General features: G+C 35.9%; 1 protein-coding gene across 4 annotated transcripts; it reads left to right on the top strand.

Annotated features, from left to right (window-relative positions):
• The first annotated feature begins 564 nt into the window (after positions 1-564).
• On the top strand, positions 565-92,892 carry ZC3H13 (zinc finger CCCH-type containing 13). 4 transcript variants are annotated; one of them, XM_044913550.1, is made up of 20 exons: positions 565-648; positions 6,312-6,437; positions 6,749-6,858; positions 9,470-9,581; positions 26,390-26,498; positions 35,785-35,924; positions 36,529-36,689; positions 42,326-42,523; positions 59,270-59,580; positions 62,402-62,866; positions 69,707-69,898; positions 73,921-74,004; positions 74,351-74,912; positions 78,147-78,250; positions 78,591-79,784; positions 80,758-81,279; positions 82,352-82,501; positions 83,579-83,779; positions 86,159-86,322; positions 91,298-92,892. In XM_044913550.1, the coding sequence occupies exons 2-20, from the start codon at positions 6,321-6,323 to the stop codon at positions 91,466-91,468; spliced, it is 5,067 nt and encodes a 1,688-aa protein (XP_044769485.1). In that variant the 5' UTR covers positions 565-648; positions 6,312-6,320; the 3' UTR covers positions 91,469-92,892. The 4 variants fall into 4 exon arrangements, with proteins under 4 accessions (XP_044769485.1, XP_044769484.1, XP_044769487.1 ...); XM_044913549.1 differs by having other exon boundaries at positions 82,349-82,501; XM_044913552.1 differs by lacking the exon at positions 73,921-74,004.
• The last annotated feature ends 29,049 nt before the right edge of the window (positions 92,893-121,941 follow it).

Genomic DNA, 121,941 nt, shown 5'->3' with positions numbered 1-121,941 from the left:
TGCGGGGCTCGATCCCAGGACGCTGGGATCATGACCTCAGCCGAAGGCAGACACTTAAGGGCTGAGCCACCCAGGCGCCCCGTAAACTCTTTCTCGTAAATTCACTTTTTATTGGAAATTTTGGCTCTCCCTGGCTCAGAGATTCCACTCCAAAGGTCCCTTCAACAAAGCACCGATTTGAGGATTCCCACTTCACTCCTACGAGCCGACGTTACGCTCAGGGGCGTGTCTCCGGAGGGGCGGTGCCTGCGCGCTGACGACTAATCTGGCGGCCGGAAGCTGCTTCGGTCCACTCGGGATCAGGGCAAACACTTGACTTCCGGCGGCATTTTGAGTCGGTCCTCCTATCGGCCTGTTAGTGTTTTCGTTGCCTTTCTTGCTCTCCAGTCTCTCTTCCTTCATTTTCGTCCTACATCTCAGTCTCACTTGACCCTGGCGAAGCGGCGGGCGGGTTCTGCTTCTCAGCTGCCCCCGGCTCCTCTCGCTAGCGAAGGGCCGGTTCCCGGGAGCCGCGCGTGCACCTCCTTCTCCTCGTCGTCGTCTTCCCGGGGCCAGGCGCGGGGACAGAGAGTCGCCTCCCCCGCTCCTCGGAGCGGTGGCGGCGGTAGCGCCTCCTGACTGAGCTTGCGACAGGAGCTCGGGGAGGAGGTAAGCTTGAATTCTGTGCATTGGTGTGGGTATCGGGGGAAAGGCTTTGGACGGACCCGGGATGGGAAGGCCCCGGGTTGTCCTCCATCCCTTTTTGGGTCACGCCAGGATTTTGAGCTCTCCTTGAGCATCCCACCCTTAACTCTGCAATAGCTCCCTGGGCTCAGGCTTCGTTTCTAGCTCTTGTTCTGATTCCGGCGAGTTTGTTTAAAAGGACGGGTGGATTCAGACAAAAGACTGTGCTGGGTCCCTACCAAAAAGGCTTGGGAACCCTGGCGCAGTATTCGCATTTGTATGCGCTGGACGGGGGCAGGAATATGGTCTTATATTTAGAGGCTCCCTTTACGCATTCCAGACCTGTAGGAAAAATTATCTTGCTGTTGGTTGTATTTGGTTTTGCTTATTTCCCGGCAGTGATAATTTAACCACTTGGGTCCTGGAAGTTCCCTGGGTAGTTACTTGTGGCAACTATCTCTCAGAAACTGGGGAAGGTGGAGTGAAAGGAGAGGGTCTGCTGTTTGGCATTATCTCTTTCTGAACAGGTTAAAATAATTTATGTGGCTGCAAATTATTCAGAGTTGATACTACTTGAACGATATTGGTAGGATCTTGTTTGTGGAGCGTAGTGTCTTAAGCTATTCGGTTATATTGTGAAGTTTTCAGATAATTTGAACTACTCTGAAAATTATAGGCGTATACTATCCCTTCAGATTTTGGGGGTTTTTTGGAGAAATAATTTTAAAAGTTTGGAAAATATCTCCACAGCTCAACTTTTCAAAGTCCATGATACTGTTGCAGTTAATCTAAATGTTTATGGAGTACAATCCATGCATGTGTATATGGTGCCAGTTAGCGGAGTCTAGTTTTGTGATATTTGAAATTACTGGCTTTAGTACCTAAGTGACAATATTTTTAAGAGTTTTGTGGACATAATCTGTAGATTTTCAAATACTTTCCAATTTCTTAATGAAATAGATTATAAAATGACAATTTAAACAAGAGACTACTAAGAATGTTGATGCAGGTATGTAGCAATTTGTGTCTGTAAAACAGTTGCACCATGAAACTTATTAGACTTTTACTGTGTGGATCTGGTAGGATCCAGTTTTATCAAATGCATGCCTCTTACTGACTTCCTAATTTTTGCTGATTCAAAATGAATATTGATTGCATATTTAAGATATGCAAATCAATTTTCATATCGGTAAATTAATACTAAAATTCATCAAGTGGATGCTATTTTCACTTCTGTACAAGTTATTAGAATTTTAATAACTTGTCAGTGTTAATTGGTATTACAGTATGCATTGGCAGTTAAATATAGAAAGCAAAATTGTTTAATTGACATTTATTTGGGGAATTGGTTTTTAGTGGATGTTAGTCTTCCCCACCTCCCCCAACCCCATTCTCCATTTCATGTAGAGTTGGCGCTATTTTAGTAGATACTTAGTAACAGTTGAAAGTTAACTGGTGTTGCTATTTAAAGTGTCTTTATTCTTTTTTGGTAGTGTGCATGTTGCAGTTCTGTTTATTTCACTTTATAGTAGTTACTAGCATTGGCTATTTTCTGTGCATAGTCTTTTTAACAAATTATTTTTTCTACACGGTGCTCCAGTATTGCCTTGCTCATAGTGGTATAGTCAATTTAGTTCTGTTAATTGTTTGGAATTAACTCTGGAATTGTTTTAGTCTATCTGTAAGCAACCTGCAAGATTGTTTTAGAAAGTTATTTTTTAAAAAATTCTCCCAGACTATGCATCAAATAAACTTTTTTCTTTCAAATATATGAAATATAAATAGGAAGAGACCTTATTTTTAATATAAACCTTTTAATTTTAGAACTTAAGTGGATAAGAATTTATTCTACCAGTTAGTACATTTATGTATTTTTAATTGTTTACTTGACAGTTTCCTAATATTATGCTGCAACTTATCCAGATTAAAATGATAAATGCTTTCATTTGTCCTAGGGGAAGATGAGGCCTCAAAAAGATGTAATTATGGTTTTAAATGAGGATACTAGAATTGATATATGTTTTATTGACAAGATTTTAGTAATTAGGCTTCAGGAATCATTGATCATTTGTATGTTTCCCCTGTCTTAGCCATATTTATAGGGTGGAGCTTTGAGTACATTATATTTGTGAGTTTTGGGGGGAGAAAGGGGACTGTTCCCATTTATTAAGACCCTCTTTTGTTGTATTTTAATAGATTCAAACTCTGTATCCCCTGTTTTTCAATTGAAAATATATCATAAAAACCTTGATATTTATTTACTCTGCAAATGGAGGCGAGAAATAGGAAAATAATTCCAAAGACTTTCACCGGTGTCCCTTGGGCTTTGATAATGTTGGTGTTTGGGAAAGACATGAAGATGTGGGTAAAAGTGTAATGACAACTTGAAATCAAAGATTAATTTGAAAACAAAACTGGAGGGAAAAGATTTAAAGTCTCTGAAATAGGGAAGACTTTAATATTTACATTTTTATTTTATGGTTTCTAACTCTTCTCACATACTTTGAAGCATTTGCTTATTGAAGCCTGTTCAGATATTAATTGAAAAAGGTTTTTATCCCCTCTCAGTCAAATCTATATTTTATTAGATTGTAGTATTTATTTGCCTTTGAGGACCCAAATTTTTAGATAGAAAATTCTAATTAAGTCATTTTAATTGGTAACATACTTTTAAATTAATAAATTAATGTATATGAGTAAATGCCTTTTTGGTGTATTGTAGATTATATGTATATATTTAGGCAAATAGCATTTAAAATATTATATTTTGTGTTCTTTATAAGCATATTTTATCTATGTCAATCGTGAATATTTCAGTAATATTTTGAAAACTTATTGCTAACTACTGATAGAAGTTCCTAGATAGATGATCAGAAGAATTCCTCTTCCTTTCAATTAGAAAACTTCAAATACTACTTTTTCCCTTTTGCCTCAGATTTTTTTTCCTGTCTATGACCTCCCTATAACATAGACCTGGTACTCAAAGTCAGTGCAGTTTTAGGAGGAAGCCTGACACTGTTGGATGCTGAGAATATGACTTTTACTTTGCTGTTTTTCCCCTAAGTTGGAAGACTCGACAGTAGCTAAAAGTAAAGTTCCAGTGATAATAACTGTGTAGGTGAATCTTGAGTAGTTCTTCATGTCCCATGTACAAGCAACTTTGTCTCTCTGGGAAGGTGCTTTAGTGGCAGGGATACATACAAGGAGGGGTATAAGATTCCATCATAAGTCCTCACTAGTTTGTCTTTGACATAGTAGTCCAAACCTTTTGAAATCTTAAAAGTTTATGTTAGTGATCTAGGATTGGAGAGAAGTCATGGTTTTCAGTGGTAGGTCAGGGGAGTAGTAGAGTTCTGATCCAAGCAACAGATTATAAAGCAGAAAGAGAAACGGTTAATACCTGGAGCCCTCAGAAAAACAAGAAAGGAGATGCTAGATGACCAGTGTTTCAGGTATAATAATAAATAGCTGTTCCCCTAATTATGGAAAGCACTACCATTAATTTTTTTGGAGGAGGGGTGTTAGGAGTGGCAGCATGCTGCGGCTATATAGGAGTTTGAGGAGCAGAAATATTTCCGTTGATAGCGGAGGGAAATATGTAAGGTTAGGGTTAGTCTTCTTGAGGCAGCATGGGGGGATGGTGTACCTGTTTTCCAAGTTCTAAATACTAATAAGAGCTACTAAGGAACTTTTAGAACTCATTCAATTTTAAGTTTATTAATATTTTAAATACTGAATTAGTGAATGAAGATTACAGTGTACATCTCTATATTAATATAGTAACATGAGACTTTGAACATTTGTTTTTGTTCTAAACTTTCCCTATTTTTTGTGACATATTCACTTTTTATTGACTCCTGCTCAGACATAAATTGTAAAAAAGTGGTTTTCTCAGTTAAACAAAGCTCTACATTTTCTAGATCTTTTCTCAGTTCCATTTATCTTGGCCTTCCATTCTATAAAGAACTTTTCAGTAAATCAAATGGACATATGAAATTTTACCAAATTTTACTTTGTAAATTCATTATTTGGGCTGAGAATGAGATAAAAATTATCTTATAATACTAACTGTTGTATGTGGGGTTGGCTGTATAGTTCCTTATTTGGAGAACAGTTGATACATATGTGGTTTTATGTTGCAACAAACTCTTACTCATTAATGTGCCGCTCTACACTACTCTTTAAAAATTTGTAAAGTTACTTTCCAACTTCTTTGAATCACTAAAAATTAATTACTAAAATGGTTGTATTTTATATTAAAGAATAAGAACACATTTTTTTTTTCCAATTTAAAACTACCATATGGTATCATTTCCTATTTTCCTTTTGGTTCATTATCTTTGTTCATTTGTCAAATGTTGTCCTTACTCTTAGGATTCTTTTAAAAATACGACCTGAATAGAAGTATCTAACTAAACCAAATATTGTTTACAATATTTTTAAGCTTTTGATTTGGTACTATCAAGACTTAATTTCCTTTCAAGTGATATGTCTTTATTTTGAAACCACATTAAAGAGCTTCTTGAATTTGTGAATTTTATGGAGACCAGTTCCTTACCAAATGGAACTTTCAGTTCTTTAGCTATCATTCATTCTAGTAACTTTTGACTATTGATAAGATTTCAACTAATTGGATTATATGAAATGTGATATGGTTTAGTTCCCCCCCCCCTTAGGCAGTTCCTACCCAGTTCCCACAGTGATGTGCTAATTTTTTCTAGATCTAGAATTTAATGTTTTTTCTAACATATATCATAATACTGTTATCTGATGTTTTCATTTCCAATTGAATCACCTGATTATTTACTTAGATTTGTTTTGTTATGGTTTAAGTGTTAAATGTTTTATTTACTTTTGTAAAATATTTTTACAATTTGTCTTTCTTGTTTCTAATAATGGTAAGGTAGCCTGTTCATCACTTTTAGCATCTTTGACTTTTATGTCAGTGTAGTATAAATTATAGAAACATCTTGACTTCTAGTTCTGTTGCCTGTCCTATTTTGAAAGAAAGTCATTTTATCAACATTGAATTTTCTTTATATTATTGAAAATAAATGTCCTTGATTAGACTGTTCTTTTTCAAGCTCTGTTAAATTGGAGAAAATATTTAAATAGTTTGCGTTTTTCTCCCAAGCTGATTTTTAGAATATACCTAATGTCACAAACTGTATAAAGCATAATTTCCACTATCAATAAAATTCTCACCTGATTTTATTTTCCCATTCTCTTTGACATGGCTTTCTTTTCCAGTTAACTACCTTATGGAGAATGATAGCACAGCTTTTCCTTAAAAGATAGGTAAATTTTTAAATTTTTATAAGGAACTTAGAAACTAAACATTTTATAGTTGTTTTCTGCAGTTGAACGTACTATGAAAATTGTGCGAGTAGAATTTTATTCCTTCACTCTGCAGAAGAGTAAAAATTCTAGCCAACAGATTTCAGCATTGTTGTAAGTTCATTAATGTGCTGTGCCTTAGAAGATACCTTCTATTTACCTGTGACCTCTCCTATGCCTTTTTTCTTCTGAGAAAAATTCCCCATAATTTTACAGTGTTATCTACAGCTTTATCTACGTGTAAGTTATGGGCTCAGTTAATTTACAACTGAAGAATTTTACAGTTTTGCCTCTCTCTTTTTTGGTTAAAGTAGTACAAAATGTCAAAAATTAGAAGGAAGGTCACAGTGGAAAATACCAAGACCATATCTGATAGCACATCCCGAAGACCCAGTGTATTTGAGAGGCTTGGACCCAGCACTGGCAGTACAGCAGAGGTGAGTTGTCACTAGCTCAGTCACAGGGGTTATCTTATAATCCTGTTCTTGAATACTGATTTGTATCATAAAGGTGAACAGGTTGTTGTGTTATAGGAATGTTCAGTAAATTTTTAAAACTGAGTTTCATGAAAGAGTGAAAAGAGTAATAATTTTTATGGGTTTTTTTCCTGATGTTTTTATTGTTTGGGGAATGAATAATTTATCTCAGGGTAGCTGGAATTTTGGTAGCATTTATTTTAATTTTGTCCCACTAGCATCTTTTCTCCAGAAATAAATATGAAATTTACATAGTAATATCTGTCTCTTAGACACAGTGCCGTAACTGGCTGAAGACTGGCAACTGCCTCTATGGAAACACATGTAGATTCGTACATGGCCCTTCACCCCGTGGTAAAGGTTATAGCAGCAATTATAGAAGGTAAATTAAGAACTTTGAATTGTTCATATACTATTAGGAGATGGCTTTTGTAATTTATCTAGTATAAAAATCTGAAATGCAAGCATATATTTGATTAGATTTTTCTCTTTTGGTGGTGGTCTTATCAATAGTCAAAGATCAACAAGATCTTTTTAGTTGTTAATTTCAAGATTAATAAAATGTACGCTTTAAAGTTATTTGCGCAGTATGTACTGTTTTTGCCAGTAGATTTTTTTAATAATATATGTATGACTTCCCCTAACCCCAGTTATGTACTAAAATGGTTTATGATAGCAGAATTTCATGGATTTACTTCCACTAAGGAAAGACTTTTTAACTCTTAAAAAATTAAAATTTAACAAGGATATAATTTTAGCTTTTTAAGATGTTCTAAATTCAAATATTAATGACATAAGACAGTCTACTGCAAGCTCTGTACATTAAATGCATTTGCCAAACCCCTTATCACAATGTATTAATGTAAATGAAAGCATGTACTTATACGTAGATAATGGTACTACTACCTATTTAGGACATCTTTTTGCCTTTAATAAAGGCAAAGCTAAATGAAACTTTCCTAATAAAGACCTTTAATTTTTCTTTCAGTTCAGTTCATGATGATTATGTTATGATATTTAAATATGTAACATATGTAAAGGTTGTCACAAAAACAGTTTAAACTTGATTTGTAAACAAATAGTTAACCAAGTCCTAAAATTGGGTGTGCTGATTGCTTTGGTTACAGCAATAGTATAGAAACTGAACGTTATTAGCATTTGTAGATTTTTTTTTAAATGGGTGATTTTGTGTGTGTGTGTGTGTATAGATTTTGAAGCTTAATAGACTTTAAAATTCAGACCCTTAACTGACTTCCTGTTCACTTAGACGTACATTTTAGTTTACTTGTGATGCTGAATACTCCGTTTTATTTGTATTTAGATTGTCACCTGTGCCTTCTGTTAATGTAGGAAAACCAGTTCTTAAACATAAGTTTAATTATCTGTATAAATTTATACCTAGGTAAAGTGTTTCAATAATTTTAATGTTTTGTTCATATTATTACCACACTTTTAATAACGTTTTAATTCATCTGTGAAATTTATTGTTAACTGACACAAAATTTTTATATAAGAGGTAATTTTGAGGAAAGTGGGCAGAGAAATTTGTCTAAAATGGGAAGAAATAGTGTCATTACTAGACTTAGAATAAAGGCTTTTTGTTGTTGTTATTTTGTGCATGTTTTTCCATTTGATAACCCCCTTTGGATTTGTCTTTTTTTCCTTTTTTGATAGGGAAGAAAATACAGTTCATAATGTGATTGAAAGATGGAAAGAAAAGCAGTGTATTTCAGAAATGCTTAGTCACAAAATATTTAAGTCATTTATTGAGCATTCATTGTATGTAGAGCACTCTGTTAGGTGCTGCTTAGGGTAGAAATAAATTCTTAATAAATTGTTTTATTATATAAAGGAGACCAGGGCACATAAGATGTACATTTACATCATAATTATAATTTAAAGCATTTAAGTACTGGTTTTTAATAAGTTCCACTTTCAAGGTTAGATTTAACTATTAAAACATTTAATATAGTCCTATAAAATGTACATACAGATATTATTGAGATCCTTTAAAGTGAATTAACTGAAATTATTTCTTCATTAATCATGTGACTTGTATTGATAGATAAAAGAATTGATTTGATTGGTAACTATTACTTGAAATAGATGTAAATGTTTATGTGATTTGTTTATATCCTTAAAAAAAAATATTGTGTACAGTATTTTTGGTGGCCATTGAGGAACTACCACTCCTTAACTTCTTTGCCCTTTTTAAAAGGTCCTCTAAGAATATTCTTTAAAGGCAGTGTGTTTTCCATGTCTGCTTTGTTTTCTCACTTAATAATGGTGTAAAAATAATTGGATAGCCATTTGTCACATTTTCAGTATGAATTATGAATGCTTATGAGTGTTGAATATAAATATGTATGATTTTCCTTAATTAAAAAGAAATCCACTGCCTAAATCTTGCTTTAAATCCTTTAACTATTTTCTATTCTGAAATCATTTCAAATTTTAAGAAAAGATACAAGAATAATACAAAACTCCTCTGTGTCCCATGATTCTTAAGATGGGTAATTCTGTTGTTGATGTTGCATCCAGCCACATACATGTATGCATGATAATACTGTTGCCTCTTGATTAATTTTACAACACTGTGGTTTAAATCTTTATCTTCCTGCTTTTTACTTTCAAATATAACTAATACCTTTATGTGGTTTTTAGAAAAACAAATTAAGCTGTTAATTATAAATTCCTTTTTCTTGGCTCACATACAGTTTCTTATTCATGTCACCAGTACCTGCCACCCCATGGAATTTTATTGTATACATTTCTGATTGTCATGGGGAGAAAACTTGTAAGTGATGCTCATAATTTTTATATATTAATATTTAAGCTGAAGCAGATTGTTTTTCTGAACATTAGGAGCCATGGACAGAAAAATTTTATTGAGATTTGTGAGGTATTTCTGTAAATACATTCTTATATATGTTATATAAATATAGATTTTTGTTGTTTTGTTTTTTGTTTTGTTTTTGTTTTTTGGTTCAAAGGTCACCAGAAAGACCTACAGGGGATCTTAGAGAAAGAATGAAGAACAAGCGCCAAGATGTGGACACTGAGTCCCAGAAACGAAATACAGAGGAGTCATCCTCACCTGTTAGGGTAGGAATGAATTTCCCGAAACAAAGTTAAATTTCAGTAGTGATTTATTATCTTGTGTGCTGAATCTATGGTAGATGTGTAATACCACATCATAATGTTTTATATGGATAATGTAATTTAAAGAAAAAAGTCCTCTGGGAAAACTCATTAATTGTCTGAATCAGTTCTTGATGGTAGTTAAGATGAAGGGAATTGGTTAGCAGAGCTCAAGCTGAACATAGGATTTCTGTATCTTGGTGGGCATCATTAGTATCTAAGAGTATTCCTTTTTTTTTTTTTTTCCTAAAAGTATTCTTAAATTTTCAGAATTCAGCCAGCCATCATATCCTGCTTATTTCCAAGAAAGATTGAAGTGGGTTACAGTAGTACACTTAGAAATTAAAACAATGAAAGCAAGGCATGTGGTGACAGAAACTGAACTAGAGAACTTAGGTGAAGGAAAGCTCATGTGACTACAAAATTTAATGGTGAATTTCCTGGCAATGAAGCCAAAAGAGAAATATGTTTTATATGATGTAGCTTATTGAATAAAAGAAAACATCAGTGTTTCAGATATGGAAATCTTGTCCTGAGCTAATTTTTTTAAAGAAATTTATGTATACGTGTTTGTAACAGATTTATTGGGATATAATCCACGTACCATACAATTCGTCCATTTAAAGCGTACACTTTGGTGGTTTTTTGTATATTCCCAGAGTCATGCAGCCATCACCACAATCAATTTTAGAGCATTCTCATTATCATAAAAAAAAGAAAGAAAAAAACCCCGCATACCTTTTAATGGTAATACCTGTATCATCCAACTGACCAACAGCCCTAGGCAACCACTGTGCCACTTACTGAAACTGTAGATTTGACTGTTCTGGATGTTTCATTTAAGTGGAGTCATGTAAAAGGTGGCTTTGATTTTTTTTTTTTTTTTTATAAATAAATTTGTTCTTTTTTTTTTTTTTTTTTAAAGATTTTATTTATTTATTTGAGAGAGAGAGAACGAGAGACAGAGAGCAGGAGAGGGAGGAGGGTCAGAGGGAGGAGAAGCAGACTCCCCGCCAAGCAGGGAGCCCGATGCGGGACTCGATCCCGGGACTCCAGGATCATGACCTGAGCCGAAGGCAGACGCTTAACCATCTGAGCCACCCAGGCGCCCGGTGGCTTTGATTTTGACTTGTGTCTTTCACCTACTATAGTGTTTTCAAGGTTCATGAAAGATTATAGGATGTATCGATATTTTATTCCTTGTTTTTGCCAAATAATAGTCCATTGTATTAATATATCATGTTTTGTTTACCCATTCATTAATTGATGAACATCTGGGTTGTTTTCACCTTTTGGCTTTTATGTATAAACATCCATAAACAGTTTTTTGAGTGACATATATTTTCATTTCTCTTGGGTTTATATCTAAAAGTAGAATTGCTGAGTCATATACTAACCCAAGTTTATTTTTTGAGAAACTGCTATGTTGTTTTCCAAAGCAACTATACCATTTTACATTCTTGCCAGCAGTGTGTGAGATTTCAGTTCTCTACATCTTTGTCAGCATTTGCTATTATTGAACTCTTTGATTAGAGCCATCTTAATGGGTGTGAAGTGGTAATCTCATTATAGTTTTTGCATTTCCCTGATGGCTAATGATATTGAACATCAGTGATATTGAACAATAAGATGTGCTTATTGGCCATCTGCTTATCTTCTCTTGAGACATGTCTTTTCAGATCTTTACTAATTTTTAATTTGGGTTGTCTTTTTATTGTTGATTTGTAACAACTCTCTATATATTTCAGATACAAATCCTTACTTATGATTTGCAAAAATTTTCCCATTCTGTAGGTTATCATTTTATGTTCTTGATGATGCCCTTTAAAGCACAAATGTTTTTATTTTGATGAAATCCGATTTATCTGTTTTTGTTGTTGTTTGTGTTTTAGGTGTCTTATCTAAGAAACCATTGCCTAATTCAGGGTCACAAAGATACATGCCTTGTTTTCTTCAAAGAATCTTTGAGCTTTAGCTTTAGCTTTGATCCATTTTGAGTTAATTTTTATTTATGGTCCAGCCTTATTCTTTTTCATTTCATGTGGATATCTTAGTTGTCTCATATTATAATCTTTTTATTAAAATTATCGAATTGTTTAAAGAGAAACCTTTCTGATAATTTAAGCTACATAGAAGCTAGTTTATGACTGTTTCTGATCCTTGATAAAAAAGCTGCATTACAGTTTTACATTATAGTTTGTAGAGACTTAAATTCAGGAACCTAAAGTAATGCACTTTTAAGTATGAATTTTTCTAATGTCTGATGATACATAATACTGCTTTAGAAGTCTCAGTAATTCTCAGCTAGAGGCATGTACATATCAGAATTCTTTTGGAGGAGAGAGTCTTTTGCGAAGTACATGCTGATACTCTACCCCTGATCTACTGAATTAGAATTTCTGGGTAGGGGCTGAGCATGTGTATTGTATTTTGAAATAACCGATTACTCAGAATAAGGAATGAACTCCATGATTTGCTGGTAATGTTTAACAACCACTCAGGGAAAAAAAAGCCATGCTTTGTAGGATTTGCCAATTTCTTTGGCATAAATCCTCCCATCCTAGTCAGTTTCAAGCTAGCAAAGTGGTATTGCTGAATACGGAGTTGGAAGAGATACTCATTTTCACACCATTATATAGTATTTTTCACACGTACACACATATATGTACACACACTCACATAAAATAAATGCAATTAACCTCAAGAGTAAAATGTACTGAAATATTTAGGAAGTGAGTTTTGAGTAACAGTTACCTTTGTTTTTATTTGTAATTGTTAGCTTATAGCATTTAATTTTTAATCATAGCTGTGTTTAACAATGGCATGCACGGTTCCTAAAAATTTAACAGTCGGCTCTTGTGAGTCAGTGTGAACTGGCTCTATCTAGCATACCATTAAATGGACTGTAGTTTAAAAGGCAAACATCTAGAATTCATATTCTGAAGACATTATTTTAGGAATTGTTTTTTAACTCTGCAGTCAGTTTCCTTATCTAAATGGAGGCCATAGCTCTATCAGTGTGTTGCTGTGAAGAAAATATATGTAAAATAAGTAACGTGAGTGGCTAATCCATGATGACTGTTTAATAAATGGTATGTATGGTATTAGAATAGCTCTTGGCCTTTCCTCTCAATATAAATTGGTGTTAGGCTCTTAGTAGGAGATGAATATCAGCATTAGAGATTTAGGTTGTTAACAGATACCTAAATCTAAGTGTGTTGCTGATCATAAAGGTTTATATGTTCAGTATATGAATTTAGTAGACAGCAGAGCTGGCATTTCATCAAGAAATTTGAAGCCTGTTTCTCACTTTGCCTAGATGAGAAAGCCCTCAAAGGTGCTGAGTGTCATGCATACCTAAGGGTAGTAGTGAGAAGAGTGATCAGGTTTTAGGAAATTCCCTATCCAAACTTAGAGAAAACTGTTAATAAGCTAGGATACCAGGGTATTAATTATTTTGAGTGATCTGTCTGGTCTAGGATAACAAATGCTGATCATTTCTGTGATACATTCCTACTGCAACGCAGACATCTGTTGATCTTTATGTAATGAATTTCTGTGGGAAAGTCAGATTTAGTTTAGGTAGGGGCAGCTACAGGTTAAATAACATAGCGTAGCTAAGTTAAGATACAAACTAACTGTAATTCTACCCCTTCTCTGCCACTGAATTCAGCTCCAGTGTGCTTGAGTTTTGAGGTTGATAACCCATGATCTTGTCGGGAGACAAATTCATAAATAGATAAATTGTAATTCTGTAGAGTATGATAGCATGACAGAGATGAGCAAAACACACAGTGAAAGGAATAAATAACTGCCTGGGGAACCAGAGAACATTTTACAGAGGGAAATGACATTTGCACTGAGTGTTGGAAGGATAGGTGGGGGGAAAGACGAGGTAGTGAAAGTTTAGAAAGAGGAGAAAACCAACACAGCAACAGTAAAGAGTTTTAAAGGACTAGTGTGTTTGAGAAACTGTGACTCTCTGTGCCTAACGTATAGAAATTACAGCATGTGAATTTGAGGTGAGGGTTGAAGAGGTAGATTAGGTAGATCACATTGAGAATAGTCTTAATGTATCAGTCAGGGTTTGGCAAGAGAAAAGAGATTTGTATGCCAGGAATCTATTCTTGTTCACAGATTCACCTCCAGACCCTGGAATTAGTAAGTTCACTTACTGAATAAATGAAAAGTGATTCTGATGTGTAGCCAGTGTTGAGAACCCCTGGTGGCCTAGGGTCTGTGCTCCAGTGAGGCTGTTAAACAATTGAAATGTGGCTAGTGTGAATTGAGATGTGCTGTAAGTGTAAAATACATACTGAATTTCAAAGACTTAATATGTAAAATAAAAGCCAAATAGCTCATTAATAATTTTTATGTTATGTGTTGGAAATGACAATATTTTGGATATACTGGGTTGGGTAAAATATGTTACCAGAATTTTAATTTTCCCTGTTTCTTTTTCCTTTTAATATAGAAACAATAACATCCCAAATTACATATGTGTTATATTTGTGTTGTAAAGGGCTGCTCTGGACAATCCAAACCAAATTTAACACAGTGGAATTAAATTTAACTCAGAATCTTGAGGTAGAGTCAGTAGGATTTGATGACCAAAAGAATGAGTGGAGGGGACATGGTAAGCCTAACTAAGCTTTCCATGACATTAAGATGGGGAAGAGAACGAGTTGGATTGTGGCCCCTTTTGTATACTAGGCTCATATCATAGACAACTAATTTTTGGCACTATTTTTAGTAATTGTATGCACACTAATATTTTGTTAGTCCCTGTTGACATTCAATTGCTTTATCTTATGTTTAACAGTTCCAGAATAACAGTTAACAATAATATCATTAATAATAAGATCACAGAGAATAGTTTAAGATTTCTTTGTAGTTCTTAGGGTATATCTCATTAGGGAGATACCTGTGAAATCTATTAGGGATATAAAATCAAATTTGTTACAATAGTTGGGTTGTTTTATTTAATTTTGATTTTTGTTTTAGGGTTTCTTTCCTTTTTTTTTTTCATGGGGCTTGAACTCATGACCCTGAGATCAAGACCTGAGCTGAAATCAAGACTCGGATGTTTAACTGACTGAGCCACCCAGGCACCCCTTCACTTTGTTTTTTAATCATAAAACATTTACATCGCTGCAAAGTTAAATCTCCAAAACAGGTTACATTCTGAAAAGTCTACCTTTTATCTCTTGATTGCTCTACCCTGTTCTCTATAGGTAACTACTCTTACTAATTTTTGGACATCTTGGTAGCTTCCAAGTTTTGGCAATTACGAATAAAGCTGCTATAAACGTCCTTGTGCAGGTTTTGTGTAGACACAAGTTTTCAATTCATTTGGGTAGATACAAAGGAATGCCACTGTAGGATTGTATGGTATGAGTATATTTAGTTCCTAAGTTTTAGTTTATCTAGTTGAGGACATTCCCCTCTATTTCTAGTTTGCTAAGAGTTTTTATCACTAATGGGTGTTGGATTTTGTCAGATGCTTTTACTGGATATCCATGTCCATGGATATGATCATATGATTTTTCTTCACTAGTCTGTTGCTGTGATGGATTACATTAATTGACTTTCAAATGTTGAACCAACTTTTGCATACTTGGTATAAATCCCATTTGGTTGTGTTGTGCAATTCTTTTATATATTGATGGACTTGATTTGCTAATATTTTCAGGATTTTTACATCTATGTTCTTGAGACATTTATGTCATTACAAGAAAATTGTAATGTCTTTGTCTTGTTTTTGTATTAGGTATTTAGGTATTTATGCTGGCTTCATAGAATGAGTCAGGATGTATTCTCTCTCCTTCTATTTTCTGAAAAAGACCAGAGAATTGCTGTAATTTCTTCCTTAAATGTTTGATAGAATTCACATTTGAATCTATCTGGGCCTGGTGCTTTCTGTTTTGGAAGGTTATTAATTATTGATTGGATTTCTTTACTACATACAGGCTTGTTTAAAAGATTGTCTATGAGTTTTGGCAGATTGTCTTTTTTGAGGAATTAGACTATTTCATCTAGGTTATCAAATTTATGGTCATAGCATTGTTCATTGTATTCCTTTATTATCCTTTTAATGTCCTTGGGATTTGTAGTAAAGTCTCCTTTTTTGTTTCTGATATTACTAACTTATGTCTTCTCTCTCTTTTTTTCTTAGTTAGCCTGATTAGAGGCTTACCCATTTTATTGATCTTTTCAAAGACTGGCTTTAGGTTTTCAATTTCATTGATTTCTGCTCTAATTTTTATTATTTCTTTTCTTCTGCTTACTTCAGATTTAATTTGCTCTTCTTTTCCCAGTTTTTTCAAGTGGGAGCTTAGATTATGGATTTTAGATCTTTAGAAATGTTATAAATTATTCTTCAAACACTGCTTTCACTGCATTCTATAAATTTTGATAGGTTGTATTTCATTTTTATTTTTGTTAAGATTTTATTTATTTAGAGAGAGCAAGTGCGTGTGCTTGCATGAGTGGGGGGAGGGGCAGAGGGAGAGAGAATCAAGCAGACTGTGCTGAGCACGGAGCCCCACATGGGGCTTGATCCCATGACCCTGAGATAATGTCCTGAGCCAAAAATCAAGAGTCAAATTGCTCAACCAACTGAGCCACCCAGGCACACCTCATTTTTATTTAGTTTGAAATATTTTTAAATTGTTCCTGAGATTTTTTCTTTTCTTTCTTTTTTTAAGATTTTTTATTTATTTATTTGACAGAGACATAGCTAGAGAGGGAACACAAGCAGCAGGGGGAGTGGGAGAGGGAGAAGCAGGCTTCCCGCCGAGCAGGGAGCCCGATGTGGGGCTCGATCCTAGGACCCTGGGATCATGACCTAAGCTGAAGACAGACGCTTAATGACTGAGCCACCCAGGTGCCCCAAGACTTTTTCTTTGACCCGTGTATTAATTAGAAGTGTGTTGCTTGAGCTCCACATATTTAGGGATTTTTCAGCTATCTTTTTGTTACCGATTTCTAGTTTAAATACATTGTAGTCTGAAAGCAGACGTTGTATGATTTCTGTTCTTTTAGAAGTGTGTTTTATCGTTGAGAATATGGTCTATTTTGGTGAATGTCCCATGTGAGCTTGAGAAAAGTGTGTATTTTGCCGTTGTTGGATGAAGTAGTCTACAGATGTCAGTTGTTTCCAGTAGATTGGTGGTGCTTTTTTTTTTTTTTTAAAGATTTTATATATTTATTTGTCAGAGAGAGAGAGGTTGAGCGCACAAGCAGGGGGGGCGGCAGGCAGAGGGAGGAGAAGCAGGCTCCCCACTGAGCAAAGAGCTTGATGCAGGGCTCGATCCCAGGACCCTGGGATCATGACCCGAGCCAAAGGCAGACACATAACCGACTGAGGCACCCATGTGTCCCAGATGGTGCTTTTGAGTTCAACTATGTTCTTACTGTTTTTCTGCCTGCTGGATGTATCCATTTTTGACAGAGGGGTGTTAAAATTTCCAGCTGTAATTGTGGATCATTTCTTCTCCTTGCAGTTGTATTATCAGTTTTTACCATACATATTTTGACACTCTGTTGTTAGGCACATATATATTAAGGATTGTTATGTCTTCTTGGAGAACTGACCCCTTTATCATTATGGTATGCCTCTTTTTGTCATTGGTAACTTCACTTGCTTTGAAGTCTTCTCTGTCTGAAATTAATGTAGCTTATTCCCACTCTATTTTGATTAATACTAGCATAGTATATTTTTCTCCATCTCTTTCCTTTTACTCTGTATGTGTCTTCATATTTAAGGTTGTTTCTTGTAGACAACATGTATTTGGGTCTTAGTTTTTGGTCCACTCTGACAGTCCATTTTTGGTTTTTGGGTTTTTTTTTTTTGGTAAGACTTTTATTTATTTGAGAGAGAGTGCAAGAGAGAGCACAAGCTGGGGGCGAGGGCAGAGGAAGAAGGAGAAGCAGACTCCCCACCCAGCAGGGAGCCTGAGTGAGGCTTGATCCCAGGACCCCCGGAATCATGACTTGAGCTGAAGGCAGCCACTTAACTGACTGAGCCACCCAGGCGCCCCTGATAGTTTCTGTTTTAATCGATGTAGTCCATTGATGTTTAAAGAAAGTATTAATATAGTTGAATTAATGTCTATTATATTTGTTACAGTTTGTTACCATAGTTCTTTGTTCCTATTGTTTTGTCTTCTACTCTTTTTGTGCCTGTTATGGTTTGAATCACACATTTTATATTATTCCAGTTTCTCTCCTTTTTTAGCATATTGGTTTACTTATTTTTACTTTTTTTAGTGGTTTCACTAGAGTTTGCAGTGTAAGTTTACAATTCAAGTCTCCTTTCTCATAACACTGTAGTATTTCACAGGTAGTCCAAGTACTGTATAATAACAAAATATTACTAATTCTTTGCTCTGGACTATCATAAGTGATGTTGGGATTTTCTGCTCTTTAACGGTTTGGTAGAATTCCCATGTGAAACCAACTGAATCTGGTACTGTTTTATGAAAAGTCCTTTAACTATTTTTTTAATGTGGAAATTAGTGGACTTTTGACTTTGTTGGAAGTCAGAAGTCATTGTATTTTTCTAAAAAATTATTTCCTCTGGGTTTTTAAACTGCATAGAGTTGTGTGAAGAAATCTCATGTTTTTCTTTATTTTTCTTTGTTCTAAAGCCTGTTTTTACTTTGTTATATCTGATTTTAGATACTTCTGCTTTTTTCCCTTTTTTTAATTAGGTAAGCCAGTATTCTTTTTTTGTTGTTGTTGGTTTTTATTTTTTTGTTGTTCTTTTTTTTCCCCAAAGAGTTAGCTTTTGGATTTATATTAGTTCTTTCTCTTTTCTAATACGTTTGTTTTTTCTTTTATTCTATTTCTTTTATTCTTTGGTTTGCTGTATTCCTTTTCTTTGTTGAATTGGTTGAGCATTTGTTTTCATTTGATTTATATTAGTATTTAATGCTTTAAACTCTGATAAATGGTTTAGCTGAATTTATGGATTTTATATGTCATGTTTTCATGATCATTATTTTCAAGAAATTCTCCTCTTTAGGTTTGGATTTCACCCATGATCCAATAATCTTTTAATTGCATGTTTTAAATTTTTCAGGTTGAAGAACTTTTTGTTATGTGTGTGTTATTTTGAATAAAAAAATAAGTTCTGTGTTATTACTCTTTATATTTCTATTTTTTTAACTTTAATGAGATTTTCTTTGTGACTTAAGATATGGTCAGTTTATCTGAATTTTCCGTGTGTGCTTGAAAAGAAGGAGTATTTTCTACTTTTTTAGTTTTCAGATTCTAGAGTATATCTAAAACCTCTGTTGTTTTGATCTTCTGTATTTTTAATATCTTTGTCTACTTGATCTCTTGGTTTGAGAAGATCTTGTTGAAGTATCTTAGTGGTATGTTTCTGTCTAGTTTTCTCTATACTTTCTGTACTTCACTGCTGTATTGAGTGCACAGATACAGAGATAATAACTGTTCTCTTTTCATTATAATTTTTTTTAAAGCAGTGTTTAGAGATGACCTGAGTTTGGTTATCTGTTGAATGTTCTTTAAAGTATACAGTCTTATTTATCTGTGGCTCTGCTTATTATGAAACAAGATAATATAATTTTTGTGATCACTTCATAACACAAAATCTCCATTAACCCTATTAGGGGAGTTTTCTTCAGTAGTTGTAAACAAATTATACTAGTTTCCCCAGTATAGATCTACATTTCTTTATTCTCTATGTTTCTGTAATATTGAAAGGATCTGAAATTGTACATCTGTGAAGAATTTAAAATTTTAAAATGTCTGATTATATCTATTCTAATAGCTATAGACTGAGCTGAGTTTTTGGGCTAATGTTCAGGCCAAAAATCAGTGAACCATTGTTCATTTTTTAAAGATTTTACCCTTCATCAGAAGTGTCCAGTTGAAGTTTTGAAAACATTAAGGTGAGAACCATAATCTCAATAGCAGTTTTTTCCAGTTAATAGCTTTGATATGATATGTGGTAGTAAATTACAGACAAGAAAAATTTGAATTAACATTAATTCTAGAGGTTCTGACGGAAAATTAAGAATTCACTAATGATGTGGGGCGCCTGGGTGGCTCAGTCGTTAAGCGTCTGCCTTCGGCTCAGGTCATGGTCCCAGGGTCCTGGGATCGAGCCCCGCATCGGGCTCCCTGCTCCGCCAGAAGCCTGCTTCTCCCCCCCCCCCCCCCCCCCCTTTTTTTTTTTTTTTCTCTCTGTGTTAAAAAAAAACTTTAAAAAAAAAAAAAAAAAAAAAAAAAGAATTCACTAATGATGTTAGTGTTTGTGAAACTATATTTTTAGAGTAATAGGGTTTGGAATCACTGTTTGTTTTTTTTTTAAGATTTTATTTATTTTAGAGATAGAGAGGGAGCAGGGGGGAAGAGCAGTGGGAGAGGGATGAGCAGACTCCCTGTTGAGCACAGAGCCCCATGCAGGGCTTCATATCATGACCCCAAGATCATGACCTGAGCCGAAATTGAGAGTTGGACGATTAACCAACTGAACCACCCAGACGTCCCTGGAATCATTATTCTTTAAAAATAAAAGATATGGGGGCGCCTGGGTGGCTCCGTTGGTTAAGCGACTGCCTTCGGCTCAGGTCATGATCCTGGAGTCCCTGGATCGAGTCCCGCATCGGGCTCCCTGCTCGGCGGGGAGTCTGCTTCTCCCTCTGACCCTCCCCCCTCTCATGTGCTCTCTCTCTTCTCTCATCCTCTCTCTCAAATAAATAAATTTTAAAAATCTTTAAAAAAAAATAAATAAAATAAAATAAAAATAAAAGATATGGAAAAAAAAAGTCTGTATAAAACAATTAGTGTTTAAAAACTCGATATTCTTTAATATAACAGAATTATTACTATAATCGATAATAGGTTTAGGCTATTTACACAGTTGTTTTAAAGTGAATATTAGTACAAGGGGAGAGTTTGTACTTCATTGGTATATAAATAATTGAGTTATTCTTTGACTAAATATTCAGTGATAACTTTTATCTATTAGTCTCAAAGGAAGTTTCTCCAAGTAACTTTGGGAAGATGTAAGGAAATGTAAGGAGATTATATGGAGAAAACTTCGTCGAAGTAGATTTTTTTCCCCTTCCCATCTTCTTTGTCTCATCTAATACATAATAATATTGTTCCCTGTCATTAACAAAGAACAAACTTGTGTTAGGGATAAACAGACTTTATTTTAGGAACCAAATGTCAGTTGCACTACCATGGCCTAGGGTGGCTTGATCTGACCAATGGTTGTGGATAAGTCCAAGGGGGAAATAGTTGGCTATACTTCAAACAACAGGCAAAGTTTGATGTGATTGCTAAAGAATTGTTAATCTTGTTAAGAATTGTTAGTCTTGGGGTGCCTGGGTGGCTCAGTCGGTTAAGCATCTGCTTTCAGCTCAGGTCATGATCTCAGGGTCCCTGTGCAGCAGGGAGCCTGCTTCTCTCTCTCTCTCTCTGCCCCTATCCCCTGCTTGTGTGGGCACATGCTCTCTCTCTCTCAAAATCTTTAAAAAAAAAGAATTGTTAGTATTAACTTTCCCTTTCAGCACTATTATGGTCTGTATACTTTGAGGGCCCTCCCATTACAGTAATACTAGATCCTGGATAAGTGACAACAAACACATTTTAAATGCATTGCTGCTTTCTCAAAAATGCAAAAAAGCAGCAAAACAAAGAAACATGAACAGGGAATTGAAACCACGGATTAAGTAGCAAACCTGAAAGCTAGTGGTGACCTTGAAGCTTTTACTAGTAGTATTAGAGCTGGTCAGAGAGTAAGCCTTTGGTCCATCTGTGGAGAGAGAGTTGTTGAATTGAAAGATGGGAGCTGAAGATATTACCCATAATGCAACACATAAAGACAGAGTTATAGGAAATGTTGAAGAGGTTCAAAAATGTGAGGAAAATACTTAGAAAATTTAATGTACCTCTAGTTGGAACTCCAGGAAAAAATAGAACGTAGGAGAGTCAGTATTAAAAGAAATAGTGCTGTGAATTTTCCATAATTGACGAGACAAAGCTACAGATACAGAAAGCACAATACATACCAAATAGAATATTATTATGTAATTGCAAAATACCAAAGTTAGAGAAAATATTAGAAATTCCCCAAGAAAAAAAGGCAAGTCATCCTACAAAGGAGCAACAGAATGACATCAATAGCAATGGAAGCCAAAGACAGTGGGATAATATTTCCAAAGTGCTAATAAGATAAATCTGTCAACCCATAGCTGTATACCCAGTGAAATTATTTTTCAAGAATGAGGATATAATACAGACATTTTCAAATAAAATTGAGAATGTTGAGTACTAGGAGACCTTCACTAAATAAAGAATATCTAAAAAGATACATATCAGGGAGATAGCAAATGACCTTAGAAGGAGGGTCTGAAATGTGAATAGTAAAAGTGAACAGAGAAAATGTTTACTAGGTTAGACAGTCTGTTTTGTTAATGGCCTTTGAAGTTGTCAAAAGTGTGGCCTTATACTTTGAAGAGGTGAGGCATAGTACCAAAAGTGTAAGTGTAAATTGCTTTGAACTCCCCAGAATCCATTCCATCACTTTTTCGTTTGTAGCTGCATTGTGTTTTGGGGGAATTGACCCCAGTTCACTGCTAGGGCCTGATTAATTTAATTCAGTCAGAAATGATCCCATTCTCCTTGATAATTCAGTTGATTCAGGAACCAGGCCTAAGTCATCTTGCCTGTGACCATTACCTTGGTGTTAGTTATTGACTTAGATGTAGTCATGTGACTGAAGTTGGCCTACTCAAACTAAAGGAAAGAATTCTTTTTTTTTTTTTAAAGATTTTATTTATTTATTTGAGAGAGAGAGTGAGAGAGAGAAAGAGCACAGGAGGGGGGAGCGGGAGAGGGAGAAGCAGACTCCCTGCCGAGCAGGGAGCCCGATGCGGGACTCGATCCCGGGACTCCAGGATCATGACCTGAGCCGAAGGCAGTCGCTTAACCAACTGAGCCACCCAGGCGCCCTAAAGGAAAGAATTCTTATTTCATGATTGAGGGAGAGGCACACTGGGAGAACCTAGATTGCTTCTTATTATGATAAAAGAAATGTGCCTTAATGTGAAGTCAACAGTAGGAATAGCAGAGCTGTGAGAAAGGAAAAAGAGCAGTAAGTTTGATCCCTAATGATTTCATTGTGTTACTAAATCACCCAGCCCTGAAGTTTGCTCTATTTTATGTGAGATTATAGTTTAAATTTACAGTTTATAAGCTTATAGTATCTTATTTAAGCTCCACCCAAAACTTATACTGCAAAACAAGTTAGACTTCATTAATACAAATATAATTTCAGTTCTACACCAGGAGAAGTAAAAGCCATATGCTGTATACTGCTCTGACAAGACTAGAATAATTTTAGTTACCACGTTTTATTGAAGTACATTGGCAAATTAGTATGTCCAGGGAAGATGACAGAGTGAGGAAGAGTGTGAAAATCCTGAAATGTTATATGATCAATGTGAACTGTATCTTTGGCCTAGTATAAGAAGATGCTGAAGAGACTTAGTAACGCCGGTGTTCACATATTTAAAGGGCTGTTGTGTGAAAGAAGTATTAGATTTATTTTTACATGATCTAGACATCAGAACTGATTGTAATCAGGAAGAATTCTGGAGAGGTGTAAGAGTTTTGATCAGTGTAAGAAAGAATGTTTTAGTACTTAGAGCTGTCTGAAAATGGGGACAAAGGGATGCAACAGTGAAGAGCTATCATCGGAGATGTAGGGAAGAAATTTTTTTTCTGAAATTCTCCTAACAGGACTTTCATAACTATATAGTATTAGAAAAATTTTCTACATAGGGCAGGAGGAGGTTGAATTATATTATTTACAAAGACCCCTAGCATTTTATTATCCTAGTTGCTAATCCAGTTATTGTAATATTGGTTTTCAACTCTTAACCTCAATACTTATTTTTAAATCAAATTCTTGGTAATGCCTCCTTACTATCTAAAAACAAAATTCATAATGAATATTATCTGTCCATACATATAATGTTTAAGGAATAAATGTGAATGTAATATAAAATGAAAATAAAGTAAAAGTCCACAATCATTTATTCCATTTCTGAAATCTAAGACTTTTTTAAAACCAAACATTTTTCCTAAGTCAGGCATAGATTTATTTGAAAGCAAAACCTAATTTTAATTGACATGAAGCTAATTATAGTCTTTATACAATTGGCGAATTCATGTTTTGCTGCAAAAATATTCGTGTGTTTGATCACAGGTTGCTGCTCCAGACCCTACTGGTGGTGTTACTTAATATACTTTGAAGTCCAAAAAAATTCTGAATTCTTAAAATATCTCATCCCAACGGCACTGGCTGAAATATTTTAGTTCATTAACAAGTATTTCAACATGTATATGTTCTGGGATGGCTCATTTAGAATGCATAATAAAGTAATCAAACAGCTGCACATCTGATTAATATGTTTGCATTTAAAAGAAATAAGATGACGAGCTACTCTGTTCTAGAGGTGAGAGAGCAGGCCATGCTGTGCTACATGGGACAGGGAATACCAGACCCTGTTTATTTGAATATGGTAAATGAAAGGGAGAAATAACTGACAAAGGAATAACATGCCTAACCAAATTATGCCTAAACATTGTTGACTTGAAAAAAATGGGGAAATGTGACATTTTTAAAAATGATCTGAGCCTTCTTAATAATTGTTATCAAAACAGTTCCTATATTTTGATAGTGACAAAATATTAGGAAAAAAATGTATCTTCTAACTTGAATGAGATTCCGTTATTATTGAAGCCTGCATTCAGTCTCTAGTACTTAATAACAGAAGTCATATGTGATCTCTTGAGGACAGTATCAGAGTCCTATTAAAGGACAATAGTCTTAAAAAAAAAAAAAAAAGAGGGATGCCTGTGTGGTTCAGTCCGTTAAGCGTCTGCCTTTGGCTTAGGTCATGATCCCAGCATCCTAGGATTGAGTCCCGCAATGGGGTCCTTGCTCAGCAGGGACCTGCTTCTCCCTCGGCCTGCAGCTCCCCCTGCTTGTGCTCTGTCTCTCCCTCTTTCTCTCTCTAACAAATAAATTAAATCTTAAAAAAAAAAAAAAAAGACAATAGCTCAAAAATTACATAATTTCATTGTATAGGGTGAATGTTTTGAAATATTTATGTAACTTATTAAGGAAATTTATTAAGATGATTACATTTTTGGTTCTAAATCTTACAAATACTCTGTTATACACTTGCAGGTTATTTTGTTTATTTTGCAGTATCAGCACTGTGGCTCTGAAACTCTTTTCAACTAAATTAGTATTTGAATATTACATGATAATTTAAGTAGGAAACTATATCTTTCAATAATTTGGAGATAACTTTCTATAAATTTTTGATATAACTTGTACTAGTTTGTATTTATAGTGAGTTTAATCCGCAGAACATTCAAAAGTTGCGTGGAGGGCACCTAGGTGGCTTAGTCAGTTAAGTGTCCAACTCTTGATCTCAGCTCAGGTTTTGATCTCAGGATCCTGAGTTCAAGCCCCACACTGCATGGGATATAGAATAGTTAGTTCATCATTGATACTCTTTAGAATATAGTTTAAGAATAAAAATAGATCATGTTCCTTTTTTTCCTTTTGTCTTATGTATAAATAGGATCGATCCTTCCTCCCTCCTTCCCTCCTTTCCTTCCTTCCTTCCTTCCCCTCTTTCTTTTGACCTCTTACCATTTTCCATGGCTGGTTGTACTCTTGTAGAATCTTTTATAATGACTTTGGTCCACCTTTACTGTCTTAAAGCAATTATATATGTCATTTAGCAAGTGATACAGCATGACTTTATACTTAAATACGTAAAATTAGGGGCAATTATAATATATACTAGAGTTTTTTAAAAAGACTTCAAAGAGAAATTAATTTTGTGTCTTAAGCAGCCACAAATATGTTTGGTAAAGAACTTTCAGCAATTAACGTCTTTGTGTGTTAGTTTCTTTCATAGGCAGGTTTTAAACTTAATAAAAGTGAGACACTGTGGTAGGAGGGTAACAATTCCATAACACTGGTTATTTTCTTACCACTTAGTAAAATGTTCTTTGTGGAGTTTTTATGTAATAGGGTATTTAATTAAATGTTATCAGCTAAATTACTATTGTCCTGTTTTGTCTGTAGGATACTGTTAAACTTGGAAGAAAATGTAGAATTTTCTGTTTTTTAGCTACAGTATAAGAACTAATTTTCGTTTTAGCTACCATTTTGGTTTCATCAAAATAGGGAAAAATCTTTTTTAAAAAGCATTTATAAAATTATCAAATGAGTTTGGATTTATCTTTAGGTGTATAGGGAAATGCTGTTATATTAGTATATGACAAGTTTTAGATTAGTAATTATTTTTGATAATCTACTATGAACAGTGTAGCTGTTTTTTAGTCCTTTTTTAATGTCACTTATCAGTCCTTTTGTTTATTTTATCCATTTTAAACAGTTTTTTCCCCTAGAAACTTAGAAATAGGAACTTGGTATGTTGTAGACTATCCAGTGCTTATTAAATATTTGCATTGTATATTTTAAAATCTCAGTTATTCCTTTTACTATGTTGCTGTTCTTTAATAAAATAGTATTCTCATTGCAGTGCTAATGCTAGAACTTGTCACTTTTTTTGCTTAGTGAATAAGTGATTATCTGCAAAACAGATTTAAAAAAAATGAAGCTAGAAATATTCTGTATTATAGTAACTATCTCATATTTTTTTTTAAATATAGTAATATGTATGTATGTATATACTTTCTAGAAAGAATCTTCAAGAGGGAGACATAGGGAAAAGGAAGACATAAAAATCACTAAGGAGAGAACTCCAGAAAGTGAAGAAGAAAATGTAGAATGGGAAACTAATAGAGATGGTGAGTTTCAAAAAATCTTTGTTTATATCGTCAATTTATTGATTATTTACTTTGTCGATTTTTTGGGCTTCAAAACACTTTGCAACTGTGATCTCCTTGTTGTTTCAGAATCATCTTATTGCCTTGTTTTTACCTTACTGAGTTAGAATACAGAAAATGGCTTATGGTAGCGGAACAAAGGCAGAGAAAGCTGTTCACACTGCATTTTTCAACTTCCCCATCCTTTTTCCCCCTAGAACTATATTGGGCAGCATCACAGTCCTTTGAAATTGTATTACTTTTCTAAGTTTTTTTAGTTCCTCAATACCAAGGTTAAAAAAAATTATGTCTAAATTTTGTTTTTCACATAAAATATTAAAATGAGATTTTTAAATCTTAAGGATCTGGGAAAATTATTTCCAAGAAATTTTGTAGACTTTCATCTTTCAGAAGAAATCCAGTTCGAATAATTGATATCAGGGATTTGTTGATGAAAAATAGCAAAATCATCTTTGCATCATTGTCTTAACAAATTAGCATTTGTTTTCCACACCATGAATATTCTCTCTTCTTCATTTCTGTGACGTTCTGAAGGTGAGCACTCTATCTAGCCTCACACTATCAAATATAGAGAAAGAGAACTCACATTTGTTGAATGCTTTGGGTGTGCTGGGCATTTTAATATAATTTATGTAATTACCTTATTAATTCAGTAGCTTTGTTATTGTACTTACAGATGACAAAACTAAAGAGTATGAGAATTTAAGCAACTTCCTTAACAGTAAACTGATAACTTAGACCAGAAGTTAAAAAACAAAAGCTTATGGGCCAGCCACCTGTTTTTGCAAATAAAGTTTTGTTGGAACACAGCCATACCCATTTGGTTACATATTTTCTGTAGCTGCTTTTTAGCTACAGTGGATGAATAGACATCTGTGAGAGCCAAGAGCCTGTAAGCCTAAAATATTCACTCTTACATTTAAAACAGTCTCTGAGGACTTGTATTCTGATGTGTGAAAAGTGTGCTAAATGCCTCTCCAGTAATTCGAACATCAGTATTTTTTAAGGAAATCCATTCCATCTTTGGACAGTGTTGTCTACTTAAAACTTACTGCTAAAAATAGATAGGAAACTTCCCTATGATTACTTTATTGGGATTTCATAAGCCAATTTAATACCTCCTACAAAATAGAAGCAGCTAAAATGTCCCATTGTAGTTAATTAAGTTGTTAATATACTGAAATAAAATACTACAAACCTTTACTTGGATAGTGAACTTCTCCTAAGTATGAAAGGATTAACTCAACACACTCAGCATTCTTTTGATTTTAGTTATTTGTGGATAAAAAAACACTCTGAAATGTACTAGATACTTCTTATCTTTAAAAACAAAAATTTCTCTGTTCCCATTTAAACGGTTTGGAAAAGCTTAAGACAGTTCTCTCCTTGTTTTCATAATAGCTATTTCAAACCCTCTCCTTAAATTTCCCAATGAACCCTTCATAGTTCCTGTCTGCTGTTTACTACACATAGACCATGCAACTTACCGTCCACTAACTCCCTCAACTTCCTCTATAATACTTCCAAATTAGTCTCCTTTTCCCACCTGAACTTTACTATTTCCCTTTTGCTCTATGTAAGAAGCCTCCCTTCTGTATAAGGTTGTATTTCCCTGTATTCTGGATCCGATTTCCTCCCCCCCCTCTGAAGTCTTGTTCATTTAGCATACATTCTCTTTTATGTATCTTTAACATCCATCTGGATACTTTTTCTCTTCTCTCCATGTGACTTTCAGCCATTACCCTGCTTATCCCCACTTTACAACTAAATTCTTGAAGTAGTTCTGTACCTTATTGTCTTTACTTTTTCACCTCAATAGTTAACTCCGTTTTCTGACCCATGTCTTCACTAAAACTGCTCTTCAAAATTACTAATGACCTCCTCTTTGCTAAATGAACGGAGACCTACTTGTCTCTCTTCTGTAATCTCTCTGCAGCATTTGAGAGCCTCTGTCTTCTGGAAGCACTTTCCCCTTGGATTTCATCTATGTATCCCTCTTCAGGTTTTCTGTCTTCCTTTGAAGCCCTTCAGTCTTCTACAGAGGTTCCTTATATTTTATCTCTCTCTTAAATGTTGCTTCCCAAGGCTTTGCTCTAGACTGTCATCTTTAAAAAAAAAAACTAAAGTGATTTTACTACAAGAGCCTTTTATGTACAAAATTCCTTTAAAAGGTGAGTAGATGCCTTTTATATATAGTTTCACATATAAAATATACACATGGCTATTTATTACAGTTTCTCTTGATTAGAACTCAAAGGTTTTGATCATTTATCTCTATATATTAAAGATATGCTTGAAGGAATATTGACGCATGGATTTAGCCATCTCAATCCCCAGATACTGAGACTGTGAACTAGTTTAATAGGCTTTCCTTCTAAATTTTCAATCTAAAGTGAGTAGCAATTTTAGCCAGACTCAGAAGAAATTGTTCTATACCAATATTTCTCAAACTTTTTGGTCTTAGGACACTTTTCACTTTTTTAAAGGATCCCAGACAGCTTTTTTTTTTTTTTTTTAGATTTATTTGAGAAAGGGAGAGGAGAAAGAGGGCACAAGTAGGGGGAGAGGGGGAGAGGGAGAGAGAGTCTTGAGCAGACTCTGTGCTGAGTGTGGAACCTGATGCAGGGCTCAGTCTCAGCCATCCTGAGGTCAGGACCTGAGCCAAGACCAAGAGTCGGATGTGTAATCGACTGCCACCCCCCCCCAAACAACTTTTGACCTGGTGGATTATCTGTTTCAATTCTTACCATATTAGAAATTGAATCTGAGAAATTTTTAAAATATTTATTTATGAATTTATTTAACAATGACAATAATAAACCCAGCATATACGTTTACAAAAAATAGACATGTTTTGCAAATTAAAAATAAAAATTACGAGGAGGAGCAGTGTTTTACATGTTTTTGTAAATCTTTTTAACATCTGGCTTAATAGAAGACATAAGGATTTTCATATCTGCTTCTGCATTCAGTCTATTAATGGTATTACATATCATGTGACTTCTAGAAAGTATAGTCAGGAAAGTATAATATAGTCAGGAAAAGTATAATAAACCGGTCAAATAGTATAGTATTATAGAAATATTTTTGATCTTCTAAAACTCCCACAATTGTCTTAGGGTTCCCAGAAGTCCTCAGACCACTCTGAGAACCACTTGTTTCTAGAAGTGGCTTCTGCTTTCAATTGTTTTCCCTTTGCCTAGCCACCTTTTCTCAATTTTAATTTTTCCTTCCAGATGAAATCATACTTTTAGGGCATCATTACTATCTATGTATTAATGACTCCAATATCTAGAGCTCTCAGTTGAGGCATCTATCAACTGGATATCTCTATCTGATTTCCTTATATAGAGTACCACTTTCCAACAAGGCCCCCCAAAACCTGGGAATCATTATTTGATACTCCATCCCCTCAACCTAGACATTTATAGAGTTCTGACGTTTCTACCTACTGAATATCTTTCAGAACTATTGACTACTAATATTTTGGTTACTAAGATATTTGTGTATTGCCTTCAAATATATTTTACCAAAATAACCTAACCTCATGCCTTGAGGTTAATCTTGTCTCCTAATTCATTCCCCTCTTAAAAGTCAGAATAATCTTAAAAGAATTTTTTTTACTAAAGTATAGTATACATTCAGAAGAGTGCATGATTCATGTGTGCAACTTGTTGAATTTTCACAAACAGAACAGACTTGTATAACCAGCACCCAAATCAATAAATAGAAAGTTAATAGTATCCCGTAAGCCCCCTTGTGCTCCCTTTCCAGTCACCACCTCTCAACCCCCACCTCCCAAAGGTAACTCCTGCCCTGATTTCTACCACCATTGATTAGTTTTGTCTGTTTTTGAGCTATGTATAAATGGAATCTATAGCACTACTCTTTTTATGTTTAGCTTCTTTTACTTACAATATATTTTTGAGGTTGCACCATATTGTTTACTGCACGTAGTTGTAGTTCATTATTATTGCTATATAGTATTTCATTGTATGAATATACCATAATTTATCCATTCTTCTGTTGATAACCATTTGAGTAATTTCTAGTTTTGAGCTATTATGAATAAAGTGCTATTACTATTCTTAATCATGTCTTTTGCTAAACATGTACCCATTTCTCTTCTGTTTATGCCTGGGAGTAGGATTGCTGGGCCACAGAATTTGCATATGTTCATCTTTAGTAGATAATTTAAAAATGGTTGTTGTTTTTTATATAGTATTTTTTTGTTTTTTTTCATCTTAGCCATTCTGGAGGTGTGTGCTGGTATCTTACTGTGGTTTCAGTGTGCATTTCCCTAATGACCAATAAAGTTGAGAACTTTTTCTCCCACTGTATAATCTGCTTCGTAAACTGTGTGTTCCAGACTTGCCTGTTCTGTTGAATTACCTGTTTTTAATTGTTGAGAATTCCTTTTATATTTTGGATATAAGATCTTTATCAGATATATGTATTCCGAATCTCTTCTTCCACTCTGTGAGTTACAGAATGCTCTTATGAAAGAATAAATTGCTTCACTTCATTCCTCTGTTTAAAACTCGGATTTCCCAGGGCGCCTGGGGTGCTCAGTTGGTGGAGTGTCTGACTCTTGGTTTTGGCACAGGTCGTGATCTCAGGGTCACTGGTTGGAGCCACGCGTTGGGCTCTGCACTCGGCAGGAGTCCGCTTGAGATTCTCTCTCCCTCTCCCTCCTTCTGTGCTCCTCCCCCTGCTGGTGCATATGCACGCACACTCTCTCTCTAGCTCTCAAATAAATAAATAAAATCTTTTTAAAAAATTTGTATTTCCCATTTCCTTCAGGATCAAGTACAAATTCTTATTTTACAGAACTTTTCATTACCTGGTTGCTTCCTTTATTTCCAACTCTTCACCCCCAAGTCTGTGTTTTTTATTTGGTTACTTAAACTTCCTCTTATTTATTTATCATAGGGACTAGTGCAGTAACATAAAAAGCAAAAGTATCATTATAGGAGAAGAGAAAATATATGAACATATTTTGGTAATCTTAGCGGTGGATACATTCTCCTGAAGTAAGGCATAAAACCCAGACCCTCTATGAGTTACAAAGATTTAAATTTTCTATATAACTAAACTGTAATTTAATAATTAAAAGATCAGCATAAGAAAGTATTTGACATGTGTAACGTGTAAGCATACAGCAAAAACACTATGTAAACATATAATGAACTTCCACAAATATAAGAAAAAGATATAGTCCAGTTGAAAAATGGGCAAAAAACAAAAATTAGGTAATTCATAGAGGAAATAGATGTGGTCAGTAAATGCTCAGCTCACTACAGAAGAAAGCCAATGAAAATAAAAAGGTAGCATTTTTCACCCATCAGATGGGTGAAAATGAAAAATACTAATATTATGAAGTGGGAGTTTCCATTGACAAAGTTATTTTGGAGTGCAGTTTGGCAATATTAAAATAAAATTATGCTTTTCTTTGATCCAGCAAATCTATTTTGAGAAATCTGTCCTAAAGAAATAATTTGCACTTGTGAATCAGGGAAGCTGTCAGAATGTTCACTGAAGTATTGTTTATAGAGCAAAATATTGAAAACAAACTGAGTGTGTGTCAGAGAGAAACTGATTAAATAAATTACCATATGTTCATATCATGAAATGCGTTACAGATGTTAAAATGAAAATGGCTGATCTCTATGCATGACATGGATTTTTTTTTTAAGATTGTATTTATTTTAGAGAGTGAGTGCAAATGGTAGGAGGGGCAGAGGGAGAGAGAGAATCTCAAGCATCTCTGCACTGAGCGTGGAGCCCGACGCAGGCTCCATCCCTAGACCCTGAGCTATCCAGGCGCCCCTGGAAAGATATTTCTATAGGGCAGTGTGTGTAGTTTTAGTCCCATTATTTTAAAGAGTATAAATATAAAGGTTTATTTTTATGCATACAACACTAAACTAGTAACAGTGTTACCACTGGAGTAAGGATGGCAGTGGGAGGAGTGTAAGGGAATTTCACATTTTACCCTGTGTACTTAAGAATTAAGACATTTATTTATTTATTTATAAAGATTTATTCATTTGAGAGAGAGAGCACAAGCAGGGGGAGAGGCAGAGGGAGAAGGAGAGGCAGAGGGAGAAGGAGAAGCAGACTCCCCGCTGGGCTGGGAGCCCGACATGGGGCTCTGGGGCTCTATCCCAGGACCCGGAGACCATGACCCGAGCCGAAGGCAGACGCTTAACCATCTGAGCCACCCAGAATTAAGACTTTTAATGGTGAGAATGTATAGGTTAAAGACAAAAGGAAATACTTAAATGTATATAGTCTTTAATCCATATACATATACATTTTATGTATCTATGATTATTTGCATAAAATGGATTACTGGAAGTAAAATTGTTAAAAGGTATGAATATTCTTAAGGCTTTTACCCATGTTGCCAAATTACTTTCCAAGATAGATGTAGTAGTTTAGTTTACATTGTTACCTTCAGAAAATGAACATACCTTTTATCTGTACCTTTGCTAATACTTAATACTATAACTAGAAAAAAATGACTCTTTCATACATGAAAAAGCCATATTTATCTATCATTTGCATTCTTTTCTTTTTGTGAATTGCCTGTTTGTGTCCTTGCTCATTCTCCTTTGAATCATTATGAACTCTTATTATATATTAAGAACGTTGGGGCACCTGGGTGGCTCAGTCGGTTAAGCATCTGCCTTTGGCTCAGATCATGGGCTCCCTGCTCCACAGGGGGGTCTGCTTCTCACTCTCCCACAGCCTGCTGCTCTCCCTGCTTGTGCTCTCTCTGTCAAATAAATAAATGAAATCTTTAAAAAAAAAAAAAAAGAATGTCAACCTTATGTATTGTGTTTTTCTATTATATATGTTCTTAAAATCTCTGCCTTGTAAAATACGACATTCTAATTATATTTAATATTTTTCTAATGACTTAGACTAGTCATCCATATGAATCAGTTTTTATTAGGCAGTTATGATAACCTCAAGCTATAAAATATGAGAGACATTTTCTACATTTATTAAAGGGTTTCAGACTTATTTTTGTTTTGAGTTTCATTTTATGTTTTGTGCCTTCTCATTTTTCATTTTTTGTAGGAGACTATCAGTTGCATCATGCCTATTTTGTAGCTCATCTCTTATAGGCCAGGAAAACATCTTCCTTTTGTTTATAATAGATAGCCATAACATAAGAATAAGTAGTATCTGAGTGAAGACTTGAGAGCTTTTCCTCTAAGCAAAATATATTAGTTATAGTACATTGATTTTAACTGTTCAGGCTTAGCCCCTTGTGGGGTAGTTGGGGACTGAGGGACTGAAAGCCAGCTTCTCATTTTTTACATGTGTTCTGTATTGGTGCTATTTCCAGATAGCAGTTTTTAGAGGGACGCAGGACATTATTGATAATACCTTTAAAAATGCTATAAATTACTCTTTGCAGTTAATTATTCTTCCCTTTGTTTCACACATACTTAGTATTTAGTTATGGAATTTTTATCTGTTAATATTTTAAGAATGCCATCAAACTGAATCTTTGAACCCTATTACTCACTGATACAAAGTGTCAGAATGCACAGTAATACTGAAGGTAGCCATTATTTATTTACTTAAATTTAGTATCTCCTGGGGCACCTGGGTGGCTCAGTTGGTTAAGTGTCTGCCTTTGGCTCAGGTCATGATCTTAGGGTCCTGGGATAGAGCCCAGTGTCAGGCTCCCTGCTCAGCGGGGAGTCTGCTTCCCCCTTTCCTTCTGCCCCTCCCTCCTGCTTGTGCGCTCTCTCTCTCAAGTAAATAAATAAAATCTTAAAAAAAATTCAGTATCTCTAATCATTTTATCTAGTAAAAGCTTTATGTCCTTACATATTTAGTGATTGCTTTCTGACTGAAAAATGTGGTTTAGTCTATTTTATATATTTACTGAAAAATTGTCATCATCTTCTGTTAGATGGGTAATCAGTTTAGTTACACAGTTAAAGGCTATATAGCTACCCTCTCAGTTCCCAAGCATATAAATGGATAGTTGGCATTATAATGTATTTGATCTGTACATGACAATGATGTTCATTTTCTTTTTTTTTTTTAAGATTTTATTTATTTATTTTGAGAGAGAGAGAGATCATGAGCAGAGGGGAAGGGTAGAGGGAGAAGCAGGTTCCCTACTGAGCATGGAGCCTGATGTGGGGCTCGATCCCAGGACCCTGAGATCATGACCTGAGCCGAAGGCAGACGCTTAACCGACTGAGCCACCCAAGCGCCCTGATGTTCATTTTCTTGTGCTTTAAGCAATCAAGTAGAACAACCTATCTTCGTTGTTTTTTAGTTCTTCATTTTATTTCTTTACCCCAGGTTAAGGAATGGTGATCTTAAGTACTAAAACTATCGTTTGAGAAGACACTTCGGTTCCTAAGCAGTCAGGCCCAACATTGTCATGTGTTAGGATAGGAGTCACTGAAATTCCTTCCTCTAGGCTTTTTGGCATTATAGCAAATGAGGGTGAGAGGTTGGGTGGCAGTGCCAGTAGCCACTGAAAACTTTCACATATTGTGATGAAATAGCGCTGCATACCATTCTTCCCTTTTTTTTTTTCCTTTAACCAGCCATCATATTTTTTTCAGTGGAAAAGGTGAATGGAAATAAAGGCATGGTATCAGATCTGTTGAGGAGATAGGCAGTTCTAATCTAAGGAACCAGTACAAATCGCTTATAATGGAAATGTCACAGCTCCCTCAGACATTAGGTCATGTACACATTAGTATTAAAATTATCAGACTTTAGTTTTAGATACAAATCAGTTGTGTCACTAGTAAAAAAAGAATATGGAAGCAATGTAGGACACCTAATGCAACCTTCATTTAATACTAATGAGTCCTTAAAGTCAAGGAGATAATGAAATCACATCATATTCAGGATGAAATATTGAAGGCTTTGGTATCTTTAATATTTACAATTTACATGTTAGTTTTTAATTGTATCTTTTAAAAATTCCGTCTCCTAACCAAAATCCCAATGCCAGGCAACCCAAAACCACTTTCAGAAAACTCAAGAATCTTAAAAATGTTTGGCTTTTCATGAAGAAATCAACCATGTTGATTTTAATCCTTTATAGAAACAGTACATATTTTATCTTTGAGAAGTATGTTATTCTAATGAAAGAATCTACCATTTTAATTTGTATAAAAAATTAGTGGAAAAAAATTTCTCTAATTTTTGGTATAGATAATAGTTTCTGACAAGAAATGTAATTTTTATTTTAAAGATTCTGACAATGGAGATATTAATTATGATTACGTTCATGAGTTGTCATTGGAAATGAAGCGTCAGAAGATACAGAGGGAATTAATGAAGCTGGAACAAGAAAACATGGACAAGAGAGAAGAAATTATTATTAAAAAAGAGGTATGCTGTTTATTGAAATATACGTTAATAATTAGCATCAAATAAATGGCTATTGATCAGAGAATTCATTAGCTCTATCTTAAATTGTATTAGGATATTGATACACTGATCAAATTATTGTATATCAGCTACATATATGTCAGTCATTTAATCTTCACATTATTATATAATAAATATGAAATATTTTTGTTTCTGAACAGGTAAAAAACTGAGGTTGTATTGTGTAGAGTCTCCAGCTAATGTTAAATGGGATTTGAATCTATGTATGTCTGTTTTTTAGGCCTAAGCTATTTCTAGAATACTTGTTTATTTTCTAAAGAGTAGAAATGCAACTTATTTAAATATAATTTATGATTTCTCTGAGGAGATTTTGAAGTTTTATAATTTTAGTTTGCTTTAATGATATTAGTGTTAAGTTAGGGCAATTAATTATCACATTGGTTAAAAGCATGTGTTTAGGAGTCAGATTAATCATGGTGTCTATAATAGCACTTAATATTTCATCTGAAGTTTGGTGTGTTTTAGAAACACCTACTCTGTTGTCTGATTATAACAGCCATGATTGAAGGAGTTTCTGAATTGACTAGCTGAATTCTTTTAAAAGGTTTCACCAGAAGTGATTAGATCAAAATTATCTCCATCACCTTCTCTAAGAAAATCAAGCAAATCTCCAAAGCGAAAATCAAGCCCTAAGTCGTCATCTTCAGCAAGCAAGAAAGACAGGAAGACAGCTGCAGTATCCTCACCCTTATTGGACCAGCAGAGGTCAGTAGGGTGGTAAATAATGCCAGAATGAAATAGCTTTTTCTGAAATGATACTCAAAAGAATTAGTAGATTACAGAAGGGTACTTATAATACTTTCAGTATTTAATGTAAATTTTTTTTCTTCTAAAAAAAGGTACAAAAAGTTTAAATTTAAAAGAAAATTATACAGAACAATAAAACAGATGTCTGTGTCCCACCTACATATGCTTCAGAGCTTTTTATTTTTTAAGAATAAAACATAATACATGTATATCCTGTCTTTCCCTCTTGAATTTGTTGTTTTTGATACTTGTGCATGTGTGTTTATACTTTCATATGTATTATTTTTATCTGTTTAATCTTAATACTTATATTAAGGCTTTGCTTCTGCAACTTTCTTTTTCACTTAACATTTTTTATATTTATATTGATGTATATAGCCTTTTTTTCATTTGAGTACTTATACTATATTTACTTTTCTGCTATTGAACATTGACATTGTTTTCAGTTTTTCGCTATTACAAGTTATACACAGTGAATGTTCTTCTTGTCTCCTTGTGCACGTCATTCTGAGATTAGATTCTTTATAGCCTATATATAGCAGTATGAAGATACTGGAATTATTCCAGTAACCAGTTGAGGAAATAAAAATAGAAATAGGAAAATATGATTACATTGAGGGACTAATAATAAGACAGAAGACACTTTCCCACTTAATGTCACTCTATACTATTTAAATTTTGTTTTAATTAAAGCACATATACTAATTTTCTTTAAGAAAAAAACCTAAACCTCTGCCCAACATATGACCAGTTGGCAAACTGTCTATCTGAACCCACAAGGAAACTTATATCTGTCTTCTTCCTTTTAGTTTCTAGAGGCTTTAACCCTACAGACTCCAGGTACCTTCTGCCTAGATGATTATATCCTACTAACTGTATTTATTTTATCCAATGCCACTCTCCTACACACATAAACATTTTATTCAGCAGCCCCAACCTATTCATTTTACAGATGTTGTAAGAGAAATCTTGAAAGAACAATTCCAATTAATTTACTATGCCATTGAAAAACTCAATGGATTTCCATTCTGTTGAATAAAATTCAGATTCTATTTTTTTAAAGATTTTACTTATTTATGAGAGAGAGCACATGCATGCGCATGTGCATGGATGCATGAGTGGGGAGAGGAGCAGAGGGAGAGAGATGAGCAGACTCCACTGAGCAGAGAGCCCGATGCAGGGCTCAATCCATGCAGGGCTCAATCCCAGGACCCTGAAATCATGACCTGAGCTGAAGTGAGAGACTTAACTGACAGAGCCACCAGGTGCCCTAAAATTTAGATTCCTTAAAATGACATTTATACTTTGATCTTTTCAGTCTTGTTAATATTTTTGTCCAGTTTTCTTCCTACCCTCTTCCACTTTCAGTTCTTCAATGTCCAGCTCAAATTCTGTCTTTCCATTAAGTTTTTCCATTTCTCTTTATTGAGCATAATTTCTATTCCTTTTGTATATCTATCAGATTTTATTTATACCTCCCTCTTAATATTACTCTTTGCATTATATTTTATTTGTGACATACATGTATTAGAACCTCTGTTAAACTTAAGCTCCTTGAAGATTGGGATCTTGGTGGTTCATTGTTTTTTCTCCCCACTCCACCTACTTTGCATAGAGCTTTGCATTGTATTAAGACACTCTGTAAAGCTGACTTGGTCCTCTCCTTTGCTCCTGGAATTGAATAAATGTTGCAAAGAAATACGGAAGAAGTGAATTATGGAGTGATGGCAATCCACTTCATTTGTTCTTGTTCTTTATCCGCTTGGCTAACCAATTAAATAACTATCCCTCAGTTCCTTCCATCCATTTCTGAGAAACAAAACAAAACAAAACAAAAACAAAAACCAGCATACCAGAAATACCCTTCTTTTTTTCCTTATCCTTTCTGTTTATAAAATCTTTGAAATTTAATCTCTTTGTAGAAAGTTTTGTTAACTGTTTGGATGAAGGGTTAGTTTCATCCTCTTCTTTTTCATATAGTCTTCTCTTACTGCTTTATTAGTAACTCATTTATCCTCTTATTATTTAGCAGGAATAATTGCTCACCTTGATTTAATTAGTATATTTCTTGTATTCTAGGAGTATAGCATTTCTTTAGCCATGCAGTTTACATTGTGTAGTGTGTGTCAAATCATCAACTTCTGGTTTCATTGCTGAATCATACTGTAAGCTGTTTGAAGGCATATTAAGCAAAAAGTAAGGATTAGAATTTCAGTTAAAATTCAGTAGAGTGTTGTAGCAATGACAGTAAGTCATCTGAGGTGACAATCAGGTAAATAGACTCCTTGGTCTTACGTTGTTATCATATTGAGTAGGCAGCGTAATTACAGACAAATTGAAACTCATACTTCTCCCTGAAAGCTGGCTGTTTTCTTTGATGTTCATTGTGAGATATATCCTGATAGCAAGCTTAAGGCTAATATGTGAGATACAGTGTGGCTTAGATACATCAGCAAATGTATTATCTGTTCTGTCCATCTACATTGTTTCTTAGTTTTTATTAAGTAAATTTTTCTTTATAGCTCTTTGTACGGAGATGTACAAAGTAGGTCAAAAGCTGTTCAAAAGGAGTAGTTTTAAGGAGAGAGAAGGAAAGGATCTAAAAATGGTAGAAGTAGATAATTGAGCTCTATGTCACAAATAGGAAGTAGGCTCTGCCAATAAAGAATAATCAGTTGACTTAAAAAAATGTTGAAAGATCTTGTTGACTTCAGAATGTGCAAAACCAATTTTGACCCATGTAGTTGGAAGGCACTTGAAACCTCATATTATAACGTAATTGTGATTTCCAACTACCAATATTTTTGAAGGTAATGTGAAGAAATTCTGTACTTCAGTGAGTATATTGGTGTAATCCTGGTTGTTGTAATAGCTCAATCCCAAAATGTGAGTTTAACGCTACAGAAGTTTATTTTTCTCTGAAGTAAAATCAAAATGGGTGTTCTGATTAATACATTGCTCTCCTATCATAGAGATTCAGTAACCTAGGCTCCTTATGACATGCCTCCACTTGGGTTTTGGGGACACCAAAAAATGGAATGTGCAAAGAAAAAAATTAATTGGAGTATTGCTCTTACTTGGCTGTACAGTTTACAATTGCCTGGAGTATGAGAGTCTTTTATTAGTTAGGGCTGGAAGTGGTTTATATCACTTCTACTCACATTTTTTGGCCAGAACTTGGGTCACTTGGCCATACCTGATTTCAAAAAAGTCTAGACAGTATGGTTCAACAGTGTCCCAAAGACAACATTTAGTAAATAGCTAGTCCCTGTCACAGGAAGTAATGTAAAAATACAGTTTGTATCAAGAATTCCTCTATTATTTTATCTTTAAAATAATTTTTTAATAGATAGTAACTATTGTTTTTTCTTTTAAGTAGAAAACATTTAGAAATGCAGGCATTTATCGCTTATCTGTTAGATACATTAGAAGTTTGAGTTATCTCATAAATACGTAATGAGATATGTGGCTCATAAGGTTCATAGCAGAAGACAAAAGTGAAAAATAGATTTGATCATACTTTAGTAATTTCTGACTTGCTATGTAGCTAACCCTACCTATGATAATAAGAAATAGGGATAAGGATTTTCTGAATGCCCACTGAGTCCATTGATTTTATACTTTTATCTTTTTAAAATTTTACCAGCAATTTTAAGGAAGATGCTCTCCATTACCTTTTCATAGCTAAGGAATCATGGGATTAGAGACCTCAAGGTTACAGGAAGTAAGTTCTAGGATATAAACTTAGGTCATCATTTATAAAAACTAATAGAGATAGTGAAATGAGTAGCTGGTGAACCGGATACATGAAAAGAGAGCGCTGCTTCAAAATTCAGCACCAGACTAAACAGTGTTGGAGAAAACAAGAACAAGTTTAATAGCAATTTAAGAACAAACAAAAATAATAAATTCATAATTTTAGTACAATTTGAGAGAATAATTGCATTGACGTCATGAGACCAGTTGACACAAAAATTAAAGCAATCTGTGAACAAAGATATTTTGGGAGAAAAACAGTTTTTAAGAAACTGAAAATAGCAGAATAATGAGATTGCCAAATTTGGAACAAGTAGAATGAGAGCTGCTTTAAAGAATTAGTGAATTTGAAGACATATTTGGGATATGAGAAAGCAAAAGGAGAGATGGAAATAAACTAAGACATGGAGGAGAGATCCAGGAGATACAGTAACTATAATAAAGCTAACCATAGAGACTTGGGCCATTTGGAGAATTGATGAAATAAAAATTTTTTAAAAATTGAACTGAAAGAGTTAAGGTTTTAGATTGAAATGGTTTACTGAGTTCTGGAGAAGGTTAAATAAAGAAAACCTAGATATATCTTGGTGCATTTTTAATTTCTAAAGAAGAATGTCTCATAATCATCCCAGCTGAAAAACTGGGTAACATGCATGGGGAAAAAGAAATGGACTCTCTTTGTAGTCTTCATCTGCAACACTAAATGTTATAAAATATTATAACAATATTTGTAGAGCTCTGAGGGAAAAGGATATTAACACCAAAATGCTGTATTCAGTCAAATGACTGCAGATACAAGGTAAAGACAATTTTGGATATATAAGAGGTCAAAGTTAGACCATTTGGATAAAGTTATTTAAAGTGCCAAATTAAAGAGGATACTCTACACCCAGTAATCACTTCTAGGTAGATTAAATGTGAAAGGTAAAATTCCCGAATTTTAAGGGACTATTTTTAGTCACTGTAATCTTAGTGTTGAGAAAGATTTCTTAAACAAGACTTAAAGATTGGGATGCCTGGGTGGCTCAGTCATTAAGCTACCTTCAGCTCAGGTCCAGATCCCAGGGTCTTGGGATCGAGTCCCACACTGGGCTTCCTGCTCAGCGGGAAGCCTGCTTCTCCCTCTCCCACTCCCTCTGCTTGTGTTCCCTCTTTTGCTATCTCTCTCTGTCAAATAAATAAATAAAATCTTAAAAAAAAAAAAAAGACAAATGTTTAAATAAATGTTTACTAACAGTGTTTAGGATTTCATTTATAGATGATGTAATTTTGCATTCTTTATCATAAAAATGGAGGCCACCTAAAAGATTTACCAATCTGAAACTGTTTAAAGAACTTATGGAGCATATCTATTTGATGAAATTTGATACAGTCTATAAAAATAATTATCTACATCTGTTTTTTGTCATAGAAAAGATAACCCATGCTATGTTTAGTACAAAAACTTTTACAAAACATTATAATGGTATTGGGGGAGGGAGAAGAGACCTAGAAAAACTGTGGGCAAATATCCAAGGTGTTAACAAGGGTTATCCTTGGGTAGTGGAATCATACATCTACTTTTCTATATAAGCTTAAAAAAAATGCAGTTCATGCAGTTTTCTTGTTATTTCTATTTCTGAAAGAATCTCTTCTTACTCCACCTCTATCTTTCTCAGAAGCCTATCCTTTAAAATTATATGTGGCAAGTTAAATTAATTATTTGCTCATTTCTGTGTATTTTTTCCTGGGTGTTGATACCATTTTTTAAGTGTGCTTTGTTAAAATGAAAAAAAAAATACCCATTTGACCTTCCAAAAGTATTTGGACCTCTAGTGATAGTTTTGTATTACCTTCAGGAATTCAAAAGGCAACCAGAGTAAAAAGAAAGGACCTCGAACTCCTAGTCCACCCCCTCCTATACCGGAAGATATTGTTCTGGGGAAAAAATACAAAGAAAAGTATAAAGTAAAAGATAGATTAGAAGAAAAACCAAGAGATGGAAAAGACAGAGGACGAGATTTTGAAAGACAAAGAGAAAAAAGAGACAAGCCAAGGTAAGTAGGATTATATATTTTTAACAATCTTACTTTTGTAGTATCTAAAATACTCACTTTTCAGAAGCTTTTTCAGGCGTTATTGTAGTAGATTTTTTAGTGTTTTAAAACTCTGTGTATTTAATAATTCCCATGTTGAGTTAGGGATAATTCAGTAAACATTACCTTAACATCATAAGATAATGAAATTTTTTATCTTAATCGTTTTTAAGTGTATAGTTTAGTAATGTTAAGTATATTCACATTGTCATGAAACAGATCTCCAGAACTTTTTCATTTTGCACATCTGAAATTCATCTGAATAGCCATTAAACAACTCCCTTTTCCCTCCTCGCCTAGCACCCCAGCCTCTAGTAACCACCATTCTACTTTGTTTCTATCAATTTGACTACTTTAGCAGTCATATAAATGGAACCATTTTGTTTTTTTTGTGACTGATCTATTTCACTTGGCATAATGTCTTCAGGATTCATCCATATTGTAGCATGTGACAGGATTGCCTTGCTTTTTAAAGCTGAATGATACTCCACTGTATATCCATTCCCCTGTTGGACATATGGGTTACTTCCACCTCTTGGCTCTTGTGAATAGTGCTGTGGTAAGCATAGATGTGTTAATACCTCTTCAAGACCTTTCTTTTGATACTTTTGGATATATACTCAGAAGTGGAATTGCTGGATCATATGGTAGTTCTGTTTTTAATTTTTGAGGAAATTTCATACTGTTTTGTGTAGGAGTTCTATAGTTTTAGATTTTACACTTAGATTTTTAATCCCTTTGGAGTTAATTTTTGTACATGGTGTAAGATAAGGGTCCAACTTCATTTTTTTGCATGTAGATAACCATTTTTCCCAGCAGTCTTTTTAGAAAAGACTGTCTTTTCCCCATTGAGTGGTCTTGGCACCGTTGTTGAAGATCATATGGCCATATGTGCAAGGATTTATTTCTGGACCCTCTATAGTACTCCACTGGTCTGTTTGTCTTTATGCCAGTACCACACTGTTTTGATTACTTAGCTTTCTTATACGTTTTAAAATGAGGAAGTGTGAGTTCTCTCACTTTGTTCTTCTATATGAAAATTATTTTGGCTTATTTACATGTCCCTTGGAATTTTGTATCAATTTTTGGATGAATTTTTGTATTCCTACAAAAAAAATGCCATGGGATTTCAAAGGCGACTGTGTTGAATCTGTAGGCCCATCTCAGTAGTACGGACATCCTAACAGTATTAAGTCTTCTAATCATGAGCATGGAATGTCTTTCCATTTATATGTGTTTTCTTTAATTTCTTCCAGTGATATTTTGTAGTTCTCAGTGTACAAGTTTTTGAACTCCTTGGTTAAGTTTATTCCTAAGTGTTATATTCTTTTTTTATGTCACTGTAACCGGAATTGTTTTCATAATATCTTTTTCAGATTGTTCATTGTTAGCCTAGAGAAACAACTAATTTTTGTGTGTTGATTTTTGTGTCCTGCAATTTGGCTGAATTTATTCTAACAGTGTGTGTGTGTGTGTGTTGGGGGAGTGTGCATGCGCGCTCACATGCATGCATGTAACCTGTAGGGTTTTCTATATGTAAGATCCTGCCATCTTTGAATGGAGATAATTTTACTTCTTCCTTTGCAATTTGAATGTCTTTCATTTCTTTTTCTTGCCTATTTGCTCTGGCTAGAGCTTCAATACCATGTTGAATAGAAGAGATGAAAGCAGGCATCCTTACTTTGTTCCTATCTTAGAAGTTTGTAGTCTTTCACCATTTGAGTATGATGTTTGCTTTGGACTTTTCATAAGTTGCTTTGTTATGTTGAGATAGTATCTTTCTATTCTTAGTTTGTTGAGTGTTTTTACCATGAAAAAGTGTTAAATTTTATCAAATGTTTTTTCTGCATTTATTGAGATGATCATGTGACTTTCTTAATTCTTGAACCATTCTTGCATTTTAGGAATTAATCCCACTTTGTCATGCTGTGTAATCCTTTTAATGTGTCATTCAATTTGATTTGCTTGTACTTTGTTGAGAATTTTTACATCAGTATTCATCAGGAATATTTGTCTAGTTTTCTTGTAGTGTTTTTGTCTGGCTTTGCTATCAGGGCCTCATAGAATAAGCTTGGAAATATTCCCTCCTCTTTAGTATTTTTGGAAGAATTCCAGAGGATTTGTGTTAATTCCTTCAAATGTTTGATAGAATTCTCCAGTGAAACCATGTGGTCCTAGGGTTTTCTCTTTTGGGAAATTTTAGATTACTGATTTAATCTCCTTACTCATTATTGGTCTGTACATATTAATTGTTTCTTTAATGAGTCAGTCTAGGTAGGTTGTAGGCCTAGGAATTTATCCATTAATTCCAGGTTATTCAGTTTGTTGATACACAGTGTTTCGTAGTATTCTCTTACAATCCTTTTTATCTCTGGCATCAGTTGTATTGACCCACTTACCTGATTTTAGTTATTTGAATCTTCTTTTTTTCGTCATCTAGCTAAGGATTTGTCAATTTTCTTATCTTTTCAAAAATCCAACTTAGTTTGGCTGATTATTTCTGTTGGTTTTCTGTTCTCTGTTTTGATCTCTGCTCTAATCTTTATTATTTCCTTCTACTAGCTTTGGATTTCGTTTGTTCTTTTTGCAGTTTTTTGAGGTGTCAAATTAGGTTGTTGATTTGAGATCTTATTTTTAATGTACACATTTATAGCTATAAAATTATTTTTAGCACTGCTTTCGCTGCATCTCATAAGTTTTGGTATGTTGCATTTTCATTTTCATTTGTTTCGAGGTATTTTCTAATTTCCCTATGGCGTCTTCTTTGACTCATTAAGAGTGTGTTGTTTAATTTCCATATATTTGAGGATTAAATGACATAATGCTTAAAAAATAAGCAAAGTACTCAATAAATATATTATTTTCCTACTTTAATAATAAATTGCAGTTAATAATATTTAAAAATGCCTTTCTGTTTACAGGTTTTCACTTGTGCAAATTGAGTTCTGTTTTTCTCCATTGTGATCAGAAAAGATACTTTGTATGATTTCAGTCTTCTTGAATTTGTTAAGACTTGCTTCATGGCCTGAAATGTGGTCTGTCCTGGGGGATATTCCATGTGAGAAGGATGCATATTCTACAATGGTTGGGTGGAGTGTTCTTTATATAAAGTCTGTTAGGTCCATTTGATCTGTAGTGTTGTTCAAATCCTCTGTTTTCCTTACTGTTTTTCTGTCAGTTAATCAACATTAACTTTTTGGTATAAATGGAATTATATAAAAGAGCCAGCTAGTGAAAGAGTTGAAACCCTTCTGAAAATCTGTTCATTTTAAAATTAACATTGTTTCAAAATTTAAAGTTAAGTAACTGCATTAACTAATTTAGTTTCTTTGTATTTTAATAAATTCTCATAGCCAGTTTTTCTTCTATTCTAACAGTAGTACTTCTTGAAGATCTATTTTCAAAACTGACAAATTATAAATTCTTGATTTTTAAAATTCATTTATTTAGTGCTACTTAAGAGCAAAATTTTTTTAAAAAAATTAACTTGATAATATTTTTGTGGCTCACAAGATTTATGAAATGCGTACAGATTTAATAGGGATGCTTTTCCCCTATCCATTTTTAAAAATTGGTTTTCAAATTTATCCTTTCATGAAATTAATATTTCCTCAAGAAAAAATATAACTCTTTAGAGGGTTCTCAAAGAAAATGCACAAGCCTTGAAGTTAATACAAATAGGAACTTGTATCTTGGCTCTGCCAATTACATGATGTGAGACCCTGAATAAGTTCTTTGTTTTCTCTGAGCTTCTATTTCTTCAACTGTAAAATATGCATGATACCTCCTCATAAGGTAGAGGTGAGGATTAAATGAGATAATGCTTTAAAAAATAAGCAGAGTATTTAATAAATATACTCTGTCTTCCTACTTTAATGATAAATTACAGTGTAGTGATATTTAAAAATGTCTTTCCATTTGCAGGTTTTCACTTAAACTACACAGGTAGTAGGATGTAGCCATAAAGATATTCTTTTTTTTTTTCTAACTGATACTTATGCAGTATCCGATTTAGAATCAGCTGTTAGTAATAAGGACTCAATGTGGGGGGCTTACATACATAAAGCAATAGTTCCCAAACTTTGCTGCACCTTTGGATCTGCCTGAGAGTCTTTGAAAAATTTTAAAACCTGATTTCAGTCCCCAGATATTCTCATTTAATTAGTATGAGGAGCAGCCTTGGTGTCCAGATTTTTAAAAGCTCATTGGATGATTCTAATGTTCATCAAAGTTTAGGAACCATAAATTGGGATTTACTGTCTCATATAAAGAAGCTCAGAGGGAGGCAGTCCAGGACCTATACACTGTTCATTCCACAGTCATTGGTGATCCAGGTACTGTCTGTCTGCCTTGTACATGCTTTTTTTTTTTTTTTAAGGATTTTATATTTTTATTTGAGAGAGGAAGGTGGGGGGGAGAGCACTTGCACAAACAGGGGGAGCAGCAGAGGGAGAGGGAGCAGACTCCCCACTGAGCAGAGAGCCAAACAGGATCCCAGGATCCTGGGATCATGACCTGAGCCAAAGGCAGACACTTAACTGACTGAGCCACCCAGGCACCCCCATGCTTCCTTTTTCAGGATTATACCATGGTTTAAGATGACTGCTGATGGCTTAAGACATTCCATCCATATTCCAGGCAGCAGAAAAATTATGAAGGGAAGAAAGCCTTAATTTTCCTGGAAGTAGGCCAGAATTTAGTCACATGGCTACAGCTAGCTCTGAGGGTATCTTAAGAAATGTAATCCTTTAAAAGAAAGAAAGAGAGAGAGAAGAAAGAAGGAAGGGAGAGAGGGAGGGAGGGAGAAAGGGGAGGAAAGGAAAGGAATGTAACCTTTTAGCTGAGCATGTAACTGACCCAAATAAAATTGGGTTTACTAAAGAGCAAGGAGAGAATGTGTGTGGGATAGCTCATTGCAGTCTAAATGCCATTTCTGTTCATGTTATTAAGTAACAACATGTTATTAGAATGAAAGCAATGTTACCTGCCACTTTATCTGGAAAGCCTTGTGAACTGATATTTGTAATATTATTCAGGATAAATTACCTACCCAGTAAGCAGTTAAAATAGCTTAATTAAAAGTTCAACAAAACCAGTCTTTGTCCAAAAATAGATTCTGATGATAAGCTTTGTCCTTTCTTTGTCTTGATAAGAGATCATCTTATCTTAGATGAATCAGTTTTTTTCTCTCCCCCTCTGGTGACTTGACTTAGAAGAACCAGAATGATTCTGTGAACCATTTCTAGGACCTAGGAACATTGTGCCTTACTAGAGCAATAACGGAATGGTTAAGTGGAGCACCCACAATTCTTGAACATATTTTCCTAAAATATATTCTGTATTTTATTCCGTCTAATAGGTATGTTTTTGAAAATGACATGTATATCAGATATAAATTATGTTAAATGTTCTTACTAATTTACATTTTAAGGAATCTATTCTTTAACGGTTCTTGGTATTTTCATTTTGTTATTTTGACCCAGAAATCTCTGAAAGGTAAGTGATTCTTAACATATGTCCCTGGATACTTCACCATTGAAATAGTTACATGTTTTGTATTATGAGGAATTGAGTATTATATAGGTTGATTTTTCATTTTCCAGTGTTTCTTCCTAGCTGTCTCTACCAGGAACAACAAGGTACGGCTAGGACTTACCTGTTACTTAGTATATAGAAAAATCTGAACTCGGTTTATTTTGTTTATCTAAGAAAGTAAAGCAGCAGAACTAGGAGTACTGAAGAACTGCATGGGTACCTGACTTGATGTGGAGTTCTGAAGCCATATTTGACACAGTTGAAAAAGGGGCATTTTGATTTAGGAGGAGTTAATTTAATTTTGAGGGGGGTTTTTAGAGGTGGATCTCTTATTTTAATATATCCCCATTACTTTGAAGGAGAACTTATTAATTCTAAAACCAAATACTGTATTAAGAATCGTCATCATGCTTTCAGATTGGTGGGGTATATAATTAAATGTTAGTATCTAGATTCTTTTTGGAGAATATTGCCCTTTAAAATTAATTTAAATGTTATAATGGGCTTACTCAGAATAATTTGGTTATTAGGATATGTTGTGCTACGGTAAAAATATGCTAATTCATTTATTCAGTTATTGGGTGTAGGGTAGGCATCGTTCTAAAAGCTGGTGATAAGGCAGTGAACAAAAATGTTCTCAGAAGCTTCGTTACTATAGGTAGAAGTAATATAGTAATCACGTGTATGGAAAATAGTATTTCTCTGAATATGGATTTTCTTTTTTTTTTTCCCCCAAGTAAAACTTACAAGACCTGTTGGATGTAGGGGATTGCTTACGTTTCTTAAGGATGGTTCCCTATTTAGTTATACAAGAGTATGCATATGTGTAGGACAGATGATACAACAAAACCATATGATCCTATGGCTTAAGTCCCTCTCCCTGTCTTCTGTGTCTCAATTTCATAATTTTCTAGATCAGGGGCTCCTTACCTGAGATCCGTTGGTAGATTTCAGGGGATCTGCAAATTTCTTGATTTGTGGGTAAAATTTTGCCTGTGTGTGTTTTGGTGAGAGGGAAAGTACCCTCCCTCCCAGAAAAAGTCATGATTTTCCCCCTCTATCTGCCACTCATCCAGCATTGAGAATTTGAGTACCTCCCACCCCCCACCTTCATTGGCCACATCAACTTTGTTAAGTATATGCTCTGTTCCCAGAATATTTGTTAATTTAATAGCACTAAGTTCTGTCATGTTTTGAAGTGAATCAGTGTCTTCCCATTTTGGCTGGGTAGACTTTACTGAGCTATGATTTATTTATGCAACATTGATCAAAACCTGAATACTACTTGTTTATCCAAGAAAAAAAAAAGCCTTATGGATTTTATTACTCTACTTTTAGTTTTCTAAAAAACAATTTCCCATTACATTTTTGTAAACTTTTCGTGACTTGTTCTGTACAGAAAATAGTAAAATCTTGATTACTGATTACCTGGAACTCAACTAAATCATTTTTATTCTATAATTTGTTTTAGAAGAGGTATAATTCACAGGAAAATTAATTCAAATTAGGTATTTAGTCAGAAAATCACTTGTGAGGGGAATATTTTGTGTCAGTATTCCTCACCTGTTACATCTAGATAATCCTGAAGTGGATATTTGCAGTGGTATTTCAGTGGACCTGTAATATCTTCTTCATTAGTGAAAATCCATATTCTGTATGCTTTGTTGAATTAGGAAACTGAACCAAATTACTAGTGTAGTTTAAGAACAGAGGCTTAAACAAACACAAGCTTTTTGGATAGTAGTTAACCAAAGGAGTTAGCTAGCAATTGTGTATAGCTCATTCTGCTGGACATTTGGTTAAATATGGTTTTATTGATGGATGGTAATATGTTTTAATCAAAATGCTAGGATGCAGAATTTTGTGGTTAAATTAGAAGATAATATTGAGAGCATAGCTAATCACTTTTTAAACAAAAACACTTCATTATAATTACCTGAATATAGAAATCTACTTACTTCTTAATAGTACAAATGCCTGCATGATGAGTCTTACCCAGGTTTGAGAGACAGATGTGATCATTCAAAATTTGTTGGCTTTGACTTCAATTTAGGAGAATAAGCAAATCATCATCAAAGTGACAGTCTTATATCCTTTCAGTGATTGCACACATTTATCAAAATAATTAAATCAGAATGTTTCAGACCTTTGGCAAGGAATATTATTTATTGGATTTATTCAGTATTTCCATTCATGTATAAGTACCATGGTCTGGATTGGCAAATCTCACCCTATGGCCAGGAGCCACAGGGCAAGGAAGAATCCATTTGTGCACCAAGCATTTTCTATAGACTGAATTATGGTTTCTTGAGTAAATGTGTACTAATGTTGCTGGACTGTATGTAGAGGATGGAAAAATGTTACATTAATGTTATTATGGAACATTTCACACACATAAAAATACAATAGTATAATGATCCTTTTATATCCATCTTGTTTCATGCATACCCCTATACACCTCCCCTCCTCCAGTTATTTTGAAGCAAATCCCAGACATCTTACTATTTCACCCATATATATTTTAGAATATATCTCCAGGTGAGAAATACACTTAAAAATACGTATCACCACACCAGTATCACACCTAAAAGGAAAAAAAGAGAATAGTATAACTTTAAAATAATAAATTTTAAAAGTATTGATGATTTTAATACCTTTTATAACATTTTCATAATTAATGGGTATTAACACAAATAATATCAAATAATATAATGAAGGATATGCAAACTTTTTAATATTAAAATGGGACCTTTGTGTTCAGGCTGGAAATTGCTTATCTAAGGCATTAATGTTTTTTTCTGCATTTAATCAAGCCCTGTGTATAGGCCTAACAAGTGTTTTCATGTGAATGCTGATTTAGGCTACCATCCCCCATCCACCTCCCCTCCAGCAACCCTCAGTTTGTTTCCTATGATTAAGAGTCTCTTACGGTTTGTCTCCCTCTCTAGTTTCATCTTGTTTTATTTTTTCCTCTCTTCCCCTATGATCTTCTGTTTTGTTTCTTAAATTCCACATATCAGTGAGATCATATGATAATTGTCTTTCTCTGATTGACTTATTTGACTTAGCATACTATCCTGTAGTTCCATCCATGTCGTTGCAAATGGCAAGACTTCATTTTTTTGATGGCTGAGTAATAGTCCAGTAACACACACACACACACCACATCTTCTTTATCCATTCATCTGTTGATGGATATCTATACTCTTTCCATAGTTTGGCCATTGTGGACATTGCTGCTATGAACACTGGGGTGCAGGCACCCCTTCAGATCACTATGTTTGTATCTTTGGGGTAAATACCTAGTAGTGCAATTGCTAGGCCATAGGATAGCTCTATTTTCAACTTTTTGAGGAACCTCCGTACTGTTTTCCAGAGTGGCTGCACCAGCTTGCATTCCCACCAACAGTGTAGGAGGGTTCCCTTTTCTCCACATCCTCGCCAACATCTATCTTTTCCTGACTTGTTAATTTTAGTGATTCCGACTGGTGTGAGGTGGTATCTCATTGAGGTTTTAATTTGTATTTCCCTGATGCCCAGTGATGTGGAGCACTTTTTCATGTGTCTTTGGCCATTTCTATGTCTTCTTTGGAGAAATGTCTGTTCATTTCTTCTACCCATTTCTTGATTGGATTATTTGTTCTTTGGATGTTGAGTTTGATTAAGTTCTTTATAGATTTTGGATACTAGCCCTTTATCTAATATGTCATTTGCAAATATCTTCTCCCATTCCTTTGGTTGTCTTTTGGTTTTGTTGACTGTTTGCTTTGCTGTGCAAAAGCCTTTTATCTTGATGAAGTCCCAGTAGTTAATTTTTTGCCTTTGTTTTCCCTTGCCTTTGGAGACATGTCTAGAAAGAAGTTGCTGTGGCCAAGGTCAAAGAGGTTGCTGCCTGTGTTCTCCTTTAGGATTTTGATGGATTCCTGTCTCACATTTGAGGTCTTTCATCCATTTTGAGTCTGTTTTTGTGTATGGTGTAAATAAATGGTCCAGTTTCATTCTTCTGCACGTGGCTGTCCAGTTTTCCCAACACCATTTGTTGAAGAGACTGTCTTTTCTCCATTGGATATTCTTTCCTGCTTTGTCGAAGATTGGTTGACCATAGAGTTGAGGGTACGTTTCTGGGCTCTCTATTCTGTTCCATTGATCGATGTGTCTGTTTTTGTGCCAGTACCATACAGTCTTAATGATTACAGCTTTGTAATAGAGCTTGAAGTCCGGAATTGTGATGCTACCAGCTTTGCTTTTCTTTTTCAATATTCCTCTGGCTATTCGGGGTCTTTTCTGGTTCCATACAAATTTTAGAATTATTTTTTCCTGCTCTGTGAAAAAAGTTGATGGTATTTTGATAGGGATTGCTTTGAATGTGTGGATTGCTCTAGGTAGCATTGACATCTTCACAATATTTGTTCTTCCAATCCATGAGCATGGAACGTTTTTCCATTTCTTTGTGTCGTCCTCAATTTCTTTCATGAGTATTTTATAGTTTTCTGAGTACAGATTATTTGCCTCTTTGGTTAGATTTATTCCTAGGTATCTTATGGTTTGGGGTGCAATTGTAAATGGGATCGACGCCTTCATTTCTCTTTCTTCTGTCTTGTTGTTGATGTATAGGAATGCCACTGATTTGTGTGCATTGATTTTATATCCTGCCACTTTACTGAATTCCTGTATGAGTTCTAGCAGTTTTGGGGTGGAGTCTTTTGGGTTTTCCACATAAAGTATCATATCATCTGTAGAGTGAGAGTTTGACTTCTTCTTTGCTGATTCGGATGCCTTTTATTTCTTTTTGTTGTCTGATTGCTGAGGCTAGGACTTCTAGTACTGTGTTGAATAGCAGTGGTGATAGTGGGCATCCCTGCCGTGTTCCTGACCTTAGGGGAAAAGCTCTCCATTTTTCCCCATTGAGAATGATATTGGCCGTGGGCTTTTCATAGATGGCTTTTATGATACTGAGGTATGTTCCCTCTATCCCTACATTGTGAAGAGTTTTAATCGAGAAAGGGTGCTGTACTTTGTCAAATGCTTTTTCTGCATCTATTGAGAGGATCATATGGTTCTTGTTCTTTCTTTTATTAATGTATTTTATCACATTGATTGATTTGCAGATGTTGAACCAACCTTGCAGCCCAGGAATAAACCCCACTTGGTCATGGCGAATAATCCTTTTAATGTACTGTTGGATCCTATTGGCTAGTATTTTGGTGAGAATTATTGCATCCGTGTTCATCAGGGATATTGGTCTGTAATTCTCCTTTTTGGTGGGGTCTTTGTCTGGTTTGGGGATCAAGGTAATGCTGGCCTCATAAATGAGTTTGGAAGTTTTCCTTCCATTTCTATTTTTTGGAACAGTTTCAGAAGAATAGGTATTAATTCTTCTTTAAATGTTTGATAGAATTCCCCTGGGAAGCCATCTGGCCCTGGGCTCTTGTTTGTTGGGAGATTTTTGATTACTGCTTCAGTTTCCTTAGTGGTTATAGGTCTGTTCAGGTTTTCTATTTCTTCCTGGTTCAGTTTTGGTGGTTTATACATCTCTAGGAATGCATCCATTTCTTCCAGATTATCTACTTCACTGGCATAGAGTTGCTCATAATATGTTCTTGTAATTGTTTGTATTTCTTTGGTGTTGGTTGTGACCTCTCCTCTTTCATTCATGATTTTATTTATTTGGGTCATTTCTCTTTTTGATAAGTCTGGCTAGGGGTTTATCAACCTTATCAATTCTTTCAAAGAACCAGCTCCTAGTTTCATTGATCTGTTCTACTGTTCTTTTGGCTTGTATTTCATTGGTTTCTGCTCTGATCTTTATTTCTCATCTTCTGCTGGGTTTAGGCTATATTTGCTGTTCTTTCTCCAGCTCCTTTAGGTGTAGGGTTAGGTTGTGTATTTGAGACCTTGTTTCTTGAGAAAGGCTTGTATTGCTATATACTTTCCTCTTAGGACCGCCTTTGCTGCATCCCAAAGATTTTGAACAGTTGTGTTTTCATTTTCATTGGTTTCCATGAATTTTTTAAATTCTTCTTTAATTTCCTGGTTGACCCATTCATTCTTTAGTCGGATGCTCTTTAGTCTCCATGTATTTGAGATCTTTCTGACTTTCCTCTTGTGATTGAGTTCTAGTTTCAAAGCATTGTGGTCCAAAAATATGCAGGGAATGATCCCAATCTTTTGGTACTGGTTGAGACCTGATTTGTGACCTAGGATATGATCTATTCTGGAGAATGTTCCATGGGCACTAGAGAAGAATGTTATTCTGTTGCTTTGGGATGGAATGTTCTGAATATATCTGTGAAGTCCATTTGGTCCAGTGTGTCATTTAAAGCCTTTATTTCCTTGTTGATCTTTTGCTTAGATGATCTGTCCATTTCAGTGAGGGGGGAGTATAAAAGTCCCTTACTAATACTGTATTGTTCTCGATGTGTTTCTTTGATTTTGTTATTAAGTGGCTTATATAATTGGCTGCTCCCATGTTAGGGGGATAGATATTTACAATTGTTAGATCTTTCTTGTTGGATAGACCCTTTAAGTAGGATATAGTGTCCTCATCTCTTATTATAGTCTTTGGTTTAAAATCTAATTTGTCTGATATAAGGATTGCCACCCCAGCTTTCTTTTGATGTCCATTAGCATGGTAAATGGTTTTCCACCCCCTCACTTTCAATCTGGAGGTGTCTTTGGGTCTAAAATGAGTCTCTTGCAGGCAGCATATCAATGGGTCTTGTTTTTTTTTTTATCTAGTCTGATACCCCATGTCTTTTGATTGGGGCATTTAGCCCATTTACATTCAGGGTAACTATTGAAAGATACGAATTTAGTGCCATTGTATTGTCTGTAAGGTGACTGTTACTGTATATTGTCTCTATTCCTTTCTGGCCTGTGTTACTTTTAGGCTCTCTCTTTGCTTAGGGGACCTCTTTCAGTATTTCTTATAGGGCTGGTTTCGTGTTTGCAAATTCTTTTAGTTTTTGTTTGTCCTGGAAGCTTTTTATCTCTCCTCTCTTTTCAGTGACAGCCTAGCTGGATATAGTATTCTTGGCTGCATATTTTTCTCATTTAGTGCTGTGAATATATCATGCCAGTCCTTTCTGGCCTGCCAGGTCTCTGTGGATAGGTCTGCTGCCAGTCTAATGTTTCTACCATTGTAGGTTACAGACCTCTTGTCCTGAGCTGCTTTCAGGATTTTCTCTTTGTCTCTGAGACTTGTAAGTTTTACTGTTAGATGTCGGAGTGTTGACCTATTTTTATTGATTTTTGAGAGGGGTTCTCTGTGCCTCCTGGATTTTGATGCCTGTTTCCTTCCCCAAATTAGGGAAGTTCTCTGCTATAATTTGCTCCAATATACCTTCTGCCCCTCTCTCTCTTTCTTCTTCCTCTGGGTTCCCAATTATTCTAATATTGTTTCATCTTATGGTATCACCTATCTCTGGAATTCTGCCCTCGTGATCCAGTAGTTGTTTATCTCTCTTTTTCTTAGCTTCTTTATTCTCCATCATTTGGTCTTCTCTATCACTAATTCTCTCTTCTCCCTCATTTATCCTAGCAGTTAGAGCCTCCATTTTTGATTGCACCTCATTAATAGCCTTTTTGATTTAGACTTGGTTAGATTTTAGTTCTTTTATTTCTCCAGAAAGGGATTCTCTAGTATCTTCCATGCCTTTTTCAAGCCCAGCTAAAATCTTTATAATTGTCATTCTGAACTCTAGTTCTGACATCTTACTAATGTCCGAATTGATTAGGTCCCTCACAGTCGGTACTGCTTCTCGTTCTTTTTTTTGAGCTGAGTTTTTCCATCTTGTCATTTTGTCCAGAGGAGAATAGATGAATGAGAGAACAAAATGCTAAAAGGGTAACAGTGACCCCATAAAAATACACACTAAACAAATCAGAAGACACCTTCCAGAAAGTGGTCTCTTTTCTGTTCAGAGAGTTGCTGCTATTCTTTTCTTCAATCCCCTGTTGAGTTTGTAGGTGTTCAGAATGGTTTGATACCTATCTAGCTGAATTCCTGGAACCAGACAAAATTTAGGTGTCCTACTCCTCTGCCATCTTGCTCCTCCTCCTTCTGTATGATGATTTTAAAGGGTGAGTTATAAATGTTAGTTACATTATGAAGGCATATTTTCATATTTGAGAAATAGAAACCATTTACTGAAAGAAAAATTGGTATTAGTAATTTTAAGAAAGTCTAGGGTAAGCATACAGGTTTGTAGGTGAAATTAATGTATCTTGAATGAGAGTTTTTCTTTTTAAACTTCTTAACATTTCACATGTTTTCCCCAAATGAAATATGCCCTGAGTATTCTCATCCCACATTTTGTCCTCTAATTATAGCAGCATTAAAAAACTTTTGATTAGAATCAAGTCAGGCTAAAGATTGGCTTTCCCTCTGCTATAAATCACAGTGCTCTTGCTGACAGTACACAGATTTCTTCTTTAAGGTATTGAGCTTCTCTTCATGCAATAATAAACTCTTTTCTTTATTTGAGTGTCAAATGTCACCTTTTTTTCTCCTCAGACAAGAAACCAGCCAATTCTGAAGCCTAAGAATAATCTCAAATTACTGCTATTCTAACTAGAAATGTATTTTAATATACCTCTGCAATCGTCTAAAAGCCAAAGTACTAATAATTTTGGTCCGATTTCAAGACAGTTTTATTTTCTACCTTTCCTATGTGTAGAATGAACATAGGCCCAGGTCCAGTTATGCTGACATCCATAATTTGATGCATCTTGTTTTGGTAAAAGATCCTCTCTTTTCACTATTCTTTAGTCATCAGACTTTTAAAAGAATAATAACAGGAAAATAAAGATGCCAACTTGGGCTGCTATTACACAATATCATAGACTGGAGTGGCTTAAACAACATTCATTTCTCACAGCTATAGAGGCTGGAAAGTCCAAGGTCAAGGTTCCAGCAGATTTGGTTCCTGGTTCATAAACAGTTGTCTCCTCACTGTGTCCTCACATGGAGGGAGACAGTGAGCTCTGGTTTCTTCCTTTTCTTGTAAGGATACTAATCTCATGGGAGCCCCACCGCAGGACCTCATTGAAGCCATTTACTCCCAAACGCCTCCACCTTCAAATACTGTGACGTTGGGGGTTTGTATAAATTTGGGGGGACACATTCAGTCCATAACAGAGGCTTTTAAATTAAACCAAGTTTTCTTAGTTTCTTTTTTTTTCTTGAAGGATGGGTAAGAAGAAAAATACTGAAACCATAACTTGACAGTGCATTGGTCCTCTGACCTTCATTTGATAGGTTGATTATCCTAAGCTTGAACTGAAGTTTTTTACTACATGCTATCAACACCAAATTTGAATAGAGTTGTGATTGGACTGTATTGTGTTTTTAAAGATAGTATTATGAACTATTTTATTTTTTAAGTTCTGTGAACCAATCACCAAAGGGTATTGCAGACTTTCTTGAAACAATTTTTAGTATACAAAATAAATGAAACTAACCAAAATGTCAGTTCAGTGGAGAGTCACATTTTTTATTTTATCACTTTAGAGATTTCCAAATTGACCAGAACTTGATGAAATTGCAGCTGGAATGTACCAAACAATAATCATTCTAATTCTCAATCTTGCAGTATTTTTCTGTTCAGTAAGATGCATTTGAATGACCATTGATCATAGCTGGTTTTCCAAATTTGGGTAAGACCCTATGAGCATTTCTGCTCATACCTGTAAGTAAATACATTTCTATTAAGAATCAGTTAAATTATAGTGGCTTATGGCTTATTTTTTTATGAGAAGGAAATAATTTTTATGAAAAGTATGAAGGTTTAGTGGAATTACTGATAACTAGAATGTTTAGCTGAATGTGATGTTCTAATTAGCTGACTTTTTTTAGGTGTTTCTGTTTATTTGCTAAAATCCTTGTTCTGCAAAATTCTTTTCAATATATTGGAATCACTTCCGTGAATCAGTAACATATATTTTATGTATTTGGTGCTTTTAGTGATAAAAGATCTACTGAGGCATCATTTATAAACAACATAGTTCAGACCAGCAGTTCTCAACAAGGGGTGATTTTTGCCTTCCTGGGGACATTAGGCAATGTCTGGAGTAATTTTTTATTGTTATGAACGAGGGTGAGAAGGAGCATGGTACTGGCTTCTGGTAGGTAGAAGCCGGGGATGCTGCTAAACATCCGATAATGTACAGGACAGCCCCCCACTACAATTACTGAATACAAACTGTCAGGACCGCCAAGATTGAGAAACCCTGGTTTAGGATTAATAATAATTTTGCCACCATTGCAGATATTAAAAAATATTTATCATAGGCACTGAAGGTAATTCTAACATACTTTGACTAGGCCTCCAGAATGTTTTTGAACAAACATCTAGTCTTCAGAATGAGGAATATGATACTAACCCAGGTATGTGGTATCTGGAATGTTATTTTTTAAACATTTTATTTCTTTTCAGTTATTGCAAAAGTGTGTGTGTATTGCACACACACATTTTGCATATTCAGTGTAAACCAGGGCCCAGGATTTAACAAATTGTAGGTGCTTTGTGGGGTTGTAAGTTGTTTCTCTGGCAGCAGTGAAAGAAGGTGATTTGAAGGCAGTAGAAGAAGCCTTCCTTAAACCAAGACTCATGAAGTTAATCTGTGCTGGCCGAGAGTGAAGGCCAGTTATTTAAGATAAAGACAGTATAGACGGTATGTCCCTTCCTTAACCGTAGCATTCTTTCCCCATCCTAAATCTCAACCCAGGCAGTGCAGACTTCAGGTTTGGCGTAGCTAATGATGACTTTTCCCTTTCCCCACAGCCTTGAATTACAGGCATTCTCACAGCCACTTTCTGTCTAGATCTTACAGTATGTTTTCTCTTTAGCCTCGTGTGGTTTCCTGCCTCTTAAGTACCTATTCGCACTGTCAGAGATTATCTCTGATAAGATTGAATTCCATACTTAAGTGAGGGTAATATTCTCTCTATTTGTGCTCAGGGAGAGTGCTCCTTGGACCGAAAGCTTGGAAGCAAGGCAGTGCATATCTCATCTAGAACTGTGGCCTCAGGCTCACTTAAAATCAATCAGATCTGAAATTAACTTCTTATCATACAGCATTGTGAATTGATATTTATCTTGGAATTATGATTCACACTTTCAGCTTTAACTTTAGCATTCAGTTTTTTTTTACTGTTGCTTTTCTTTGCAGGTCTACTTCCCCAGTAGGACAGCATCATTCTCCTATATCTTCTAGACATCATTCATCTTCCTCACAATCAGGATCATCTATTCAAAGACATTCTCCTTCTCCTCGTCGAAAAAGAACTCCTTCACCATCTTATCAGAGGACAATAACTCCACCTTTACGACGCTCTGCTTCTCCTTATCCTTCACATTCTCTGTCTTCTCCTCAGAGAAAGCAAAGTCCCCCAAGACATCGCTCTCCAATGCGAGAAAAAGGGAGGCATGACCATGAACGAACTTCACAATCTCATGATCGGCGTCATGAAAGAAGGGAAGGTATGCACTGTACTTTATCTTGATTTTTTTAGAATTCTTTTTTTTTTTTTTTTAAAGATTTTATTTATTTTTTAGAGAGCGAGTGAGAGAGAAACAGCATGAGAGGGGAGAGGGTCAGAGGGAGAAGCAGGCTCCCCGCTGAGCCGGGAGCCCGATGTGGGACTCGATCCCAGGACCCTGGGATCATGACCCGAGCCGAAGGCAGAGGCTTAACCATCTGAGCCACCCAGGCGCCCCGATTTTTTTAGAATTCTTTAAGTATTTTCTTTATTAAAGAACTGGACATTCAGATTTATTGTTATAATAAGGGAAAGAAGAAAACTGTGTTGTATTAAGTCTTCTGGAACAGAGAAGAGTTCTTGAGGGCAATAAGAGGTGCTTTTATAATGACACAGGAACATAAACTATTAAATGTACATAAGTGGGCATTTTTATGTATACTGAGGTAGTGCTTTCTTCAGTTAAGATGTTTCACTTGAGTACTCTGAAGTTCTAGAAATTTTTGGCTATCTGACTCTTGAAGCATCCCTCTAATTGCTTAGTTGATTCTTAAAAAAAAAAAAAAAAAGAAAGAAATGAAGGAAAGAAAAGCAGCAAACCAGGGGACAAAGTTTGAAAGCATCAGACATGTTTTGATAAAGAGGTAAGGGCTGGGGGAACCTTCAGAAGGTCGGTGTAAACCAAGTGATCAGTTTTCTAGGGGTAACTCAAGAAAGAAGTAAGCAATGCAGTTTTCCTTTCAAGATCCCTGATAATTAAGTTAACTTTGGATTTGCTACTCCTTGTTCAAGCTGAGATGCTATTATCATCTGGCAATATAGTCTTAATAGCTCTCATCTCTTTCTGTACTCCTTATCCAAGCTTCTTGTCCTTATATATTTAAGTTTTTTCCCTAGCTTCTGAGTTGGTGTTTAAACATAATGAGTACTCAGGAAATACTTGCTTACTTACAACATTTCTCTTTAATGTGCATTTTAAAATAAACCTCTCTGAGAGTATAGTACAGCAGTCTCCTGTGAAACGTGTTGAATTTAGTTCTTTTCCTATCAACAGTGTAATAATTAATCAAGTTCTTTTATTCAAGAAAATGATGAATGCCCAGGTAGGGACCAGAGAGAGCATCTGTTGTATAGAAATATTTCTTGTGTACATCATTTTGGAACCAGAACAGCACAGCAGTATTTATGGAACATTGGTAAGATAGGAAAATTCTCTTAGCACCTTTCTATTAATTTTAAAAAATATTTAACTAGAGTTGACCGGGAATATAGTGTACATTTAATGACTACTTATTGAATGAAAACTCTTTCGTGTGTTTGATGTCTGTTTTGAAATAATAATGAGGGGAAATAGTACGCGGTTGAGTCTTATAAGAATTTTTTTGTGTGTGCTGAGTGGCCTGTGTTACAGGAAGAATCCATTTAATAATAAACCGTATGTGTTTAGTTTCTTTGTAAAGATGTTTCTTTAACCTTCCATATAAGAGATGTAGCAGGTGTTTGTTCCTCTATTTAGATGTCATCTTCTGAAATAAGAATAATTTTAGTGGAAGAATGGGGAGGTAGGTAAAGAACAAAATATAGTAACTAGATTTGAAAAGACAGATGGAATCATGAAAAGGATCTGGTACTGAGTGAACATATTTTTAGGCACAGTTGGCATTGGAGGAGGACTAGAAGTCACAGATGTGCACAGAAAAGGATGGAAACCTATCAAATCCTTGCCTACTGCTTCTGTTCTTAAAGGGCATTTGTGGATATAAGCATATGGACAATGTAATTGACAGGAGAGATGAGTTATTAATGTGAAAATCTAAGGGGTCTTGTGGATACTAGGTGTTTGGGTGCTTGAGAAAGTCTGTAGACCTAGCCACCTGGGACAAAGAGAAAAGAAGGTAAATTTACAATAGGCCTACGGCTGCTATAATTGCCAAAATAGCCTCAGATATTGAGGCAGTTCCAGGGGGTCAGAGCAACACATAAAGGAATCTGATTTAAAAACAAGGCAGGGTTTGTTTTCCGAGGTTCTCTTATTAGTCCTTTGACTTCAATGCTGTAATCAATTTATGCCTGTTCTAGGCATATCTAAAGAATAGTTTCTATTCTTTGCAAATTCCATTAGGTACGCAGTTATCTAAGCCATTTAGGCTCTTGGCCCCTTATTTCTTCATTTAGACAGTGACAAGGTTGAATTAAATAATCAGTGAGTTTCATTCAGCTTTTTAAAAACTGAAGTTCTTTTCCTATTTTTCTATGAAGTGTTAGAAGATGCTTTAAGGAGAGAAAACTTCAGAGACAGGAGTGATTCCAGTAAACAGTTCAAGAAAAGAGAGGGTGAATAACAATATCTCTTTGCCAGCCAGCTTACTAACTGTAGGCCACTCGTAAGTGCTTTAAGTACATTTGAGGTGGTCATGGGTGGTCTAGTTTGGCCTAATACTTGGTAGAGATGGCTAAAGTCACTGTGTACCTCTGGGTCTACAAGTAGTTTCTAAAAAATAAGCCATTAGTGATATGAGATCAATTTATTTGTTTCAGTTGTTTAAGATAAGTATGGGTAAGTTGGGGCATGGGAAGATCCTAATCACAGTTTATCTAATCAAGAACATAGTTATCCAAGTGTTAATAAAATTACCTTTGGAATTGTAGCTTATGTATGGTTTTAATTTTCTTATTTGCCCATGTTTTCTTTTTTTATTTTCTGCAAAGAACGTGAATTACCATTTTTAAAAAAATTTTTAAGCTCTATATTTACATGTATTGTCTAGTTCTTCAAAATTTTGTGAAAGGAGTTCTAGTTGATTTCTAAACTTGCATTACAGAGACCAGAAGCAAAAGGGATAGAGAAAAGGACACAAGAGAAGAACGAGAGTATGAACAAGATCAGAGCTCTTCTAGAGACCACAGAGATGACCGAGAACCTCGAGATGGTCGGGATCGAAGAGATACCAGAGATACTAGAGACCGACGGGAACTAAGGGACTCCAGAGACATTCGGGACTCCAGGGAGATGAGAGATTATAGCAGAGATAACAAAGAGAGCCGTGATCCCAGAGATTCTCGGTCTGCTCGTGATACCCACGACTACAGGGACCGTGAAAGTCGAGATTCTCATCGAAAGGAGGATACCTATCAAGAAGAATCCCGAAGTTATGGCAGAAACCATTTGAGAGAAGAAAGTTCTCGTACTGAAATAAGGAATGATGCCAGAAATGAGTCTCGAAGTGAAATTAGGAATGACCGGATGGGCAGAAGTAGGGGGAGAGGTCCAGAATTACCTGAAAAGGGTAAGGTTTTTGACTTGCCAGTGAACTGTATCTTGTATGCTTATATAGAAATTATTAAATCTTTTAAGGGTTCTTTTCTAAATATATTCTTTTTTACATTCATTATCATTTTATCAAAGTAATTTTCAATTACTTAAATTTTGGCCTTCCCTATAAATTCCAAATAGGAATTGTTAAATTCCTAGGATTTAGGAATTGGCTAAAGTAGCAAAGATAAATGGGTCCTGATTAAGATCCCCTGGTAAATTATATCCAGTCATGCCTACCCTCTTGATTAGTGTGGAACACTAAGAAAATTCCTGTCAGGCAAAAAAGTGGAGTCAAAAGGAAATAATTTCTACTGAACAGGTACATATATGATAGAATGATTATTAAAGTGGAATTAAAATGGTGGGCTTTCAAAATTGGTGGTATCAGAAATGACTGTGTATTCCTTAGTATACTTGTGCTTGCTTCAAACCACTTCAGATGATTGCACATTGGAATCTTGAGCCATTTTTCTTCTTCCCCTAAAAAGCATTTACCAACACCCAGTAACTACCTACCTAAATGTCTTTGTCTCCAAACTGCTTGGACTGAATTAATTTTGACCTCTGTTCCTCTCTCTTTTCTCCCCTCCCCTAAAATACTGCTGCAGATTTCTGAACATACATTATTTCTATTGGTCTTTTGGTATATCTTTGTCAGTATTATAGCTTCATATTAAGCTGAAGGCCCCTTACCTTCTCTTTCATAGTTGTCTTGGCTTTTCTTGGCCCTTTGCTTTTTCATACACATTTTTTAAATGAGTTTTTTTTTTTTAATTTCATGAAAAACTTGGATTTTTATTTCAAATGCATTAAATTTATGAATTTATAACTTTTTCTGTTAAGGTCTTATACATATTTTATTCCTGGGTATGCAACATTTTTGGTGCTCGTCAGTGGTACTTAAAAATTTTTTTTCTCTCTTTTTAATAATGCATTTACATGGTTCAAAATTTCAAAAGTACAAAAGAATATATTGTGAAAAGCCTTGACTCTATCCCTGACCTCATTCATTTTTTTGCCAATTTTGTCTGTATCCTTCCCAGAAATATTCTACACAAGCAGATTTGTATGTCTACTGATATCCCCATCTGGTTTTACAAACGTAATTTTTTTTTAAACTGTATATTACTCTACACCTTGCTGCTTTCACTGAAAAAAGACCTTAGAGATCATTACATATCAGTCAGCTTGATACACAGCTATCCTCTTCTTAATGGTGCACATTGTCCATTGTAGGAATTACTAAAAAGTTTTAAGTTTTTACTAAATTCCGGTTAACATACAGTGTAATCTTAGTTTCATTTGTACAATATAGTGATTCAGCATGTCCATACAATACCCGTTGCTCATCACAAGTGCCCTCTTTAATCCCCAACATCTGCTTAACCCATTCCCCACCCACCTTCCCTCTGGTAACCTTCAGTTTGTTTTCTGTAGGTAAGAGTCTGTTTCTTGCTTTGCCTTTTCTCTCTCTCTCTCTCTTTCTTTTTTTAACTTTACTCGTTTGTTTTGTTTCTTAAATTCCACATAGGAGTGGAAATCTACATTGTCTTTCTCTGACTGACTTATTTTGCTTAGCATAATACTCTTAGCTCTATCCATGTTGTTGCAAATGGCAAGATTTCATTCTTTTTTATGGCTAATATTCCATTGTGTATATATACACCACATTTTCTTTACCCATTCATCAGTCATTGGACACTTGGGCTATTGACATAATTTGGCTATTGTACATAGTGCTGCTACAAATATCAGGATGCATGTATCCCTTCAAATTAGTATTTTTGTATTCTTTGGGTTAAATACCTAGTAGTGCAATTACTGGATTGTAGGGTAGTTCTATTTTTAATTTTTTGAGGAACCTCCGTACTGTTCTCTGGAGTGGCTACACCAGTTTGCATTCCCACCACAACAGTGCAGGAGGGTTCCCCTTTCTCCATATCCTCACCAACACCTATTGTTTCTTATGATTGTAGCCATTCTGACAGGTGTGAAGTGATAGCTCATTGTAGTTTTGATTTTGTATTTCCCTGATGATGAGTGATGTTGAGCATCTTTTCATGTGTCTGTTGGCCATCTGTATGTCTTCTTTGGAGAAATGTCTGTTCATGTCTTCTGCCCATTTTATAGTTGGATTATTTGTTTTGCAGTCCCTGTCAAAATACCAACACCTTTTTGCACAGAGCTAGAACAAACAACTTAAAGTTAATACAGTAGTTCTTCCTTATCTGCAGGGGATGTGTTCCAGGATGTTGGGTGGATGCCTAAAGCCTCAGATAATACTGAACTCTCTATATACTGGGTCTTTTCCTGTACATACACAGCTATGATAAAGTTTAATTTATAAATTAAGCATAGTAAGAAATTAACAGTAACTAATAATAAAATAAAATAATGATAATATACCACAATGAAAATTATGTGAATGTGGTCTTTCTCAAAATATCTTATTGTGCTGTACTCATCCTTCTAATGATGAAGTGAGATGATAAAATGCCTACGTAATGAGATGAAGCAAAGTGCATGATGTAGGCATTGCGACGTAACATTAGGGTACCGTTGACCTTCTGATGATATGTCAGAAGGACGATCATCTGCTTCTGAACCCCAGTTGACCGTGGGTAACTGAAATCACAGAAAGTGAAGCCACGGATGGGGAGACTACTATAAATCGTATATTGGTAGATGTGTAGGTATTCCAGTCTTTGTTTTTGAACAGTGCTTCTGTGAATAACTGTGTGTCACTAAATAATATCTTTTTAAAGTATTTTATTTTCTACCACTTATTGTTGGTGTATGGAAATGATAATTGATATTTATATATTAATCTTACATTGTTATGTTTCTCTGTTTTTGTAGGAGATCTAATTAGATTATCTCAAACATTTATGTCTGGGAACAGATTTGGCTCTTCTTTTCTGATTATTATTTATTTACTATCAATAACCTGCTGATCATCTTTCAATATAGTATTGAATATAAGTAGTATAATGGGCTTCTTTGCTCCGTTTCAGATTTTAAAGTGTTACTGTTGGCATTTTACCATTAAGCATGTTGTTTGTAGATTTTTAGCAGATGTTTTTTATTGTTACAGATGTCCCCTAATTTCCCCAACTTAGCTCACTTCTTTCATGACCATTTTTTCTGTATCTTGAGAAGGTCATAGTTGGTCTCTTTAACCTTTTACTTATATATTTCTTTAAAATTTAGAACTATCCTGGCATTTCAAAGATAAATGGAATTTTTTCATTTTTTTAAAGTTCTAGATTAGGTTAAAATTTGATGTTGAATTAAACATCTGTGTTTTCGGGCGCCTGAGTGGCTCAGTTGGTTAAGCGACTGCCTTCGGCTCAGGTCATGATCCTGGAGTCCCTGGATCGAGTCCCGCATCGGGCTCCCTGCTCGGCGGGGAGTCTGCTTCTCCCTCTGACCCTCTTCCCTCTCATGCTCTCTGTCTCTCTTTCTCTCAAATAAATAAATAAAATCTTTAAAAAAAAAAAAATCTGTGTTTTCAATTGAGATTACATATAATTAGTGGAATGATGGTAAATATTTAACAACAAACTCTTCAGAAAAAGTCCTGACTTTTAGCTTCTGCCAATTTTCATGGTATAAATATTCTTGCCGTAGCAGATTTTGAGCTACTGACACGATTGGCTCTTTCAAGCCAGCGTGAACTGGTTCTAGCATGCCACTGCATAATTCATTTTTTGTGTTTTTCTTGTTTGGTTTGGGGATCAAAGTTATACTAGACATAGAAAATGTGTTAGGTAGTGTTGCTTTTTTTCTCTGGAACAATTTATATATGATTAGTTATCTGTTCTTTGACAATTTAACAACATTTGTCTGTTAAACATTGTTTCCTATTTTTCTGATGGTTGTGGTTTTTACTACCAATTGAGTTTCTCTTAAGAGTTCCAGATTTAGATTATTGTAATAGTTGTAGTTTGGTTTTTTTCTTAAAGCAGTATAATAAGTTATATTTTTCCAGGAAATTTGTTTTCAAATTTTTGATACAAAGATGTCCCAAAATTTGTTTTTTTAAATCTCTTTTATATCTGTAATTATATTCCCTTATTTTTCTTGCTCAATCTTGCCAGAGATTTGTCTGTTTTGAGTCTTTTCAAACAACTAATCTTTGGTTTATATTCTTTTGTATCTCTTTTGTTCTATTAATTCTACTCTTAGTTTTTACTTTGTTATGAAATGTGTGGTAATTGTATTAGTAACCATTCTAAACACTTTGTAAGTTTTAATATGATTTCTTCCTTGACTCATGAATTAGGTAGAAATAGGATTTTAAATTTCCAACCATAACTTTTTAAAATAAATCCCCTTCCTTAATTTTAATTGTTGTCAGAGAATATTTTAAAGTCGACTCTTTGGCATTTTGTATTTGTTAAGACTTAGCTGTGGCTCAGAAATTTATATAATGTTCTGTGTGTGCTTTTAATTGTTGGATGCAAAGGGTGTCTCAGATCAAGCTTGTTAACTATGGTTTCAAATCTATAATTATTTTTAGTCTGCTTTTTCTAACATTACAGAGAAGTGAGTGAAATCTTCCACTGTCATTGTGAATTTGTCGATTTCATGTAATTTGATCAATTTTCGCTTTGACTGTTTTAAGACTTTGCTGTTAGGTGTACATAAGGCAAATTATTTCTTTTATCATTGCAGAATGACCCTCTTTATCCCTAATAGAGCTTTTTGTCTTGAAGGCTATTTTACTAACATTTCTTTTGGTTAATATTTGATAAGTATCTTTTTTCATCCTTTTAGCCTTGCTGTATCTTTTTGTTTTAAATGTGACTCTAAACAGCATAGGTTAGACATATGTTGAATCTTCTTATTGTATCTTCTTTGATTCTTAACTTTTGGATTTTTCATCTCTCTATCTTTTGTTTCCTGGATCATATCCTCAGACATACCTTTTTTTTTAACTAATTATCTCTTAGCAGCATCTAAGCTGTTACTTAACTTATTCATTCCTAGATGTTATATGTAGCTCATTTCTAGTTTCTAAAAAATGTTTTAAATTTCTTCCTTGTGGTCTTTAATTATACTGATATTTTGACTATTACAATACATTGCAACAGTATTTAGAATTGTTCTCTAATTCTTTGAAGGCTCAAAGCCTATTATGTATAATGTGTGTGTATGTGAGTGTGTGTGTGTAGATCTGCATTTTGTTAAACCACTTTATTGAGATATGATTGACATACCAAAAGCTGCACATACAGCTTCTATACATTTAATGTATTCAACATGATGAGCTTGGAGATAAGTATATGCTCATGAATCCATCACTACTATCTATGCCATTAACATATCCATCGCCTGCAAAAGTTTCCTCTTGCTCTCTCTTTACTATTTTATATGTGTGTGATGAGAACGCTTAACATAACATCTACCCTCTTAGCAAAATTTTTGACTTTCCAATACAGTATTAACTGTAGGCACTGTGCTGTACTGTAGAGCTCTAAGTCTTTTTCATCTTATACAGCTAAAGCTTTGTACCCTTTGACTAATACCTCTGTTTCCTTCTGCCTCCAGCCCTTGGCAGTTAACCATTCTACTCTCTATTTCTAAGAGTTTGACTATTTTAGATTCCACATATAAGTGGTATCATGTACTGTTTGTCTTTCTGTGTATGACTTATCTCACTCAGCATAATGTCCTCCAGTTTCATCTATGTTGTCTCAAATGGCAGGATTTCCTTTTTTTTTTTAAGGGTGAATAATATTCCATTATATGTATATACCACATTTTCTTTATCCATTTGTCTATCAGAGGGTATTTAGGTTGCTTCTGTGTCATGGCTATTGTAAATAATGCTGCAGTGAACGTGAGGTATCTCTTCCAGAGCCTGATTTCAATTCCTTTGGATATATACCCAGAAGTGGGATTACTGGATCATACATGGGTCTATTTTTTCATTTTTTTGAGGAACCTCTGTACTGTTTTCCTATAGTGGCTGTGTAGCTTTGCATTACCATTACCACATTCAAGATATTCAGTTGTATATCACAGGACTCCCTGTATTACCCCTTTATAGCCACACTCAAATCCCCTCTTTTGTCCCTAACCCCTGGCAACCACTAATATGTCCTCCATCTTATAATTGTTATTTCACAAATGTTACATAATGGAGTCATGCTATATATATCCTGTTGAGATTGGCTTTTTCACTCAGCATAATTTCCTTGAGGTTCATCCAAGTTGTTACATGTATTAATAGTTTGTTCCTTGTAGTATTCCATGGTCTGGGGATACCACAGTTTTAACCATTCACCATTGAAAGACATTTGGGTACTTCCCAGGTTTTGGCTTTTATACTATGAACATTCATTTCCCACATTTTTAAATGAAGATTTTTCAGGCACCACTTAATGTCAACAAAATACCTTGGTTCTGTATTGGAATGTTTTTGCTATAAATTGTAATCAAAGCAGTAATATGTATCAACTTTTTTATTTTCATATTTCTGTGAATTAGATATGAACAGATAGTTTTCATTTTTTGTTTTGTTGGGTTTTGGGTTAACCAAAATGAACCTTCTTGCTTCATGATTCCATTAAGACTTTTTTTATCGATAGAAAAAACTGGGACTTGGCTTACCTAAGCCCATCATTAGACAACTTGGGTGTTTTGATTCAACATTTAATATTCTTTTCAGTAATGATTACCATACTTTGAAACACTAACACACCTTCTTTACCTGTATGTTTTTTGGGAAGAAAGATTGTGACTGATGAAACTTGTTTAATAAAGTGTATGTGTTTAAACATTTGTGTGAATATCCTTTGTTTAGGAAGTCGAGGCACAAGAGGTTCTCAAATTGATAGTCACAGTAGTAGTAGCAACTATCATGACAGCTGGGAAACTCGAAGTAGCTATCCTGAAAGAGACAGATATCCTGAAAGAGACAACAGAGACCAAGCAAGGGATTCTTCCTTTGAGAGAAGACATGGAGAGAGAGACCGTCGTGACAACAGAGAGAGAGGTTTGTCAAATCGCATATTATTCAATAATGACCAACAGTGATTGGGAGAATTGTCTTCTAAAACCCTTATCAATTTACTTTTTAATACAGCTTTTAAGACTTTTGCTTGTTGACACATTTGAAACTATTATATTTACTCATGTAATCTTCCTTGTTTACTTAGTATAAGAGAGAGTATGTAAATAGCTGGCTACCAGAGTACCTGTTTGGCAACAGAGTAGGTACTGAGGTGTAATAAGTACTTGCACACCACAAGAACCTAGGTGCCCTACTTTATGTCTCTCACTTTAACCAGATAGCTTACAACCCTTTAAAGAATGTAGATGTGCCCATTCTAGGCATTTCTGCTTCAGGAGATACTTTCTCACCTGAGTATCCTGGACACTCACTCACTAGCTGTGATAATAAACAGAGTCTTGTAAGGGCTGTCAGAAAAACAAAGGAAAAAAATTGATGATGGTAGGGGTGGGGGTGGTTTGAGGGAATATTTTATGCATGTTCCTTCTTGAGAATTTGCAATACTTGCTTTAGCTAATTTTATATTCCTGTATATCTTAAGCTAAACATTTTTGGTTACTGTATTAGATTCTACTCTATTAGATCTACCCTCTTAAATCAGTTTTGAAGCAAGATTACTCAAAGTCATTTAAGAAGGGTTTATAAGTACTTTCTTTAACAAGCTTTTATTGTCTATATGTATTAGGGCCTTTAAACTCTTTAAGATTTTATGAAGGTCTTACTAACTTTGGCTGGTTACTACAGTAAGGTTTGCTATAATGCTGAGATTAATATACTACAAAACTTGATTGAGTAGGAAATTGAATAATGATGTTTTATAGTGGGCTGAATCACAAAGGTAATAGTGTATATTGATATGGACAGTAATGAAAGAAGGAAGTCACTAAGAGACCATGTACTTTGGGAGTATAGATGAGATCAGACTTGGTTGAGTTGAGTTTGTTAGAGTAAGCCTAATGCATTTGGGTTAAAAGATGTGTGTGATTTCCTTAGTTACAGATGAGGCTGGAGTTTATATGTTGTGTGTTGATATCTGAAATTATATCCTCCCTTACGCTGATTCACCTCTCTTTAACACTATGTCCTTGTAATGCTATGCTTTTTTAATATCTCTTCTTTCTCTTTTTTTTTTTTCCTAGTTGGATATCCTAGCTCAGGTTTTTTCATCTTATTCCTGAAATTCACTAGTAACATTTGGTTTCAATCTTATATTTAGTTCTCAACCATTCATGTGTTAAGTTTCCGGGAACTTTGATAGTTGCTTTTTATATATTCCCAGACTTACTATTGTAAAAGATATTAAGTCTGGGAATATATATAAAATATCCTTTAAAATCCTTTTATCTTTATAATATCCCTGTGAATGTAGGTATGACAAGAGAATTCACATTTCATAACTTAGGAGATTTGGGCTAGGAGAAGGATAGTTGATTTTTCCACTATTACAGAGAAGTAAGTTCCAGAGCTGGAATTCAGACTCAGATCTTCTGAATGCAAGTTCTGTCCTCTTTCTCTTTTACTTTACTATAACTACTTCAATAAGAATCAGTTGTATGATTGAAATAGAACTATATATTTGAGGTTACTGATATATTCCACAGTGTTTATTGAGTCCTCATGCACTTTGCTAGGTTCTTGAAGTACCACAGTTCTTGTGCTTATAGAACTTAATGGGAGGGAAGATACCCCCCTTACACCCAGAAAGAGAAATGACTATTGAGTGCAGTCAAGGACACAAAGAACGTTCCCAGATAGAAATAAAGGATAAGAGAGGGACCTAATTAGATAGACTGTGTATGTAAAATTTGGGGAGATGACATTTATGCAGAAGCATAAATGCAAGAGAAGAAGCTAACATTACAAAGATTGAGGGTAAAAACATTCCATACAGAGGGAAGAATATGTGCCAGTTCCCTGAGATAGGAAATACCTTAATATGTCCTAGAGTTTGGAAGAAAACCAATGTGACCAGAGTATGATGAGCAGTAGGAAGATTGATAGAGGTTGAGGGTAGAGATGTGCCCAGGCACCTTGTTCTGTGCTTAGGAATTTCAGTCTTCCCTTTAGTTCTTCACAGGCTGATTAGGTACACAGAGACAGTTGGAGTTTGGTGAATGCTAGCTACTACTGTATGAAGTTCTGTGAGATGACAGAGGAGCAGATAGTCCTGAGATCAGGAAAGCTTCCCTAAAGAGTTTGCTAGGAGGAACAGTGGAAGAAACACTTTGGCAGGGAGAGGGTATAGCATGTGCAGACACGCAGGACTAAAAGAAACAAATGGCTGTAGAGTAGAGTAGTAATGAATTAAGGTGTTGGGAGTAGAGGTATCCCATAATTGGTAGGGAAGGAAAGAAACTGGGAAAAACGACTGATGAGGGACTATAGGCCAGGTTCTAAATAGCCTAATAAACCAGGCTAAAAATTTTGATTCAGTTGCCTTTTCACTGCCTACAAGGCAACTGCTTTTAAGCAGTTAGAAAAAATAGAGTTTTCATGAAAAAAGTATGTTAAGTCTGGGGAAGGACTGAAGACAAGGGTAACAACCAGTTAGACTGTTGATGACAGACATCTAAGAAGAGGTGATCAGATCACAAGGATGGAGAGAGGAAATGGAATAAAGAAATATTTTGAGAGTGAAATTGATGGATAACTCAGAGATTTCCAGCTTTCATGAATGGGTATGTCATTCATTAAGATAAGGAAATAATATGAAGAGAAGAGCATCTTTGAAGAACATATTTTGGGGAGAAGATTAAAAAAAATAGTTTAGACACATTAAAGTGATGTTCTTATATCCTCTTCATTTTCTTTGAAGTAAGAGACATTGTCTTTTTCATTGGGGAAAATAGAATTTTTATCTGTCAAAAAAAGAGTAAAATAGTTTATTCCCTGACATTGCTATAATCAGAAATTTCAAGTATGAATTACTACAAGTTGCAGTATTGAGTTTCACGTTGTTTTGTAATCATTGTGACATTAGTATGACCCCTAACCCAGGAATTCAGACAGTCTAAGACCATAAATGTGTAGCATTTGGGGAATCAAAAGTGGACGATAGAACCATTTTAAATTTAAGTTGGCTTCAGCAAAAGTAAAAAGGGGTTTAAGAGAATTGACTTCTAGTCCTGATGTCCTAATAAATCTGCCATCTCTGTGACTTTGGCCAGTCAACTTCTGGACCTTAATTTCTGTGTTTTTAAGAAGAAAAGGGCTGGACAAGGTTTTGTTTTAGCTTTAAAATTCTATGAACTTTTGTATTGATATGTAACCTCTAAAGAGTAATTATGCGTAAGTCCTGCCTTTTTCATCTGTGATAAGATAGGAAATTCAAATTACTATATTGATTGAACCCTTCCCTGGAAATATCCTAAAGTTATTCTGCTTAATAAGTTGATGTTAGATATTCCACTTGAAAACCTATTGACCATATTGTAGTATGACCTTTATGACTAAGCCATAAACCTTATTACATAATACGAAAATAGAAACATCACACAGTAGCCTAGATCCTACCACAGTGAACTACTTTCAAAAATGGCTAGCTCTGTGGAAAAGTTAATGCCATTTCTAATACATTTTTTGGTCCCAGACTAATTTCCTGCTCAGCTGGGCATTTGGGCAGCATGTATTCATTTTCTCTGTGTTTATATGATTCATGTATTTAAAAAAATATATTTATACAAAATGTGATGAGATGATAAGTTAACATTTTTAAGAAAACAGCTCTTCATCTGAGTGATGAGTTATATGATTAAATAAAACTTTTAATTTATTATAAATATATATATCACTAATATGAAACACTTTACATTTGATTACTTCAAGATTGCTAAGCATCAGTACCCTTAATATTCTAGTTTATGATAAATTGATATTGCAGCAACAATTATTGACAGATGTTTTGTTCTATATTTTCCTCACATAATAGCTGCACTTTGATGTGTATATATTTTGGCCTGAAATTAGAGGTGTGACTTACGAGGGAAATTTTTTTTTTCCTTCAGCTCCTATGTTCTACACCTCCTGCTGCCCCTATCCTTTGCCACCAGTGTTCTCAGGTCCTGCTGGGGGGACAGAGAAGATCAGAGGTGAAGGGTAGAGATGGCAGAAAGTGGGGTTGGAGCAGTGGGCTGGAGGTAGGGTAGGGAGCATGCAGAGAAAGATCAAAGGTGGATCAGTGGGAGGTGGGAAGGGGGTTGATGGGGAGCAGAAAACATGTTAGTTAGAGGGCAAATAAAACTTACCTTTAAAAAAATTTGTAAACATCTAGGGGTGATTATTTGGATGATTAACTTAAAACGTAAATATAGTACCTGATTTATATTTGCTGCCAGTGTGACCCTATACACAGATAAAATTTAAGATTTGCCATACTGTCTTACCAATAGGTTATCTGTCAAATTAATCACTGACAAAACTTGATTTTCATTGTAGATCAAAGACCAAGCTCACCAATTCGACATCAGGGAAGGAATGACGAGCTTGAGCGTGATGAAAGAAGAGAGGAACGAAGAGTAGACAGAGTGGAGGATAGAAGAGATGAAAGGGCTAGAGAAAGAGAGAGGGAGCGAGAGCGAGACAGAGAGCGTGAGAGGGAGAGGGAGCGTGAGCGGGATCGGGAAAGAGAGAAGGAAAGAGAGCTGGAAAGAGAGCGTGCTAGGGAGCGGGAGAGAGAAAGAGAAAGAGAAAAGGAGAGGGACCGTGAAAGAGAGCGAGATCGTGACCATGATCGAGAGAGGGAGAGAGAGAGGGAGCGAGATAGGGAAAAAGAACGGGAGCGAGAGAGAGAAGAGAGGGAGCGAGAGAGAGAGAGAGAGCGGGAGAGAGAACGAGAGCGAGAGCGGGAACGAGAGAGAGCGAGAGAAAGGGATAAAGAACGAGAGCGTCAGAGGGATTGGGAAGACAAAGACAAAGGACGAGATGACCGCCGAGAAAAGCGGGAAGATACCAGAGAAGACCGGAATCCCAGAGATGGACACGATGAGAGAAAGTCAAAGTAAGAATGAGAATGAATCAGTTCTTTAAAGTTATATTTCAGTAAAGAGTTCAGAAAGTTTCATTTAATGCTTTTTAGTGTGCCCCTGATGTTCTGATAATTCTTTTTGCTCTCTACATTTTCCTGTATTTTAATTTTATTATATATATTTGGTGTTTAAAGTCTTTTGAATTGTCTAGGGGGGAAAAAAAAACACTTTCTCATTCTATTTCTGTAACCATGGATATAATTAATCATTCTTGTTTACTGTGCCATTTTTGATGACATACTGGCTTATTCAACTTCTATAGACTTGTTAAGGAATCCAACTAAAGGTGATAGAACCAGTAAACTTATATCTCATCATATCCACCTTATAACTAGTTAATGGAGTTGACCAGTCACCAGGAGATACTGCCTGTGCTATTCCTGATAATCCTTCATGAGTTTTGTGTACTTATTAGTCTGGAGTCATTACCCCCAGCGCCAGAAGCATTCACGTGTCTTAAAACTGAGGGAAGCCCTGCAACCACTGCATGGCTAAAAGATGATGAGAGATAGGAGTTGTCCTCTCTTGAGCTGTGGAGTTATAGTATATTACTGGGCTCAAAGATGTGTTATTATTTCAGATATCTGAGGACAGTTTCTCTTTTTCTTTTTTTCCCTTTTTTTTTTTTTTTTTTTTTTTAACCAAAAAGAATTTATTTGCTCAGGTATCTGGGAAGTCCATGGTTGGTGTTCATTTTTTCTGATGTGACTATATTCAGACTTCCAAACAAAGTATCGGGAATGCTGTCTATCTCTACACTCTTTTCTTCTGTGTGAGTTCCAATCTCAAAAAGGTTTCTCCAGATGATGGCTAAGATGGCCCGAGCGTATGCCTATCATCTTCACAGCCCTATCTGTATGTTGGGGCTCTCATTAGTTGAGGAGTAGACAAGAGAGCTAAGTCAGTCACTGTAGCCATGAGAATTTTGGACTCATTGGTCAGTTTTGAGGTTTTAATGGACATAAAGCCAACTTCATTGGAGTTAACTGCCTTTTTTTTTTTTAAGTTTGCTAAAACAAACTGCAGAAATAATTTATATATTCAATTCCATTGCTTCTGCCTCCAGTTCATTTGAATCATGGTGAATACAGCTCCCTTCTTTAGGTTTTTTTCATCACTGCTGTTGTAGATTATGGTTACGGACAAAGAACATAACACAGAAGTGGAGGCTTCTTCTGTTAGGTCTTGGCTTCCCTTCATCTGCAGCTAGGATTTTCTATAGTTCACTGACTGGCTTCCCTTTCCCCACATTAAAAAAAAATTCTTACATTAACATAAAATTCAGATACTACCTTAACACATATAGGCACACAGTACATATTATTTCTCTTCCCTAACCTCCTTAAGCTAAGATTGAAATCTTTGTTATTTATCATTATCCAGTCCTATGCTTTATTTTTCCATGATTTTGATCTCTGCTTACAGTGGCAAAAATTTCTGGTTCTTTGTAGCTGGACAATCTAAACATTGTAAGAACCCCAGAAACTTAGGAGTCAAACAGCTCTATAACAATAACTAGCTATCTGAAATTAATATCTTGATATGTTTATCAGTTATATTGTCATCTCAGTAGTTGAATTTATCCAGAACATTTTTTAACCCCTATTATGTAGAAGGTTTTATTTGCTGAATTGCCATACTGTTTATTTTACTCTTAATTTTGTTTCTGTAGCTATTTCCTTGAAGTTAAAGTTCTTTTTTGTGTATTTTAATTAATCACTTTATTCTGGTGTATCAGTTATCTCTTGCTGTGTATCAAACCACACAAAAAATTAGTAGTTTAAAACAACCATTAATCTGCTCATAATTCTGTAGATCAGCACTTTTGGCTGGGCTCCGCAGAGCGATTCTGCTGATCTCACTTGGGATCACTCATGTTTCCAGTCAGTCAGATAGTTCAGCTGGGTTTGGATAACCCAGAATGGCCCCACTTTTACGTCTGGCATTTGGTACTGGCTGTTGGTTGGGGCATCTCTTTTCTCCTCCACATGACCTTTCATCCTCCAATAGTCTAAACTCTGCATATAATGATGGAAACATACCCAGAGGGCAAAAGCAGAAGTTGCGTTACCTCTTGAGTCCTGACTTTCCAAACTTACACTGTGTTCTTTCACCACATCCTCTTGTCATAGCGAGTCAGTGGGCCAGCCCAGATTCAAAGAATGGAGAGATAGATGGCCTAATGATGAGGAGCTCTGGATAGGGAATTGTATGAGCTTGGACTTGTAAGTTGTCATTCTAATCTCCTTTTTTCCACCTGGTTACTCATCTGTGTAAATGAGCTGTCAAGGAGATAGGTGTGCTGCAGTGTTTTTGCCACTTTTGACCATAGTATTTATAAACAATGTTAATTAAAAAAAAAAAAGTGGCCAAAATTTAATGAGAAAATAGGAAAACACTAGGATAATTTAAGTACCAGAGATAGAAATGACTAGTCACTTAGAACAAGAAATATAGTGAACATATGAATTATTTTATTAATTTGCCACCAAGCAAGTGATTTAGTTCTAAGAAGAGGTAAGGAACCAATTTTTCCAGTATACCCACAACATGACTGGCACTGGGCTTATGATATAACTAATTTAAATTCATGTCTTTTTAACTCCAAAGCAAATACTAAATTTTCTCATTTGGCTTCCCAACATAAAGTACTTCTTTATCATAAAAATGTAAAATTAATGAGTTAAGTTTTAGTAAAGGGTACATTAATATATTAATGCCTCTGTTGTATGTTACCATCTTGTAGTAATTAAATCTGGTGATTTAATGAAGCAAGACCTATTGCCATGTATTTTTTTTTTTTTTTTTTTTAAAGATTTTATTCATTTATTTGAGAGACAGAATGAGAGAGAGAGCACATGAGAGGGGGGAGGGTCAGAGGGAGAAGCAGACTCCCTGCTGAGCAGGGAGCCCGATGTGGGACTCGATCCTGGGACTCCAGGATCATGACCTGAGCCGAAGGCAGTCGCTCAACCAACTGAGCCACCCAGGCGCCCGCCATGTATTTTTAAGTCCACAATTGTGTGTCTTAACAAAGTGAAGAATTTTATTAAAGATACTGAATACCTTTTGTATGATATAGCTCTGACAATATTGCTCTCTTACAATTTTATATTCTAGTCATAGAAAGAAATAATACTAAAAACTAGTAAAGAAATTGCTTTTTCATCCCTTGGAAGTTTATAAGTTATATTTGTCCAACTTAGGAAACGCTATAGAAATGAAGGGAGTCCTAGCCCTCGTCAGTCACCTAAGCGCCGGCGAGAACATTCTCCTGACAGTGATGCGTACAACAGCGGAGATGATAAAAGTAAGCAGAATATTTTCTGTTTCTATGTCCACGTCCCTTTATAGCCATGAGACCATTCTTTGGCATTAGTAGAAAATGATGAAGTAAGATTTAAAATTTTTCTTACTCTGCTGCCTCTGAATATCTCATGTGACTAAAGTATATGCTAGAAATACAGTTACTTTATCGTACTGGCACTGTCATTTCCTACTCTTTGTAATAAAGCCATGTCTTGAGTAAAATTATTGCCATTTTTAAAGTTTTAAAATGAAAAGTGAGAGGTTAGGTTATTATTTTTTCTGTGTAACATGCAATGTTGTTTACCTGGTGAAAGTGTGATTACTTTCATCTTTTTGTATAGATGAAAAACATAGACTCTTGAGCCAGGTTGTACGACCTCAAGAGTCTCGTTCTCTCAGTCCGTCACACCTTACAGAAGACAGGCAGGGTAGATGGAAAGAGGAAGATCGTAAACTAGAAAGAAAAGAGAGTTCAAGGCGGTATGAAGAGCAAGAGCTCAAAGAGAAAGTTTCTTCTATAGATAAGCAGAGAGAACAGACAGAAATCATGGAAAGCTCAAGAACTCGTGCACAAGACATGATAGGACACCACCCGTCTGATGATCGAGACACATCTGATCGAGCTCATGATGAGAACAAGAAAAAAGCAAAAATTCAAAAGAAACCAATGAAGAAAAAGAAAGAGGATGATGTTGGGATAGAGAGGGGTAACACAGAGACAGCATCTGAAGATGGTCAAGTATTTTCACCAAAAAAAGGACAGAAGAAGAAAAGTATTGAAAAAAAACGTAAAAAATCCAAAGGCGATTCTGATATTTCTGATGAAGAAGCAGCCCTGCAGAGTAAGAAGAAGCGAGGCCCACGGACTCCCCCAATAACAACCAAAGAGGAGCTGGTTGAAATTTCCAACAGTAAGGATGGCAGTCTAGAGGATTCTCAGAAAAAAGAAGATACGGCGTTCAGTGACTGGTCTGATGAGGATGTGCCTGAGCGGGCGGAGGGGGCAGAACCGGAGCACGCCGCCACGGCTGCTACTCCTGCGAGGACTCCTTCTCCGTCTTCTCTTCCTCCTCCTCCTCCTCCTGCGGCCACTGCTGCCAGTACCACTGGCCCGGCTCCTCTCGCCACGTCCGCTGCCGCCAGCTTCACATCGACCACCGCCATTGCCTCCTCTGCCACCCCCACTGGTACCGCCAACGAAGACTCGCATAGAAAGTGCCATAGAGCACGAGCGGAAAAAGTAGAGGCACCTCACGTTACTATAGAAGACGCACCGCATCGCAAGCCAGTGGATCAAAAGAGGAGTAGCAGCCTTGGGAGCAATCGGAGTAATCGTAGTCATACGTCGGGTCGTCTCCGTTCCCCATCCAATGATTCTGCCCATCGAAGTGGAGATGACCAGAGTGGTCGAAAGAGAGTACTGCATAGTGGCTCAAGAGATAGAGAGAAAACAAAAAGTCTGGAAATCACAGGAGAGAGAAAATCTAGGATTGATCAGTTAAAGCGTGGAGAACCCAGTCGAAGTACTTCTTCAGGTAATAAAATTGAATTATAATCTAACCAAGTGTTTCCTGTCTTATCATATTTTATACAGTTTTATATTTTATACAAATTATAAAGTAAATGCTGTGTTGGTTATGATATACACTGCCTTAAAGTTTAAGGAGCTTAAAAGCTTAACCATGCCACCAAAATGTTACCATTAATACCAACCTTATAATGGAGAGACTGAGTGACGTCCATCAGTTTAATATCAGGATGTTAGTGTATCTTGGTGGAAGGGCTTATGTATTCAAATCCCTTATTGATGCCTAAAATTTGTAACCTTCCTGCTCTTCTTCCTGCAGCCAGTGCTTGTTCTTTTGACCACAGAAAATAAGGTAGGGCATAGGAAGAGATCAGATAATGAAGTGATCAGTTCTGTTAACGCTTACCATTTTATATATGTATTTCTTGGAAGATATTTTGTGGTTATAGTGGAAATAAACATGTTTCCATGTCTTTTACCTATTTTTTTTTTTTTAAGATTTTTTGTTTATTTATTTGACAGAGAGAGAGAGACACAGCGAGAGAGGGAACACAAGCAGGGGGAGTGGGAGAGGGAGAAGCAGGCTTCCCGCAGAGCGGGAAGCCCGACACGGGGCTTGATCCCAGGACCCAGGGATCATGACCTGAGCCGAAGGCAGATGCTTAACGACTGAGCCACCCAGGCGCCCCGTCTTTTACCTATTTTAATTAGCACTTTAATGGAGAGAGATCAATTTTTCCTTAAAATGAGTTCCTTGAATAATTGGGAATATAGAAATATCAAATTGTAAGCTTTAAAGGACCCTAAGATGAAACTTTTTCTTTCTTTTTCTTTCTTCCCACTGAAGTATAGTTGACACACAATGTTACATTAATTTGAGGTGTTGTATAGCACAGTGATTTGACTTAAGCAGTGCTTGCCACATGCATAGCAACAGTGAAGCATTTTTTATCTTCTCATGTGTTAACTCTTTGTTTTAGATCGCCAGGACTCAAGGAGCCATAGTTCGAGAAGAAGTTCTCCCGAATCGGATCGACAGGTCCATTCAAGATCCGGGTCGTTCGATAGCAGAGATAGGCTTCAAGAACGTGATCGATATGAGCATGATAGAGAGCGGGACAGAGAGAGGAGAGATACAAGACAGAGAGAATGGGACCGAGATGCCGATAAAGATTGGCCACGGAACAGGGACCGAGATAGATTGCGGGAACGAGAGAGAGAACGAGACAAAAGGAGAGATTTGGACAGGGAAAGAGAGAGACTAATTCCTGATTCTATGGAAAGGGACAGGGACAGAGAAAGAGACAGAACTTTTGAGAGTTCTTCTCAAATAGAGTCTGTTAAACGCAGTGAAGCAAAACTGGAAAGTGAACATGAAAGAGACCTAGAAGGCACTTCCCGAGACTCTCTTGCTTCGGATAAAGAAAAAATGGATAAAGATCTAGGATCTGTGCAGGGATTTGAAGATCTAAACAAAGCTGAGAGAACTGAGAGTGTGGAAGGTGAGTGCCACACATTTTTGTCTGTTACCCTGCTCCATTCCTTTCAGATTATATAGGAAACAAAATATTCTCTGAAGGCACTATGCTCCAGCCATCTGTGTACCCTCTCTTCCCATTGCCTGGTAGATGTTTGCCCTATTATCTGCATTTATGTTTAGACATATATTTGTACAATGAAGTCATTAAAGTTGGTCACCTTAGAAGCGAATTGGTGGAGGCCTAAGGACATTATTATAGAATTTAATAGAATAGAAAATTATAGGATGACTAGAAACATCTCATAGATTATTATATTTTATTTGCTGCAAATTTATACCTGTAAAGCATAGGGTTGCATTTTGATAACTAGTGTTGTAAACTCGCTAAAGTGTGTGGATAACTGCTGATTAGAAATCTTAAACATACTCTGTAGTTTTAGGATAATTTTAAGTTCACAGCTAACTCACCAGGTGACAAAGCTTAGCCTACGTGGTTGAGAAAAACTGGTAAGATAAATAAACTGTATGCTAGTGGTGCCAACAAAATATTTTTAAATTATATTACAACATTCTTTTAAAATTGTGTTGGGATAGGAAAGATGAATTGGGAGGTAGGGAGAGGATTAATGGCACTTTTACATTTTTACCTCCCTGCTGTAAACAGCTTCGTATCATGAGCTAAATGTTATGAACTAAGATTTAAGTTTCAAATAAATGTTATTAATAAGCTTGCAAGTCGTTTAAGTTAATGAGTTTATTGAAGTTAGTAAATTTGGATTTACTTGAAGTTTTATTATAAAAGATTAATGCACACAAGCAACATTAGTAAGTTAGTGGTACCTTTTGTTACATTTTAATTGTAATCTTATAACTTGTTTCGATATTGCTGTTCATACTGTGTTCTTGCCATTAAAATTAAATTTAATTCAGTTTTATTTTTTTCTTTTTGAATTGTCAAGTATTTTGAATAATTAAGAAACATAGTTTTCTAAGGAAAAAAATATTTTTCAGGTATTTTTAGTGTTTCCTCTTTGGTTTCACTTAGATGTCCCTTAGACGTGCTCTTTGACATGAAATTAATCTTTCCAAAGCAGGAGATGACGAATCCAAGCTAGATGATGCACATTCATTAGGATCTGGTGCTGGAGAAGGATATGAGCCGATCAGTGATGATGAACTAGATGAAATTCTAGCAGGTGATGCTGAAAAGAGGGAAGACCAACAGGATGAGGAGAAGATGCCAGGTAATCATTTACAAGGGTGGTTGAACATAAAAATTATCTGATTTATGGTATTAAGGTATTTTTTGTTCACTTTCATGCTGTGCGAATTAATGAAAAGCAATTAGAATTTTTCCCTTTATGTTTAAGACTGAAAGGCCAATAAAATGAAAATTATAGTCTATATGTTCTGCTCATTTTTAAGTAGACAGTGCCCATAAATTGGAAAGAGTCCCATTTAAAGTAGCCAAATTCTAAGATTTCCATTCTGCAGGTTAAGATGCATATTCTGTGACCTGGAATCTAACCAAATACTGATTGCCTGGCAGTGTTCTAGATGGTAGATATATGGTACAGAGCTTCAAAATTGTGGTGCCACAAGCCAGCTTTTGAAACAATCATTCAAAAATTTAGAATCGTTGAAATTATATTTAAACAGTACCTATATACTTCTATCAATTTTCTGAACTCAGGAATTATTTTCCCTTATAGTATACTTTATGCGTTGCCAGAGCTTATTCTAGTGACTGCACCATGAAGCAACACCCATTGATGTTCCTGTTGAGTCATCCCAGTTAGTCTGATTGTTATAACCTTTTTTTTTTAAATCATTGTGAGGGTCTTTGCTTTGTCTGGGTATGTAAAATATTAAACTTTTATTTTGACTTAATTTTTTATATATATCACAATTTTTTCTACTAATGTAAAAGGTATGTATGATTATCTTTTTTATGATATGCCATTAGGTACTTCTAAATAGAATATTACTTTGTTAATTTTTTCAATTGTTCCTTGTCAGTGGATGGATTATTTGTTCTCCGTATTAATAGCCACTGCCTGAGTTACTTATAGGAATGCGTTTGGGTTTTTGAGTGCTTGCCTGTTTTCTTTTGGTGAGGTTTTTTATTGTAAAGGTCCTTAGATTCTAAGTATTAGTCTCTATAGGAAAGCTTTCGTTTTAAGAATAGGACATTTTTGATTCAAAGGACTTGTTATTTAATGCTGTCTGTGTTTTGCAATTTCTGTTTCTCTAAAGATAACAACAATGCTATTTCTTGGTGTAAAAAAAAAAAAAAAAATCCTGTTCTTAACTTTTTACAGATCCATTAGATGTGATAGATGTGGATTGGTCTGGTCTTATGCCAAAGCATCCAAAAGAACCACGAGAGCCTGGGGCTGCACTGTTAAAATTCACACCTGGAGCTGTTATGCTCAGAGTTGGGATTTCTAAAAAGTTGGCAGGTTCTGAACTCTTTACCAAAGTCAAAGAAACATGTCAGAGACTTTTAGAAAAACCCAAAGGTAATTGCATTCTACTTTGTGCAGTGTCTGCTATAACTTAATTAAGTGCCTTTGCAAAGGGTGCTGTTCTGTTCTCATGCAGCACTTACCATATAAGAACTGGGTTTTTGTTTTTGTTTTGAGGACTCACTTAGGTTCTTTATTTAAATCTTCTTTGAAATTTTAGAAAGGAATTTTGACCATGAAAATTAAAACCCACAGAAAAGTTACAAAAATAGCACAAATGAGCTTTCTTACCGTAATTACTTTTTAACAGGTAGGTTCAAATGTCAGAGCCCTCAGTGGTGTTCCCAAAACTAAACAAAGCAGAGCCTGGAAGAGTGAACTAGATATTTTTCATATCTAAGTAAACTGGGTATCTTGGCAACCCTTTCCCCTGGAAAATGCAGAGTTCTAACCAAATGCAAATGTGTAGGTTGAGCCTTTAACGAAGGGATAAAAACTTAGAACTTGGTGTCTAGACCAGATGGTCTGGATTCCTCAACAGGCCCACCACTTATTAGCTATTATTTAATCTCTATGTGTTAGTGTCACCACTTGTAAGCTGGGAATAAAACCATCAAATTCATAAGATCGTTAGGAGGAGCAAATGAGGTATTATAAGTAAAATACTTAAAACAATTCCTGACATTTAATGGCACTCAATAAATACTGACTGCTACTATTTCGTTTGAAAATATTTTATCACATTGATTTGAGACCTTATGGCAACAACTTTTCACTATTCTACAGTTTTTTTTCTATTTTATCTGGTTCCTACCTTACTAATACTTTATTAATGGGAGGGGGATGACTGAATAGTAAAAAGGAAAGGAGATAAAACATTAAAGCAACATTTAATTTTATATCATGTTTGTGAGAGTAAAAAAAGTTTAGGTAAAAAAAGCTTTTTACTAATACAAAATTGAAAAAAATTGTTTTGTTTCAGGGTTTTTTTTTTTTTTTGACTGTTAGCATAAGCAATAAAACTCTTTGTTTGACATGTCCCAATGAACATAGAATGTATGTACATGTAACAAATTATAACTGTGAATGTATATTAACTTGACAAATGACCAAACTCTTGGATTCCTGCCCCACTCTTTTTACCGTGTTTGGTTGGCTCTGTGACCTTAAGCAAATAACTCCTGTGGGTATAAAATGATGGAACAAAACCCCTAAGGTCTTACCCACCTCTGAAGCTATTTGCTCCTATGACTTTGCTAACTGTAGAAATGCAGTTTGGCCCTAACTTAATGACATACATTGTAAAAGGGAGTTAATTGTTGCTTACCAATCAGATCTCTCCTACTTTTTGCTGTGATAGCTTTATTAGAGAAAGAGAGAACTGATACATGATGCTCAATATAAGTTTCCTAAGGAATGGGACTTCGTCTACTGTTGTATCCATTGTCTAATGATCTTAGACATTCTTACTAATTATGCTAGTGCCTAGAAGAGTACCTGGCACACAGTATGTACTCAATAGGTATTTGTAAAATAATTGGTACTGATTTTTTCCTTCCCATTTGGTCTGTTTCAGTGCCCCAGTACTGAAGAAAGTATATCCCTATGCCATATGTAATTTTTTAAAAAAATTCTAAGATTGAAAACCAAAAATTTTACGTGTATACTGAAATTTAAATTGCTTCTGTCTAGGTTTTCTGTGTCTAGTGTGATAGATTTAAAAACAAGTACAGGGGTGCCTGGCTGGCCCATTTGGTAGAGCCTACAGCTCTTGTTCTCAGGGTCATGAGTTCAAGCCCCATGTTGGGTGAAGACTTACTTTTAAAAAAGAAAAGGTACAACTAAAACAGTCTTGAATAATATGTGGTAGTCATTTCAAAACCACGAAGAAACTGGAAGTTTAACCATGTTATACTTTCTAGGGACATGTGCAAGTGTGTGTTTTGTATTCTGTTTTGAAAGCAACTTTGTTATTGTGTATAAAAATGCAACTGATTTCTGGATATTAATTTTGTATCCTGCAACTTTACTGAAATCATTTGTTACCTCTAGGAAAACTGCCTTTGCTGTATCCCCAAGGTATTGGACTATTGTGTTTTTATTTTCATTATCTCCATGTATTTTTTGTTTTCCTCTTTCATTTCTTTGTTGACCCATTGGTTGTTTTTAGTAACATGTTGTTTAGCCTCCACGTGTTTTTTTCCCCTTATAATTTCTAGTTTTATACTGTTGTGGTCTGAAAAGATGCAGGATATGATTTCAGTCCTCTTAAATTTACTGAGACTTGTTTTGTGGCCTATTATGTATATTGCCTATAATTTTCACCATTGTTATGGTAACTTTGATAAAGTATAGACTATGTGGAATATTGAAGCAGCCAGTAACACTTTCCTATTTTAGGAAAACTTAATGCCTGTTTGTTTTTATTGAAAGATGCAGACAGTCTTTTTGAACATGAATTGGGGGCTCTCAACATGGCTGCATTACTACGAAAGGAAGAGCGAGCAAGTCTTCTTAGTAATCTTGGACCATGTTGTAAAGCGTTATGCTTCAGACGGGATTCAGCAATCCGGAAGCAGCTTGTTAAAAATGAGAAGGTACTGTTGTTTCCTTGAAAAAAAAAAAAAAATGCGAAGTGTATGCATTGTATGAATTATATGAATGGCATTTTTTTTTTTTTCATTTGATTGCTTTAAGGTGAGATTAAGGTCTCATCTGCTTTTATGAGTTCGGTTTCCTAGTCTTGTGAATAGCAATTTGTTATTCAAAATTAGATGCATAAAGAGTTTAAAATTCTCTTTCTGTGAAATATTTTCTTTTGTGAAGAGTTTCTCAAGATAAATTTTTAGTACGTTTCATTATCTAAACAAGATCAGGGAAAAAATTTTCCAGACACAGAGTGATAAGGATATTTATAAGAAGAAATAGTGTTTATGAGAATGTACCAGGTCAGAAGAAAGGGAAATAAATACAAGTGATTATATTTAAGCTTTTACTTGAGAAGAATAAAGGAAATTGAAACATAAGAGAAATAGAAATTTAGATTTGGGAGAGATCTGATCATGAGAAATTGAAAATGTCTTAACTTTTAAAACCAACTCTCTTAGGCTTTTTAAAGATTAGAGAAATATTCATTAGCTTTTTACCTGGGGACATTAAGAAAACAGTGCTAGCAGAAAGTGTACTTCATTAAAGAAAAAGTCATGAAAAAGCAAGGGATGAACTCAACTCCAAAGATTAAAGTGGAAACAGATAGGGCATAGGAGGTTCTTAAAGTCTTCCTTGATTGAAGGCCTTTCTCAGAACTACTTTTGACAGAGTTGCTACAGTCATTCTTCTTTGCACTCCCATTTCATGTACTTTGTATACTACTTAGTTCCCTGCATTCTGTTGCTTAGGTGCCCATTGCTCCTTGCAGCTTTTCTCAGTTGGAAATTTTCCCAAGAGAATTAAACCCCAGGTAGCCCTAATAAGCATGTAGGTAATGAATCACCTTCTCTTTTATGTATCTAGAGTGGTACTGCTTCCATCCTCAGTATCGAATTTGAAAAATAATCCATCACATCATTTTCTGTTGGCTCAAGTAGGGGACTTCATTTGAGAAAGGCTACACATTTCGAAGTCTCACCAGAATCCTGCCCCCTTTTTTATAAAAAATATTTTGTAACGTTCCCTGGTTCCTCTTCTGATATGCCATATGCTTCTCAAAAATTGTGACAACCAAAAATACCCTTGTAAAATTCTCCTTGAGCACTGTTGTCAGAACCTTGTAATCCTTCAGTACAGGGCACAGCCCATTAACTAACACATGACACGTTATAAAAAGTTAGAGTGGCACAGTATAAATGTCTTAAATGATCCATCTAAAGAAAACATTGTGAGCTTTCTGATTGCTCAGGGTTAAAAATATTTGCACAAAAGCTGAAGAGAGAACTGAAGAAAAATTAATTTCAGATGCTAGAGAATCTCATGAAAAATGCTAAGAAAAATAAAAACCTTTAAAATGTATAACTATAAAAGAAAAGTACAGACTAGGACCATTCATTGAGGAAAGTTGTATGACGATAAACTCATATTGGTTGGCATTGTCTTTAAATATAATATGTATTTTAAAAATCATTCTTTACTATATATCAGAAGAGATAGGTAAAGGATATGAAGAGAACACCTAGTTGCTTTAAATGAGTTTAACTCTCATTTGATATTATAGTTTTGAAAGAATGTGTAGAACCTGTAGCAAGCAAAAGGAAAGAAAGAATACCAAAAATAAATTAATAGGAAAACAGAAGTAGTAAAACCCAAAATTTGGTTCTGAAGAGATGAAAAATATTGATAATCCCCTACAAGTCTCACAGATAGTAAAAGGATAATATTGTAAAGAACTCTATGCACGTAAAAGGATAATATTTTTGTAAAGAACTCTATGCACGTAAGTTTGACAATTTAGAAGAAATGGATCAATTGCTCTAAAAGCCACAAGCACCAAAACTTCCTCAAGAAGTAATAGATAATCTGAATAGTCCTGTGTCTGTTTCATTTGGTTTTGTTTTTATTGTTGGAAAAGAATTCTCCACTCTCAGATGGTTTCACTGGCCAAAATCTGTCAAACATTTAAGTTAGAAAAAACACCAGTTCTACCTAATTTCTTCCAGAAAATTGAAGAGACAGGAATACTTCCCACCTCATTGTATGAGGCCAGCAGTACTTGGATATCAAAACTAGATAAAGACATCACAAGAAAACTACAGATCAATATCTCTCATGAACATAGTCATAAAAAAAATCCTCAAAACTTGGAAATCAAATCCAGCAATATATAAAAAAGACTACACCAGGACCAAGAACCATTTATCCTCTGAATGAAAGGCTGTTTTAATATTCTAAAATCATTCAATGTAATCTACACAGTAACAGACCAAAAAGAAAAAAATACCTCATCATATCAATTGGTGCAGAAAAACATTTGATAAAATTCAGCATTCCTTTACAATAAGAATTCTTAGCAAGCTAGAATTAGAGTCTTTTACTTTTTGAAGGGCATCTACAAAAACCTACAGCTAACATATTTAATGGTAAAAGTTTGAAAGATTTCCCAGAGAGATCAGGAACACGGCAAGGATGCCTATTCTCACTACCCCTACTCTGCATTTACTGGAAGTTCTTGCCAGTTCAATAAGAAAAGGAAATAAAAGGCATACAGATTGGAAAGGAAGAAGTAAAACTGTATTTATTCACAGACAACGTGATTGCCTACATAAAAGTTGCAAGGAATTTATCAGAAATGCTTAGATTTTATAAGTTTAACAAGGCCACAGGCTACAAAGCAGGCAAAAAGCAATTGTATTTCCTTATACTGATAGTGTATAGAAGTACCTGGGAATATGAAATGAAGGGGAAAAATTTTACCATGGCTCCCCCCAAAAAAGTACTTAGGTATAAATCTAACAAAACATGTACAGGCTCTGTGTGCCAAGAACTATAAAACACTGATTTAAAAAAAAAATCAAAGATAACCTAAATAATGGAGAGATACATCGTGTTCATGGATTGAAAGACTCAATATAGTTAAGATTAGGATTCTCCCCAAATGGATCTACAGATTTAACACAGTGCGGCAAAATCCCAGGAGGTGTTTTTGTTTTGTAGATACAAACTGATTCTAAAGTCTACGTGGTAAGTCAAAAGCAACAAGAATACACAAAATTTTTTAAAAAGATGAAGTTGAAGGACTCAGAGTACCCAATTCCAAGACTTACTATAAAGCCACAATACTCAAGATAATGTGGTACTGGCGCCAGGGATGAGACACTTAGATCGATGGAACAGAGTCCAGAAATAAACCCACACAAATATGACTAGTCAGCTGGGGGGGGGGGGGATTTAAAAATGGGGTGTGTTTAAAGTTTTTATTTTGAGATACTTCATCAAAATTTTAAACTTCTGTGAAAGAGACGGAGAATGAAAAGACATATACTGGAAGAAAATATTTGGAATCACTTTTTGGAAAAAGGACTTAGGTACTTAGAATATATAAAGAACTCTCAAAAATTAACAGAAAACAGGCAATCCAGTGTTTTTTAAATGGGCAAGACTTGAATGGACAGTTCACCAAAGAGGATAAATGGATATATATGGATAAGCACAAGAAAAGATGTTTGACAATATTAACCACTAGAGAATGCGGATTAAAACTTAGTTAGATACCATTGTGAATCTATTTTAATAGCTAAAAACCAAACAACAAAAAACCCCATGGTGAGGATGCAGAGCTTGAAACTGCCAGTGTTGCTGGTGAGAATGCAGAACGCTGTAGCCACTTTGGAAAAACGGTTTGGTTGTTTCTTGTAAAGTTAGATATGACCCAGTAATCCCATTGCTAGGTATTTACCTTAGAAGAATGAAAACTTATGTTCATATAAAAACCTGTCCACAAAAGCTTAGCTCAGGTCTTTTCATAATTTCCAACAACTGAAAACCACCCCAGTGTTCTATACATAGCTAACTGGTAAACTGGGGCATATCCATATAACGGATTACTAATTTTAATAAAAAATAACCAAACTGTCAGTACTGTTAACGACATGGATTAATCTCAGGAGTATGTGTCAGAAATCATACAGTATATAATCCCATTTATTTGATGTTCTGGAAAAGGCAAAAACGATTAGAGAGACCCTATCATTGGTTGTCAGGGGTTAGAGTTGGGCAGAGGGTGTGAACACAAAAAGGGACAGCAAAGGGAGTTTTCTGAATGATGAAACTTTATTCTGATTGTGGTCATGGTTACGTGAATTAATACATAAGTCTAAACTCACAGAACTACACGTAAAAAGTCAATTTACTGTATCACAACATATTTTTTAGTGTAGATGTGATCAAAGAACCACTGTTCCTTTAAGGATCCTAGAAAGAAGAGAAATGGCAGAAGGCTCGATAGTCAAAACTCACCTTATTTCATTTATGAACATAGTTGGAGAACATTTAACAAAATTTTAGGACAACAGCTTCCAAAAATGCTAATGTAGCTTTAAGTTAGAAAAATAGAGATACACATTTTAGCAGAAGGGAGGTAGTAGTTTCTCCTTACACTGCAGTGATCAGCTGTCTTCTAGAGAATTTGTTCACTTCTAGAGCCCGCATTTTATGGGATAGTAACAGACCAGAAAGGAGTGTGGAGTGTTCGGTGCTTCTCTTCAGAGGACTGAAAGGTTGTCATGGAAGAGTAAGATTGAATTAGTGTGCAGCTCTAAAGAAGAGATTTTATTTCAACGTGTTCAAGAATGTGCAGTGATTGTTGTTTGCTTTGTCATTGGAAATAAAATCTAGTTGATTACCTGTCAGGGATGGCTGAAGATTCCTACTTTAAGCAAGAGGTCCCCTTTTAAAGATTGCTTTCTTTTCTAAGATTCCTTGAATCTGAACACATTTCTTAATTTTGCTTTTAAATATCCATCCCAAATTAATTTTTCTTGCAGCTTTGTTATTTTTGTTAGAGGTTAACCTGCCTGTCTTTCCTACTGTTAACTAATAACATACATCTTTTAAAATTTGTTTTTGTTTTCTTCAAATTAGGGCACTGTAAAACAAGCTTACACGAATGCTCCAGTGGTAGACAATGACTTGCTGCGATTGAGTCTTCGGCTATTTAAAAAGAAGACTACTTGTCATGCCCCAGGACACGAGAAGGCTGACGATAATAAACTCCCACAGCCCAGCGTCCAGCAGGAACTGTGTGTGTCTTAGGACTGAATTCCAGTGACATTTCTGGGACTGTGTTCCTTCAGGATTGCATATTCTTTTTCAGAGTTCTTTGGTTTGACAAACATTCAGGACAAAGGCAGAAAAGATTTACCAGCCGTGGTAAAAGGGTGAAGAACAACTTGGATCTAAAGTTTAATGACACTAGTTTTGGCTTAATTAAGATTTTACATAAATTTTTACACAGTACTTGATACTCCTGCGAAATAATGTGAAAACATCTAGATTTAGCAGTTTATTCTGTACCTTTTGTTAAAACTGAAGATTTTGGAAAAATGGTTGCCACTGCTCTTGCAGCCTCTGAATATTTTTTATGAAATGGAGCTACTGACTTATGTTTTGGATCATCCCTACAGAAACTGATTTTATTCAGAATCAGTGTGTTCACAGAATGAATGCACACACTGTAATTTTGTGCTGTACAGAACTCTTGAAAGCGGATGCTTGGTCCCACATGCTGTGTTTGTGGGCAGACCTCCAGCAGGGGAGAGCCAAAGTACTTTTTTCCTCTAAAAAAATTCTAAAAAAAATTACTAATGGTTTTTTTTTAAATATATGTGCATTGTTACAATGTATATTGGACGTGTTTGGATTCTCAATGGTTTTGTTTGTTATCAAAGACTGTCTACTGTTTTTATTTTTAATAAATGTACCTTTCCTTTCCTTGTTCTAGATTCACTTTGCTCTTCATTGATCTTATTCCTGATGTTCTGAAACATTCGTCATCAATGCTACGTTTCATACTTCACATATTTTACTGCTCAATAATGCAACAGGAGTTGAGGAATATACTTAAAATACAGCTCAGTAATACTTGAAGCGAACCAGGAGTTAGCAAACCTTTGTTATCTGAGTTTTAAAATCCATTACCATCATATTTTTCAGAGCGTTTATAACCTTTGATTACATTGAACTGTCTAGCCTATAATATGTAGAATGACTTAATTTTTTAAAATTACAATATTTGTTTTATTCTGTGTGTATATATGTAACTCATGAAGTGGACTCTTAGAAGGATTTGAAAAGGAATCCAAGCTGCAGAATTTGTGGGCAGACAGTGGTAATAATAAAGGAAACCAATCAAAATTAAAATTTTTTTCATTGGCTCTCACAGGTTTTTTGTTAAAACTGTAATCCTGCATTACCTGGGTCAGTAGTTTTTGTATCCTCTAAAGGTAACAGTGGTACTGATGTAAAATTTCTGTTCAAGAAACATTCACTGTCTACTTAATTTATATCAGATAATTGACCCAGCAAAGGAAATGGTCTTATTTTCAAATGACTTTGAAAGTGTGTATGAGAAAATGGCAAGTGGGGGAGTGGGGGGGGAATGTAACCAGATTTTCCTGGTATCTGTTTCCTTTTCCAATTGGTAGATATTTTAAATAAAGAAAAAAAATTCTTTAATGACCCTGGAGAATAAATACTTTAAAAAATGACTTCCTTAGTAGATATTTGCTGTAGCGCAAGCATCTAAAGTCCTAGAACTTCTAATCCTATTTCCCAGAATTGTAGAACAAAAATAAATGGTTTTCCTCTTTTGTCCACTGACTTTAGGAATGTTTCACAAGTTATTCATTTACAGAATGAAAACTATGTACTTAAATTTGCCCTGTAATCAAGTTTGTTGCCTTTTCAGGTTTGAATGTCTTTGTTACGTTATAGAAGAAAATTTCAGAGCTATTCCTCTGAACATTGAGTCACAGTATTCAGAGCTTGACGTTCCCGCTGGGAACGTACTGTTAGGTCTCAATTTTTTTTTTTTTTAATCCAAACATTCTATGTATTGCTAATCATACCCTTAAAGTTCTTTAAAGCAAATCTTACTGAGTTTCCATAAAAGTTCTTGGACCATAATTAAAGTCTCAATGAAACCAATATTCCTGAAAACATGTGCTAGTCTATAAATTATTTGATAGTACAGTTGAAGGCGTGTTGCCTCATAACTGATGGCTCAGGTTTGTCCATTTCCCATAACTGCAAAACTGGACCTCAGCTGCTTGGTAATAAAGAGTTGGCAAGAGTAGGTCTGCAGTCCAAAATAAATGAGCGTTAACATAGACTACTGAGTCACTTGGATTTGTTTGGCAGCTATCCTCACCATTTCGTAGAGGGTTGTATTAACTGACAATAGATAACTTTTTCACAAAAATTTTGTAACTATACCCTACTCGTAACTTAATATGCTGAAAAATCTAACATGTCACTTCTCTTCATTCTGTTCTGTAAATGCATGTTATCTTCCTCATCCTACCCCATGACTACATTAGGATTTTATGACTTATCTTTATTAACTTGAAATTTTGTGCCATTGGCAGAATATCCCACATTATTTGTTACTCTCCAGTGGGTAAAGATTAGGGTATATGTTATCCTTGTGGTGAGTGATGCTTTTGAGTCCTGGAAAGAAGGGCCAGCAGCTGAACCTCCACTTATTATTTTAAAGAGTGTGTGGTTTCCACCTCAAGGTATTAATAAAAGGCAGATCCTGAACTCAACCTCCTCCCACAGACACACCAGATCTACAGCTGCATACAGAACAATTTTCTCTGGGCGGGGGGGAACCCTAAAAACAAAAATAGCTGAGTGACTCCTACACTGTGGGCAAAAAAGAAAAAATCCACAACGAAGCAAGTAGGAGAGGCTGAAATAAACCCCATCCTCGGTGTGGAGACCCACAATCAGGAGGGAACTCACAACCCTGAGCCTTTCCCTGAGGAGTGAAGAATTTGAACCCCATATCCTGCGCCTGACTCTTAAGAGCTGCACCTGAGAGACAAGCCCCCAAAATGTCTAGCTTTGAAAGGCCATGGGGCTTTCATCCACAAGACCCTCATAGGGCTCAGATGGACTCCCCCCATCCCAGGGCCCACTGTAGAGGCAGTTGTCCGAAAAGTGTCCAGACCTTATGCAAAAGAGCCTTACTTGATTATCTCAAAGCACTAGCCTCATTTAAAACACATCTAGGGGCCTACTGAAAGACCTCCCCAAAACGGAGGCCATTAGGTGCAATCTTTGTGCCATTCCTCTGCCTTTTCCTGGCTCACTGGTATCTCCTAGAAGGAATTTGTACACTCACCTGGCACCCCAACTTTTGTGGCTACTGCTCAGAGGACACCTCTTCCTTGCTTAGCTCTGGTAGCCAGTGGGGCTTATTGTGGGTCCTACAGGATTGTTACAGATCCTATAACCCAAGTTATTCATTGGCTACCTCCCCCAGGGCATAGCAGTGAGGCAGCACCTAGTCTTTCTGTGAAAGTGGCCTATTAGCTTATCTTCATAGCTGTGGCCTAAGGGACAGGCTTCTAACTAAACGCATTTAAGGGCCAACTGTAATCCTTTGCAGGGTTTGGGGGAACGCTGTGTTAATAAGGCTCTTCCACTGCCGCACTCCAGACTAATGGTATCTCCCAGAGAGGAGCTTGTACATATGTCTGGTGCCCTGGTTTTTGTAGTGTGACCCAGGGAAGCCCCTTGATTCCCTGGCTCAGATGGCTGGTGGGACTTGGATTCCTGGGCCCACTGCCATCCAGTCAGTACAGTGGGAGTAGATAAAAATCCTCATCTCCCAGTCTTCTCCAGAAGGAGGTATATTTACATATTTTAAGAGCTGCTGCCTGAGGGTCTGGTTCCCAATCAGCCTAAATCTAAGTGCTGCTAAGATCCTCCCATTTGGGACACTGACACGGTCAGCTACTGGGAACCACTGAAAACAAAGTAGACTGCTTGGAAAGTCACAAAGGTTTGAGAGACAACTGATCTAGAGCAGGGTTGAACAGTAGGTTTCATCAGCACAAGACCAGTCCTTCAAGATTGGGAGAAGTAACTTTTACAGAGAGTCAAGGAAAATGAAGCAACAGAAGAATATGTTCCCAATGAAAGAACAAGTAAACCCTCAGGAAGAGAACTTAAGGAAATGGAGGTAAGTGATTCCCTCTGATAGAGTTCAAAATAATGGCCATACAGAGACTGAGCTCAGGAGAAGAACGGACAAAAAATTAAAAATTTCAACAAGGAGATAGAAAATGTAAGAAAGTAGCAAACAGAAGTCACAGAGCTGAAGAATACAATAACTGAACTAAAAAATACAATAAAGGGGTTCAACAGCAGTCTAGATGGAGAAGAAAGGATCAAAGGGCAGTAAAACTCACCCAAGAGCAGCAAAAAGAAAAAAGAATGAAAAAGAGTTAAGATAGCTTTAGGGACTTATGGAATGACATCAACCAAACCAAGAATCATTATAGAGGTCCCAGAGAAGAGAGAAAGGGGCAGAAAAATTTTTGACAAAATAATGGCTGAAAATTTCCCTAACCTGGGGAAGGAAACAGACATCCAGATTCAGAAATCCCAGAGAGTTCCAAAAAGGAATCCAAAGAGAGCCACACTGAGACACATTATAATTAAAGTGCCAAACGTTAAAGACAAGGAAAGATTCTTAGAAGAAGAAAAACATGTATAAGAAATCCACATAAGTCAGCAGATTTTTCAGCAGGAATTTTGCAGGCCAGAAGGGATTGGCACAATGTATTCAAAGTAATGAAAGGAAAAAAAAAAAAAAAAAAAAGCAACTATTAACCAAGAATACCCAAGGGGGGGTTCTGGCCCAAGATGGTGCCATAAGAAGACCCTGAACTCACCTATTTATTACACTTATTTATAGAACAACTACTCTTGAAGACCAGAGGGCCAACTGAACAGCTTCTGCACAACACAAGAGAGAATGGCGAACGAGGACAGCAAGAGGGATAGGGATGTGGTAATGAAGGGAACCCCTACCCCGAATGCTACAAACTGCAGTGGGGAGGGAAAGTACTGAGGGATGGAGAACAGATTCCTCTGTCCTTGGGCAAGAAAAAAGCCATGGTCAGGCGCCTGGGTGGCTCAGATGGTTAAGCTCCTGCCTTTGGCTCAGGTCATGCTATCCAGGTCCTGGGATTGAGTCCCGCGTGGAGCTCCCAGCTCAGCGGAGAGTCGGCTTCTCCCTCTCTCTGCCTCTGCTTTTCCCCCTGCTTGTTCTCTCTCTTTCTCTCAAATAAATAAATCTTAGAAAAAGAAGAGAAAAGAAAAAAGAAAAAAGCCATGGTTTAAAAGAGCAGTTAGCATATAAAAGAGCCAGCCCTAGAACCCCACCAAATAGGGAGCTGCTAGAAATCTCTCTGAGTGGGAGTCACTGACAGACACAATCTATGCTCTCCTTTCACCTTGAAAGCACAGACGAGTGTACGGTCCAGGCACCCTAAACAGCCTGCCTCCTCAGGGAGCCCTAGGCCCTTAGCTCACACCAGCCTCAGCCATCCCAAGGCAGCCACATGGTGGCGCACACTGGGACACCCCTGGTTAGTGCTCACTATAGCTCCAGTCTTTGTGCCAAGGTGACACAGGTGCAAAGCATCCTGAAATACTCCAGGCCCACACCACTTCACTTTCAGTAGCTTGCTAGGGCACCTCCAGTGCAGAGTGCTCCAGAACCTCCCAACTGACCTCTGTTTTAGAACCAGCTGCCCTACCAGGGTGCCCCCTGCACAGAGTGCCCTGGGAACCCCTCAATCATGCCTGCATCAGTTCCAGCCACCCTGCAAGAGCACCCACTACATGGAGTGCCCTGGAATACTCCCACCTGCACCAGCCTCTGCTCCAGTCAAATGGCCAGGGCACTCCCTGACTGAGTACTCCAGGACACTTCAGTTTGCACCAAATTCAGCTTCAGCTGTACTGCCAGGTTACCCTCACTATGGAGAGTCCCAGGACATACTGGCTTGCAAACATTTCAGCTTCAGCTGTCCTGCCAGGGCACATTTTGTATGGAGAGCCCAGGGACCACAGAGGCTTGCACCCACTTTAGCTTCAGCTGTCCTGACAGGGCACCCACTGCATGAAGAGCCCTGGGACCCCCAATCCACAACACCCACAGCTCTATCCAGCACAAGTCACCAAGCACAGTCTACATAGAGGATGCCCATACACAAAACCATTCCTTCAAGTTTAGGGGAAGTAGCTGTTCTACCTAATCCATAGAAAAACACAGAAAGTCAAGCAAAATGGGGAGATGGAAGAATATGCTCCAAAAGAATGAACAAAAATGAAAGGAAACAAAGATAATTAACATGCCTAATAAAGAATTTAAAGTAATGATCATAAAGATGCTCATCAAAGCTAGAGAGAGGAGTAGAAAAAACTCAGACTTTTGATAAAAAGATAGAAAATATAAAAAGCAACCAATCAGGATTGAAGAATACAATAACTGAAATGAAAAATACACTAGAGGGAATCAACAGATTAGCAGATGCAGAAGAATATATCAGTGATCTGAAAGACAGGGTAATGGAAACACTACAGCTGAACAGCAAAAAGAAAAAAGAATTTTAAAAGTGAGGATAGGCTAAGGCATCTCTTGGAGAACATCAAGCAAACATTCACATTTATAGGGGTCCCAGAAGAATAAGAGAGAGAAAGGGGCAGAAAATGTATTTAAAGAAATAATAGCTAAAAACTTTCCTAACCTAGGGAAGGAAATAGATATTCAGATTCAAGATGTACAGAGTTCCAAACAAGATAAACTCAAGGAGGTCCATACCACAACACATAATTAAAATGTCAAAAGTTAGAGCATTTTAAAAGCAGCAAGAGAGAAACAAAAAGTTATGTATAAGGGAAACCCTATAAGGCTATTAGCTGATTTTTCAGCAGAAACTTAGCAGGGAGTGGCATGATATATTCAAAGTGATGAAAGGAAAAAACCTACAAGCAAAAATATATGGCAAGGTTAGCATTCAGATTTGAGGGAGAGAGAAGAATTTTCCATACAAACAAAAGATAAAGGAGTTAATCACCACTATACCAGGCTTACAAGAAATGTTAAAGGGACTTAGGTGGAAAAGAAATGACCATAATTAGACATAAAAAAAATTATGAATAAATGGATGTAAAATAGGACAGCATACACATAAAATGTGGAGGAGAGAATTAAAAAAAAAAGGTTTTTTTAGAATGTGTTTGAACTTAAATGACCATCAAATTAATATAGGCTGCTGTATACTTAGGATGTTATATATGAACCTCATGGTAACCACAAACCCAAAACCTGTAATAGATACACAAAAATATTAAAGAGAAAGAAAACCACACATAACAATGCCAAGAACCATCAATCACAAAGAGCAAGAGAAGAAAAACAGAAATGGAGAAAAACTACAAAAACAACCAGAAAACAAATAACAAAATGGCAATAAGTACATAACCATCAATTATTTCTTTAAATGTAAATGGCCTAAATGCTCCAATTAAAAGATATAGGATGGAGGTGCCTGGGTGGCTCAGTCAGTTAAGCATCCAACTCTTGATCTCAGCTCAGGTCTTGATCTCAGGGTTGTGAGTTCAAGCCCCATATTGGGCTCCATGCTGGGTGTGGAGCTACTTTAACAAAAAACAAACAAACACCAAACCAAACCAAACCACACCACAACAAAAAAGCATGTAGGGTGGAGGAATAGACTAAAAAAAAAAAAAGTTTATATGTTGCCTACAAGAGACTCACCTCAGACCTAAAGACACATACAGACTGAGAGTGAAAGGAAGGAAAAGCATTTACCATGCAAATGGACGTGGGGGGCGGGGGGAAAACCAAGGTAGCAATACTTATATCAGAAAAAATATACCTTAAAAGAAAGACTGTGGTAGGAGACAAAGAATGGCATTACACAATGATAAAGGGGTCAATCCAACAAGAAGATATAACAATTGTAAATATCTATGCACCTAAAAACATAAAGCAAATATTAACAGAGATAAAGAGGGAACTTGATGATAATAAAATAATAGTAAAGGACTTGAACACCCCACTTATATCAATGAATAGATCATCCAGGCAGATTATCAATAAGGAAACAGTATTTTTGAATGAAACATTAGAGCAGGTGGACATAACAGATATATAAAAGAACATTCCATCCAAAAACAACAGAATATACATTCTTTTCAATTGCACATGGAACATTTTCCAGAATAGATCACATGTAAAACATGCCTCAATAATTTTAAGAAGATTAAGATACCATGCACAATGGTATGAAACTAGAAATCAATCACAGGGAGAAAAACTGAAAAAACACAAACATGGAGTCTAAACATCATGATAACTAAACCACCAATGGATCAATGGCACAATCAAAGAAATTAAAAAATACATGGAGACTAATGAAAATGAAAACATAATGGTCCACAATCTTTGGGATGCAATGAAAGCAGTTCTAAAAGAAAAATATATCACAAAACAAGCCTACCTTAAAAAACAAGAAAAAGCTCAAATAAACAATCTAGCCGTACACCTAAAGGAACTAGAAAAAGAAAACAAAGCCTAAGGTGAGAGAAGGAAGGATAACAAAGATAAGAATAGATATAAATAACAGATATTTTTAAAAATAGAAAAAAATCAATCTAACCAAGAACTGGTTCTTTGAAAAGATAAACAAAATTGACAACCCTTAGCCAGACTCATTAAGAAAAAAGTGAAAGGATCCAAATAAATAAAATCAGAAATGAGAGGAGAAAGAACAACTGACACCACAGAAATACAAAGCATTATAAGAGAATATTGTGAAAAATTACAGGCCAACAAATTGGACAACCTAGAAGAAATGGATAAATTCCTAGAAATATAGTCTTTCAAAATGGAATCAGAAAGAAAAAATCTGAACAGATTAATTACTAGTAACAAAACAGAATTGGTAATCAAAAAACTACCAAAACATAAAAGTCCAGAACCAGATGGATTCACATCTGGTAGCTAAAGTCTACCAAGCATTTAAAGAATTACTATATTCCCCAAACTATTTCAAAATATAAAAGAGGAGGGAACACTTCCAAATATATTGTATGACACCAGGTTACCAAAATACCAAAACCAAAGGCACCACAAAACAAGAAAACTACAGGCCAGCATCCCTGATGAACATAGATGCCAAATTCTTAACAAACAATAGCAAACCACATTCAACAATATGTTAAAAGGATCATTCCCCATGGTCAAGTGGGATTTATTCTAAGGATGCAAGTATGGTTCAATAATTGCAGGTCAATAAGCATGAAACACCACATTAAAAAAAAAAAGAGGGGTTGAAATTATATGATCCTCTCAATAGATACAGAAATTTGATAAAATTTAACATCTGTTCATGATAAAAAGTCTCAACAAAGTAGGTTTAGAGAGAACATACCTCAACATTAGAAGGGCCATATATGACAAACCCACAGTTAACATCATACTCAGTGGTAAAAAATTGACAGCTTTTCCCCTAAGGAAGAAGACAAGGATATTCACTCTTGCCACTTTTATTCAACATAGTATTAGAAGTCCTAGCTACAGCAATCAGACAAGAAAAAGAAATAAACAGTGTCCAAATTGGTAGAAAGAAGTAAAACTGTCACTGTTTGCAGATGACTTGACACTATACATAAAAAAACCCTAAAGTCTCCACCAAAAATCTATAGGAAGTAACACATGAATTCAGTAAAGATGCAATATACAAAATTAATACCCAGAAATCAGTTGTGCTTCTCTACATTAATAACAAAGTAGCAGAAAGAGAAATTAAGAAAACAATTCCAGGGGCGCCTGGGTGGCTCAGTCGTTAAGCATCTGCCTTTGGCTCAGGTCATGATCCCAGGGTCCTGGGATCGAGCCCCACATCAGGCTTCCTGCTTAGCAGGAAGCCTGCTTCTCCTTCTCCCACTCACCCTGCTTGTGTTCCCTCTCTTGCTGTGTATCTCTCTGTCAGATAAATAAATAAAATCTTTAAAAAAAGAAAAGAAAGAAAGAGGAAGAAAGAAAGAGAAAGAGGAAGGAAGGAAGGAAGGAAGGGAGGGAGGGAGGGAGGGAGGGAGGGAGGGAGAAAACAGTTCCATTTACAATTGCACCAAAACAACCTAGGAATATATTTGACCAAAAAAGTGAAAGACCTGTACCCTGAAAACTATAAAATATTGAATGAATAAAACATCAGACCAGGTGGACATAACATATATATAAAGAACATTCCATCCAATAACATATTTTTGGACCACAATGCTTTGAAACTAGAACTCAATCACAAGAGGAAAGTCAGAAAGAACTCAAATACATGGAGGCTAAAGAGCATCCTACTAAAGAATGAATGGGTCAACCAGAAAATTAAAGAAGAATTTAAAAAATTCATGGAAACAAATGAAAATGAAAACACAACTGTTCAAAATCTTTGGGATGCAGCAAAGGCATTCCTGAGAGGAAAGTATATAGCAATACAAGCCTTTCTCAAGAAACAAGAAAGGTCTCAAGTACACAACCTAACCCTACACCTAAAGGAGCTGGAGAAAGAACAGCAAATAAAGCCTAAACCCAGCTGGAGAAGAGAAATAATAAAGAACAGAGCAGAAATCAATGAAATACAAGCCAAAAGAACAGTAGAACAGATCAACGAAACTAGGAGCTGGTTCTTTGAAAGAATTAACAAGATTGATAAACCCCTGGCCAGATTTATCAAAAAGAAAAGAGAAATGACCCAAATAAATAAAATCATGAATGAAAGAGGAGAGATCACAACCAACACCAAAGAAATACAAACAATTATAAGAACATATTATGAGCAACTCTATGCCAGCAAATTAGATAATCTGGAAGAAATGGATGCATTCCTAGAGATGTATAAACCACCAAAACTGAACCAGGAAGAAATAGAAAACCTGAACAGACCTATAACCACTAAGGAAACTGAAGCAGTTATCAAAAATCTCCCAACAAACAAGAGCCCAGGGCCAGATGGCTTCCCAGGGGAATTCTACCAAACATTTAAAGAAGAATTAATACCTATTCTTCTGAAACTGTTCCAAAAAATAGAAATGGAAGGAAAACTTCCAAACTCGTTTTATAAGGGCACCATTACCTTGATCCCAAAACCAGACAAAGACCCCATCAAAAAGAGAGTTACAGACCAATATCCCTGATGAACATGTATGCAAAAATTCTCACCGGGGCACCTGGGAGGCTCAGTCAGTTAAGCGGCTGCCTTCAGCTCAGGTCATGATCCCAGCGTCCTGGGATTGAGCCCCACATCGGGCTCCCTGCTTGGCGGGGAGCCTGCTTCTCCTTCTCCCTCTGTCTGCCTCTCTGCCTACTTGTGCTATCTCTCTGTCAAATAAATAAATAAAATCTTCAAAAAAAAAATTCTCACCAAAATACTAGCCAATAGGATCCAACAGTACATTAAAAGGATTATTCACCACGATCAGATGGGATTTATTCCTGGGCTGCAAGGTTGGTTCAACATCTGCAAATCAATCAATGTGATACAATACATTAATAAAAGAAAGAACAAGAACCACGTGATCCTCTCAATAGATGCAGAAAAAGCATTTGACAAAGTACAGCATCCTTTCTTGATCAAAACTCTTCAGAGTATAGGAATAGAGGGTACATACCTCAATATCATAAAAGCCATCTATGAAAAACCCACAGCAAATATCATTCTCAATGGGGAAAAACCAAGAGCTTTCCCCCTAAGGTCAGGAACATGGCAGGGATGCCCACTATCACCACTGCTATTCAACATAGTACTAGAAGTCCTAGCCACAGCAATCAGACAACAAAAAGAAATAAAAGGCATCTGAATCAGCAAAGAAGAAGTCAAACTCTCACTCTTTGCAGATGATATGATACTTTATGTGGAAAACCCAAAAGACTCCACCCCAAAACTGCTAGAACTCATACAGGAATTCAGTCAAGTGGCAGGATATAAAATCAATGCACACAAATCAGTGGCATTCCTATACACCAACAACAAGACAGAAGAAAGAGAAATGAAGGCATTGATACCATTTACAATTGCACCCCAAACCATAAGATACCTAGGAATAAATCTAACCAAAGAGGCAAATAATCTGTACTCAGAAAACTATAAAATACTCATGAAAGAAATTAAGGACGACACAAAGAAATGGAAAAATATTCCATGCTCATGGATTGGAAGAACAAATATTGTGAAGATGTCAATCTACCTAGAGCAATCTACACATTTAATGCAATCCCTATTAAAATACCATCAACTTTTTTCACAGAGCAGGAAAAAATAATTCTAAAATTTGTATGGAACCAGAAAAGACCCCGAATAGCCAGAGGAATGTTGAAAAAGAAAAGCAAAGCTGGTCGCATCACAATTCCAGACTTCAAGTTGTATTACAAAGCTGTAATCATCTAGACAGTATGGTACTGGCACAAAAACAGACAGCTAGATCAATGGAACAGAATAGAGAGCCCAGAAATGGACCCTCAACTCTATGGTCAACCAATCTTCGACAAAGCAGGAAAGAATGTCCAATGGAAAAAAGAGTCTCTTCAACAAATGGTGTTGGGAAAATTGGACAGCCACATGCAGAAGAATGAAACTGGACCATTTCCTTACACCACACACAAAAATAGACTCAAAATGGTTGAAAGACCTAAATGTGAGAGAGGAGTCCATCAATATCCTAAAGGAGAACACAGGCAGCAACCTCTTCGACCTCAGCCACAGCAACTTCTTCCTAAAAACATCGCCAAAGGCAAGGGAAGCAAGGGCAAAAATGAACTATTGGGACTTCATCAAGATAAAAAGCTTTTGCACAGCAAAGCAAACAGTCAACAAAACCAAAAGACAACCAACAGAATGGGAGAAGATATTTGCAAATGACATATCAGATAAAGGGCTAGTATCCAAAATCTATGAAGAACTTAATCAAACTCAACACCCAAAGAACAAATAATCTAATCAAGAAATGGGCGGAAGACATGAACAGGCATTTTTCCAAAGAAGACATCCAGATGGCCAACAGACACGTGAAAAAGTGCTCAACATCGCTTGGCATCAGGGAAATCCAAATCAAAACCTCAATGAGATACCACCTCACACCAGTCAGAATGGCCAAAATTAACAAGTCAGGAAATGACAGATGTTGGTGGGGATGCGGAGAAAGGGGAACCCTCCTACACTGTTGGTGGGAATGCAAGCTGGTGCAGCCACTCTGGAAAACAGTATGGAGGTTCCTCAACAAGTTGAAAATAGAGCTACCATACGACCCAGCAACTGCACTACTGTGTATTTACCCTGAAGATACAAATGCAGGGATCCGAAGGGGTACATGCACCCCGATGTTTATAACAGCAATGTCCACAATAGCCAAATTGTGAAAGAGCCAAGATGTCCATTGACAGATGAATGGATAAAGAAGATGTGGTATATAAATACAATGGAATATTATGCAGCCATCAAAAGGAATGAGATCTTGCCATTTGCAACGACGTGGATGGAACTGGAGGGTATTATGCTGAGTGAAATAAGTCAATCAGAGAAAGACATGTATCATATGATCTCACTGATATAGGAATTTTTAATCTCAGGGAAAAAAATATTGATGAAATAATTGTAAATGACACAAATAAATGGAAAGACATACATGCTCATGGATTGGAATAATATTGTTAAAATGTCCATACTATGCAAAGCAATCTGTAGATTCAAAGCAATCCCTATCAAAATACCAACAACATTTTTCACTGAACTAGAATGAATAATCCTAAAATGTGTATGGAATCATAAAAGACCCTAAATAGCTAAAGCAATCTTGGGGAATAAGAACAAAGCTGGGGATACCACAATCCCAGATTTCAATATGTATTACAAAGCTGTAGTAATCAAAATAGTATGGTCCTTACACCTGACACTAATATAACACTATATGTTAACTATTCCAGAATTAAAATTAAAAACTTAAAAAAAAAAAAAAAAAAACAGTATTGTCCTGGAACAAAAATAGACACATGATCAAAAGAACAGAATAAGCTGCCCAGAAATAAACCCACAATTGTATGGTCAATTAGTCTATGACAAAAGAGGCAAGAAAATACACTGGGGGAAAGGCAGCCTCTTAAGGAAATGGTGCTGGGAAAACTGGACAGCCACATGCAAAAGAATGAGACTGGACCACTTTTTTACACCATCCACAAAAATAAACTTAAAATGAACTAAAGACCTACATGTGAGACCTGAAACCATAAAACTCCTAGAAGAGAACATAGGCAGTAATTTCTCTGACATCAGCCACAGTAACACTTTTCTAGATATGTCTCCTCAGGCAAGGGAAACAAAAGCAAAAATAAACTATTGGGACTACATAAAAATAAAAAGCTTTTGCAGAGTGAAGGAAACCATCAACAAAACAAAAAGTCAACCTACTGAATGGGAGAAGATATTTGCAAATGATATATCCAATGAGGGATTAGAATACAAAATATATAAAGTCTTACACAACTCAACACCAAAAAAAGAAAATTTAATTAAAAAATGGACAGAGGATCTGCACAGATATTTTTCCAAAGAAGACATACAGATGGCCAACAGAAATTTGAAATGATGTTCAACATCACTAATCATCAAGGAAATGCAAACCAAAGCCACAATGAGATAGCACCTCACACCTGTCAGAATGGCTAAAATAAGTAAGACAAGAAATAACAAGTGTTGGTGAGGATGTGGAGAAAAAGGAATCTTCATGCACTGTTGGTGGGGATGCAAACTGGGGCAGCCACTGTAGAAAACAGTATGGAGGTTCCTCAAAAAATTAAAAATAGAAACACCAACTCAAAAAGATATATGCACCCCTATGTTTACGACAGCATTATTTATGATAGCCAACATATGGACGCAACCTAAGTGTCCATTGGTAGGTGAATGGATAAGGAAGATGTGGTATGTATGTGTGTATATATATATATATATATATATATACACATACACACACACACACAATGGAATATTTCTCAGTCAAAAAAAGAATGAGATCATGCTATTTGCAACACCATGGATGGACCTAGAGCGTATTATGCTAAGTGAAATAAGTCAGACTGAGAAAGACAAATACCAAATAATGTCACTCATAAGCAGAATTTAAAAAAAAAAAGAAATAAGCAAACAAAAAGCAAAATCAGACCTGTAAATATAGAGAAAAACTGATGGCTGCCAGAGGATAGAGGGATGGGCAAAATGGATGAAGGGAAGTAGGAGATACAGGCTTCCACAAGAATGAATAAATCACAGGAATAAAAGGCACAGCATAGGAAATATAGTGAGTGATATACCATTGTATGGTGACAGATGGTAGCTACACTTGTGGTGAGCATAGTATAATGTACAGAGAAGCTGAATAACTGTGTTGTACACCTGAAACTAAAGTAACATTTTGTGTCAACTGTACTAAAAAAAAATTTTTTTTGAGTACTCTACCAGCAGAATTTCTTCTTTAGAATTGAAGAGGAGGTAAGAGTTTTCCAGATAAGCAAAAGCTAAAGTTGTTCCTCGCCCCTGGACTGCCCTGACAAGAAATGTTAAAGGCACTTCTTTAAGCTGATATGAAAGGGTAGTGATTAGTGACAGGAAACCTTCGAAAGTAAAATCCCATTGGTAAAAGTAAACCTACAGTAAAATTCAGAAAACCCAATGTTGTAAAGGTGATGTGTTAATCACTTAGAGCTAGTATGAAGATTAAAAGACAAAACTATATAATATATACTACACAGTATATATAACTATAATAATTAATACATATATAAAATAAAAAGATGTAAATCGTGACATCAAAACAAAATGTTGGGCGGTGGCGGGGGGGGGAGTTAAAATTTAGAGCTTTAGAAAGAGTTCAACTTAAGTTGTTACCAACTTAAATAGGCTATTATAAATATAAGTCATTTTATGTAAGCCTCATAGTAACCACAAAGCAACAACTTAACATAAAAGATAAAGAAATCTAAGTACACCACTACAAAAAAATCATCGAATCACAAAGAGAGCAAGAAGAAAGGAAGAAAGGAATTACAAAACAGCCAGAAATCAATTAACATAATGGCAATAAATCCATACCTATAAATTACTAAGTGTAATTGGACTAAATTCTCTGGTCAAAAGACAGAGTGGCTGTGTGGATAAAAAATAAACAAGACTCAATTATATGCTGCCTATAAGAAACTTACTTCAGATATACGGACACATAGACTGGCAGTAAAGAAATGAAAAAAGATATTCCATGCAAATGAAAACCTAAAGAAAGCTGGGGTAGCTATACTTCTCAGACAAAATAGACTTGAAGACAAAGACTGTAATAAGACACAAAAGTTCATTATATAATAATAAAGAGTTCAACCCAACAAGATATAACATATATAAATATTTATGCAACTGACAGAGAAGCACCTAAATATAGAGAGCAAATAGTAACAGACCTAAAGGGGAGAAATAGGCAGCAATACAATAACAGTAGAGGACTTTAATACCCCCACTTTCATCAATGGGTGGATCATCCAGACAGAAAATCAATGAGAAATTACTGCCCTTGAATGACATGTTAAACTAGATGGACTTAACAGATATATACAGGGCATTCCATTCATAAGGAACAGAATACACATTTTTCTCAAGCACACATGGAACATTCACCAGGATAAATCATGTTAGGCCACAAAACAAGTGTTAATAAGTTTAAAATTAAAATCTTATCAAGCATGTTTTCTGACCACAATGGTATGAAACTAAGAATCAATTACAAGAGAAAACTGGAAAATTCAAAGTATGTAGAGATTAAATAACATGTTACTGAAAAACCAATGACTCAAAAAAGAAATCAAAAGAGAAATTTAAAAATACCTTGGGATGAATGAAATGGAAATGCAACATACCCAAACTATGGGATGCAGCAAAACAGTTCTAAGAAGGAGTTTCATACTGATAAAACCCTACAATAACAAATAAGATCTCAGATAAAAACCTAACTTTACACATCAAGGAACTAGAAAAAGAACAAACCCCAAAGTGAGGAAAAGAAAGGAAATAACAAAGATCAGAGCAGAAATCAATGAAATAGAGACCAAAAAGACAATAGAAAAGATCAATAAAACTAAGCTGGTTTTTTTCAAGAAAAAAAATCAACAAGCTTTTAGCTCAACTCACAAGAAAAAAAAGATTTAAATAAAATCAGAAATGAAAGAGGATATGTCACAACTGATACCACAGAAATACAAAGGATTATGACACTATCTGAATAACTATTCTCCAACTAATTGGAAAACGTAGAGGAAATTGGTAAGTCCCTAGAAACATATAACTTACCAAAACTGAGTCATGAAGAAATAGAAAATCTCAACACACTGATTACTTAATAAGGAGATTGAATAAGTAATCAAAAAAACTTCCAACAAACCAAAGTCCAGGACCAGATGGCTTCACTGGTGAATTCTACCAACATTTAAAGGAAAATTCATACAAATCCTTCTCAAACTCTTCCTAAAAAATGAGTAGGGAACACTTAAAACTCATCTCATGAGACCATCATTACCCTGATACCAAAAGCAGAAAAAGACACCACAAGAAAAGAAAATTACAGGCCAATACCCCTGATGAACATAGATGCAAAAATCCTTAACCAAATATTTGCAAACCAAATTCAGCGATACATTAAAAGGATCATATGCCATGATCAAATGGGATTTATTCCAGAGATGCAAGGATGATTCAACAGCTACAAATCAATCCACCACATTAACATGCACCACATTAACAAAATGAAGGTTAAAATTCCTGTGTTAATCTCAATAGATGCAGAAAAAGCATTTGCCAAATTTAACATCCATTCATGATAAAAACTCTCAACAAAGTGGGTATAGAAGGAACCTACCTCAACATAATAAAAGCCATATATGACAAGCCCACATCTATCATCATACTCAGTGGCAAAAAGTTAAATACTTTTCCTCTAAGATCAGAACTTGACAAGGATGCCCACTCTTTGCCACTTTTATTTAACACAGTTTTGGGAGTCTTAGCAAGAGCAATTAGACAAGAAAAAGAAATAAAATTAATTAATTGTCTAAATTAATTAGACAAGAAAAAGAAAAGTCATTCAACTTGAAAAGAAAGTAAAGCTATTTTTACTTCTTGCAGAGAAGTAAAAATATAGACAACCCTAAACTCCATCAAAAAACTGTTAGAACTAATCAATGAATTCAGTAAAGTTGTGAGATACAAAATCAATATATAAAAATCTGTTGAGTTTCTATACACTAATAATGAACTATCAGAAAGAGAAATTAACACTTCCATTTATAACTGCTGCATCAAAAAGAACTACTTAGGAATAAACTTAACCAAGGAGGTGAAAGATCTGCACACTGAAAAGTATAGATGTTGATGACAGACACTCAGTAAGAAACAATTAAATGGAAAGGTACCCCATATGGATTGACAGAATTATTATTGTTAAAATGTCCATACTACACAAAGCAATCTATAGATTCAAGGCAATCCTTATCAAAATTCCAATGTTACTTTTCATAGAAATAGAGTGTAGGTCATAAAAGGCATAGTAGCCTTTTATTTGTTCTCTTAGATCACTTGCTATGGATAAGCCAGCTGTCACACACAAGAACATTTTGAAACACTCTGGGAAGTCCATGTGGTGAGAAACCAAGGCTTTCTATCAGTAGCCATGTGAATATGCCATCTTGGAGGTGGATCCTCCAGGCCCAGTCAAGCCTTCAAGCCTTCTAATTCTTTAGCTTAGGGTTGTTTTTTTTTTAATTGATTTCTTCTTTCATCAGAAGAGATAAAGGATATAGATTTAAATCTCTGTCACTCCTGCACTTGTTTATTATCTTCAAAATAAGCTGGATCTAAAGAAAGCTGATATTTAAAGATTACTAGAACATAATTTGGGTATTTTTCAATCTGCATCACCTAATCATTCCAGATAAACTCTAATGGGCAGAATTCTTCTGTAGGTGCTGCTCTAATAAAAGTTTGGATCAAACAACAAAAGTCTATTCAAATTAAAGGAGATAAGTATGTAAAATTGCTGTGTAGACTGTGAAGTACTATATAAATGCAAGATAACTGCAGCTATCATTTTTATCTCACCAGTTCTTTATAGAGTAGTATTATGGGTTGAATTGTGTCTCCCCCCTGCCCACTGCCCCAAATTCACATGTTGAAATCCCAATGCCCAGTACCTCAGGATATAATGCATTTGGAGATGAGATCTTTGAAGAGATGATACCATTAGAGTGGGACCCTAATCCAGTATGACTGTTGTCCTTCTAAGAAGAGGAAGAGACACCAGGGGTGCACTTGCACCAAGTAATAACCATGCGGAGGCAGCAAGGGGGATGATCATCTGTCCATCAATGAGAGAGACCTCAAAGAAAGTCAACTCTCCTGGTACCTTGATTTTTGACTTTCACCCTCCAGAACTGTGAGGAAATAAATTTGTTTTTAAGCTACTCAGTGTGTGGTATCTTGTTATGGCAGCCCTAGCAAATGAATCCTGGTGACTTTTAGTGTTGTCATTTCTTCAATCTGTACATTTTCACAGCCACAGTTCAAGCCCATGTTCACATTATTTTTAAAATACTTAAAGAATTAGGTTTCTAAATTAAGCATTGCATTCAATAACCTTTAAATGTACCACACAATGTATCTACAATTAATCAAGCCCAACAGGAGTTCATTCTTGCATAACCAAGAAATTAGGGCAAAACACTATGACATATATAGGACACATTCTTAGCACTTGCAGGTAGGGAATAGGGAATTATATCTTATTTCTGATCTCTAATGTGATAAAAAGCATCGGGAAAATTATATGAAAATGATTAAGAAGAATGATTCTGATTTCAAAGCATATTAAGTTTAGAAACTAACAAAAACATCAAAATGACACCAAAACACCCATTTATACTAAATTCTAGATCTCATCATTTCTTGATTTGGACCATTCAACATTCTGCAGGCTTCTGCTTGTTATTCAGACACTCTCTCCTGGCCCTATCTTCCTAATCCATTCTCCACATTGACACCAGAATAATCTCTCTAAATTATCCTAAAATACAGGCATGATTGACCTGGTTTCTAGTTGGGGTCCTGCCACTGTCAAGTAAATAAACTTAAGCAAATCACTTAATCTCTCTAAGTGTCATTTTCCTAATCTATAAAGTAAGGGAGTTGAGTTGTAGGTTGTTTTAAATTTCCAGGACTTTCTCTCTCACTCCTGCACTTAACAAAAAACTTCGGTGAATGCTTTGGTTTTCTATGGAGGACAGTCCAAACAGAGAGCTTGGTCTGTGAACACCCTTCACAATCTCACCCCAACCTAGCTTTAGACATCTCCTTCCCATCATAATTTATCTTTTTTCTTATACCCAATAGATCTCCGTGGCTCTGTGGGCTTATTCATCTTCTGTGAGACTCAGCATCTTGGATATTGTGTCTTATCTACCTTTGTGTGTCTAGTGTGGGACACTGACAGTGTTCTAAACACATACCCCAAAACAGGGCAACTTGATGTATTGGACATTTTAAACTGAAGGAATTTGAGAAACAGCAGATGCAGGAAGATCTCACTGATCTCTTCCCTATCCCTTTCCCTTGAAATACATCATAAGACCCTTGGGTGAGACGCATCCCTCCCTATCTTCAAGATGGAGGGATGCTGAGAAGAATCTAAAGAAATAGGTCTTGCAAAGATTCCCCCACTTTATTACATTTAGGTCCCATCCTTTTTGTCCTATCTTATTTTCCCACAACTTCCCATCTTCATCAAACCTAGCAAAAAACACTCGAGTTTAATGATTTCTTCAGATCTTTATGTTCTTATGAAGACTCCCATGTCACATAAAATTTATATTAAAGTAATGTGAATGCTTTTCTCCTATTAATCTGTCATTTGAATCTCCATTCAGTCAGGGATCCTAAGAGGGTTGAGGAAAATTTTTCCTCCCCTACAGCACAGTGCCAGATGCATAAGTAATTTCATAACATTGGATGTTGTTTCTTCTGCTTTGAATACCACTTGCCTGCTCCTAACTCCAATTCCCCCTTTATTATATATGAAATCTATATTTATCCTTCAGATACAGTTCAATTGCTACTTCTTTGATGAAACTTTTCTCATTGAGTTAAATGTTCTCTCCTCTCTGAACTTTGTTTTTTGTCTCTCACAGCATTCCTCTACTGTACACTGTATTATTATGGTCTCAATTATGTCACTTCTATAGTTGCATTCTAGTTGGCTGGATATGTATGCATCCAGCTGGTTTCCCAGACTATAAACAACTTGAATTCAGAGACCATCTTTAAATGAACTTTTTAGTACCCATCTCATTCTAGCACTGTGAACGCTTTTCCCTTGAACATGGTGCTAAATTAATTAAACAAGGAAGCCATTAGACCAAGATGATTCCAATGCCTTAGGAGCCTTCCTAAGCAAACCAAAACCTAAGCTTGAAATGCCTCAAGGTGCAGAAATCAAAACCTAAGGACAACTAATCCCTAACTGCCAACTAGGCTTTCCCAAATAAGGCAAACACTTCAGCTATAGCTGACCAAATGATTTTCTTGCTTTGCTTCCACCTCTTCTCTATAAAAGTCTCGACCCTGGTGGAGTGCTTTTTAATTACTTCCAGTGCTTTTTAACTATTATTGTCTGATTCCAATCTTTTTGCTCAAATAAACTCTTAAGATTTTTAAACATGCTTCAGTTTATCTTTTAACAAAAGTGAACACTCAAATGTTGGCTGAATCCAGTTGTAGAATAAGTGAAATTTGTCTGCTTGTTCATAAAATTTATGGATATTTTTTCCTTTGCGTTTATTCCTTTAAGTAAGGACAGGAGTTTTGTGATAGAATCGTTAGAATTGGTCAGGTTGCAGTTCAGTTCACTTAAAACTTTCATCCATGTAATATAGCTTTTTTTTCATATTAACATGTAAATATAGGTAATAAAGTTTTCTTAGACCTCATTAATTTTTACTCTCAATTCCCAGGCTTCAGTTCTCTGCACTATTTTTCCATGTCAATTAAGTGTCATCTGTAGCGATGGGGGAAAAATGGACAAATAACCAAAAAATTATTTTAAAAGGAAAGCTATAATACGGTTTTTACACTTGTGGCAGCAATCCCATCTCTATTGTTACCTTGGGCCCCCCCCATGGATAAATGCTAGTTCTTTCCATCTGCACTGCTGTCTCATGCGTAATATTTATGAATTCATTACAAATGTTCCAAATCATCAAGGGCAACTGAAGGCAGTGCTAAGCTTTGTTAAAACTGTTACTGTGGTTAACCAGTGGCCTAGAACATCCACACCACCATGGATTTAGCTTTAGGAAGTTACTTAGCAAACCTGTTAGCCACTGTTGAGCAGCGTTACAGCGATTATTGCTTAATTAATCTTTGCATTGTGCTAATAAGGATGTTAAATAGGTTCATCCTTGAATTCGATTGTTCATAGAGAATATAAATTCCCTAAAGGGCAAATGTGGACAGACTTCCTATCAAAGTTAGCCATCCAACCAAGAAGCTCTTTTAATCATTTTGAGGCTAAAGGGGCTAGTAGGTAATTTCCTAATAAGTTGATGACATTTCTTTTTTTTTTTTTAAGATTTTTATTTATTTAACAGAGAGAGAGAGCACAAGTAGGCAGAGTGGCAGACAGAGGGAGGGGGAGAAGCAGGCTCTCCACTGAGCAAGGAGCCCGATGTGGGGCTTGATCCCAGGATGCTGAGATCATGATCTGAGCCGAAGGCAGCCGCTCAACCGACTGAGCTACCCAGGCACCCCCAAGTTGATGACATTTCTAGTGGCTATATGTGAGATATTATTACCGTCTCTCCTGAAGATCTTTGCCTCTCTCTTTGGAAATAATCTCATGTTACAATCCTTAAATAGATATGGGCTTTTATTTTCAATCCGATTCCACAGGGTATAGCATAAATTAAACTCCTAGCACTTATCTTTAACAAGCAGACTTTGGCGAAGATGGGAAATAGCTCTGCCAATAGTATCACTGTTCAATCAAGAATCCATTAGGTTAAAAAAAATTCTATCCAAAACTTCACACGATTAAACCAGGGAAAGATCATGTTGGACAGGGTTGTTTTGTTTTTGTTTTTTTTTGTTTTTTTAACTGGGGGAGTCCAGTTTACTTCCTACTGGCTTATCAGGTGGGGTTTTTATGTGGGCAGGAGAGACCATGTCCCCAGACCTCAGTGGGTCATGGCTTATACTGGCACTCCATGGACACTAGTAACTAGATAATCCCTGGTGTGTCCCAGGATCTTGGTGCTGGTTTCCTCTCCCTGTGAAATGTGAAATAGACCAAATATTCACAGAAACATGAAAGGACTCCGCTTGGGTGTGTGTGTGGGGGGGGTGGTATGTGCAGGGAAGGAGGCTTTATAAGCACAGGTAAAGTAGAGATAATCTATCTTTGAAGGGGCTAATTGCTGGCCATTAACACGATACTCTTGTTTCTACCACCCATATTCCAAAAACCATCTGTGTGGAAATTTCTTTCCTCTTTAGCTCTCTGTGTGGGAAGAGAAAATTCCTCTATTTATGATACATAGGACGGGTAGGAGGCATTTCCTTGATCTTGAATGTTTTGTATACATAAATTGAAAGTTACTTCCAATTATGAAAATGTTTTTTCCTGCTGTTGGTACATAATGTTGAGTAAGCCTTTTTGGTATTTTAACTGTGAAAACAGCTTAAATATGGAGAATTGAAATGAACCTGCTGAGCATAAGTAATAACTGATTTTAATGACTTTCACAATGAGTTCATAAAATACATTAAAACATAAGTTTAAATAATGAGCCTTCTAAAATGTAAGTACATAACATATTTACTTTAAGCTGTAATTAGCTTAAGCTGGTTTAATACTTATTCAGTTGGAAACAGTTTTTAAACATTAAAAATTGTGAATGAAAAACATCTAAGTTGAATCAAAAAGACTTTAACCTAATCTTATCCACAAGTAGGCTGAAATTGTATTTTTATTTGAACGAAAATCCCAAATGCCAGGGACCTAATGGATAACATTGAAATGTAGCTCATTATTATTTCATAACTCAGATTTTATTGTCCTATACATGATGCAGTTGTCTTAGATGCACACCCTATCTAATACTTAGCATTATGATGTATTAAAATAGACGAGAGAAGTGAAAGTTAACTATTGGTGTCCATTGTTATTCTTTCTAGTGTTTCTATAATTATAGTCATTTTATATAATTCTCCATATTTGGTTTACAATGTTGAGCTTTACCTGAGCCACACCTTTTATGTTCCAGAAATGGCTTACTGCAAAGAATCATCCTTCCCCACAAACTTGGGTAAGACTTGAGTAAACCTCTTGTCTACCTATGATGTAGCCAGACACAGACTCTCCAAATTCCCATTCCTTGTCTCCTAAGTGATTAGCTGAACGGTTTGTCCCCACTACCAATCGGTACTAAATAAATATCCACTAATTTACCTTGACTAAACTTCAGTCAGGCTCCTCTCCTCCCCAACCCCTGGATCTTGACCCATCCTTCAGGTTAAGAACAAGGAGTCATTCCTCCTTACATCCCCTCCTGAGAATCAGCCTACTGCAGGGAACATCATTCCCTGCTCAACTATCCAATCACATACCTGTTAATCTCATTGCCTACTCTTGTCCTTTCTAGCTTGTTTGCTCCTCCCTATGAAAGAAAAACCCTTTTGCCCAACCTCTGAGATGCTTGCAAATCTAATGATTGGACCATTCTCTCTACTACTGTGGTCTCTCTGCTCTAATTGCAATAGTCCATCCCTTTGCAAGTTTACAAAACCCTTTCTCCTGTATTATCACATTTTTATCCCCCTTGGGGACTGCTGTAACCAGTGAGGGAGGCATTTCAGATATGAGGAAAGGGATGCTCAGAAAGTCTTGTCCAAGGCCAGTGGTGAAGCTAGGCATTTCCTCTTCTCAGGCACACAGCAATTCTACATTTTCCAACCCTCTTGACATGCAGAAGTGATTCATGTCACTTTCAGGCCTACTGACCACTAACTCCCATGAGAACCTCCATACTCTCTTTGTTCAGTAGCTGTCTAGACCCAACAGAGAATCCAGCAGGAGACATTGAGACCCTACAGAACTGTGGCTTCACAAGCTGAAAGGGCCCAAGTCCCCCAAGTCATTGCTCAGGGGAAGCCCACTTGACCAGTGTGGTAAACTGCTGAGATTTGGGTCATTATAGCAGTGTACCTATGTTGGCTAATTGAGAAGTTCAGTATATGGGTGAACAGAAACTACTCTTCCTGGTTAAAGCTGAAAAGATTTTATCAAAGAATGTGAAAAGGCCAGAGAACAAGTTTGAAGTCTATACAACCAGAAGTAGGGCACAAATCACACTGCAGGATCACTCCTGTCTGCGTTTCTGGACATGGATCCTACAGCTTCTCCTGGATGTGGAGGGCCTAGGATGCTCCCACCAGGAGCCCTGGTACTGCTGCCTCCCTCAGCAGAATGGAGACTGTGTGATAGCTGCTTCTCCCTTCTCTGCTGAATGAGTTTCTGGTAGAAGCTCTGAGCCTAGTCACATATTTGGCCCCAGCCACAACAGGAGTCTGGGAATGTGAGTTTCTTCTACTTTGGGGGAAACACAGACTCACTGGGCAGAGAATTCCCAAACGTAGGAAGGATATTCAAAGATGCTGAGATGAAAGAATGCAAATACCCAAGATAGTCAAAATTCACTTTCGCTCATCAAATATGGCATTGTTGTCAACGAACACTAATTACCCTCACCACCAGAGGCATGGGCAGAGGAACGAACATTGGAGGGATGACTGCTATGGGCCAGACAACTTCCCAAGTTACAGGTTCCTCATAACCTGTAAGAAAGCTATCAGCATCTCAGTTTTCTCATGAAGGAAGGAAGGTATAAAACAATTACCCGATTGCCCAAGGTCAAACAGCTCTATCAGTCTTCAAAGCACATTTTTAACCACTACGCCATCAAATCTTCATGTGGGTCATATGCTTCATCAAAGCAAGACCAGTGTCGTAAAGAGAAATCCAAATTTTTAAAAGGATTCATTTTTGTGAAATTGTCATTCAGACTCTGAAGTTAGTCTGTCTTTCCTGTCTTGCCCCCAAAACTTCTTTCCCCCTCACTCACCCTCTACAGTTCTCCTCTTTACTCCAGATTTCCAGCTGCCTCTCTCTTTTTCCAGGTTTGCATAATTTTACCCTCAACTGCTTATCAGATAATCCTCAATAAGGTATTAGCTGATAATTTATTGATCCTGTGAGAGTCATAAAGTCATGGACCCAAATATTTAGTTAGTGCCCAATTAAGTACCAAGCAGTATTCCAAATGCTGGGAATAAAATGTTGACAAAGACAAGCTCCCTATCCATATAAAGCTTATAATCCAGCAGTGTCAACAGATGAACAAATGAAACATTCATCATAAAATATATATTTTTTTATTTTATTTATTTATTTGACAGAGAGAGAGAGAGTACAAGTAGGCAGAGAGGCAGGCAGAGGGAGATGGAGAAGCAGGCTATCCGCTGAGCAGGGAGCCTGATGCGGGGCTCGATCCCAGGACCCTGAGATCATGCATGACCTGAGCCGAAGGCAGCCGCTTAACCGACTGAGCCACCCAGGCGCCCCAATCATAAAATATATTTTTACAAAATAAGTACTACGATGAAAATTAAAGCCAGGTGGAGAGCAGGGGTGCCATCTTAGATAAAGTGGTAACCTCTCTGAAGATTAGAGACTTGAATACGGTGAGGTTAGGTTATTTTGCAAAAATATTTCAAGTATAGTAGTGTGTACTTCCAAGAAGAAGCACATACTGTCTAGATGTCTTTTTGTGATGTTAGTAGCCATTAACAATTATTGTCCACATCCACTGTTTTATTACATGATGTGAAATGGTAATAGTCTGATTCTATCATTCTTTCTCCATTTATAAACTAGAAGCTTTCCTAAAGAGGAAATTTTCCTCATCAATTCTTTGGTCACCATGAGGTGCAATTCATACAGAAAAGGCAAGATAAGTACTTATTTTTTCCCTCTATTTCCCTCTACTTACCAGTCACCCTCAAGGGTAATGGAATTTTTATTTTTAATTTAGAACTCATGGATTTACACAAATTTGATCTGCTTCAACCCACTGCAGGTATTATTCTTATTGATACCCCAGTTATACCATCTCTGGCCAATGGAAATCTTTTCAAATCGGCTCCTAAACTTTTTTGACACAACTCTTTTTTTAAGCTTATTTTCTAGTGTAAGAAGATATTTCAGAATTATTTTGTACATTTGTTGCCAAGACCTGGAATCAGCCATTTCTCCAAAGATCTTTGTTTCTTTTAGTGGTGAATGATATTTATAGATCAAGATCTTGTCTCTGGGCTCTTTCAATGGACAGATCTAGGAAATACATGTATTTCTTTGAAAAGGTTATAACACATATGAGTTCATACTGATACAAGTCAATCCAGAACTATAAGTTTTTCACTAAATCTCTTCTATCTTACATCAGTATCTTCTTTATTTCACATTAAAAATTCTGCTTCCTTCCACTCTTGCCACTTTTATTCAACATAGTACTGGAAGTCCTAGCCAGAGCACTTAGGCAAGAAAAAGAATAAAAGGTAGCCAAATTGGAAAAGAGGGGTACCTGATGGCCCAGTCAGTTAAGCATCTAACTCTTGATTTTGGCTCAGGGTTGTCATACTGAGCCCCATGTTTGGCTCCATGCTGGGCATGGGGCCTGCTAAAGATCCTCTCTCTTCCTCTCCCTCTGCCCACCTCCCCACTTAAAAAATTGGAAAAGAAAACTGTCTCCCTTTGCAGATGACATACTATTATACATAGAAAACCCTAAACCTATCAAAAAACTGTTAGGCCTAATTAAAAAATTTAGTAAAATTGAAAGGTACAAAATCAATATACAAAAATCTGTTGCATTTCTAAACATTAATAATGAACTATCAGAAAGAAATTTTTAAAAATCTCATTTACAATTACATCAAAAAGAATAAAATGCCTACAAATAAATTTAACCAAGGAAGTGAAAGACTGAAAACTATAAAACATCCATGAAAAAACTGAAGACACAAACAAATGGAAAGATATTCCATGCTCATGGATTGGAAGAAATAATATTGTTGATCTGTCCATACTACCCAAAGCAATCTACAGATTCAATGCAATCTCTATCAAAATGCCAATGGCACTGTTCACAGAAATAGAATTAAAAAAACCCTAAAATGTGTATGGAACCACAAAAGACTCTAAATAGCCAAAGCAAACTTGAGAAAGAAGAATATAGTAATCAAACTATATTGCAAAGCTATAGCAATCAAAGCAGTATGGTACTGAGGTCCAGTCCAACATGGCAATATAGGAAGACCCTGAACTCCTCTCATCCACTGACACACCAAATCTCTACCTATCTACAGAGTAATTCCTCCTGAAGAAGAACTGAAGACTGTATGAACAGCTCTGCACAACAAAAGATAGACCATATTGAGAATGGCAAGAGATGGAAACAAGGTAATGAAGAGAACCCCCACCTCCAACTCTGAACTGCAGCAGGGAGGGCTAGTACTGAGAGTCTGTGAACAGATTCACCTGCCCTGGGACACAGGGGGAAAAAAGCTATGGTTTAAAAGAGCAACTAGAATATATAAGATCCAGACTTAGATTTTCACCAAATGGAATGTGGAAGCTGCTGGAACTCTCTGTAGGTTGGAGGGGTTGGCAAGTGCCACAGTTAACATCCACCCTCCACCAAGATAGTGCATGCAAGTTGGAGAGGGTTCCAGGTTCCCTAGCTGGCCTGCTGCCTCAGTGAGCCCCAGGGCTCTAGCTCACACCAGCCCCATATGCCCTGAAAGACAGGGGAAAAGCTGCAGCTTAAAAGAGCAACTAGAATATAAAGGAAACTGTCCTAGAACTCCACCAGTGAGGGAACTCTTTCTGGGTATGAGGGGCTGGTGAGCACCATGGTTTGCATTCACCCTCTACCTTGATAACGTGGATGGGAGCAAGGTCCAGGCACCACAGCCGGCCTGCCTGTCTCCTCAGTGAGCCCTGGGCCCTTAGCTCACACCAACCCTAGCCATCCCATCAAGGCAGCCCCAATGCAGCACACACGAGGACACACCAGGTCAGTGCTCACTACAGCTCCAGCTGTGCACCAAGGTGACACAGGTACAAAGCACCCTGGAACTCTCCAGACCTGTACCCCTTCATCTCCAGATGGCTTACTAAGGCATCCCGGGTGCAAAGCACTCTGAGACCCTTTGGCTCATATCTGCTTCAGATCCAGCTACCCTGCCAAGGTGTCCCCTTCATGGAACAGCTGATCCACACTGGCCTTGGCTCTAATCACCCCACCTGGGCACCCCCTGTTCTAAGCACCCCAGGACACATCAGTTTGCATTCACTTCAGCTTCAGTTGTCCTTCCAACATACACTCTGTGCAGAGAGCCCCAGGACTAATGTAACTCATGTTCACTTTAGCTACAGCTTTCCTGCCAGGGGGCCTTCTGTGCAGAATGCCCCAGGACCCATCAGCCTGTGCCCCACCTCACATTCAGCAATCCCACTGAAGTTCCCCCTGCACAGAGCACCCCAGCAAACTGGACTGCACCTCACCTTGTTTCCAGCCGTCTTGCCACATTGCCCTCTACATGAAGAGCCCCAGGACACTAATTTGCCCTCATGTTAGTTTGAACTGTCCTGCCAGGGGATCCCCTGTGAAGAGAGCTCCAGGACTGCCCTGACCCATGCCCACTTCAGCTCTAGCCATCCCAGCAGGGAAGCCCCAGCCCATGCCAGACACAGCTCCAGCCAGCCAGCCAAAGTCACCAGTCACACGTAGTCTACTGAGGTAACAACCATATACAAGACCACTCCTCCAAGTTTAGGAGAAGTAGCTGTTCCACCTAATTCATAGAAATAAACACAAAGTCAAGCAAAATGGGGAGACAGAAAAATATGCTCCAAATGAAAGAACAAGACAAAATCCCAGAAAAAGAACTAAATGAAATAGAAATAAGCTATACGCAATGACAGTAATGATGCACACCAGACTGAAGAGTGGAAGAATTCAGTGGGACCTTCAATAGAGAGAAAGAATGAAAAAGAATCAATCAGATTTAAAGAGTACAATAATTGAAATGAAAAATACACCAGAGGGAATCAACACTACATTAGCAGATGCAGAAAAACAGATCAATGATCTGGAAGACAGGATAATGGGAAGCACCCAAGCTGAACATCAAACAGAAAATAAGAATTTAAAAAATGAGGATAGGTTACAGGATCTCTTGGACCATGTCAAATGAACAAACATTTACATTATGGGGGTCCTAAAGGAAAAGAGAGAGAGCAAGAGCAGAGGACTTATTTGAAGAAATAATTGCTGGGGCACCCTGGGTAGCACAGTCAGTTGGGTATCTGATTCTTGATTTTGGCTCAGGTCATGATCTCAGGGTCGTGAGATCAAGCCCAGCATCCAGCTCCATACTGGGCGTGGAGGCTGCTTGGGATTCTCTTTCTTTCCCTCCCTCTCCCCC

This window comes from Neomonachus schauinslandi, chromosome 3, assembly GCF_002201575.2.
Source record: "Neomonachus schauinslandi chromosome 3, ASM220157v2, whole genome shotgun sequence".
Lineage (NCBI taxonomy): Eukaryota > Metazoa > Chordata > Mammalia > Carnivora > Phocidae > Neomonachus > Neomonachus schauinslandi.
The sequence above is the reverse complement of the archived record's forward strand: the minus strand, read 5'-3'. Positions and strand labels throughout refer to the sequence as shown.

What these genes read in the sequence shown, in the direction of transcription:
- ZC3H13 (XM_044913549.1), top strand. Translation starts at nt 6,321, where the DNA reads ATGTCAAAAATTAGAAGGAAGGTCACAGTGGAAAATACCAAGACCATA. An exon ending in GGGGACAGAGAAGATCAGAG is followed by an intron (nt 74,005 to 74,350) that starts GTGAAGGGTAGA and finishes TTTTCATTGTAG; the next exon opens with ATCAAAGACCAAGCTCACCA. An exon ending in AGCTTGTTAAAAATGAGAAG is followed by an intron (nt 86,323 to 91,297) that starts GTACTGTTGTTT and finishes TCTTCAAATTAG; the next exon opens with GGCACTGTAAAACAAGCTTA.